Genomic DNA, 142,742 nt, shown 5'->3' with positions numbered 1-142,742 from the left:
TCCTTGCTGTTGTCTCTCAGTTACCCAGCCGGCCCAGACTGCTCCCACTGTCACTCTGTCAGTGTCCTTGCTCTTTACTCTCAGTTATCCAGCCGGCCCAGACTGCTCCTACTGTCACTCTGTCAGTGTCCTTGCTGTTGTCTCTCAGTTACCAGTGGGCCCAGACTGCTCCCACTGTCACTCTGTCAGTGTCCTTGCTGTTGTCTCTCAGTTACCCAGCCGGCCCAGACTGTTCTCACCACTGTCACTCTGTCAGTGTCCTTGCTGTTTTCTCTAATTTATTCAGCCGGTACAGACTGCTCCCACTGTCACTCAGTCACTGTCCTTGCTGTTGTCTCTCAGTTACCCAGCCGGCCCAGACTGCTCCCACTCTCACTCTGTCAATGTCCTTGCTGTTGTCTCTCAGTTACCCAGCCGGCCCAGACTGCTCCCACTGTCACTCTGTCAGTGTCCTTGCTGTTATCTCTCAGTTACCCAGCCGGCCCAGACTGCTCCCACTGTCACTCTGACAGTGTCCTTGCTGTTGTCTCTCAGTTACCCAGCCGGCCCAGACTGCTCCCACTGTCACTCTGTCACTGTCCTTGTTGTTGTCTCTCAGCTGCCCAGACGGCCCAGACTGCTCCCACTGTCACTCTGTCACTGTCCTTGCTGTTGTCTCTCAGTTACCCAGCCGGCCCAGACTGCTCCCACTGTCGCTCTGTCAGTGTCCTTGCTGTTGTCTCTCAGTTACCCAGCCGACCCAGACTGCTCCCACTGTCACTCTGTCACTGTCCTTGCTGTTGTCTCTCAGTTACCCAGCCGGCCGAGACTGCTCCCACTGTCACTCTGTCTGTGTCCGTGCTGTTGTCTCACAGTTACCCAGCCGCTGCTGACTGCTCCCACTGTCACTCTGTCAGTGTCCTTGCTGTTGTCTCTCAGTTACCCAGCCGGTCCAGACTGCTCCCGCTGTCACTCTGTCAGTGTCCTTGCTGTTGTCTCTCAGTTACGCAGCCGACCCAGACTGCTCCCACTGTCACTCTGTCAGTGTCCTTCCTGTTGTCCCCCAGTTACCCAGCCGGCCCAGATTGCTCCCACTGTCACTCTGTCAGTGTCCTTGCTGTTGTCTCTCAGTTACCTAGCCGGCCCAGACTTCTCCCACTGTCACTCTGTCAGTGTCCTTGCTGTTGTCTCTCAGTTACCCAGCCGGCCCAGACTGCTCCCACTGTCACTCTGTCTGTGTCCCTGCTGTTGTCTCTCAGTTACCCAGCCGGCCCAGACTGCTCCCACTGTCACTCTGTCAGTGTCCTTGCTGTTGTCACTCAGTTTGCCAGCCGACCGAGACTGCTGCCACCACTGTCACTCTGTCACTATCCTAGTTGTTGTCTCTCTGTTAACAAGTCTGCCCAGACTGGTCTGTCCACAGTCACTCTGTCAGTGTCCTTGCTGTTGTCTCTAATTTAACCAGCAAGCCAAACTGCTCCCACCACTGTCACTCTGTCAGTGTCCTTGCTGTTGTCTCTCAGTTACCCAGACGGCCCAGACTGCTCCCACTGTCACTCTGTCACTGTCCTTGCTGTTGTCTCTTAGTTACCCAGCCGGCCCAGACTGCTCCCACTGTCACTCTGTCACTGTCCTTGCTGTTGTCTCTCAGTTATCCAGCCGGCCCAGACTGCCCGCCCCCATGCTGATGTGATACAGTGTGAAGTCCACATCTGCCTGAGCTCCTCCAGGGCCATCTGCAATCACCTCCAGTGGTAGACAGCAGCTTTTTACTGATTCAGTCACGGCATTTAGTGGTTACTGATCAGCAAAGCATGTTCTTTCCATCCCTCATTGCCCAGAATCGGATGGCCGGCTCGGCCATTTGAGAGGGTAGTTGTCAGTAACCCACATTGCCGTGGGTCTGAATTCACTTGGAGGTCAGGTCAGGAGGGCAGGTTTTACCCGACTTCAGATGAGGGATGAAAATGTAATATCTCCGAATATGCAGATCATAGAAATGTGTGAGAGGAGGATGCACTGATCCTGCAATGCCTTTTGGAGAAGTTGAGTTTATGGGGAAATGAATGGTAGATGCGTTATCATTTGTATCAATGCGACATTATCCACTTTGGGGGAAAGATGAGAAGGCAGACGATGATCTGAATGGCCATATGTTTGGAGAGGGGAATGTGCACCGAGACCTGGGTGTCCCCGTCCACCATTCGCTGCAAGGTGTAAGCAGGCCGGTGCAGCAGGCAGGGCAGGAGGCAAATTCTCTGCCTTCAGCACGAGATGATTGGAATACAGGAGCAGCCATGCCTTGTGGCTATTATACAGGGCCGTGGTGAGGCCACATCTGGACGATTGTGTGCAGTTTTGGACTCCTCATCAGAGAAAGGATGTTCTTGCTGCAGACAGAGTGCAGCCAATGTTTACCAGATTGAATCCTGGGATGGCAGGACTGACGTAGGAGGAGAGGTTGAATCGATTAGAGTTCTATTCGCTGGAGTTCAGAAGAATGAGGAGGAATTTCAACGAAACCTGGGGAATTCTAACAGGAAGACACGGGGTAGATACAGGAAGGATCTCTCCGATGGTCTGTCTGTAGAATCAGATGTCACAAGCTGAGGATGCGGGGGAGACGATTTACGACAGAGATGAGGAGAGATGTTTTTACCCAGAGAGCGGAAAACCTGTGCAATTAGTTTCCACAGCAGGTAGTTGAGGAAAAAACATTGTATAGAACATAGAACAAAGAACATTACAGCGCAGTACAGGCCCTTCGGCCCCCGATGTTGCGCCGACCTGTGCAACCACTCTAAAGCCCATCTACACTATTTCCGTATCGTCCATATGTCTATCCAATGACCATTTGAATGCCCTTAGTGTTGGCGAGTCCACTACTGTTGCAGGCAGGGCATTCCACACCCTTACTACTCTCTGAGCAAATAACCTACCTCTGAAATCTGTCTTATATCTATCTCCCCTCAAGTTAAAGCTATGTCCCCTCGTGCTAGATATCACCATCCGAGGAAAAAGGCTCCCTATCCAATCCTCTGATCATCTTGTATGCCTCAATTAAGTCACCTCTGAACCTTCTTCTCTCTAAGGAAAACAGCCTCAAGTCCCTCAGCCTTTCCTCATAAGATCTTCCCTCCATACCAGGCAACATTCTGGTAAATCTCCTCTGCACCCTTTCCAATGCTTCCACATCCTTCCTATACTGCGGCGACCAGAATTGCACGCAATACTCCAAATGCGGCCGCAACAGAGTTTTGTACAGCTGCAACATGACCTCATGGCTCTGAAACTCAATCCCTCGACCAATAAAAGCTAACACACTGTACGCCTTCTTAACAACCCTCTCAACCTTGGTGGCACCTTTCAGGGATCTATGTACATGGACACCGAGATCTCTCTGCTCATCCACACCACCTTTATTCGGAGCAGTTAGATGTTTCATTTGGGACAAAGTGGATCTAATGAAAAGGGGGGGGGGGCACTCGGTATTGAGTTGGATCGTCATCCATGATCATCCTGAATGGTATAGCCAGTATGAAGGGACGACTGGGCCCCTCCTGCTCCGGTTTTCTCTGTTTCTCTGTTTCTATGTAGGTACACACGCAGTGCTGTTAGGGAGGGAGTTTCAGGATTGCGTTTGAACATCAGTTGCTCCATGTTGTGTAGGTAGATGCACAGTGTTGCCAAGAAGGGAGTACCTGGACTCTTATTGGTCACCAGTCAGTTCATGTGATGTAGGTACACCCACAGTGCTGTTAGAGAGAAATTGCCAGGATTGCTATTGGACATCCGTCAGTCCATGTGGTGTAGGTACACGCACAGTGCAGTTAGAGAGAGTTCCGGATTGTTATTGGACATCCGTCAGTCCATGTGGTGTAGGTAGACCCACTGTGCTGTTAGAGAGAGATTTCCAGAGTGGTTATTGGGCATCAGTCAGTCCATGTGGAGGTTAGTGTGTGTGTGTGTGGGAAGGGGGTGGGGGAGGGGAGGGGTTAGTGTGTGTATGGCAGTAGATTAGTATGTGAGAAGGGGTTAGTATGGGGTTAGTGTGGTGGGGGGGAGGTTAGTGAGTGTGTGGGGGTTTTCTTTGTGTGTGGGGTTGGTCTAGTGTGTGGGGGAGTAAGTGTGTCTGTGGGGGTGGGGTTAGTGAGTGAGTGTGGGTGCGTTTGTGGGTGTGTGGGGGGGTTAGTGTGTGTGTGAGGGGGGTTATTGTGTGTATGGGAGGGTTAGTGTGTGTCTGGTTGTGGGTTAGTGTGTGGGGGGCTTAGTGTGTATGTGGGGGGCAGTGTGTGTTTGGGGGCTTACTGTGTGTGTGTGTGGGGGGGGGTAGTGTGTGTGTGTGGGGGGTTAGTGAGGGTCTGCGGTCGGTGAGCGTGTGTGTGTGGGTGGGGGGGTTACTGTGTGTGTGGGGGGTGGTTAGTGTGTGTTAAGGGGTTACTGTGTGCGTGAGGGGGTTTAGTGTGAGTGTGGGGTGTGGTTAGTGTTACTTGGGGGGTAGTTGTGTGGGGGGTTAGTGTGTGCGTCTGGGGGTTTGGTGTGTGTGTGGGGTGGTTAGTGTGTGTGTGTGGGTGGTTCAGTGGGTGTGTGGGGGGTAGTGTGTGTGGCGGGTTAGTATATGTGTGCGGGGAGTTAATGTGTGTAGGGGGTTAGTGTGTGGGGGTGTTAGTGCGTGTGTGTGGGGGGGGTTTAGTTGTGTGTGGGGTTAATCTGTGGGGGGTGTTAGTGCGTGTGTGTGTGTGGGGGGGTCGTTGCGTGTGGGTGTGGGGGGGGGTCTAGTGTGTTGGGCAGTTAGTGTGTGTGTGGGGGGGTTAGTGTGTGTGGTGGGCGTTTAGTATGTGTGAGGGGGGTTTAGTGTTTATGTGGGCGGTGTTGTGAGTGTGTGTGGGGGGGTGAGTGTGTGTGGTGGCTTAGTGTGTGTGTGGGGTGGGGTTAGTGTGTCTGGGGTTTGGTTAGTGTGTGTTTGGGGGATTGTCTGTGTGTGTGGGGGTTAGACTGTGTGTGGGGGGGTTAGAGTGTGTGTGGGGGGGTTAGTGTGTGTGAAGGGGGTTAGTACGTGTGGGGTGGTTAGTGTGTGTGGGGAGGGTTAGTGTGTGCGTGTGCGGGAGGTTGTGTGTGTGGGGGTGGTTTGTGTGTGTGTGTGGGGGGGTTGTTTACTGGTTGTGTGGGGAGGTTAGTGTGTGTGGGGGGTTAGCATATGTGTGTTGGGGGTTAATGTGTGTGTGGGAGTTTAGTGCGTGTGTTGGTTGGTTAGTTGTGTGTCGGGCGGTTAGTTGTGTGTGGGGGATTTAGTGTGTGTCGGGGGTCAATGTGTGGGGGTTAGTGTGTGTGTGTGGGGGGGGGGGTAGTGTGTGTGGTGGGTTTGTGTGTGTGTGGGGGGTTAGTTTGTGTCTGGGGGAGTTTGTGTGTGTGTTGTGGGGTTAGTGTGTGTGTGGTTGTGGTTAGGGTGTTTGGGGGTTAGTGTGTGTGTTAGGGATTAGTTGTGTGTAGGGGTCAGTGTGTGGGGGGTTAGTGTGTGTGGGGGTGGTTAGTGTGTGTTGGGGGTGTTAGAGTGTGGGGGTTATTGTGTGTGGGGGGGTCTAGTGTGTGGGGGAGTTAATGTGTCTGTGTGGGGGGGTTAGTGTGTGTATATAGGATGGATTTGTGTGTGTGGGGGGTTAGTGTGTGTGTCGGGGGTTACTATGTTCGGGGGTTAGTGTGTGTGTGGGGGGGAGTTAGTGAGTGTGTCGACGGTGGTTAGCGTGTGTGTGGGGGGTGTTTAGTGTGTATGTGGTGGTGTTTAGCGTGTGTGGGGTGTTAGTGTGTGTGAGGGGGGTTAGTTCGTGTGTGTGGGTGTGTTTGTGGGTGTGTGAGGGGGTTACTATGTGTGTGGGGGGGTTAGTGTGGTGGGGGTGGTTAGTGTGTGTGGGTGGTTTAGTGGGTGTGTGGGGGGTGTTAGTGTGAGTGGGGGGTAAGTATATGTGTGTGGGGGGGGGTTAATGTGTGTGGGGGAGTAGTGTGTGTGGGAGGAGGGGTTAGTGCATGCGTGTGGTGGGGGGATTTAGTGCGTGTGTTGGTTGGTTAGTTGTGTATAGGGGGATAGTTGTGTGGGGGGGGTTTAGTGTGTGTAGGGGGGTCAGTGTGTGGGGGGTTAGTGTGTGTAGGGGGGTCAGTGTGTGGGGGGTTAGTGTGCCTGGGGGTGGTTAGTGTGTTTTGGGGGTTTACTGTGTGCGTGAGGGGGGTTAGCGTGTGTGGGGTGGGTTCGTGTGTGTTAGGGGGGTAGTTGTGTGGGGGGTTAGTGTGTGTGGGGGTTAATGTGTGTGTGGGTGGGGGGTTAGTGTCTGTGTAGGGGGTTTATTGTGTGTAGGAGGTTAGTGTGTGGGGGTGTTAGTGCGTGTGTGTATGTGGGGGGGTAGTTGTGTGTGGGGTTAGTGTGTGTAGGGGTGTTAGAGTGTGTGGGGGGGTTATTGTGTGTGGGGGTGTCTAGTGTGTGGGGGAGTTAGTGTTTTTATGGGGGTGTGGTTAGTGAGTGTGTGTGTGGGTGCGTTTGTGGTTGTGTGTGGGGTTACTGTGTGTGGGGGGATGAGTGTGTGTGTGAGGGGGGTTAGTGTCTGTGGGGGGGGATAGTGTGTGTGTGTGTGTGGGTGTGGGTTTGTGTGTGCGGGGGGGTGTTAGTGTGAATGTGGGTGATCAGTGTGTGTGTCGGGGGTTACGGTGTGTGGGTGGGGATGGTGTTAGTGAGTGTGTGTAGGTGCGTTTGTGGGTGTGTGGGGTGGTTACTGTGTGTGGGGGTGGTTAGTGTGCGTGATGTGGGTTTAGTGTGTGTGGGGGGGGTTAGTGTGTGTGGGGAGAGCGGTTAGAGTGTATACGGGGTAGGGGTTAATGTGTGTGGGGGTGGTTAGTGTGTGTGTGGGGTTAGTGTGCGTGGGGGGATTAGTGTATATGTGTTGGGGGTTTAGTGTTTGTGGGGGGGTTAGTATGTGTGGGTTGTTAGTGTGTGCGTGGGGGGGGGTTAGTGTGTTTGTGGGGGGGGGGTTAGTGTGTGGCGAGGGCTTAGTGTGTGTGTGGGAGGTTAGTGAGTGGATGGGGGGTAGTGTGTGTGGCGGTGTTAGTGTGTGTGGGAGGTTAGTGTGTTTCTGTGGGGGGGGTTAGTGTGTGGGGAGGGCTTAGTGTGTGTGTGGGAGGTTAGTGAGTGGATGAGGGGTAGTGTGTGTGGCGGTGTTAGTGTGTGTGGGAGGTGAATGTGTGTGTGGGGGCGGTTAGTGTGTGTGATGGGGGTTTAATGTGTGGGGGGGGTTAGTGTGTGTGGGGGGGATCGGTTAGAGTTTGTATGGGGTAGGGGTTAATGTGTGTGGGGGTGGTTAGTGTGGGGGTGGGGGTTAGTGTGTGTGGGGGGGGGGATTAGTGTGTGTGGGAGGGTTAGTGTGTGTGTGTGAGGGGCGGTTAGTGTGTGTGCTGGGGTTAGTGAGTGTGGGGTGATTAGTGTGTGTGTGTGTATGTGGGGGGGGATTACTGCGTGTTTGGGGGTTAGTGTGTGTGGGGGGCTATTGTGTGTGTGTGTGAGGGGCGGTTAGTGTGTCTGCTGGGGTTAGTGAGTGTGGGGTGATTAGTGTGTGTGTGTGGGGTTACTGCGTGTTTGGGGGGTGAGTGTGTGTGGGGGGTTAGTGTGTGTGTGGGGGGGAGTTAATATGTGTGTGTGGGGGGGGTGGGTTAGTGTGTTTGTGGGGGGTTAGTGTGTGTGGGGGTTAGTGTGTGGGGGAGGTTAGTGTGTGGGTGGGGGGGTAGTTTATCTGTGGGGGATTAGTGTTATCGGGGGTGTTTAGTGTGTGTGACAGGTTAGTGCGTGTTTGTGGGTGTTGATGTGTGGGGGGTGTTAGTTTGTATACGTTGGGGGGGGGTAGTTGTGTGTGGGGAGTTAGTGTGTGTGGGGGGTTTAGTGTGTGGGGGAGGTTAGTGTGTGGGTGGGGGGGTAGTTTATCTGTGGGGGGTTAGTGTTATTGGGGGTGTTTAGTGTGTGTGAGGGTTTAGTGCGTGTTTGTGGGTGTTGATGTGTGGGGGGTGTTAGTTCGTATCTATGGGGGGCTAGTTGTGTGTGGGGAGATAGTGTGTGGGGTCGGTGGTTCGTGTGTGTGTGGGGGGGGTAAGTGTTTGTGGGGTGTTAATGTGTGTGTGGGGTGGGTCTAGTGTGTGGGGGAGTTAGTGTGTCTGTGGGGGTGGGGCTAGTGTGTATGTGTGCGGACGTTTATGGGTGTGTGTGTGTGTGGGGGGGGTTATGGTGTGTGAGGGGGGTTTAGTATGTGTGTGAGGGAGGTTAGTGTGTGTGGGGGGGTTAGTGTGTGTGTGGTTGTGGGTTAGTATATTTGTGAGGGGTTAGCGTGTATGTGGGGGGGTTAGTGTGTGTGGGGGTTTACTGTGTGTGGGGGTTAGTGTGTGTGGGGGGGGGATTACTGTGTGTGGGGACGTTAGTGTGTGTGTGTGAGGGCGGTGAGTGCGTGTGCGTGGGGGTGGGAGTTAGTGTGTATGTGGGGGGGGTTAGTGTATGTGGGTGGTATGTGTGTGTGTGGGGGTGTTAGTGTGTGTGTGGGGGGTTATTGTGTGTGTGTGAGGGGCGGTTAGTGTGTGTGGGGGGTTAATGAGTGTGGGGTGATTAGTGTGTGCGTGTGGGGTAGGGGTTACTGCGTGTTTGGGTGGTTAGTGTGTGTGGGGGGTTATTGTGTGTGTGTGAGGGGCGGTTAGTGTGTGTGGGGGGTTAATGAGTGTGGGGTGATTAGTGTGTGTGTGTGGGGGGGGTTACTGCGTGTTTGGGGGGTTAGTGTGTGTGGGGGAGAGTTAGTGTGTGTGGGGGATTATTGTGTGTGGGAGTGTTAGTGTGTGTGTGGGGGGGAGTTAGTGTGTGTGGGGGGGCTTAGTGTGTTTTTGGGGGGGTTAGTGTGTGTGGGGGGTTTAGTGTGTGGGGGAGGTTAGTGTGTGGGTGGGGGGGTAGTTTATCTGTGGGGGGTTAGTGTTATTGGGGGTGTTTAGTGTGTGTGAGGGTTTAGTGCGTGTTTGTGGGTGTTGATGTGTGGGGGGTGTTAGTTCGTATCTATGGGGGGCTAGTTGTGTGTGGGGAGTTAGTGTGTGGGGGCGGTGGTTCGTGTGTGTGTGGGGGGGGTAAGTGTTTGTGGGGAGTTAATGTGTCTGTGGGGTGGGTCTAGTGTGTGGGGGAGTTAGTGTGTCTGTGGGGGTGGGGTTAGTGAGTATGTGTGCGTGTGTTTGTGGTTGTGTGTGCGGGGGGGGTTATGGTGTGTGAGAGGGGTTTAGTATATGTGTGAGGGAGGTTAGTGTGTGGGGGGGGTTAGTGTATGTGTGGTTGTGGGTTAGTGTATGTGTGGGAGGTTAGCGTGTATGTGGGGGGGTTAGTGTGTGGGGGGGAGTTAGTGTGTCTGTGGGGGTGGGGTTAGTGAGTATGTGTGCGTGTGTTTGTGGGTGTGGGTGTGTGTGGGGGGGTTATGGTGTGTGAGGGGGGTTAGTGTATGTGTGGTTGTGGGTTAGTGTATGTGTGGGGGTTTACTGTGTGTGTGGGGGCTAGTGTGTGTGGTGGGGGTTAGTGTGTGGGGGGGGAGTTAGTGTGCGTGGGAGGGTTAGTGTGTGTGTGTGGGGCGGTTAGTGTGTGTTGGGTGGGGTTAGTGAGTGTGGGGTGATTAGTGTGTGTGTGTGTGAGGGGGGGTTACTGCGTGTTTGGGGGGTTAGTGTGTGTGTGGGGGTAGTTAGCGTGTGTGGGTGGTTAGTGTGTGTGCGGGGGTGATTAGTGTGTGTGTGGGGGGATAGTTCGTGTGTGTGGGTGCGTTTGTGGGTGTGTGAGGGGGTTACTATGTGTGTGCGGGGGTAGTGTGTGTGGGGGGTGGTTAGTGTGTGTGGGTGGTTTATGGGTGTGTGGGGGGGGTTAGTGTGAGTGGGGGGCAATTATATGTGTGTGGGGGGTAATGTGTGTGGGGGGAGTAGTCTGTGTTGGGGGGTTATTCTGTGTGTGGGAAGAGGGTTTAGTGCGTGCTTGTGGTGGGGGGGGGGGTTAGTGCGTGTGTTGGTTGGTTAGTTGTGTGTGGGGGGTTTAGTGTGTGTAGGGGGGTCAGTGTGTGTGTGGCGCACAAAGACTCCATGAGACAAATAGAGTGAAGTCGATGAGGCTTTATTAAGCGTGTCTGTTCCCCAGCAGCCCGATAGTAAACTGGCCTGCGGGGGAAGGCACCGGCTTCTTATACTTCGCCTTCAGGGCGGAGTATGAGGTCAACGGCCAACCAGGACCTGGGATCTGTCAGCCAATGACATTAGGGCTTCCAGTCCCACATGACCCCCAATACATACTACCACATTCACCCCTTGTCAAAAATGAACCCGGCGGGGTGATGCTTCGTATGGTGGTAAGGGTTTACAGGGCTGGTCCTGGGAGGATAGAACAGTTACATGGTAGTACCGTATTGGACAGTATCGTCCTGTTACAACTATTTACAGAGGATATAGGAAAACAAAATGTTCATTGGACAGTCCATCTTTGTTTTACATCGACGCCACGAGTCGGTCGGGCGGTCTGGTCGTCCGTGTCGATCGCCTCGGCCCCGACGGTGGTGGTAGTGCTTGTACCAGCGTTGTCGCCTCCGGGAGCCGCACGGTTTTAGCTGTCGGTGCAAAGGGGAGGGGAACTGATCCTCCTGGGAAGGGGGCGGTCGCGGGGTGCGGCGGTGGCTGGAAGGGGGGGCGGTTGGGTTGATGGTGCCGGGGGGGGGGGGGGGATGTGCGTGGTGCCGGCGGGTGCCAGATCCCGCAGGGAGACCGTGTCCTGTCGGCCGTTAAGGTACTCCACGTAGGCGTACTGGGGGTTTGCGTGGAGGAGGTGAACCCTTTCGACCAACGGGTCCGCCTTATGTGCCCGCACGTGCTTTCGGAGCAGGATGGGTCCTGGGGCCGCCAGCCAGGTCGGCAGCGACGTTCCAGAGGAGGACCTCCTAGGGAAGACAAGGAGACGCTCGTGAGGCGTTTGATTAGTGCTCGTACATAATAACGACCGGATGGAATGGAGAGCGACCGGGAGGACCTCCTACCACCGTGAAACTGGGAGATCCCTGGACCGTAGGGCCAGTAGGACGGCCTTCCAGACCGTGCCGTTCTCCCTTTCTACTTGCCCGTTTCCCCGGAGGTTGTAGCTGGTCGTCCTGCTTGAAGCTATACCCTTGCTGAGCAGGAACTGGCGCAGCTCGTCACTCATGAAAGAGGACCCCCTGTCGCTGTGGACGTATGCGGGGTAACCGAACAATGTGAATATGCTGTTCAGGGCTTTAATGACTGTGGCCGCGGTCAAGTCGGAGCAGGGAATGGCAAAAGGGAAGCGGGAGTATTCGTCCACTACATTAAGGAAATACGCGTTGCGGTCGGTGGAGGGGAGGGGCCCTTTGAAATCGAGACTGAGGCGTTCAAAGGGACGGGAAGCCTTAATCAGGTGCGCTCCATCTGGCCTGAAAAAATGCGGTTTGCATTCTGCGCAGATGTGGCAGTCTCTTGTGACTGTACGGACCTCCTCTAAGGAGTATGGGAGATTGCGGGACTTGATGAAGTGGTAAAACCGAGTGAACCCCGGGTGGCAGAGGTCCTCGTGGAGGGCTTGGAGGCGGTCAATTTGTGCGTTGGCACATGTCCCGCGGGATAGGGCATCAGACGGCTAGTTCAGCTTTCCGGGCCGGTACAAGATCTCATAGTTGAAGGTGGAGAGTTCGATCCTCCACCGCAAGATCTTGTCGTTCTTGATCTTGCCCCGCTGTGCATTATCGAACATGAAGGCTACCGACCGTTGGTCAGTGAGGAGAGTGAATCTCCTGCCGGCCAGGTAATGCCTCCAATGTCGCACAGCCTCCACTATGGCTTGGGCTTCCTTTTCCACTGAGGAGTGGCGGATTTCTGAGGCGTGGAGGGTTCGGGAGAAGAAGGCCACGGGTCTGCCCGCTTGGTTAAGGGTGGCCGCGAGAGCTACGTCAGAGGCGTCGCTCTCGACCTGGAAGGGGAGGGACTCGTCGATGGCGCGCATCGTGGCCTTTGCGATGTCCGCTTTGATGCGGCTGAAAGCCTGGCAAGCCTCTGTCGACAGCGGGAAAGTCGTGGTCTGTATTAGGGGGCGGGCCTTGTCTGCGTACTGGGGGATCCACTGGGCGTAGTATGAAAAGACCCCCAGGCAGCGTTTCAGGGCTTTTGGGCAGTGCGGGAGGGGAAATTCCATGAGTGCGCGCATACGTTCGGGGTCGGGGCCTATTATCCCATTGCGCACTATGTAGCCCAGAATGGCTAGCCGATCGGTGCTAAAAACGCACTTGTCCTCGTTGTACGTGAGGTTCAAGGCTTTGGCAGTCTGGAGGAATTTTTGGAGGTTGGCGTCGTGGTCCTGCTGATCGTGGCCGCAGATGGTTACATTGTCGAGGTACGGGAACGTGTCCCGTAACCCATGTTGATCAACCATTCGGTCCATTTCCCGTTGGAAGACCGAGACGCCGTTTGTGACGCCAAAAGGGACCCTTAGGAAGTGGTATAATCGCCCGTCTGCCTCGAAGGCTGTGTACTTGCGGTCACTTGGGCGGATGGGAAGCTGATGGTAGGCGGACTTGAGGTCCACGTTGGAGAAGACTTTATACTGGGCAATCCGATTGACCATGTCGGATATGCGGGGGAGAGGGTACGCGTCTAGTTGTGTGTACCTGTTGATGGTCTGGCTATAGTCAATGACCATCCTTTGTTTCTCCCCTGTCTTCACTACTACCACCTGCGCTCTCCAGGGACTATTGCTGGCCTGGATTATGCCCTCCTTTAGTAGCCGCTGGACTTCGGACCGAATGAAGGTCCAGTCCTGGGCGCTGTACCGTCTGCTCCTAGTGGCGACGGGTTTGCAATCCGGGGTGAGGTTCGCAAACAAGGACGGGGGTTGCACCTTGAGGGTGGCGAGGCCGCAGATAGCGAGTGGGGGTATGGGGCCGCCGAATTTAAACGTAAGGCTCTGTAGGTTACATTGAAAATCTAAGCCCAGCAAGGTGGGGGCACAGAGTTGGGGAAGGACGTTAAGTTTGTAGTTTTTGAATTCCCTCCCCTGTACCGTTAGGGTAACTATGCAGAATCCCTGGATCTGTACGGAGTGGGATCCTGCAGCTAGGCAAATCTTTTGTGCGCTGGGGTAGGTAGTTAAGGAACAGCGTCTTACCGTGTCGGGATGTATAAAACTTTCCGTGCTCCCGGAGTCGACTAGTCATGGCGTCTCGTGGCCGTTAATTAGGACCGTTGTCGTCGTCATCTGGAGAGTCCGGGGCCGAGCCTGATCGAGTGTAACCGAAGCGAGCCGTGGTTGTAGTAGTGGGATGGGGTCCGTTGTTGCCGTCCAAGATGGCGTCGGGGATGGATAAAATGGCCACCCCCATACCTCGCCCGTAGATGAGGGGTCACAAGATGGCGTCGAGGGTGGACAAAATGGCCGCCCCCATGCGTCGTACAGGTCGGGGGCGGTCCAAGATGGCGGGGCCCCTCCTCCCCTCGTGGTGGCCGGGACCCAAAATGGCGGCGTCTGCGGGTCGCACATTGAGTGCTGGGGGGTCTGGGGGGCGCTAGGACCGCGCGGAGTTCCCGGGCCGCGGGCGCTAGGACCGCGCGGAGTTCCTTGGCTGCGAGCGCCAGGGCCGCGGGCGCTAGGACCGCGTGGAGCTCCCTCGCTGGGGACCGCGGTGTTCGGGGCCAAGGCCGGCAGGTCAGTACTGCGAGCGCTGGGACCGTGAGGAGGTCCCTCGCCGGGGACGGAGATCGGGGTCCAGGTAAGTTGTATTGCCGGCGGGTCAGGCGTGGGGCGCGGGACGGGGGTGAGGGCCCAGGTCGGCGGCTCCGGCGGGTCAGGCGTGGGGCGCGGGACGGGGGCGAGGGCCCAGGTCGGCGGCTCCGGCGGGTCAGGAGTGGGGCGCGGGACGGGGGCGAGGGCCAAGGTCGGCGGGTCAGGCGTGGGGCGCGGGACGGGGGCGAGGGCCAAGGTCGGCGGGTCAGGCGTGGGGCGCGGGACGGGGGCGAGGGCCCAGGTCGGCGGCGCTGGCGGGTCAGGCGTGGGGCGCGGGACGGGGGTGAGGGCCCAGGTCGGCGGCTCCGGCGGGTCAGTCGTGGGGCCGCGAGCGCTGGCACCGCGAGCAGCTCCCTCGCCGGGGACAGCGGTGGTCGGGGTCAAGGTAGGTGGCGCCGGCGGGTCAGTAGTGGGGCGCGGGACGGGGGTGAGGGTGGCGTTCGGGATACAAAAAAACCCTTCCTCTCCGTGGAGAGTGTTGGCCGGCACCCAAATCGGGAGCGCCGGCGGCGGGTCGTACATGGGCTGCGGGGAAGGGGGGTTGGGGAGCGTAGGCGGCGTGCAGGGCTCCCAGTTCTCCCGTGGCCGCGGTGGTCGGGACCCAAAATGGCGGCGCCTGGGGGTCGCACATGGCGTGCTGGGGGGGTTGGGAGGCATAGACTGCCTGTAGGGCTCCCTGTGGCCCCGGGACGGCAGCGACTCGCGGGACCGGCACACCACCGCATAGTGGCCCTTTTTCCCGCAGCTTTTGCAGATGGCTGCGCGGGCCGGACAGCGTTGTCGGGGGTGCTTCGCCTGGCCGCAGAAATAACAGCGGGCGCCCCCGGTGCGACTCGGCGTTTGGACTGCGCAAGCCTGTGGGGTGTCCGGGGGGGGGGGGTAGGGGGTTTGCCGCGGCGGGTACGTATGGGGCCCAATGGCCTGCCGCGCGGTCGGGGCCGTAGGCGCGGGTATTACGCGCGGCTACGTCCAGCGAGGCTGCCAGGGCCCGTGCCTCTGAGAGTCCTAGTGACTCTTTTTCTAGAAGTCTTTGGCGGATTTGGGAGGATTGTATACCTACAACAAAAGCATCGCACATTAACATGTCCGTGTGTTCGTTTGCGTTCACCGACGGGCAGCTGCAGGCTCATCCCAAAATCAGCAGCGCGGCGTAGAACTCGTCCATCGATTCTCCGGGAGCTTGCCGTCTTGTCGCGAGCTGGTAGCGAGCGTAGATTTGGTTAACTGGGCGAACGTAGAGACTTCTCAGTGCTGTGAACGCCGTCTGGAAATCGCGGGTGTCTTCAATGAGGGTGAAAATCTCCGTGCTCACCCTCGAGTGCAGGACCTGCAGTTTTTGTTCGTCTGAGACTCGGCCTGTGGTCGATGTGATGTAGGCCTCGAAGCAAGCCTGCCAGTGTTTGAAGGCTGCTGCCGCATTCACTGCGTGGGGGCTGATCCTCAGGCATTCTGGAATGATCCTGAGCTCCATAGTCCTTTTTAGACACGCTTAATAAATTGTGGCGCACAAAGACTCCATGAGACAAATAGAGTGAAGTCGATGACGCTTTATTAAGCGTGTCTGTTCCCCAGCAGCCCGATAGTAAACTGGCATGCGGGGGAAGGCACCGGCTTCTTATACTTCGCCTTCAGGGCGGAGTATGAGGTCAACGGCCAACCAGGACCCGGGATCTGTCAGCCAATGACATTAGGGCCTCCAGTCCCACATGACCCCCAATACATACTACCACAGTGTGTTGGGGGTTTACTGTGTGCGTGAGGGGGGTTAGTGTGTGTGGGGTGGGTTCGTGTGTGTTCGGGGGGTAGTTGTGTGGGGGGGTTAGCGTGTGCGTCAGGATGGTTAGTGTGTGTGAGGGGTGGTTAGTGTGTGTGTGTGTGTGGTTTAGTGCGTGTGTCGGGGGTTAGTGTGTGTGGGGGTTAATGTGTGTGGGGGGGGGTTTAGTGCCTGTGTCGGGGGTTTATTCTGTGTAGGGGGTTAGTGTGTGGGGGTGTTAGTGCGTGTGTGTATGTGGGGGGGGTAGTTGTTTGTGGGCTTAGTGTGTGTAGGCGTTGTTAAAGTGTGGGGGGGTTATTTTGTGTGGGGGGTCTAGTGTGTGGGGGAGTTAGTGTTTTTGTGGGGGTGGGGTCAGTGACTGTGTGTGGGTGCGTTTGTGGTTGTGTGTGGGGTTACTGTGTGTGGGGGTGGTTAGTGTGTGTGATGGGGGTTTAGTGTGTGTGGGGGGCTAGTGTGCGTGGGGGGTTATTGTGTGTGGGGGGAGCGGTTTAAGTGTGTACGGGGTAGGGGTAATGAGTGTGGGGGTGGTTAGTGTGTGTGGGGTTAGTGTGCGTGGGGGGGGATTAGTGTATATGTGTTGGTGGTTTAGTGTTTATGGGGGGTTAGTGTGTGTGTGTGGGTGGGTCAGTATGTGTGGGTTGTTAGTATGTGCGTGGGGGGGTTAGTGTGTTTGTGGGGGGGGGGTTAGTGTGTGGGGAGGGCTTAGTGTGTGTTTGGAAGGTTAGTGAGTGGATGGGGGTTAGTGTGTGTGGCGGTGTTAGTGTGTGTGGGAGGTTAGTGTGTGTGTGGGGGTTAGTGTGTGTGTGGGGGGTGTTATTGTGTGTGTGGGGGGATCGGTTAGAGTCTGTATGGGGTTGGGGTTAATGTGTGTGGGGGTGGTTAGTGTTGGGGTGGGGGTTAGTGTATGTGGGGGGGATGAGTGGGTATGTGTTGGGGGATTAGTGTTTGTGGGGGGGTTTGTGTGTGTGGGGGGTGTTAGTGTGTGGGGTGGTTAGTGTGTGCATGGGGGGGGTGTTGTTTTTGTGCGGGGGTTAGTGTGTGTGGGGAGCGGTTAGTGTGTGTGTGGGGGGGTTAGTGTGTGTGGGGGCTTACTGTGTGTGTGTGTTTGTGTGTGTGAGGGCGGTGAGTGTGTTGTGGTGGTTAACGTGTGTAGGACTTAGTGCGTGTGGAGGTGGGGTTAGTTAGTGTGTGTGGGTGCGTTTGTGGGTGTGTGAGGTGGGTACTGTGTGTGTGGGGGTTAGTGTGTGTGTGGGGCGTTTAGTGTGTGTGGGTGGGTCTTAGTGTGTGTGGGGTGGTTAGTGTGTGCATGGGGGGGTTAGTGTGTTTGTGCGGGGGTTAGTGTGTGTGGGGAGGGCTTAGTGTGTGTGTGGGAGTTTAATGTGTGGGTGGTGGGGGTTAGCGTGTGTGCGGTGTGTTTAGTGTGTGTGTGCTGGTGGTTAGCGTGTGTGGGGGGTTAATGTGTGGGTGGGGGTGGGGTTAGAAAGTGTGTGTGCGTGCATTTGTGGGTGTGGGGGGGTTATGGTGTGTGAGGGGGGTTTATCTTTGTGTGAGGGAGGTTAGTGTGTGTGGGGGGGTTAGCGTGTATGTGGGGGGGGGGTTAGTGTGTGAGGGGGCTTACTGTGTGTGTGGGGTTAGTGTGTGTGTGGGGGGTTAGTGTGTGTGTGGGGATTACTGTGAGTGGGGGTGTTAGTGTGTGTGTGTGTGAGGGCGGTGAGTGTGTGTGTGGGGGGGTTTGTGTGTGCGGGTGGTTAGTGACTGTGTGGGGTCGTTAGCATGTGGGAGTGGGTTTAGTGAGTGTGTGGTGGTGGTTTGCGTGTGTAGGTGTTAGTGTGTGTGGGGGTGGGGTTAGTTTGTGTGTGTGGGTGCGTTTGTGGGTGTGTGAGGCGGGTACTGTGTGTGTGAGGGTTAGTGTGTTTGTGGGGCGTTTAGTGTGTGGGGGTGGTTAGTATGTGTGAGAGGGGTTTAGTGTGTATGTGGGGATATTAGTGAGTGTGTGGGGGAGGGGGGAGTGTGTGGGGGGTTTAGTGTGTGTGTGGGGGAGTGTTAGTGTGGTTGTGGGGTTAGTGTGTGTGGGAGGCTTAGTGCGTGGGTGGGGAGGCTAGTTTGTGTGTGGGGGGTTTAGTGTGTGTGCGGGTGGATTAGTGTGTGGGAGGGGGTTTCGTGTGTGTGGGGGGTTAGTGTTATTGGGGGTGTTTAGTGTGTGTGTGACGGGGGTTAGAGTGTGTGGAGCGGTTTGTGCGTGTGTGTGGGGGGGTTAGTTGTGTGTGGGTGTGTTAGTGTGTGTAGGGGGTTAGTGTGTGGGGGGTGCTAGTGCGTATGTTTGGGGGTTAGTCGTGTGTGGGGTTAGTGTTTGTAGGGGGTGTTCAACTTTGGAGGGTTATTGTGTGTGTGTGTGGGATTAGTGTGCTTGTCGGATGTTATTGTGTGTGTGGGTTTGTGTGGGTGGGGGGGTTAGTGAGTGTGTCGAGGATTACTGTGTGTGGGGGGTTAGTGTGTGTGTGTGGGGGGTTAGTGAGTGTGTGTGGGGTTTACTGTGTGAGGGGGGTTAGTGTGTGTGTGGGAGTGGTTAACGTGTGTGGGGGACTTAGTGTTTGTGTGAGGGTGGGGTTAGTGAGTGTGTGTGGGGGGTTAGTGTGCGTGTCGCATGTTATTGTGTGTGTGGGTTTGTGTGGGTGGGGGGTTAGTGAGTGTATCGAGGATTACTGTGTGTGGGGGGTTAGTGTGTGTGTGTGGGGGGGGTTAGTGAGTGCGTGTGGGGTTTACTGTGTGAGGGGGGTTAGTGTGTGTGTGGGAGTGGTTAACGTGTGTGGGGGAGTGTTTAGTGTGTATGTTGTGGTGGTTAGCGTATGTGGGGTGTTAGTGTGTGTGGGGGCTGTGATTGTGTGTGGGGGAGTCAACGTGTGTTCGGGGGTTAGTGTGTCTGGGGGGTTAGTGTGTGTGTGGGCTCTTTGGGTTGGTGAGGGGGGTTAGTATGTGTGAGGGGGTTAGTGTGTGTGGGGGGTTAGTGTGTGTAATTTGGGGAGGTTAGTGTCTGAGGGGTGTCATTGTGTATGTGACGGGGTTAGTGTGCGTGTGTGGGGGGGGTAGTGTGTGTGAGGGTTGTTAGTGTCTCTGGGGGGGTAAGTGTGTGCAGTGGTGGGGTTAGTCTGTGTGAGTGTGTGGGGCGGGGGTTAGTGTGTGTGTGTGTTGGTGGGGAGTTAGTGTGTGTGTGGGTTGTTAGTGTGTGTGTGGGTGGGGGTCAGAGTGTGTGCGGGGAGGGGTCAGTGGGTGTATGGGGGTTTAGTGCGCGTGTGGGGGGTTAGTATGTGTGTGGGGGGGGTTAGTGTGTGTGGGGGGGTTTCGTGTGTGTGCATGGGGATTAATGTGTGATGGGGGTTAGTGTGTGTGAGGGGGTTAGTGTGTGCGGGAGGGGGGTTATTGCGTGTATGGAGCGGAGGTTAATGTGTGTCGGTGGGTGTTAGTGTGTGTGGGGTTAGTGTGTGTGAGGGGGGTCAGTGAGTGTGAGGGGAGTTAGTGTGTGTGTGTGGGCGGTTAATGTGTGTGTCAGGGGAGTTAGTGTGTGTGTGAGAGTGGTTAGTGTGTTTGAGGGGGATGAGTGTGTGCGGGGGGTAGATTAGTGTCTGTGGGCTTCAGTGTGTGTGGGGCTGGTTAGTGTGTCGGGGGTTCGCATATCTAGGGGGGTAAGTGAGTGTGGGGGTGGGGTTAGTGTGTGTGAGTGTGTGCGGGTGGGGTTGTATGTGTGGGGGGCTAGTGTGTGTGTGAGGGGTGTTAGTGTGTGTGGGGGAGTTAGTGTGCGTGAGGGGGGTTAGTGTGTGTGTGCCTGGCGTGGTTAGTGTGTGTGTGTGGGGGGGGGGGGGGTTGTCTGACTGAGGGGGGTTAGTGTGTGTGCGGGGGTTAGTGTGTGTGAGGTGGTTTTGTGTGTGTTGGTGGGGTGTTAATGTGTGTGCGTGGGAGGGTTAGTATGTGTGTGGGGGGGTTCGTGTGCCTATGGGAGGCTTAGTGTGTGTGTGGGTGTTGGTGTCTGTATGGGATTACTGTGTGTGTGGGGGTAGGTTAGCGTATGTGGGGCGTCAGTGTGTGTGTGGTTGGTTCGTGTGTGGGGGGGATTTAGTATGTCTGGGGGGGAAAAGTGTGTGTGGGGTTGGGGTTAGTATGTGTGAGTGTGTGTGGAAGGGTTAGTGTGTGTGGTGGGGTTAACGTGTGTGTGAGGGGTGTTAGTTTTTTGGGGCGCTTAGTGTGTGTGAGGGGTTTAGTGCGTGTGTCTCGGGTTAGTGTGTGTGTTAGGGGGTGTTGTGTGTGTTTTTGGGGTGTTAGTGTGTGTGTGGGAGGGCTAGAGTGTGTGTGGGGGGTTGGGTGTGTATGGGAGGGTTAGTCTGTGTGTGAGTGCTAGATTCTGTATGGGGTTACTGTCTGTGTGGGGGTGTTAGTGTGTGGGTGGGAGTGTTAGTGTGTGCCTGTGGGTGTTAGTGAGCACGGGAATGTTAGTGTGTGTGGGGGTGATTAGTGTGTGTGTGTGGGAGGGTTAGTGTGTGTGTGTGTGGGGGGGGCTAAGTGTGTGTTATGGTGTGTGTGTGGGATGGTTAGTGGGCGTGGGAGGGTTAGTGTGTGGGGGGGGTGATTGGTGTGTGTGTGGGAGGGTTATTGTGTGGGCGGGGTCTTAGTGTGTGTTAGTGGGGTGTTAGTGTGTGTGCGGGATGGTTAGTGGATGTGGGAGGGTTAGTGTGTGTGGGGAAGATTAGTGTGTGGGAGGGGGTAGAGTGTCTGGGGGTTAAGTGTCTGTGGGTATGGGTTAGAGTGTCTGAGTGTGTGTGGGGGGGTTAGTGTGTGTGTGGGTGAGTTAGTGTGTGTGTGTTGGTGGGGAGTTAGCGTGTGGGTGAGTGGTTTGTGTGTGTGTGGGAGGGTTAGTGTGTGGGGGGGCTAAGAGTGTGTTATTGGTGTGTTAGTATGTGTGAGGGGAGTTAATGTGTGTTGGTGGGGTGTTAGTGTGTGTGTGGGTGGTTAGTGAGTGTGTGGGGGGGGTCAGTGTCTGTGTGTGGGGAGGTTAGTGTGTGTGTAAGGGGAGTTAGTGTGTGTGTGAGAGGGGTTAGTGTGTGTGAGGGGGATTAGAGTGTGTGTGGGAGTCCGTTAGTGTCTGTTGGGCGTCAGTGTCTGTGGGGTTGGTTAGTGTGTGGGGGTTTAGTATGTCTGGGGGGGTAAGTGTGTGTGGGGGTGGGGTTAGTGTGTGTGAGTGTGTGTGGGGGTTGGGGGGTTGTTTGGGTGGGCGGGGGTTAGTCTGTGTGAGGGGTGTTAGTGTGTGTGGGGGAGTTAGTGTGTGTGTGAGGGGGGTTAGTGTGTGTTTGTCTGGTGTGGCTATTGTGTGTGTGGGTGGGGGTTTGTGTGTGTGAGGGGGGTTTAGTGTGTGTGCGGGGGTTAGTGTGTGTGTGAGGTGGTTTTGTGTGTGTTGGTGGGGTGTTAGTGTGTGTGTGTGTGGGAGGGTTAGAGTATGTGTGGGGGTTAGTGAGCGTATGGGAGGATTAGTGTGTGTGGTAGTTAGTGTCTGTATGGGGTTAGTGTGTGTGTGGGGGTATTAATGTGTGGTTGGGAGGGTTAGTGTGTGCCTGTGGGGGTTAGTGTGCGTTGGGTGGTTAGCGTGTGTGGGGGTGATTAGTGTTTGTGTTTTGAAGGGTTAGTGTGTGTGGGGCTAAGTGTGTGTTAGTGAGGTGTTAGTGAGTGTGTGTGGGATGGTTAGTGTGTGTGGGAGGATTAGTGTGTGTGGGGGGGTTAGTGTGTGTGAGGGTTAGTGCTTGTGTGGGGGGTTAGTGTGTGTGGGGTGGGTTGGTGTGTGTGGGGGTGGTTAGTTTGTGTGGGGTAGGTTAGTGTGTGGGGGCTAGAGTGTCTGGGGGTAAGTGTCTGTGGGGGTGGGGACAGTGCGTGTGAGTGTGTGCGGGGGTTAGTGTGTGTGTGGGGGGTTAGTGTATGTGTGTTTGTGGGGTGATAGTGTGTGTGTGAGGGGGTTAGTGTGTATTGGTGGGGAGTTAGTGTGTGTGTGGGTGGTTAGTGTGTGTGTGGGAGGGTTAGTGTGTGGGGGGGCTAAGTGTGTGTTAATGGGGTGTTAGTGTGTGTGTGAGGTGGGTTAGTGTGTGCTTGGGGGAGTTAGTGTGTGTGGGTGGTTAATGTGTGTGGGTGGGGGTGTGTGTGTTGGGGGGGGTTAGTGTGTGTGTTTGGGGGGTTAGTGTGTGTGTGGGTGGGTTAGTGTATGTGTGGGGGTATTAATGTGTGTGGAGGGGGGTCACTATGTGTGGGGGCGTTGGTTTGTGTGGGGGGGGTTAGTTTGTGCGTGTTGGTGGGGTGTTACTGTGTGTTTGAGGGGGGTTAGTATGTGTTGGTGGGGGGTTTGTGTGTGTGTTTTGGTGGGATGTTAGAGTGTGTGTGGGGGGGTTAGGGTGTGCTGGTGGGGGGTTAGTGTGTATGTGGGGGGTGTCAGTGTGTGTGTGTGTGTGTGTGGGGTAGTGTGTGTGTGCGGGGCATGTGTGTGTGTGTGTGGGTGTTAGTGTGTGTGCATTCGGGGTCGAAGTGTATGTGGGGCGGTTAGTGTGTGTGTGGGCGGATAAGTGTATGTGTGTGGGTGTTAGTGCGTGTGGGGGGGGGTAAGTGTGTGTTAGTGGGTTGTTAGTGTCTGAGTGAGGGGGGTAGTGTGTGCTGGTCGGGAGTTAGTGTGTGTGTGGGTGGTTAGTGTGTGTGGGGGGGTGTCAGTGTGTGTGTGGGGTGGGGGGGGGTAGTGTGTGTGTGGGGGCGGGGGGTGTTAGTGTGTGTGTGTGGGGGTAGTGTGTGTGTATTCGGGGTCTTCGTGTGTGTGGGGCGGTTAGTGTGTGGGGGGCGGGTGGTTAGTATGTGCGTGTTGGGGATGTCAGTGTGTGCATTGGGGGGTTAGAGTGTGTGGTTGGGGGGTAAGTTTGTGTGTGGGCGTGTTAGAGTATGTGTGGGGGTGTTAGTGCGTGTGGGGGGGGGTCAGTGTGTGGGGGGGGTCAGTGTGTGTGGGGGGTTAGTGTGTGTGGGGTGGCGGTTATGTGTTTGTGAGGGGGGAGGGGATCAGTGTGTGTGGCGGGCTTTAGTGTGTGTGTGGGTCTGTTAGTGTGTGTGTGTGGGGGGGGGGTCAGTGTGTGTGTGGGGGGTCAGTGTGTGTAAGGGGGGTCAGTGTGTGTGTGGGGTTCAGTGTGTGTGTGGGTGGGGGGGTATGTGTGTGTGTGTGGGGAGTTAGTGTGTGTGAGGGGGTTTGTGTGTGTGGGGTATTAGTGTCTCTGAGGAGGGGTAGCGTGTGTGTGAGGTGCGTTAGTGTATGTGTTTTGGGGAGGTTAGTGTCTGTGGGGCGTCAGTCTGTGTGTGGGGGGTTAGTGTGCGTGTGAGGGGGGTTAGTGTGCGTGTGTGTGTGGGGGGTTAGTGTGTGTGTGCGGGGGTGGTTAGTGTGTGTGAGGGGGTTAGTGTGTGTGTGTCTGGCGTGGTTAGTGTGTGTGTGTGGGGGGGGGTCTGAGTGAGGGGGGTTAGTGTGTGTGCGCGGGTTAGTGTGTGTGAGGTGGTTTTGTGTGTGTTGGTGGGGTGTTAATGTGTGTGCGTGGGAGGGTCAGTGTGTGTTTGGGGGTTAGTGAGCGTATGGGAGGATTAGTGTGTGTGTGGGACTTAGTGTCTGTATGGGGTTAGTGTGTGTGTGGGTATTAATGTGTGGTTCGGAGGGTTAGTGTGTGTGTGGGGGTTAGTGTGCGTTGGATGGTTAGCGTGTGTGGGGGTGTTAGTGTTTGTGTGTTGGAGGGTTAGTGTGTGTGGGGCTAAGTGTGTGTTAGTGAGGTGTTAGTGAGTGTGTGTGGGATGGTTAGTGTGTGTGGGAGGATTAGTGTGTGTGTGGGGGTTAGTGTGTGTGCGGGTTAGTGCTTGTGTGGGGGGTTAGTGTGTGTGTGGGGGGTTGGTGTGTGTGGGGGTGGTTAGTTTGTGTGGGTTAGGTTAGTGTGTGGGGGCTAGAGTGTCTGGGGATTAAGTGTCTGTGGGGGTGGGGACAGTGCGTGTGAGTGTGTGCGGGGGTTAGTGTGTGTGTGGGAGTGGTTAACGTGTGTGGGGGAGTGTTTAGTGTGTATGTTGTGGTGGTTAGCGTATGTGGGGTGTTAGTGTGTGTGGGGGCTGTGATTGTGTGTGGGGGAGTCAACGTGTGTTCGGGGGTTAGTGTGTCTGGGGGGTTAGTGTGTGTGTGGGCTCTTTGGGTTGGTGAGGGGGGTTAGTATGTGTGAGGGGGTTAGTGTGTGTGGGGGGTTAGTGTGTGTAATTTGGGGAGGTTAGTGTCTGAGGGGTGTCATTGTGTATGTGACGGGGTTAGTGTGCGTGTGTGGGGGGGGTAGTGTGTGTGAGGGTTGTTAGTGTCTCTGGGGGGGTAAGTGTGTGCAGTGGTGGGGTTAGTGTGTGTGAGTGTGTGGGGCGGGGGTTAGTGTGTGTGTGTGTTGGTGGGGAGTTAGTGTGTGTGTGGGTTGTTAGTGTGTGTGTGGGTGGGGGTCAGAGTGTGTGCGGGGAGGGGTCAGTGGGCGTATGGGGGTTTAGTGCGCGTGTGGGGGGTTAGTATGTGTGTGGGGGGTTAGTGTGTGTGGGGGGGTTTCGTGTGTGTGCATGGGGATTAATGTGTGATGGGGGTTAGTGTGTGTGAGGGGGGTTAGTGTGTACGGGAGGGGGGTTATTGCGTGTATGGGGCGGAGGTTAATGTGTGTCGGTGGGTGTTAGTGTGTGTGGGGTTAGTGTGTGTGAGGGGGGTCAGTGAGTGTGAGGGGAGTTAGTGTGTGTGTGTGGGCGGTTAATGTGTGTGTCAGGGGAGTTAGTGTGTGTGTGAGAGTGGTTAGTGTGTTTGAGGGGGATGAGTGTGTGCGGGGGTAGATTAGTGTCTGTGGGCTTCAGTGTGTGTGGGGCTGGTTAGTGTGTCGGGGGTTAGTATATCTAGGGGGGTAAGTGAGTGTGGGGGTGGGGTTAGTGTGTGTGAGTGTGTGCGGGTGGGGTTGTATGTGTGGGGGGCTAGTGTGTGTGTGAGGGGTGTTAGTGTGTGTGGGGGAGTTAGTGTGTGTGAGGGGGGTTAGTGTGTGTGTGCCTGGCGTGGTTAGTGTGTGTGTGTGTGTGGGGGGGGGTTGTCTGAGTGAGGGGGGTTAGTGTGTGTGCGGGGGTTAGTGTGTGTGAGGTGGTTTTGTGTGTGTTGGTGGGGTGTTAATGTGTGTGCGTGGGAGGGTTAGTATGTGTGTGGGGGGGTTCGTGTGCCTATGGGAGGGTTAGTGTGTGTGTGGGTGTTAGTGTCTGTATGGGATTACTGTGTGTGTGGGGGTAGGTTAGCGTATGTGGGGCGTCAGTGTGTGTGTGGTTGGTTCGTGTGTGGGGGGGGGATTTAGTATGTCTGGGGGGGGAAAAGTGTGTGTGGGGTTGGGGTTAGTATGTGTGAGTGTGTGTGGAAGGGTTAGTGTGTGTGGTGGGGTTAACGTGTGTGTGAGGGGTGTTAGTTTTTGTGGGGCGCTTAGTGTGTGTGAGGGGTTTAGTGCGTGTGTCTCAGGTTAGTGTGTGTGTTAGGGGGTGTTGTGTGTGTATTTGGGGTGTTAGTGTGTGTGTGGGAGGGCTAGAGTGTGTGTGGGGGGTTGGGTGTGTATGGGAGGGTTAGTCTGTGTTTGAGTGCTAGATTCTGTATGGGGTTACTGTCTGTGTGGGGGTGTTAGTGTGTGGGTGGGAGTGTTAGTGTGTGCCTGTGGGTGTTAGTGAGCATGGGAGTGTTAGTGTGTGTGGGGGTGATTAGTGTGTGTGTGGGAGGGTTAGTGTGTGTGGGGGGGGGGGGCTAAGTGTGTGTTAGTGGGGTGTTATGGTGTGTGTGTGGGATGGTTAGTGGGCGTGGGAGGGTTAGTGTGTGGGGGGTGATTGGTGTGTGTGTGGGAGGGTTGTAGTGTGGGCGGGGTCTTAGTGTGTGTCAGTAGGGTGTTAGTGTGTGTGTGGGATGGTTAGTGGATGTGGGAGGGCTATTGTGTGTGGGGAAGGTTAGTGTGTGGGAGGGGTTGAGTGTCTGGGGGTAAGTGTCTGTGGGTGTGTGGATAGAGTGTGTGAGTGTGTGTGGGGGGGTTAGTGTGTGTGTGGGTGAGTAGTGTGTGTGTGTTGGTGGGGCGTTAGTGTGTGGGTGAGTGGTTCGTGTGTGTGTGGGAGGGTTAGTGTGTGGGGGGCTAAGAGTGTGTTATTGGGGTGTTACTATGTGTGAGGGGGGTTAGTGTGTGTTGGTGGGGTGTTAGTGTGTGTGGGGGTGGTTAGTGAGTGTGTGGGGGGGGGGTCAGTGTCTGTGTGTGGGGAGGTTAGTGTGTGTGTAAGGGGAGTTAGTGTGTGTGTGAGAGGGGTTAATGTGTGTGAGGGGGATTAGAGTGTGTGTGGGAGTCCGTTAGTGTCTGTTGGGCGTCAGTGTCTGTGGGGTTGGTTAGTGTGTGGGGGGTTAGTATGTCGGGGGGGGGTAAGTGTGTGTGGGGGTGGGTTTAGTGTGTGTGAGTGTGTTTTGGGGTTGGGGGGTTGTGTGGGTGGGCGGGGGTTAGTCTGTGTGAGGGGTGTTAGTGTGTGTGGGGGAGTTAGTGTGTGTGTGAGGGGGGTTAGTGTGTGTGTGTCTGGTGTGGCGATTGTGTGTGTGGGTGGGGGTTGGTGTGTGTTGGGGTGGTTAGTTTGTGTGGAGTAGGTTAGTGCGTGGGGGCTAGAGTGTATGGGGGTAAGTGTCTGTGGGGGTGGGGATAGTGTGTGTGAGTGTGTGCGGGGGTTAGTGTGTGTGGGGGGGTTAGTGTATGTGTGTTTGTGGGGTGATAGTGTGTGTGTGAGGGGGGTTAGTGTGTGTTGGTGGGGAGTTAGTGTGTGTGGGTGGTTAGTGTGTTTGTGGGAGGGTTAGTGTGTGTGAGGGCTAAGTGTGTGTTAATGGGGTGTCAGTGTGTGTGTGAGGTGGGTTAGTGTGTGCTGGGGGGAGTTAGTGTGTGTGTGGGTGGTTAATGTGTGTGGGGGGGTCAGTGTGTGTGTTGGGGGTTAATTTGTGTGTGTTGGGGGGGTTAGTGTGTGTGTGGGTGGGTCAGTGTATGTGTGGGCGTATTAATGTGTGTGGAGGGGGGTCACTTTGTGTGGGGGTGTTGGTTTGTGTGGGGGGGTTAGTTTGTGCGTGTTGGTGGGGTGTTAGTGTGTGTGTGAGGGGGGTTAGTGTGTGTTGGCGGGAGGTTAGTGTGTGTGTGTTGGTGGGATGTTAGTGTGTGTGTGAGGTGGGTTAGTGTGTGCTGGTGGGGGGTTAGTGTGTATGTGGGGGGTGTCAGTGTGTGTGTGGGGTGGTGTGTGTGTGTGTGTGTGCGGGGGTGGTGTGAGTGTGTGCGTGTGGGTGGTAGTGTGTGTGTATTCGGGGTCTTAGTGTATGTGGGGCGGTTAGTGTGTGTGTGGGCGGATAAGTGTATGTGTGGGGGTGTTAGTGCGCGTGGGGGGGGGGTAAGTGTGTGTTAGTGGGTTGTTAGTGTCTGTGTGAGGGGGTAGTGTATGCTGGTGGGGAGTTAGTGTGTGTGTGGGTGGTTAGTGTGTGTGGGGGGGTTGTCAGTGTGTGTGTGTGGGGGGGTAGTGTATGTGTGGGGGCGGGGGGTGTTAGTGTGTGTGTGTGGGGGTAGTGTGTGTGTATTCGGGGTCTTAGTTTGTGTGGGGCGGTTAGTGTGTGTGTGGGGGGGGGCGGGTGGTTAGTATGTGTGTGTTGGGGTGTCAGTGTGTGCATTGGGGGGTTAGAGTGTGTGGTTGGGGGGGTTAGTGTGTGTGTGGGGTTTTAGTGTGTGTGTGAGGGGGGTTAGTGTTTGTGCCTGGGGTGGTTAGTGAGTGTGTGTGGGGCTTAGTGTGTGTTTGAGCGGGTATTGTGAGTGTTGTTCAGGTGTTAGTGTGTGTGTGTGGGAGGGTTAGTGTATTTGTGGGGGGTTAGTGTCTGTATGGGGTTCGTGTGTGTGTGGGGATGTTAGTATGTGGGTGGGAGGGGTAATGGGTGTGGGTGGGGGGTTAGAGTGTGTATGTGTGAGGGTTAGTGCGTGTGTGGGGCGTTAGTGTGTGTGTTGGTTGGTGGTTGGGGGGGTTTAGTGTGTGTCAGGGGTGCGAGTGCGTGTGGGGGAGTTAACGTGTGTTCGGGGTATAGTGTGTGTGGGGGGTTAGTCTGTCTTGGGGGTTAGTGTGTGTATGGGGTCTTTGTGTGTGTGGGGGGGATTAATATGTGTGAGGAGGTTAGTGTATGTGGGTGGGTTAGTGTGTGTGTGTGAGGGGGGGTTAGTGTGTGTGTGAGGGGAGTTAGTGTGTGTGATTTGGGGAGGTTAGTATCTGTGGGGCGTCATTTTGTATGTGGGGGGGTTAGTGTGCGCGTGTGTGTGTGAGGGAGTTAGTGTGTGTGTAAGTGGGGTTAGTGTGCGTGTGTGGGGTGGGGGTAGTGTGTGTGAGGGGGGTTAGTGTGTCTGGGGGTGGTACGTGTGCTTGGGCTGGGGTTAGTGTGTGTGAATGTGTGGGGGGGTTAGTGTGTATGTGGGGTGGTTAGTGGGTGTGTGTTGGTAGGGTGTTAGTGTGTGTCAGGGGGGTTAGTGTGTGTTGGTGGGGAGTTAGTGTGTGTGGGTGGTTAGTGTGTGTGGGTGGGGGTCAGAGTGTGTGTGTGCGGGGGTAGTGTGTGTGTGGGGGGTCAGTGTGTGTGTGTGGGGAGTTAGTGTGTGTGATTTGGGGAGGTTAGTATCTGTGGGGCGTCATTTTGTATGTGGGGGGGTTAGTGTGCGCGTGTGTGTGTGAGGGAGTTAGTGTGTGTGTAAGTGGGGTTAGTGTGCGTGTGTGGGGTGGGGGTAGTGTGTGTGAGGGGGGTTAGTGTGTCTGGGGGTGGTACGTGTGCTTGGGCTGGGGTTAGTGTGTGTGAATGTGTGGGGGGGTTAGTGTGTATGTGGGGTGGTTAGTGGGTGTGTGTTGGTAGGGTGTTAGTGTGTGTCAGGGGGGTTAGTGTGTGTTGGTGGGGAGTTAGTGTGTGTGGGTGGTTAGTGTGTGTGGGTGGGGGTCAGAGTGTGTGTGTGCGGGGGTAGTGTGTGTGTGGGGGGTCAGTGTGTGTGTGTGGGGGGGTTAGTGTGTGGAGTGGTGGTTTAGTGTGTGTGGGAGGAGGGGTCAGTGGGTGTGTGGGGTTTTAGTGCGTGTGTGGGTGTGTTAGTGTGTGTGTGGGGGCGTCAGTGTGCGTGTGGGGGTGTTAGTGTGCGTGAGTGGGGGGGGTTAGTGTGTGTGTGCGGGGGGGGTCGTGTGTGGTGGGGTTTAATGTGTGGGGGGGGGGGTTAGTGTGTGTGGGGTTTGCGAATGTGTGGGGGCTTTAGTGTGCATGTGAGGGGGGTTAGTGTGTGTGTGAGGGTGGTTAGTGTATGTGTTTTGGGGAGGTTAGTGTCTGTGAGGCGTCAGTGTGTGTGGGGGGGGTTAGTGTGTGTGGGAGGGTTAGTGTGTGTGGGGGTGATTGGTGTGTTTGTGCGATGGTTAGTGTGTGTGGGAGGGTTAGTGTGTGGATGTTTAGTGTGTGTGGGAGGATTCGTGTGTGTGGATGGGGGGTTAGTGTGTGTGTGAGGGTTAGTGCGTGTGTGGTGGGTTAGTGTATGTGGGGGGGGGTTGGAGTGTGTGCAGGGGTTAGTGGGTGTGTGTGGGGGATAGTGTTTGTAGTGGGGTCAGTGTGTGTGAGGGATTAGTGTGTGTGCGGGGTGATTAATGTGTGATGGGGGTTTGTGTGGGTGAGGGGGTTAGTGTGTGTGGTGGGGGGGGGGTTAGTGCGTGTGTGGGGCGGAGGTTAATGTGTGGGTCGGTGGGTGTCAGTGTGTGTGTGGGGGGGGGTTGGGGTTAGTGTGTCTGTTTGTGTGGGGAGGTTGGGGTTAAAGTGCGTGTGAGGGCTGTTAGTGTGTGTGCGGGGGGAGGGTTAGTGTGTGTGTGAAGGCGTTTAGTGTGTGTGTGGGGAGGCTGTTAGTGTGTGTGGTGTGGTTGTTAGTTTATGTGTGGGTGGGGGTACAGTGTGTGAGTTAATGTGTGTGTGGTTTAGTGTATGTGAGGGGTGGTTAGTGTGTGTCGGGGTGTTAGTGTGTGTGTGTGGGGCGGTTAATGTGTCTGGGGGGGTTAGTGTGTTGGGCGGGGGTTAGTGCATGTGTGGGGCGGAGGTTAATGTGTGTGTCGGTGGGTGTTAGTGTGTGTGTGGGGGGTTAGTGTGCGTGTGTGTGTTTGTGTGTGTGGAGGGGTCAGTATATGTGTGGGGGATAGTGTGTGTGCGGGGTTATTTTGTGTTAGTGGGGTTAGTGTGTGTGTGAGGGGGGTTAGTGTGTGTGTTTTGGGGAGTTTTGTGTCTGTGGGGCGTCAGTGTGTGTGTGGGGTGGTTAGTGTGGGTGTGTGAGGGGTTGTTAGTGTGCGTGTGAGGTGGGTTAGTGTGTGTGTGAGGGGGTTAGTGATTGTATTTTGTGGAGGTTTGTGTCTGTGGGGCGTCAGTGTGTGTGTGGGTTGGTTAGTGTGGGTGTGTGAGGGGTTGTTACTGTGCGTGTGAGCGGGGTTAGTGTGCGTGTGTGTGGGTTAGTGTGTGTGTGAGGGGGGTTATTGAGTGTGAGGAGGGTTAGTGTGCGTGTGGGGAGGTTAGTGTGTGTGTAAGGGTGGTTACTGTGTGTGTGGGGGAGTTAGTGTGTGTGTGTGTGGGTTCGTGTTTGTGTGGAGGTGTACGTGCGTGTGTGGGGGGTTAGTATGTGTCTGGGGTTTTAGTGTGTGGGGGGGGGTTGGTGTGTGTGCGGAGGGGTTAGTGTCTGGGGGGTTAGTGTGTGTCGGGGTGTTGGTGTGTGTGTGTGGGGCGTTAGTGTGTTTTTTGGGGGGTTAGTGTGCGTGTGTGGGGGGGTTAGTGTGTGTGGGGGGGGGTTAGTGTGTGTGGGGGCGTTTAGTGTGTGTGTAGGGGCAGTTAGTGTGTGAGTGGGGGTAAGTGTGTGTGTGTAGTGGTTAGTGTGTGTGAGGGGGGGTTAGTGTGTGTGGGGGGGTTAGTGTGTGTGCGGGGGGTTAGTGTGTGGGGGGTTTAGTGTGTGGGGGGGGTTCGTGTGTGGGGTGGTTAGTGTGTGTGTGGGGGCGCTTAGTGTGTGTGGTGGGCTTAGTGTGTGTGGGTGTGAGGGTTTGTGTGGGGGTGGGGGTTTGTTTTTGTGGGGGGTTAGTGTGGGGGGTTAGTGTGTGTGGGGTGTTAGTGTGTGTGCGTGGGGTTCAGTGTGTGTGGGGGGTTAGTGTGTGTGTGGGGGTTGTTCGTGTGTGTGTGGAGGGCTTAGTAAATGATCATTGGTGGGAGGGATCAGTGCGTGTGGGGAATTAATGTGTCTGTGTGTGTGGGGGTGTTAGTGTGTGTGTGGGAGGGGTTAGTCTGTGTCTGTGAGGGGATGCTATTGTGTGGGGGGAATTAGTGTGTGTGGCGGGGTTAGTCTGTGGGGGGTATTAGCGTGTGTGGGGGTTAGTATGTCTGTGGTTGAGGGTGTTAGTTGCGTGTTGGGAGGGGTCCGTGTGTCTTGGTGTGGGGGTAGTGTGTGTGTAGGGCTAGTGTGTCTGGGGGAGTGAGTGTGTGTGTGGAGGGACCTTTGCGTGTGTGTATTAATGTCTGTGTGTCTGTATTTATGTGTATCTGTGAGTGTCTGTGTGTGTGTGAGAATGTGTGCATAAGTCTGCGTGTGCGAGTGTATTAGCGTCTCTGTGTGTGACTGTCCCTATATGTGTGTGTGTCTGTGTGTTTGTGTATTAATGTCTCTGTCGATCTGTAAGCTGTTCACTAGTGTCTGTGTGTGTGTGGGTGTGTGTATTAGTGTCTGTGTGTGTCTGTGAGTGTGTGTGTATTAGTGTCTGTGTGTCTCTGTGAGTGTGTGTATTAGTATCTGTATTTGTCTGTGAGTGTGTATTATTGGCTCTGTGTATCAGTGTGTGTGTATTAGTATCTGTGTGTTTGCGTCAGTGTGTTTATTAGTGCATGTGTGTGTGTGTGACTGTTTGTATTAGATTCGCTGTGTGTGTGTAGGCGTTAGAGTCTCCCTGTGTCTGTGAGTGTGTATATTATAGTCTCTGTGTATCAGGTAGTGTGTGTATTAGTATCTGTGTGTGTCTGTGTTAGTGCCTATGTGTGTGTATTAGTGCCATTGTTTGTCTGTGAGTGTGTGTATTAGTGTCTATGTGTGTGTGTGTGTTTATTGGTGCCAGTGTCTGTCTGTGCGTGCGTGTATTAGTATCCGTATGTGTGTCTGTGAGTGCGTATTAGTGTATCTATGTGTCAGTGAGTGTGTGTATTAATGTCTGTGTGTGTGAGTGTGTTTTAGTGGCTGTGTGTGTCTGAATGTGTTTGAGAATGTGTGCATTTGTATCTGTGTGGGTGAGTGTATTAGTGGCTATGTGTGTGAGTGTCTCTATTAATGTGTGTGCGTTTGTGTAATAGTGTCTATGCTGGTCTGTAAGCTGTGTACTAGTGCCTCTGCGTGTGTGAGTTTGTGTATTGGTGTATCTGTTTCTGTGAATGTGTGTAAGTGTCTCTGTGTGTTAGTGTGTGTATTAGTGTCTGCGTGTGTCTGTGAGTATGTGTATTAGTGTCTGTGTGTGTTTGTGAGTGTGTATTAGTGTCTGTGTGTGTCTGTGAGTGTGTGTATTAGTGTATCTGTGTGTCTGTGAGTGTGTGAATTACAATCTCCCTGTGCCTGTGAGTGTGTATATTGCTGTCTCTGTGTATCAGTGAGTGTGTGTATTAGTTTCTGTGTGTGTTTGTTAGTGTGTGTATTAGTGCATGTGTGTGTGACTGTGTGTATTAGTGTCGCTCTGCGTGTGTAAGTGTATGCATTCGAGTCTCCCTGTGTGTGGGAATGTGTATATTATTGTCTCTGTGCATCAGTTAGTGTGTGTATTAGTATCTGTGTGTGTGTTAGTGTATGTGTGTATTGGTGCCAGTGTGTGTCTGTGAGTGCGTGTATTACTGTCTCTGTGTGTCTGCGTCTGTGTGTGTTAGTGTCTCTGTGTGTCTGTAAGTGTGTCTATTAGTGTCTCTGTGTGTCTGTGAGTGTGTGTATTAGTGTTTCTGTGTGTCTGCGAGTGCGTATTTGTGTCTCTGTGTGTCTGTGATTGTGTGTATTCGTGTCTCTGTGTGTTGTGAGTGTGTGTATCAGAGTCTCTGTGTATCTGTGAGTGTGTGTATTCGTGTCTCTGTGTGTGTGTGATTGTGTGTATCAGTGTCTCTGTGTGTCTGGCGTGTATATATTATATCATATATAGTTATAGCGATGAGGACTGTCAGAGGATACAGCAGGATTTAGATCGTTTGGAGACTTGGGCGGAGAGATGGCAGATGGAGTTTAATCTGGACAAATGTGAGGTAATGCATTTTGGAAGGTCTAATGCAGGTAGGGAATATACAGTGAATCGTAGAACCCTCAAGAGTATTGAAAGTTAGAAAGATCTAGGTCAACAGGTCCACAGGTCACAAAAAGGGGCAACACAGGTAGAGAATGTAGTCAAGAAGGCATACGGCATGCTTGCCATCATTAGCCGGGGCATTGAGTATAAGAATTGATAAGTCATGTTGCAGCTGTATAGAACCTTAGTTAGGCCACACTTGGAGTATAGTGTTTAGTTCTGGTCGCCACACTACCAGAAGGATGTGGAGGCATTAGACAGGGTGCAGAAGAGATTTACCAGGATGTTGCCTGGTATGGAGGGCATTAGCTATGAGGAGCGGTTGAATAAACTCGGTTTGTTCTCACGGGAACGACGGAGGTTGAGGGGCGACCTGATAGAGGTCCACAAAATTATAGGGGCATAGACAGAATGGATAGTCAGAGGATTTTCCCCGGGGTAGCTGGGTGAATTACTAGGGGGCATACGTTTACGGTGCGGGGGACAAGGTTTAGAGGAGATGTACGAGGTCCGTTTTTTACACAGAGAGTAGTGGGTGCCTGGAAATCGCTGCCAGAGGAGGTGGTGGACGCAGGGGCGATAGTGACATTTAAGGGGCACCTTGACAAATAGAAGAATAGGATGGCAATAGAGGGGTACGGACGCAGGAAGTGGAGAAGATTGTAGTTTGTCGGGCAGCATGGTCGGCTTGGGCTTGGAGGGCCGAAGGGCCTGTTCCTGTGCTGTACTTTTCTTTGTTCTTTGTGGGTATTAGTCTCGCTGTGTATCTGCGAGTGTGTGTACTAGTGTCTCTCTGAGTGTGTGAGTGTGTGTATTAGTGTCTGTGTGTGTCTGCGAGCGTATTTATTAGTGTCTCTGTGAGTCTGCGAGAGTGTGTGTTAGTGTCTCTGTGTGTTTGCGAGTGTGTGTATTAGTGTCTCTGTGTGTCTGAGAGTGTGTGTATTAATGGCTCTGTGAGTCTGTGAGTGTGTATATTATTGTCCCTGTGTATCAGTGAGTGTGTGTATTAGTATCTGTGTGTGTGTTAGTGTCTGTGTGTATGTGTATTAGTGGCAGTGTGTGTCGTTGAGTGTGTGTGTTAGTGACTCTTTGTGTCTGCGAGTGTGTGAATTACAATCTCCCTGTGTCAGTGAGTGTGCGTATTAGTGTCTCTGTGTATCAGTGAGTGTGTGTATTAGTATCTGTGTGTATGTGTTAGTGTGTGTATGTGTGTGACTGTGTGTATTAGTTTCGCTGTTTGTATCTGAGTGTATTCATTAGAGTCTCCCTGTGTCTGTGAGTGTGTATATTATTGTCTCTGTGTATCAGTGAGTGTGTGTATTAGTATTTGTTTGTGTGTGATAGTGTATGTGTGTGTATTAGTGCCAGTGTGTATGTGTGTGAGTGCGTGTATTAGTGTCTGTGTTTCTGTCTGTATGTGTATTAGTGTCTCTGTGTGTTGAGTGAGTGTGCGTATTAGTGCATCTGCGTGTCAGAGAGTGTGTGTATTAGTGCCTCTGTGTGTAGTTGAGTTTGTGCATTAGTGTATGTGTGTTCTGTGTATGCCTGTATGTATGTACAAGAGTCTGTGTGTGTGTGAGTGTGCATTTGTGGCTATGTTTGTGTGAGTGTGTGTATTAGTGTCTGTGAGTGTGTCTTTGAGTTTGTGCATTAGTGTATGTGTGTGTCTGTGTGTGTTTGTGAGTTTGTGCATTAGTGTCTTTGTCTGTGTCTTTCAGTGTGTGTATTCATATCTGTGTGTATGTGAGTGTGTGTATTAGTGTCTCTCTGTGTTGTGTGAGTGTGCGTGTTAGTGCATCTGCGTGTCAGCGAGTGTGTGTATTAGTGTCTCTCTGTGTGTAGTCGAGTTTGTGTATTAGTGTACCTGCGTGTCAGTGAGTGTGTGTATTAGTGTATCTGTGTTTATGTGTTAGTGTCTGTATTAGTGCATGTATGTGTGTGACTGTGTGTATTAGTGTCGCTGTTTTTATCTGAGTGTTTGCATTAGTCCCCCTGTGTCTGTGAGTGTGTATATTATTGTATCTGTGTATCAGTGAGTGTGTATTAGTATCTGTGTGTGTGTATTAGTGTTTATGTGTGTGTGTATTAGTGCCAGTGTCTGTGTCTGTGTGTGTATTGGTGCCAGTGTGTGTCTGTGAGTGCGTGTATTAGTGCCTGTGTGTGTATTGGTGTCTGTCTGTGTGTCTGTGAGTGTGTATTAGTGTATCTATATGTCAGTGAGTGTGTGTATTAGTGTCTCTGTGTGAGTGTGAGTATGTGCATTAGTGTATGAGTGTGTCTTTGAGTTTGTGCATTAGTGTATGTGTGTGTCAGCGTTTGGCTGTGTGTGTTTGTGAGTTTGTGTATTAGTGTCTCTGCCTGTGTCTTTCGGTGTGTGTATTAAAATCTGTGTGTATGTGAGTATGTGTATTAGTGTCTCCGTGTGTTGTGCGAGTGTGCGTATTAGTGCATCTACGTGTCAGTGAGTGTGTGTATTAGTGTGTCTGTGTGTGTCGTTGAGTTTTTGCATTAGTTATGTGTGTTCTGTGTATGCCTGTGTGTATGTATAAGTGTCTGTGTGTGTGAGTGTGTGCATTTGTGTCTGCGTGTGAGTGGGTGTATCAGAGTCTCTGTGTGTCTGTTTGTGTGTGTATTAGTGTCCATGTGTGTCTTTGAGTTTGTGCATTAGTGTATGTATGTGTCTGTCTGTGTGCATTAGTGTCTCTCTGTGTGTGTGAGTGTGTGCACTAGTGTCTGTGTTGTGTGAGTGCGTTTATGAGTGTCTATGTGTGTATTTGTGAGTGGATGTACTAGTGTGTCTGTGTGTCGGTGAGTGTCTGTATTAGTGTCTGGGAGAGTGTGTGGATATTCGTGTCTCTGCGTGTCTGCGAGTGTGTGTGTTAGTGTCTCTGTGATGTGAGTGTGTGTATTAGTGTTATGGGCCAGGGTTTAGAGAACCCCAAAGTGTATCATGGAGTTCCCCTGACCCACAATTTTTAATAGATTGTCGTATGGGGACCACACGGCCCACTCTACAGGTGTGGTACAGCAGAAATGGAAAAGCACTTTTTAAAGAAAAACAATGTTTATTCTATAAACTCGTTAACCTTTTCAAAACATACAGTGAACAACTTAGCAACCATTAATTCAAATTCAACCCCCAATGAATATAACACTGTGTTATCCGTAAGCTGTCATTTTGACATCCAGAAGACTTAAGAAACACCTTTTACCAGAGGGACATTAGGTTTACATTCACTACTGAGAACATTTATAATTCTGAATTATCCAAATCAAGAGATAGTTTTTTCATGGCAGTGAGATCAACAGTACACCTGCTCTGTCTGGCTTCAGCTCCAACTTTGAAAACAAATCTAAAACAGACCCTGGAGCAAACAGCCTAAAACGAAAGTTTAAAAAAAGCTGACAGACAACCCAGCTCCACCCACTCTCTGACATCACAGCAGTAAGAAGCACCCGTTTCTTAAAGGTACTTCACGATAGATATTTATATACAGAACCATTATAAACACCCATTTCTTGCAGGTACTCTCACATGACAGTGTTTCTGTGTGTGAGTGTGTGCATTAGAGTCTCCATGTGTCTGTGGGTTTTTGTATGTGTCTCTGAGAGTGTGAATAAGTGCCTGTCTGTATGTGTGAGTGTGTGTATTAGTGTCTCTGTGTGAGTCTGTGTTTCTGTGTTTATTAGTGTATCTGTGAGTGTCTCTGTGTGTGTGAGAATGTGTGCGTTAGTGTCTGTATGAGTGTGTGTGAGTGTGTTCGTGTCTTTGAGTGTGAGTGTCTCCATTAGTGTGTGTGTGAGTGTGTGTATTAGTGTATCTGCCTTTCTGTGAGCTGTGTACTAGTGTCTCTCTGTGTGAGTGCGTGTGTACGTGTATACGTGCATCTGTGTGTCTGTGAGTATCAGTGTCTCTGTGTATGTGTTTTAGTGTCTATGTTTGTCTGTGAGTGTGTGTATTAGCGTCGCTGTGTGTGAGTGTGTGTATTAGTGCCTGTGAGTGTGCGTATTAGTGACTCCGTGTGCGTGTGAATGTGTGTACTAGTGTCTCTGTGTGTGAGTGTGTGTATGTGTGTCTGTGAGTGTGTGTAGTACTGTCTTTTTATGTGTCTGTGTGTGTCTGTGAGTGTGGTTAGCATTGCCTGTGTTTCTGTGACTGTGTGTATTAGTCTCCCTGTGAATTTGTGTCTGTGTTTGACTGTCTGTGTGTGTATTAGTGTCTGTATGTATGAGTGTGTGTATTACGGTCTGCTTGTGTGTGAATGTGTGTATTCGTGTCTCTGTGTGTGTCTGTGAGTGTTTGTATTAGTGTCGCTGTGTGTGAGTGTGTGTGCCAGTGTCTGTGTGAGTCTGCGATTGTGTTTATTAGTATTTATATGTGTGTTGCATTGTATCTGCGTGTGTGTTTTAGTGTCTCTGTGTATGTAAGTGTGTATATTAGTGTCTCTATGTGTCAGTGAGTGTGTGTATTAGTGTCTCTGTGAGTATGTGTATTAGTGTCTCTGTGTGATTGTGTGCATTAGTGTCCCTGTGTGTTTGAATTTATCTATCAATGTATCTGTGACTGACTGTGTGTGTAAGCCTTAGTGTCTCTCTGTCTGGAAGTGTGGACATTAGTGTCTCTGTGTGTCAGTGACTGTGTGAATTAGTGTCTCTGGGTGTCTGTGAGTGTGTATTAGAGTCTCATTGTGTCGGTGAGTGTGTATATTAGTGTCTCTGTGCGTCATTGAGTGTGTGTATTAGTGTATGTGTATGTCTGTGTGTGCGTGCATTAGTGTATCTGTGTGTGGCTGTGTGTGTTTATGAGTCTGAGTATTCGTGCCTCTGTCTGTGTCCTTGAGTATGTGTATTAGTGTCTGTGTGTGTGAGTGTGTGCATTATTGTCTCTGTGTGAGTGTGTGTGTATTCGTGCCTGTGCCTGTGAGTGTGAATTAGTGTCCCTGTGTGTGTCTGTTTTGTGTGGGTGTGTATTAGTCTTTGTGTGTAAGTGTGCGTATTGCAGTCTGTGTGTTTGTCTGTGAGTGTGTGTATTAGAGTCTCTGTGTGCCTGTGAGTGTGTATTAGTGTCTGTGTGTGTGAGTGTGTGTCTTAGAGTCTCTGTTTAGGTCTGTGAGTGTATGTGTGTTAGTGTATCTGTGTGTGTGTGAGATTGTGTGCATTGGTGTCTTTGTGTGTGAGTGAGTGTTTGTATTAGGGTCTATCTGTGTGTCTGTGAGTGTGTGTATTTGTGTTTGTGTGTGTCTGTGAGTGTGTGTAATACTGGCTCTGTGTCAGCGTCTATTTGTGTCACTGTGTGTGTCTGTGAGTGTGTCTATTAGTTTCTGTGAGTGTGTATTCGTGTCTCTGCGTGTGTATGTATTAGTGTATGTGTGAGTCAGTCATTGTGTGTATTAGAGTATCTGTGTGTGAGTGTGTGTATTCGTGTCGCACTGTGTCTGTGAGTGTGTATTAGTGTCTGTGTGTGAATGTGTGAATTATTGTCTCTGTCTGTGAGTGTGTATTCGTTTCTCTTTGTGTGTGAGTGTGTGTATTAGTGTGTCTGTGTATCTGTGAGAGAGTATTAGTGCATGTGTGTGAGTGTGTGTATTATTGTCTCTGTGCCTGTGAGTGTGTTTATCAGTGTCTGTGAGTGTGTATATTTCTTTCTCTATGTTTCAGTGAGTGTGTGTATTAGTGTCTGTGTGTGTGTATTAGTGTGTGTGTGTGAGTTTGTATTAGTGTATCTGCGTGTCAGTGAGTGTGTGTATTAGTGCCTCTGTATGTCTTTGAGTGTGTGTATTGGTGCCTCTGTTTCTGTGCGTGTTTGTGTTAGTGTATCTGTGTCAGTGAGTGTGTATTTGTGTCTGTTCGAGTGAGTGTGTGCATTAGTGTATTTGTGAGTGTGTATCGGTGCCTTGTGTGTGAGTGTATTACTGTCTCTGTGTGAGTGCGAGTGTGTGTATTTGTATATATTTATTTGACTTCAACACCACGCCGACCATACTTGTGATGTCTTTCCCAGGCTGATGTATAATTTCATTGTTTATGTCCCTTCCTCACAGTGAACCTCATCACAATTGTGATCCTGAAGAGAAGAAACTGTGGGCTGTCCAAATGTGTGACTTGTTACCTGTTGGCCATGGCAGTGGGGGATCTACTGGTCGTTATTCTCGACCTGATATTGAGACACATTCCCATTGTTTTTGATGAACAGTTTTATTTCCTGTGGGACATCCCCGTGTGTAATGTCCACGCCGCCCTGCTTTATGCAGCCACTGACTGTTCTGTCTGGTTCACCGTCACTTTCACCTTTGATAGATTTGTGGCCATTTGTTGCACGAAGCTGAAAAGTAAATATTGCAGCGAGAAAACGGCGGCTGTGGTTCTGGGAACAGTGGCTGTGCTGAGCTGTTTGAAGGACATTTCCTGGGGGTTTATGATGGCCGGTGGGTATTCGCTGGGGAACGAACCCTGGTTTTGTGATGTCACAGAGGGTGTTCAGACCTCTCCCGTCTGGGGACCAATCGAGTTCCTCCACCACATTCTAACCCCGTGTGTTCCATTCGCCCTGATTCTGCTGCTCAATGTTCTCACCGTCAGACACATTGTCCTGAGCAGCAGGGCCCGCAGGAGACTCCGGGCTCACAGCAGTGGGCACAGTCCCAGAGACCCAGAGATGGAGAGTCGGAGGAAAACCATCTTTTTACTTTTTATTATCTCGGCCAATTTCATCTTGTTATGGTCAACGTTAATGGTTTATTCTATATGGAGCCGGATGTGGTATCTGGGGTATAAGTCAGTCTGGTTAGATTATTATGTTATGGAATTGGGCTTCATGATGCAGCTCCTGAGTTGCTGCACAAACACTGCGATTTACGCCGTGACACAAACTCAGTTCAGACAGCAGTTGAAGAATGTTCTGAAAGTTCCCTTTAGTTTAATTCTTCAATTCATTAAGTCCTGAGAGGAAAGCCCACCCACACGGCATATCTCTCCTCGCACTGCCGGTAAAACTGACCATCCCCAGCCAACCTAACCCTGATTTACCATTCTGCATTACCAGGAGGGACTGTCAGTGGGTGGGTGTGACTCCCCCCATAGCCGATCACTTGTGTCTGTGTGACTCAACCCCTTGGCCATCAGATGGGTCAGTGTGACTCCCCCATGGCCGATCAGCTGGGTCTGCGTGACTCCCCTTCGCCGATCAGTTGTGTCTGTGTGACTCCCCCACGGCAGTTCAGTTGGGTCTGTGTGCCTCCGCCATGGCCGATCAGCTGGAGGTGTGCTTCCCCCCCATGGCTGACCAGCTGGGTGTGCGGATTCCCACCATTACGGATCAGTTGGGTGTGTGCTTCCCCCCATTGCCGAACAGCTGGATGTGTGCTTCGCCCGAAGCCGATCAGCTGGGTGTGCCTCCCCCATTGCCGATCAGCTAGATGTGTGCCTTACGTTTAAACACAGTCTGTGCAGCATAATGTGCACAAGATAGAGACACAGACAGACAGAGACACAGACAGACACAGATACACAGTCAGAGATACAGACAGACACAGACAGAGACACAAACAGAGCCAGGGACACAGACAGAGACACAGACAGAGACGCCGACAGAGGCTGAGACGCACACAGAAAGATTCACTGACAGAGATACAGAGACAGAGACAGACACAGACACAGACAGAGGCAGAGGCAGAGACAGAGACAGAGACAGAGATACAGAGAGAGACAAAAACACAGACAGAGAAAGAGACACAGACAGAGACAATGACAGAGATACAGAGACAGACACAAACACAGGCACAGACAGAGAAAGAGACACAGAGGGAGACAGAGACACAGTGAGAAACACATACAGAGACACAGTTAGAGACACAGACGCAGACAGAGACACCGAGACAGACGGAGACACAGACAGGAACAGAGAAAGATATACAGATAGAATCACAGACAGAGACACAGTCACAGACAGAGATACAGACAAAGACAGATACACAGACACAAACAGAGACTCAGACAGAGACAGAGACACAGACACAGGCAGAGACACAGGCAGAGACACAGGCAGATATACAGAAGAGGACACAGACACAGACAGAGACACAGACACAGACAGAGACACAGACACAGACACAGGCACAGACAGATTCAGAGACACAGACAGGGACACCTACAGAGACACAGGCGAGGTCACAGACACAGGCAACGACACATATAGAGACAGAGACACAGACACAGACACAGACAGACACAGACACAGACACAGAGACATACACATACACATACACAGTCACAAGCACAGACACAGACAGAGTCACAGACACAGATAGAGACACAGACAGATACACAGGCACAGGCAGAGACACAGGCACAGACAAAAGACAGAAACACAGACAGAGTCACAGACACAGACAGGGACAGGCACACAGACCGAGTCACAGACACAGACAGAGACACAGACAGGCACAGGCATAGACAGAGACATAAACAAACAGACAGAGACACAGACATATACACAGACAGATACAGACAGAGAGAGAGAGAGTGACACAGACAGAGACACAGACACAGATGGAAACACAGACAGTCACATAACCAGACAGGGACAGAGACACAGATCGAGTCACAGACACAGACATAAAACAGACAGAGAGAGAGAATGACACAGGCAGAGACACAGACAGAGACACAGACAGGAACACAGGCAGAGACACTGACACAGACAGAATCACAGAGAGAGAGACACACACAGGCACAGGCAGAGACACAGACAGACACAGTGACACAGGCAGAGACACAGACAGAGACACAGATACAGACACTTACACAGGCGCAAACAGAGCCAGAGACACAGACAGAGTAACAGACACTGACAGACACACAGACAGATACACAGGCACAGACAGAGACACAGGCACAGACAGAGGCACAAATAGAGACACAGACAGAGACAGAGACACAGACAGAAACACAGACAGACACAGACAGAGAGAGAGAGTAAACGACACAGGCAGAGACACAGTCAGAAACGCAGACTGATTCAGAGACACAGACAGAGACACATATAGAGACACAGACGAGGACACAGACCCAGACACAGGCACAGGCACATACATAGACACAGGCACAGACAGAGAGAAACACAGACAGAATCACAGACACAGACAGGAACAGACACACAGACCGAGTCACAAACACAGACAGAGACACAGGCAGGCACAGGCAGAGACACAGACATAAACACACAGACAGAGACACAGACAGAGACACAGACATATACGCAGACAGATACAGAGAAAGAGAGAGAGAGAATGACACAGACAGAGACACAGACAGAGACACAGACTCACATCGAGACCAAACTGAGACACATACACAGACAGAGACACATAAAGAGAAACCGACAGAGACACCGACACAGACACAGACACAGACACAGACGCAGACACAGACACAGGCACAGACTCATACACAGACACAGACACAGTCACAGACATAGACATAGACAGAGGCACAGACACTGACACAGACAGGAACACAGACAGAGACACAGGCAGAGACAGAGAGACAGTCAGCAAAACAGACATAGGCATAGACAGAGACACTGGCACAGCCAGAGCCACAGACAGACACAGAGGATCTGACAGAAACACAGGCAGAATCAAAGACAGAGACATACAGAGAGAGACACACAGGTACAGACAGCGACACAGACAGAGACACAGACAGAGACACAGACAGAGGCAGAGACAGAGACACAGACAGAGAAAAAGACACAGACAGAGACAGAGACACAGGCAGAGACATAGACAGAGGCACAGGCACAGTCAGAGCCACAGACAGACACAGAGAATCTGACAGAAACACAGGCAGAATCACAGACAGAGAGAGACACACAGGTACAGTCAGCGACACAGAGAGAGATACAGACCGAGGCACAGACAGAGACACAGAAAGAGACAAATGCACAGACACAGACAGGGACCGGGTCACAAACAGAGACACGGACAGAGACAAAGACACAGACAGAGACACGGACAGAGACAAAGACACAAACACAGACAGAGACAGGGACACAGACAGAGACACGGACAGGGACAAAGACACAAACACAGAGAGAGATTCAGACAGAGACTGAAACACAGACATAAACAGGGACTCTGACAGAGACACAGACACAGACACAGGGACAGACAAAGGCAGAGATCCAGGCAGAGACACAGACGAGGACACAGACACAGGCAGAGACAGGGACACAGCCACAGTCACAGACACAGGCAGAGTCACAGACCCAGTCAGAGACAGAGACACAGACAGAGTCACAGACACAGATAAAGACACAGACAGATACACAGGCACAGACAGAGACACAGACACAGGCACAGACAGAGACACAGACACAGACACAGGCACAGCCACAGATAGAGACAGAGACAGATACAGAGACACAGACACAGGCACAGACACAGTCACAAACACAGACAGAGTCACAGACATAGATAGAGACACAGACAGATACACAGGCACAGACAGAGACACAGACACAGGCACAGACAGAGACACAGACACAGACACAGGCCCAGACACAGATAGAGACAGATACAGAGACACATACACATGCACAGACACAGGCACAGGCACAAACACAGACAGAGACACAGACAGTGTCACATACATAGATAGTGACACAGACAGATACAAAGGCACAGACAGAGACACAGGCTCAGACACAGACAGCAACACAGACAGAGTCACAGACCCAGACAGGGACAGAGACACAGACCGAGTCACAGACACAGACAGAGACAGACACAGGCATAGACAGAGACACAGACATAAACACACGGACAGAGACACAGACAGAGACACAGACAGAGACAGACAGAGAGAGACACACAGGTACAGTCAGCGACACAGAGAGAGACACAGACAGAGGCACAGACAGAGACACATGCAGAGACAAAGACACAAACTCAGACAGAGACAGGGACACAGCGAGAGACACGGTCAGAGACAAAGACACAGACACAGACACGGACTGAGACAAAGACACAAACACAGACAGAGACAGGGACACAGGCAGAGCAAGGACAGGGACAAAGACACAATCACAGACAGAGATACAGACAAAGACACAAACACAGACAAAAACAGGAAATCTGACAGAGACACAGACACAAACACAGGCACAGACAAAGGCAGAGATACGGGCAGAGACACAGACGAGGACACAGACACAGACAGAGGCAGGGACACAGACACAGACACTTACACAGGCACAGACAGAGTCACAGACACAGACAGAAACACAGACAGAGACACAGATACAGACACTTACACAGATGCAAACAGAGACACAGACAGAGTAAGAGACACCGGCAGACACACAGACAGATACATAGGCACAGACAGAGACCAGACAAAGACAGACAGAGACAGAGGCACAAAGAGAGACACAGACAGAGCCACAGACAGAGACAGAGACACAGACAGAGACACAGGCACAGTCAGAGACATAGACAGAGGCACAGGGACAGTCAGAGCCACAGACAGACACAGAGAATATGACAGAAACACAGACAGAATCACAGACAGAGAGATACACACAGGTACAGTCAGCGACACAGAGAGAGACACATTCAGAGACAAAGGCACAAACACAGACAGAGACAGGGACACAGATAGAGACACGGACAGAGACAAAGACACAGACACGGACAGAGACAGGGACACAGACAGAGACACGGACAGAGAAAAAGACACAGACACGGACAGAGACAAAGACACAAACACAGACAGAGACAGGGACACAGACAGAGACACGGACAGGGACAAAGACAAACACAGACAGAGATACAGACAAAGACAGAGGCACAGACACAAACAGGAACTCTGACAGAGACACAGACACAAACACAGGCACAGCCAAAGGCAGAGATACGGGCAGAGACACATGCGAGGACACAGACACAGATAGAGTCAGGGACACAGGCACAGACACAGACACTTTCACAGACAAAGACAGAGTCACAGACACAGACAGAGACACAGACAGAGTCACAGACACAGATAGAGACGTAGACAAACACACAGGCACAGACAGAGACACAGACACAGACAGAAACACAGTCAGAGTCACAGAACCAGACAGTGACAGAGACACAGACCGAGTCACAGGCACAGACAGAGACACAGACAGAGGCACACATAGAGACACAGACAGAGGCACAGACAGAAACGCAGACAGATTCAGAGACACAGACAGAGACACATACAGAGACACAGGCGAGGACAAAGACACAGGCACAGATAGAGACAGAGACAAAAACGCACAGACAGATCACAGACAGAGACACAGACACAGGCACAGACAGAGACACAGACACAGACACAGACACAGACACAGGCACAGACACAGACACAGATAGAGACAGAGACAGAGACAGATACAGAGACACAGACACAGACAGAGACACAGACAGAGTCAATGAGCCAGTCAGAGACAGAGACACAGACAGAGTCACAGACACAGGTAAAGACACAGACAGATACTCAGGCACAGACAGAGACAGAGACAGATACACAGACACAGGCACAGACAGAGTCACAGACACAGATACAGGCACAGGCACAGATAGAGACAGAGGCGGAGACAAATACAGAGACACAGACACAAACTCAGACAGAGACACAGACAGAGTCACAGACATAGATAGAGACACAGACAGATACACAGGCACAGACGGAGACACAGGCTCAGACACAGACAGAAACACAGACAGAGTCACAGACCCAGACAGGGACAGAGACACAGGCCGTGTCACAGACACAGACAGAGACACAGACAGACACAGGCATAGACAGAGACACAGACATAAACACACAGACAGAGACACAGTCAGAGACACAGACAGAGAGAGACGCACAGGTACAGTCAGCGACTCAGAGAGAGACACAGACAGAGGCACAGACAGAGACACATGCAGAGACAAAGACAAAAACACAGAAAGAGACAGGGTCACAGACAGTGACACGGACAGAGACAAAGAGACAGAGACAGACACAAACAGGAACTCTGACACAGACACAAACACAGGCACAGACAAAGGCAGAGATACGGGCAGAGACACAGGCGAGGACACAGACAGAGACAGGGACACAGACACAGACAGAGACTCAGACAGAGTCACAGACACAGATAGAGACATAGACAAATACACAGGCACAGACAGAGACACAGACACAGACAGAAACACAGTCAGAGTCACAGAACCAGACAGTGACGGACACAGACCGAGTCACAGCCACAGACAGAGACACAGATAGACACAGACAGAGGCACAAATGGAGACACAGACAGAGACAGAGACACAGACAAAAACACAGACAGACACAGACAGAGAGCGAGAAAAAGACACAGGCAGAGACACATTCAGAAACGCAGACAGATTCAGAGACACAGACAGAGAGCGAGAAAAAGACACAGGCAGAGACACAGTCAGAAACGCAGACAGATTCAGAGACACAGACAAAGACACAGACAGAGACACATACAGAGACACAAGCGAGGACACAGACACAGGCACAGACACAGATAGAGACACAGACAGACAGAGGCATAGACAGAGACACAGACATAAACACACAGACAGAGACACAGACAGAGAAACAGACAGAGAAACAGACATATACACAGACAGATATTGACAGAGAGAGAGAGAGAATGACACAGACAGAGACACAGACACAGACAGAAACACAGACAGAGTCATAGAACCAGACAGGGACAGAGACACAGTCCGAGTCACAGACACAGACAGAGACACAGACAGAGACACAGACAGAGACACAGACAGAGACACAGACATATACACAGACAGATACAGACAGAGAGAGAGAGAATGACACAGGCAGAGACACAGACAGAGACACTACTCACATCGAGACCAAACTGAGACACATACACAGACAGAGACACAGACACAGACATATACACAGAAAGATACAGACAGAGAGAGAGAGAGAATGACACAGGCAGAGACACAGACAGAGACACATACTCACATCGAGACCAAACTGAGACACATACACAGACAGAGACACATAAAGAGAAACCGACACAGACACCGACACAGACACAGACGCAGACAGAGTCACAGAACCAGACAGGGAGAGAGACACAGACCGAGACACAGACACAGATAGAGACACAGACAGAGACACAGACATAAAAACAGACAGACACAGACAGAGAGAGTGAGAATGACACAGGCAGAGACACAGGCTCACATCGAGACCAAACTAAGACACATACACAGACAGAGACACATAAAGAGACTCCGACACAGACACCGACACAGACACAGATATAGACAGAGACACAGACACTGACACAGTCAGGAACACAGGAAGAGACACAGGCAGAGACAGAGAGACAGTCAGCAAAACAGACATAGGCATTGACAGAGACACAGACACAGCCAGGCACACAGCCAGAGCCACAGACAGAGACACAGACACAGACAGAGACATAGGCACAGGCAGAGACAGAGGCACAGGCACAGTCTGAGCCACATACAGACACAGATAATCTGACAGAAACACAGTCAGAATCACAGAGAGAGACACACACAGGCACAGGCAGAGACACGGACAGAAACAGTGACACAGGCAGAGACACAGACAGAGACACAGATACAGACACTTACACAGGCGCAGACAGAGACACAGACAGAGTAACAGACACTGACAAACACACAGACAGATACACAGGCACAGACAGAGACACAGAAACAGACAGACACAGACAGAGGCACAAATAGAGACACAGACAGAGACAGAGACACAGACAGAAACACAGACAGACACAGACAGAGAGAGGCAGAAAACGACACAGGCAGAGACACAGTCAGAAACGCAGACTGATTCAGAGACACAGACAGAGACACATACAGAGACACAGACGAGGACACAGGCACAGACACAGGCACAGGCATAGACAGAGACACAGGCACAGACAGAGAGAAACACAGACAGAGTCACAGACACAGACAGGAACAGAGACGCAGACCGAGTCACAAACACAGACAGAGACACAGACAGGCATAGACAGAGACTCAGACATAAACACACAGACAGAGACACAGACAGAGACACAGACATATACACAGACAGATACAGAGAAAGAGAGAGAGAATGACACAGGCAGAGACACAGACAGAGACACAGACTCACATCGAGACCAAACTGAGACACATACACAGACAGAGACACATAAAGAGAAACCGACACAGACACCGACACAGACACAGACACAGACACAGGCACAGACTCAGACACAGACACAGGCACAGACATAGACATAGACAGAGGCACAGACACTGACACAGACAGGAACACAGACAGAGACAAAGGCAGAGACAGAGAGACAGTCAGCAAAACAGACATAGGCATAGACAGAGACACTGGCACAGCCAGAGCCACAGACAGACACAGAGAATCTGACAGAAACACAGGCAGAATCAAAGACAGAGACAGACAGAGAGAGACACACAGGTACAGACAGCGACACAGACAGAGACACAGAGAGAGGCACAGACAGAGACACAGACAGAGACAAAGACACAGACAGAGACACAGACAGAGACACAGACATATACACAGACAGATACAGACAGAGAGAGAGAGAATGACACAGGCAGAGACACAGACAGAGACACTACTCACATCGAGACCAAACTGAGACACATACACAGACAGAGACACAGACACAGACATATACACAGAAAGATACAGACAGAGAGAGAGAGAGAATGACACAGGCAGAGACACAGACAGAGACACATACTCACATCGAGACCAAACTGAGACACATACACAGACAGAGACACATAAAGAGAAACCGACACAGGCACCGACACAGACACAGACGCAGACAGAGTCACAGAACCAGACAGGGAGAGAGACACAGACCGAGACACAGACACAGATAGAGACACAGACAGAGACACAGACATAAAAACAGACAGACACAGACAGAGAGAGTGAGAATGACACAGGCAGAGACACAGGCTCACATCGAGACCAAACTAAGACACATACACAGACAGAGACACATAAAGAGACTCCGACACAGACACCGACACAGACACAGATATAGACAGAGACACAGACACTGACACAGTCAGGAACACAGGAAGAGACACAGGCAGAGACAGAGAGACAGTCAGCAAAACAGACATAGGCATTGACAGAGACACAGACACAGCCAGGCACACAGCCAGAGCCACAGACAGAGACACAGACACAGACAGAGACATAGGCACAGGCAGAGACAGAGGCACAGGCACAGTCTGAGCCACATACAGACACAGATAATCTGACAGAAACACAGTCAGAATCACAGAGAGAGACACACACAGGCACAGGCAGAGACACGGACAGAAACAGTGACACAGGCAGAGACACAGACAGAGACACAGATACAGACACTTACACAGGCGCAGACAGAGACACAGACAGAGTAACAGACACTGACAAACACACAGACAGATACACAGGCACAGACAGAGACACAGAAACAGACAGACACAGACAGAGGCACAAATAGAGACACAGACAGAGACAGAGACACAGACAGAAACACAGACAGACACAGACAGAGAGAGGCAGAAAACGACACAGGCAGAGACACAGTCAGAAACGCAGACTGATTCAGAGACACAGACAGAGACACATACAGAGACACAGACGAGGACACAGGCACAGACACAGGCACAGGCATAGACAGAGACACAGGCACAGACAGAGAGAAACACAGACAGAGTCACAGACACAGACAGGAACAGAGACGCAGACCGAGTCACAAACACAGACAGAGACACAGACAGGCATAGACAGAGACTCAGACATAAACACACAGACAGAGACACAGACAGAGACACAGACATATACACAGACAGATACAGAGAAAGAGAGAGAGAATGACACAGGCAGAGACACAGACAGAGACACAGACTCACATCGAGACCAAACTGAGACACATACACAGACAGAGACACATAAAGAGAAACCGACACAGACACCGACACAGACACAGACACAGGCACAGACTCAGACACAGACACAGGCACAGACATAGACATAGACAGAGGCACAGACACTGACACAGACAGGAACACAGACAGAGACACAGGCAGAGACAGAGAGACAGTCAGCAAAACAGACATAGGCATAGAAAGAGACACTGGCACAGCCAGAGCCACAGACAGACACAGAGAATCTGACAGAAACACAGGCAGAATCAAAGACAGAGACAGACAGAGAGAGACACACAGGTACAGACAGCGACACAGACAGAGACACAGAGAGAGGCACAGACAGAGACACAGACAGAGACAAAGACACAGACAGAGACAGAGATAGAGACACAGGCACAGGCAGAGACATAGACAGAGGCACAGGCACAGTCAGAGCCACAGACAGACACAGAGAATCTTGCAGAAACACAGGCAGAATCACAGACAGAGAGAGACACACAGGTACAGTCAGCGACACAGACAGAGACACAGACCGAGGCACAGACAGAGACACGGACAGAGACAAAGACACAGACACAGACAGAGACACGGACAGAGACAAATACACAAACACAGACAGAGACAGGGACACAGACAGAGACACGGACAGGGACAAAGACACAAACACAGAGAGATATTCAGACAAAGACTGAAACACAAACACAAACAGGGAATCTGACAGAGACACAGACACAGGGACAGACAAAGGCAGAGATACAGGCAGAGACACAGACGAGGACACAGACACAGGCAGAGACAGGGACACAGACACAGTCACAGACACAGTCACAGCCACGGTCACAGACACAGGCAGAGTCACAGAGCCAGTCAGAGACAAAGACACAGACAGAGTCACAGGCACAGATAAAGACACAGACAGATACACAGGCACAGACAGAGATAGAGACACAGACACAAGCACAGTCAGAGACACAGACACAGATAGAGAGAGAGACATATACAGAGACGCAGACACAGACAAAGGACACAGGTAGAGACCGATAGCGATACACAGAGAGAGACATTACACAGACAGAAACACAGACAGAGGCACAGACACAGACAGAGACACAGGCAGAGACACAGACCGAGACACAGACAGAGTAACAGACACTGACAGAGACACAGACAGGTACACAGGCACACACAGAGACACAGAAACACAGACAGAATCACAGACAGAGACAGACAGAGAGAGACACACAAGTACAGGCAGAGACACAGACAGAGACAGAGACACAGACAGAGACAAATACACACATTGAGAGACAGTCGGCGACACAGACATAGACACAGGCACAGACAGAGACACAGACAGAGACAGAGAATCTGACAGAAACACAGACAGAATCACAGCCAGGGAGACAGACAGAGAGAGACACACAGATACAGGCAGAGACACAGACAGATACAGTGACACAGGCAGAGACAGAAACATAGACAAGGGCACAGACACAGACACAGATAGAGTTGGGACAGAGACACAGACACAGACAGAAACACAGACAGAGACACAGACAGAGTAACAGACACAGACAGAGACACAAAAAATACAAAGGCACAGACAGAGGCACAGGCACAGACAGACACAAACACGGGCACAGACAGAGACACAGACAGAGACTGAGAACCTGACAGAAACACAGACAGAATCACAGGCAGGGAGACAGACAGAGAGAGACAGACAGATACAGGCAGAGACACAGACAGATACAGTGACACAGGCAGAGACAGAAAAAGAGACACAGGCACAGACACAGATAGAGTTGGGACAGAGACACAGACTCAGACAGAAACACAGATAGAGACACAGACAGAGTAACAGGCACAGACAGAGACACAGACAGATACAAAGGTACAGACAGAGACACAGGCACAGGCAGACACAGGCAGAGGCACAGACACCGATACAGACAAACTCAGCCCAACTCGCACTCACTGCTCGCCAGCTGCTGTCCCTCCTCCCTGCCGCCCGAGGCCGCTGTCCCCTGCCGCCAGAGGCCGCTGTCCCCCTGCCTCCAGAGGCCGCTGTCCCCCTGACTCCAGAGGCCGCTGTCCCCATGCCGCCAGAGGCCGCTGTCCCCCTGCCTCCAGAGGCCGCTGTCCCCGTGACTCCAGAGGCCGCTGTCCCCCTGCCGCCAGAGGCCGCTGTCCCCCTGACTCCAGAGGCCGCTGTCCCCCTGCCGCCAGAGGCCGCTGTCCCCCTGCCTCCAGAGGCCGCTGTCCCCCTGCCGCCAGAGGCCGCTGTCCCCCTGCCTCCAGAGGCCGCTGTTCCCCCGCCGCCAGAGGCCGCTGTCCCCCTGCCGCCAGAGGCCGCTGTCCCCCTGCCGCCAGAGGCCGCTGTCTCCTCCAAGGAAAGGGGAATAGGTGTTTCAGAACCGAGTGTGAAGCGTCCGGAAGCAGAGCCGGGCTTGTCATATGAGGAACGGTTGAGGACCCTGGGACTTATGGCAGTAATAATGCTTCAGACAATGGAGGCTTCACACAGAGCTGTCCGTGCGCATGTGCGGGAGGGTCACTATCCCAGCAGGCAGTGCGCGGGCCACCCACTGACTGGCATCGTCTCCCCTGGCAACACAAGGTGGCCACCTGGAGTCTCCCCTGGCAACACAAGATGGCCACCTGGAGTCTCCCCTGGCAACACAAGGTGGCCACCTGGAGTCTCCCCTGGCAACACAAGATGGCCACCTGGAGTATCCCCTGGCAACACAAGGTGGCCACCTGGAGTCTCCCCTGGCAACACAAGGTGGCCACTTGGAGTCTCCCCTGAAACACAAGATGTTCACCGGGAGTCTCCCCTGGAAACACAATTTGGCTGCCGGCGGTCCTACTGGTAACAGATGACCGCCGCCAGCACGCAGGGGATGCTGGGATGGCTGTGGCACAGGCGCAGCGGCGGCTTCTGCTGTCCCTCCGAGGAAAGGGGAATGGGTGTTTCAGCACCGAGAGTGAAGCCGGAGTCCAGCCCATTGGCCCCATTTGGGGTCGTCGAGATTGTTGTGTCTCAATAGACACCGCAGCACTGCCCCTCCCCCACCTCGGATATCCCCTCCCCAATATCACCCCCTCCCGATATCACCCCCTCCCGATATCACCCCCTCCTCGATATCACCCCCCCCGATATAACTTCCTCCCCTATATCACCCCCCCCCCGTATCACCCCCTCCCCGATATCACCCCAACCCCGATATAACTTCCTCCCCTATATCACCCCCTCCCCGTATCACCCCCTCCCCGATATCACCCCCTCCCCGATATCACCCCCTCCCCGATATCACCCCCCCCGATATAACTTCCTCCCCTATATCACCCCCCCGTATCACCCCCTCCCCGATATCACCCCCTTCCGATATCACCCCAACCCCGATATAACTTCCTCCCCTATATCACCCCCTCCCCGTGTCACCCCCTCCCCGTATCACCCCTTCCCGATATCACCCCGAACCCGATATCACCCCCTCCCCGCTATCACCCCCTCCGCAATATCACCCCCTCCCCGATATCGCCACCTCTCGGATATCACCCCCTCCCCGTATCACCCCCTTCCCGATATCACCCCCAACCCGATATCACCCCCTCCCCGCTATCACCCCCTCCGCAATATCACCCCCTCCCCGATATCGCCAACTCTCGGATATCACCCTCATCCTGATATCACCCCCTCCCCGATTTCACCTCCTCCCCAATATCACATCCTCCCCGATATCACCCCTTCCCGATATCACCCCCTCACGACATCACCCCCTCCAGATATCCCCCTCCCTGATATCACACCCACCCGATACCACCCCCTTCATATCATCCCCCCACAAACATCACCCCCCGTCGGATATTCGCCTCTCTGATATTGTTACCTCGGAGTTAGGGGGTCACTGGGTTACTGGGATGGGGCAGAGGTGTGGGCTTAGGTGAGACGCACTTTGCAAGGGCTGGTGCAGACGTGATGGACCGAATGGCCTCGTTCTGCACTGCTGATGCTATGATTCTACTCTATGATAGCACCAAATCCAGCCCCCCCCCCCCCCAAAACCAGTCTCCTCCATGTATCGCCCCCGCCCAGGTCAGCCCCTCGCTATCATCAAATCCCCCCCCCCCCCCCCTCAGCAGATGTCACTTCTCTGAGATATCAACTCCGCCCCTCCCTCGGATATCACCCCCGCCGGCCAAATGTCACCCGTCCCAACCGGATATAACCCCACCCAACCGAATGCCACAACCCCTAAATATCACCCCCCACCCCCGCGTATATCAGTCCCAGATATAGCGACCCTCGATATTAGCCCCCGGATATTACCCAAAACCCCGGGATGTCCCCAGGCTGGTATCTTCCCGCCCGATGACAACCCCAACCCCCCGAACTAGCCATACAGGGGCTGGATTAGCACAGTGGGCTAAATAGCCGCCTTGCAAAGCAGAACAATGCCAGCAGCGCGGGTTCACTTCCAGTGCCGGTCTCCACAAACAAGCGCCGTAATATGGCAACTCACAGTGACTTCCACAGTGACTTCAGTGAAGTATACTTGTGACAGTAAGCGAGTATTAATTTTAATATATCATCCCCCCCCCCCGATATGAACCCAGCCTGTAATTCATGCTCCCCCTCAAACATCACCGCAGAACTGATATCTACCCACCACCCCAATATCACCCAAACCGCAGATATCACCCAACGCCAGGTAATACCGAACCCCAGATATCACCCAACCCCAGATACCACCCAACCCCAGAGATCACCCAACACATGATATCACCCAACCCCGGATATCACCCAACCCCAGATATCACCCAACCCCAGAGATCACCCAACACATGATATCACCCAACCCCGGATATCACCCAACCCCAGATATCACCCAACCTCAGAGATCACCCAACCACGGACATCACGCAAACCCTGATATCACCCAACCCCAGATAACACCCAACCCCACATATCACCCAAAGCCTGATATCACCCAAACCCTGATATCACACAACCCCAGATATCAACAACCCCAAATATCACCCAACCCCAGAGATCACCCAACCCAGAGATCACCCAATCCCAGAGATCACCCAACCCCAGATATCACCCAACCACAGATATCACCCAACCCCAGGGAGACCCAACCCCAGATACCACCCAACCCCAGATATCACCCAACCCCAGAGATCACCCAACCCCAGAGAGCACGCAACCCCAGATATCACCCAACCCCAGAGAGCACGCAACCCCAGATATCACCCAACCCCAGATATCACCCAACCCCAGATATCACCCAACCCCAGAGATCACCCAACACCAGATATCACCCAACCCCAGATATCACCCAACCCCAGATATCACCCAACACCAGATATCACCCAACCCCAGAGAGCACGCAACCCCAGATATCACCCAACCCCAGATATCACCCAACCCCAGAGATCACCCAACCCTAGAGATCACCCAACACCAGATATCACCCAACCCCAGAGAGCACGCAACCCCAGATATCACCCAACCCCAGATATCACCCAACCCCAGATATCACCCAACCCCAGAGATCACCCAAGCCCAGATATCACCCAACTCCAGAGATCACCAACCCCAGAGATCACCCAAACCCTCATATCACCCAACCCCAGATATCACCCAACGCCAGATATCACCCAATGCCAGTGAGGGGTGAGTGGGCTGCGGGATTTGGAGACAACATCAGTCACTGCAACAGGTCCCTTTTCAAATGTCCTTTTGTTGAGATTGTCCTGAGGGCCAACACTTTTTCTGCTGCTTGGATTCTGTATAAAAGTGAAGAGCAAATTCTTCATCAGTCCAAGAGTTAGAGTAACTAACTTTTAATCATTACACCCAATGAGCAAAGCGAATATGGAAGAACTAGATGTTAAAATGGATCAGAATGTATTAACCAATGATTGCCAGAGTCCCAACATTAAATGTCTTCTACTGGTGAAATTCTGACGGATCTGGTGCTTTGTACTTGAATTATTTAATTATTTTCTGTGGAAGATTAATCACCTGTTAACATAGTTCATCCCAATAATCAGAGTGAACTTAGAATCATAGAAGTTTACAGCATGGAAACAGGCCCTTCGGCCCAACCAGTCCATGCCGCCCAGTTTTTACCATTAAGCTAGTCCCAGTTGTCCGCACTTGGCCCATAACCCTCTATACCCATCTTACCCATGTAACTATCTGAATGCTTTTTAAAAGACACAATTGTACCCGCCTCTACTACTACCTCTGGCAGCACATTCCAGACACTCACTACCCTCTGAGTGGAGAAATTGCCCCTCTGGGCCCTTCTGAATCTCTCCCCTCTCACCTTAAACCTATGCCCTCTAGTTTTAGACTCCCCTACCTTTGGGAAAAGATGTTGACTATCTACCTTCTCTATGCCCCTCATTTTTTTATAGACCTCTATAAGATCACCCCTAAGCCTCCTACGCTCCAGGGAAAAAAGTCCCAGTCTATCCAGCCTCTCCTAACTCAAACCAATAAGTCCCGGTAACATCCTAGTAAATCTTTTCTGCACTCTTTCTAGTTTAATAATATCCTTTCTATAATAGGGTGACCAGAACTGCACACAGTATTCCAAGTGTGGCCGTACCAATGTCTTGTACAGCTTCAACAAGACGTCCCAACTCCTGTATTCAATGTTCTGACCAATGAAACCAAGCATGCCGAATGCCTTCTTACTTCTTAATGCCTCCACCTGCGACTCCACCTTCAAGTCCAAAGATGTGCGGGTTAGGTGGATTGGCCATGATAAATTGCCCTTAGTGTCCAAAATTGCCCTTCGTGTTGGGTGGGGCTACTGGGTTACTGGGTTATGGGGATAGGGTGGCGGTGTTGACCTTCGGTAGGGTGCTCTTTCCAAGAGCCGGTGCAGACTCGATGGGCCGAATGGCCTCCTTCTGCACTGTAAATTCTATGATAATCTATGAAGGAGCTATGAACCTGTACTCCTAGATCTCTTTGTTCTATAACTCTCCCCAACGCCATACCATTGACTGAGTAGGTCCTGGAATTGATTGATTGTTTGGTCCAATAAACAATTATCTCATTCATTCATTGTGAGGTTGAATTAAATCAGTGAGCAGCTCGTTATGTTAAAGTCCAACAAGCATTACACAACTAATTATTATTTGTGCAACATTGAGAGAAAATAACAAATTTGTTTTCAGTCCATTAAACACAGCAAATAACTAAACACATTTCATTGCATCTTTCACTGTGATTGTCAAAGGATTGTTCATTCCAATAATCACAGGCGGTTTCTAATTACTGTTCAGACCATAATCAAATTGAGATTGTTATTCAGTGGAATAGAATCTGTAATTCCTGACCACACAACAATAACATCAATTAAAAATGCATTTGTTCAGCTCACAATCCCAATCAATGGGATTCTCCCTCGGCAGCATCCTCCAATTCCGCCGGCAGCGCACCCATGTCGGCGGGTTTCTCGATGGCGTGGGGTGGACACAATGGGAAACCTCATTGCCCGGCTGCGGGAACGGAGAATCCCGTTGTGGCGGGGGGTGCGCAGCGCCGGATAACGGGGCTGGCGGGACGGAGAACCGGGTACAGGACATTAAACCGATGATCATTTTCCAAGAGAATTATCATGGCAAGATACTGATTAATCCATTGATCACTAACGGAATGAATAAATCTTTTAACTTCCCACAATAATATGTATTGGGAAATATTTCCCATGTCTATGATACCAGCAATTATATCTCAGGGTTTAATTTCATTAATCATAGTTGTGCCAGGACTGAATAGTGTGAGAATTCTCTCTGCCTGTTTCTACCAAAGAAAACTGAGCAAGTCGGGCAGCACGGTAGCATAGTGGTGTCACTATGACGTCACAGCGCCAGGGTCCCAGGTTCGATTCCCGCTTGGGTCACTATCTGTGCAGAGTCTGCACGTTCTCCCTGTGTCTGCGTGGGTTTCCTCCGGGTGCTCTGATTGTCTCCCACAGTCCAAAGATGTGCAGGTTAGGTGGACTGGCCACGCTAAATTGCCCTCAGGTTGGATGGGCTTACTGGGTTACAGGGTTAGGGTGGAGGAGTGGGCTTGAGTAGGGTGCTCTTTCCAAGAGCCGGTGCAGACTCGATGGGCCGAATGGCCGCCTTCTGCACTATAAATTCTATGGTCTATGAAATCCAATGTTGAAGGCAGGATGACATCATGTTTGCACAACATTGATAGAAAGCATCACGTTCGTTTTCAGTCCATTGAACACAGTAAATAACGAAAAACATTTAATTACAACATTGAATGTGATTATTGAAGGATTGATTCTTCCAGTAATCACAGGCGTAAAAAAATATTGTCAGACAATATTCATACTAAGATTGTTCTTTCAAATAGAGTCAGTAATTCCTGACCTTCCTATAATAACACAATAAACTGAACATGCACATTTCTGCTCAGAATTTACTAAACTGTGATTATCTTTCTATAGAATCATCATGCCAGGAACATGATTATTTTCAGTCCAATGATTGGTGAATATGTCTAGAAATCTTTATACTTTTCACAATAATATGCCTTTGGAAATGTCTATGAGTGTCAGAAATTATCTTTCAGTTTTTAATTCCATTAATTACAAGAAATATCGCAGCTATGTGGTGGAATACAATGTGATCTTTCTGCCTGTTTCTACTGAAGACGTCTCAGCAATTTAAATAATGGAATCCGTGAAGTAATGGGCTGAGAAACTATTATATATTGTGTTACATATTTATTTAAATTATTGAGGCTATCTGACTGCCACAACTGGATAACTACAAACTCCCGCTGGTGTTGTTAGGGAGACCGGTCCTTTTGGTTCCCTTCCGTATCCTCTAGTGTTTCTCCTCGGGAAAATACTGACTGTTTCACCACAAGAGAGTGATCAACCATTGTTTCCATTCATTATTCATCAATTAGAGTCTGTTCCCCAGGTTTAATGGACTAATCAATGCCGGGGTCTAATGGGATGGTTAAGATTGGAGCTGGCGGATTGTAGGAGAATCAAACCCTGCCATGGCCTTGGTGATTTAATTCTCAGTATTACACAGCAGATCCATAGCTCTCCGTGATACCGACACTCTCCCAATTCTTCAGAATTCCTGATTTGAAGGCCGGCATGGTGGCACAGAGGCGTGAAGCCTGTTGCTTCACAGCACCAGGGTCCCAGGTTCGATTCCCGGCTTGGGTCACTGTCTGTGCGGAGTCTGCACGTTCTCCCCGTGTCTGCGTGGGTTTCCTCCGGGTGCTCTGAGGATTACACTCAGGAATACTCCCTGTGCCACGTGACAGTGAGGCCAGAAATAAGAGGATAGTGCAGCTAAACACGTGGCTAAACTGCTGGTGTAGGAGGGAGGATTTCAGATTTCTGGGCCATTGGGCTATATTCCGGGAAAGGTGGGACCTGGACAAGAAGGGCGGGTAGCTTCTGAACTGGAGGGGCATCACTATCCTCGCTGGGCGGTTTGTTAGTGTCACCCGGGAGAATTGAAACTAATATGAAAGGGAATGGGAACCAGAGCGGTAGCTCAGCAGGTGTAATAACTGAAGGGGAAATGCAGAACACAAATACCTGAACAACATCACCCTCAGGCAGAGCAAAAAAGGTGACGAGTATGAGAAGGGAGGTGCTCAGTGCAGGATTGAGGGTGATGTCCCTAAATGTGGGCAGTATACGGAACAAGGTAAATTTGCATGTTGCGCACATTGACATTGGCTTGGAGGATGTGGTGGGAATCACAGAGACGTGGCTGCAAGGTGATCAGGGCTGGGATCAAAATATGCAAGTGTTCTATCGAAAGGACAGGCAGATGGGCAAAGGGGGCGTGGTTGCATTGTCAGTAAGGAATGGTGTTAAATCGATAGCAAGGAGCGATATAGGATCAGAAGGCATAGATTATCTGTGGACAGTGTTGAGGAATGGAGTAGATAAAACGACCCTGATGGGAGTTATTTGCAGGACCCCGAGCAGTAAATAAATCAGGAGATAGAAAAGGCATGTAAAAAAGGCAACATTACAATAATCATGGGGGCTTCAATTTGCTGGTGGACTGGGATAATCAGGTTGGTCGTGGATCCCAAGAAAAGGAATTTGTGGAAAGTCTAAGAGATGTTTTTGGGAGCAGCTTGTGACAGAGCCGACTGGGGAACAGGCAATTCTGGATGTGGTGACGTGTAGTGAGGCAGACTTGATTAGTGAACATAAGGTGAAGGAACCCTGAGGGGGCAGTGACCACAATATGCTAGAATTTACCCTGCAGTTTGAGAGGGAGAAGCTGCAATCAGATGTAACGGTATTACAATTAAATAGGGGTAACTACAAAGACATGAGGGAGGAGCTGCCCAGAGTAGATTGGAAAACGAGCCGAGCAGGGAAGACAGTGGAACAGCAATGGCAGGAGTTTTGGGGGGTTATTCGGGAGGAACAACAGAATGTCATCCCATGAAGGAGGAAACATGCTAAGGGGAGGCCAAGGAATCCATGCATCACGAGGGAAGTCAAGGACAGCAGTAAAGCAAAATAAAAAAAATACAATGTGGCGCGAAATAGTGGGATGCCAGAAAATTGGGGAGCCTTTAATAGCGAGCAGAGGACAATGAAAAAACTAAAATAAAGGAGGAGGAGATGAAATATGAGTGCAAGCTCGTTAGTAATGTAAAAGACGATAAGAAGATGTTCTTTTCAATATATAAAAGGTAAGAGAGAGACAAGAAAAAGACATTGGGCCAGTGGAAAATGTGAGTGGAGAAGTACTAATAGGCAACAAAGAAATGGCAGGGGAACTGTCTAGTTACTTTGCATCAGTCTTCACGGTGGAAGTCACCAGTGGGATGCCAGAGCTCCAGGAGAGCCAGGGGGCAGAGGGGAGTGCCGTGGCCATCACTAAGGAGAAGGTTCTGTGGAAACTGAAAGGTCTGAAGGTGGATGAATGACCTGGACGGATGGACTACATCCCAGGGTTCTAAAAGAGATAGCTGAGGAGAATGTGGAGGCAGTGGCGGGAATCTTTCAGGAATCACTGAAGGCAGAAAGGGTCCCAGAGGACTGGAAAGTGGCTAATGTAGCACCGCTGTTTCAGTAGGGAGGGAGGCAGAAGACGGGAAATTATCGGCCGGATAGCCTGACTTCGGTCATAGGGTTAAGGAAAATCCCAAGGCTTTTTACACGTACATAAAAAGCAAGAGGGTAGCCAGGGAAAGGGTTGGCCCACTGAAGGATAGACAAGGGAATCTATGTGTGGAGCCAGAGGAAATGGGCGAGGTACTAAATGAATACTTTGCATCAGTATTCACCAAAGAGAAGGAATTGGTAGATGTTGAGTCTGGAGAAGGGGGTGTAGATAGCCTGGGTCACATTGTGATCCAAAAAGACGAGGTGTTGGGTGTCTTAAAAAATATTAAGGTAGATAAGTCCCCAGGGCCTGATGAGATCTACCCCAGAATACTGAAGGAGGCTGGAGAGGAAATTGCTGAGGCCTTGACTGAAATCTTTGGATCCTCGCTGTCTTCAGGGGATGTCCCGGAGGACTGGAGAATAGCCAATGTTGTTCCTCTGTTTAAGAAGGGTAGCAAGGATAATCCCGGGAACTACAGGCCGGTGAGCCTTACTTCAGTGGTAGGGAAATTACTAGATAGAATTCTTCGAGACAGAATCTACTCCCATTTGGAAGCGAATGGACGTATTAGTGAGAGGCAGCACAGTTTTGTGAAGGGGAGGTCGTGTCTCACTAACTTGATAGAGTTTTTCGAGGAGGTCACTAAGATGATTGATGCAGGTAGGGCAGTAGATGTTGTCTATATGGACTTCAGTAAGGCCTTTGACAAGGTCCCTCATGGTAGACTAGTACAAAAGGTGAAGTCACACGGGATCAGGGGTGAGCTGGCAAGGTGGATACAGAACTGGCTAGGCCATAGAAGGCAGAGAGTAGCAATGGAGGGATGCTTTTCTAATTGGAGGGCTGTGACCAGTGGTGTTCGACAGGGATCAGTGCTGGGACCTTTGCTGTTTGTAGTACATATAAATGATTGAGGAAAATGTAACTGGTCTGATTAGTAAGTTTGCAGACGACACAAAGGTTGGTGGAATTGCGGATAGCGATGAGGACTGTCGGAGGATACAGCAGGATTTAGATTGTCTGGAGACTTGGGCGGAGAGATGGCAGATGGAGTTTAATCCGGACAAATGTGAGGTAATGCATTTTGGAAGGTCTAATGCAGGTAGGGAATGTACAGTGAATGGTAGAACCCTCAATAGTATTGAAAGTCAAAGAGATCTAGGAGTACAGGTCCACAGGTCATTGAAAGAGGCAACACAGGTGGAGAAGGTAGTCAAGAAGGCATACGGCATGCTTGCCTTCATTGGCCGGGGCATTGAGTATAAGAATTGGCAAGTCATGTTGCAGCTGTATAGAACCTTAGTTAGGCAACACTTGGAGTATAGTGTTCAATTCTGGTCGCCACACTACCAGAAGGATGTGGAGGCTTTAGAGAGGGTGCAGACGAGATTTACCAGAATGTTGCCTGGTATGGAGGGCATTAGCTATGAGGAGCGATTGAATAAACTCGGTTTGTTCTCACTGGAACGAAGGTTGTGGGGAGACCTGATAGAGGAATACAAAATCATGAGGGGCATAGACAGAGTGGATAGTCAGAGGCTTTTCCCCAGGGTAGAGGGGTCAATTACTAGGGGGCATAGGTTTAAGGTGAGAGGGGTAAAGTTTAGAGTAGATGTACGAGGCAAGTTTTTTACGCAGAGGGTAGTGGGTGCCTGGAACTCGCTACTGGAGGAGGTAGTGGAAGCAGGGACGATAGGGACATTTAAGGGGCATCTTGACAAATATATGAATAGGATGGGAATAGAAGGATACGGACCCAGGAAGTGTAGAAGATTGTAGTTTAGTCGGGCAGCATGGTCGGCACGGGCTTGGAGGGCCGAAGGGTCTGTTCCTGTGCTGTACATTTCTTTGTTCTTTGTTCTTTGTTCTTTGGTATGGTTTTGGATCCATTATTAAGGATGAGATTGCGGAGTACTTGGAAGAGCATGGTAAAATAGGACTGAGTCAGCACGGCTTCGTCAAGGGGAGGTCATGTCTGACAAATCTGTTAGAGTTCTTTGAGGAAGTAACAAGGAAGTTAGACAAGGGAGAATCAGTGGACGTGATTCATTTAGATTTCCAGAGGGCCTTTGACATAGTGCCGCATTACAGTCTGTAAAGTTGGTTCAGAGGCCATGGTGTTCAGGGTAAGATCCTGGGATGGAAAAAGAATTGGTTGACTGGCAGAGGCAGAGAGTGGCAAGAAGGGGCCTTTTTCAGGATGGCAGCCGGTGTCTAATCGCGTGCCTCTGGAGTCTCTGCTGGGACCGCAACTTTCCACAATATACATTAATGATCTGGAAGACGGAACCGAAGGCACTGTTGCAGAGTTTGCAGGTGATACAAAGATCTGTAGAGGGAAAGGTAGTATTGAGGAAGTGTGTGTGTGTGTGTGTGGGGGCGGGGGGGCGCTGCAGAAGGACTTCGAGGCTGGGAGATTGTGCAAAGAACTGGCAGATGGAATACAATGTGGAAAAGTGTGAGGTTATGCACTTTGGAAGGAGGAATAGAGGCGATGGCTGTTTTCCAAATGTGGAAATGCTTCGGAAATCAGAAGCACAAAGGGGCTCAAGGAACAGGTACTACGTGTCCTTGATATGTATGTCCCTGTCAGGCAGGGAAGAGATGGTCGAGTGAGGGAACCATGGTTGACAAGAGAGGTTGACTGTCTTGTTAAGAGGAAAAAGGAGACTTATGTAAGGCTGAGGAAACAAGGTTCAGATAGTGCATTGGAGGGATACAAGATAGCCAGGAGGGAACTGAAGAAAGGGATTAGGAGAGCTAAGAGAGGGCATGAACAATCTTTGGCGGGTAGGACAAAGGAAAACCCCAAGGCATTTAACACATATGTGAGAAATATGAGAATGACTAGAGCGTGGGTAGGTCCGATCAAGGACAATACCGGGAGATTGTGTATTGAGTCTGAAGAGATAGGAGAGGTCTTGAACGAGTACTTTTCTTCTGTATTTACAAATGAGAGGGGCGATATTGTTGGAGAGGACAGTGTGAAACAGACTGGTAAGCTCGAGGAAATACTTGTTAGGAAGGAAGATGTGTTGGGCATATTGAAAAACTTGAGGATAGACAAGTCCCCCGGGCCTGACGGGTTATATCCAAGGATTCTATGGGAAGCAAGAGATGAAATTGCAGAGCCGTTGGCAATGATCTTTTCGTCCTCACTGTCAACAGGGGTGGTACCAGGGGATTGGAGAGTGGCGAATGTCGTGCCCCTTTTCAAAAAAGGAACTAGGGATAACCCTGGGAATTACAGGCCAGTTAGTCTTACTTCGGTGGTCGGCAACGTAATGGAAAGGGTACTGAAGGATAGGATTTCTGAGCATCTGGAAAGACACTGCTTGATTAGGGATAGTCAGCACGGATTTGTGAGGGGTAGGTCTTGCCTTACAAGTCTGATTGAATTATTTGAGGAGGTGACCAAGCATGTGGATGAAGGTAAAGCAGTGGATGTAGTATACATGGATTTTAGTAAGGCATTTGATAAGGTTCCCCATGATAGGCTTCTGCAGAAAGTAAGGAGGCATGGGATAGTAGAAAATTTGGCCAGTTGGATAACGAACTGGCTAACCGATAGAAGTCAGAGAGTGGTGGTGGATGGCAAATATTCAGCCTGGATCCCAGTTACCAGTGGCGTACCGCAGGGATCAGTTCTGGGTCCTCTGCTGTTTGTGATTTTCATTAATGACTTGGATGAGGGAGTTGAAGGGTGGGTCGGTAAATTTGCAGACGATACGAAGATTGGTGGAGTTGTGGATAGTGAGGAGTGCTGTTTTCGGCTGCAAAGAGACATAGATAGGATGCAGAGCTGGGCTGAGAAGTGGCAGATGGAGTTTAACCCTGAAAAGTGTGAGGTTGTCCATTTTGGAAGGACAAATATGAATGCGGAATACAGGGTTAACGGTAGAGTTCTTGGCAATGTGGAAGAGCAGAGAGATCTTGCGGTCTATGTTCATACATCTTTGAAAGCTGCCACTCAAGTGGATAGAGCTGTGAAGAAGGCCTATGGTGTGCTCGCGTTCAATAACAGAGGGATTGAATTTAAGAGTCGTGTGGTGATGATGCAGCTGTACAAAACTTTGGTATGGCCACATTTGGAGTACTGTGTACAGTTCTGGTCACCTCATTTTAGGAAGGATGTGGAAGCTTTGGAAAAGGTGCAAAGAAGATTTACCAGGATGTTACCTGGAATGGAGAGTAGGTCTTACGAGGAAAGGTTGAGAGTGCTAGGCATTTATTCATCAGAACGGAGAAGGATGAGGGGCGACTTGATAGATGTTTATAAGATGATCAGGGGAATAGATAGAGTAGACAGTCAGAGACTTTTTCCCCGGGTGGGACAAACCATTACAAGGGGACATACATTTAAGGTGAAAGGTGGAAGATATAGGAGGGATATCAGAGGTAGGTTCTTCACCCAGAGCGTAGTGGGGGCATGGAATGCACTGTCTGTGGAAGTAGTTGAGTGGGAAACATTAGGGACCTTCAAGCAGCTATTGGATAGGTACATGGATTACGGTAAAATAATATAGTGTAGATTTATTTGTTCTTAAGGGCAGCACAGTAGCATTGTGGATAGCACAATTGATTCACAGCTCCAGGGTCCCAGGTTCTATTCCGGCTTAGATCGCTGTCTGTGCGGAGTCTGTGCGTCCTCCACGTTTCTGCGTGGGTTTCCTCCGGGTGCTCCGGTTTCCTACCACAGTCCAAAGATGTGCAGGGTAGGTGGATTGGCCAATGATAAATTGCCCTTAGTGTCCAAAATTGCCCTTGGTGTTGGGTGGAGGTGTTGAGTTTGGGTAGGGTGCTCTTTCCAAGAGCCGGTGCAGACTCATGGGGCCGAATGGCCTCCTTCTGCACTGTAAATTCAATGATAACCTATGATTAATCTAGGACAAAGGTTCGGCACAACATCGTGGGCCGAAGGGCCTGTTCTGTGCCGTATTTTCTATGTTTTCTATGACTGGGGAGGCCTTGTTCACGATTCTCTTAAGGTTAACGTGCAGGTTCAGTCGGCAGTTAGGAAGGCAATTGCAATGTTAGCATTCATGTCGAGAGGGCTAGAATACAAGACCAAGGGTGCACTTCTGAGGATGTATAAGGCTCTGGTCAGACCCCATTTGGAGTATTGTGAGCAGTTTTGGACCCCGTATCTGAAGAAGGATATGCTTCCCTTGGAAAGGGTCCAGAGGAGGTTCACAAGAACAATCCCTGGAATGAAGAGCTTGTCGTATGAGGAACTGTTGAGGGCAATGGGTCTGTACTCGTTAGAATTTAGAAGGATGAGGGGGAATCTTATTGAAACTTACAGGAGTCCTGGATCGAGGGGATGTGGAGACGATGTTTCAACTTGTATGAAAAACTAGAACCAGAGGACACCATCTCAGACTAACGGGACGATGCTTTTAAACAGAGATGTGGAGGAATTTCTTCAGCCAGAGGATGGTGAATCTGTGTAACTCTTTGCTCCCGAAGGCTGTGGAGTCCAAATCACTGAGTGTATTTCAGACAGAGATAGATAGTTTCTTGGTTAATAAGGAGATCAGGAGTTTTGGGGAGAAGGTGAGAAGGTCGAAGAATGAGGATGAGAAACATATCAGCCATGATTGAATGGCGGAGCAGGCTCGCTCGGCCTAGTGACCAAGTTCAGCTCCTGTGTCTTATGGTCTTATGGCCGTAAATGTCCAACTCGGTTTGAAATGTGGCTTTGGGTGTCTGCCTCCATTATTCTTACAGAAAATGAGGTAATGAAAGGATGTGAGGAACAAGCGGGAAATGAGATTGAGGGAGCAGCTGAGCAGTGATTAAATTGAATGGTGGAGGAGGTGTGAGTGACCGTGTAGTCTCCCCACGTTGCCATTTGTTATCAGTTCCGGCTCTGCAACACTCGCTGATGAATGTAGCTGCATGATCATATATTTCAGTTACATCTTTCCAACAGATATTTATATTGTTCATGGAAACAGTTCATTTATATCCAGATTATCCAAATCCTATGTCATCTCAAATGTGTGGAACGAATCTCACATGATCGTCTTTTATTCCCAATAACCCAGCCCCAGCCTATCCAATCATCCCGAAGGGAAAAATGCTCCTAAACGATTCACACAGCGAGTGGTTCTGATCTGGCCTGCACGGCCTGGGACACTGGTGCCGGCAGATACAACAGTGGATTCACAGGGAATGGTAGGAGTGACAGAAATCAAATGTATGTCTCCAAGGAAAGGGCGCTCCAGTCGGATTGAATCATCTGCTCATCTACAGAGCCGCAGAGGTCAAACGGAATGAAATGAAATTGAATGAAAATCGCTTATTGTTACAACTAGGCTTCAAATGAAGTTATTGTGAAAAGCCCCTAGTAGCCACATTCCGGCGCCTGTTAAGGGAGGCTAGTACGGGAATTGAACTGTGCTGCGGGCCTGCCTTGGTCGGCTTTAAAAGCCAGCGATTTATCCCAGTGTGCTAAACCAGCCCCAGGAATGAATGTCCTCCTTCGGGACTTCACGCACTTTATCGGCGTTGGATGTGGTCTGGCTGTGAGATGATGGGACCAACACCTGCAGGTTCCCTCCAAGTTCACCACCACCGCGAGTATTCTCAATGTAATCCTTTTTATTCACTGTGTCCATGTGTGAACTCAGCGCCCGCTTTAGCTCACTGCTTACTTCACAGCATCAACGTCATTGTAAGTTCCAATCTGTCTGACCCTGGGCGCTTCCTGTGCTGTTAATATTGAAAACATCTGTGTTGCTCCCAATAAAAGCAGACGCACATTTAATAATTAGAGGGAGGTCTATCTTTTTTCAGGTTGCTTTACCATTATTTTTAAAAGCGGCTGTGCCACGTGTTTGCTTTCTGGCCTCTCACTGGGGAAAGACAAGTTCTATTCCAGCTCTGCACAAGAACTGACCTGTCACACTCTGTCAGTTATTCTCAACTGAAATGGTGCAATACTGCATGAAGGACATTTTCTTTATCCAGGATCTGATTTTATAATTTAGGAACAAGTTTGTTTATTCAGCAAATATATTAATCCGGATTGTGTTTTCCACGTCACACCCAGATCCCCAGATCTCCAAGAACACTCCGTCACACTCTATCTCTCCCTTGCACTCTTTCCCTCTCTCACACACTCCCCCTCTCTTCTCTCTCCCTCCATGCCTCCCTCCCTCTCACACAACTCACTAACTGACACTTTCTCTCCCACTCTTTTCCTGTCTCACACTTTCTCTCACTCTTTCCATCTCTCACACTTTCTCTTCCACTTTTTTCCTCTCTCATACTTTCTCTCACATTCTTTCCCTCTCTCACACTTTCTCTCACATTCTTTCCCTCCCTCACACTTTCTCTCACTCTCTCTCACATTCTTTCCCTCCCTCACACTTTCTCTCCCTCTCTTTCCCTCTCTCACACTTTCTCTCACGCTCTTTCCCTCTCTCACACTTTCTCTCACAATCTTTCCCTCTCCCACTCCCTCAGTCACTCAGTCGCTCTCTCCAGTACTTATGTCTGAGATTATGTTCGTATTTTATACACCATCCTTCTCACCCAATTTGTCTCCCTCATCCACAAACGCTCGCCCTCCACTCTCTGCTTCCCTTTCTCTCAGACAATCTACCTCCTTCTCTCGTTTTATTCTTTATTTCTACACCCTCTTTAGCTCCCATTCAATCTCCACCCACCCACTTTCTCTCTCAGCCTGTCTTCTATCAGCACATCTCACAGACCAGTTCTCTCTTCCTCCACATCTCAACCCCCCTCTCTCCCAGGTGAAGTGTGTGTATCAGACGGATGGCCGGTATCAGTTCGAGAATGGGTATTTGTTTTTCACAGCTGAATATTTTTTAATGCTGCTCTCTGAGGTGATGGTTTTGTTGCTGCTGCAGTCTCTAAGTTTTCTGAGGTTACAATGATTCTGAATATTAATTCTTAGTTTGAGGGGCTGAATCAGATTTAGATATGGGATCACATTCTTTGCGCTTTAAATTGTTCCAGATTTTGGAGACATTGAAATTTGCTACTTATGCTCAAACATAAACTACTGAAATTACGAAAAGGAATGGTCACAGTTACAGAGGCAGCTACACCCCTGAGTGCAGTGGAACCACCCAGAGAAACACATTGACAATTGGAACTGAATCACTGAATGGTCACAGTTACAGAGGCAACTACACCCCAGAGTGCAGTGCACCCACCCAGAGAAACACACTGACAATTGGAAATGAATCACTGAATGGTCACAGTTACAGAGGCAGCTACACCCCAGAGTGCAGTGGACCAACCCAGAGAAACACACTGACAATTGGAACTGAATCACTGGATGGTCACAGTTACAGAGGCAGCTACACCCCAGAGTGCAGTAGACCCACCCAGAGAAACACACTGACAATTGGAACTGAATCACTGAATGGTCACAGTTACAGAGGCAGCTACACCCCAGAGTGCAGTGGACCCACCCAGAGAAACACACTGACAATTGGAACTGAATCACTGAATGGTCACAGTTACAGAGGCAGCTACATCCCAGAGTGCAGTGGACCCACCCAGAGCAACACACTGACAACTGGAACTGAATAACTGAATGGTCACAGATTCAGAGACAGCTACACCCCAGAGTGCAGTTGAACCACACAGAGAAACACACTGACATTTGGAACTGAATCACTGATTGGCACAGTTACAGAGGCAGCTACATCCCAGAGTGCAGTGGACCCACCCAGAGCAACACACTGACAACTGGAACTGAATCACTGAATGGTCACAGTTTCAGAGGCAGCTACACCCCAGAATGCAGTGGGCCCACCCAGAGAAACACACTGACAATTGGAACTGAATCACTGAATGGTCACAGTTACAGAGGCAGCTACACCCCAGAGTGCAGTGGACCCACCCAGAGAAACACACTGACAATTGGAACTGAATCACTGAATGGTCACAGTTACAGAGGCAGCTACATCCCAGAGTGCAGTGGACCCACCCAGAGCAACACACTGACAACTGGAACTGAATAACTGAATGGTCACAGTTTCAGAGACAGCTACACCCCAGAGTGTAGTTGAACCACACAGAGAAACACACTGACATTTGGAACTGAATCACTGAATGGTCACATTTACAGTGCCAGCCACACCCAGATTGCAATGGGACCACCCAGAGAAACACACTGACAATTGGAACTGAATCACTGAATGGTCACAGTGGAGTGAGGGATATCACTGAAACAATGTGAGCTGTAGAGATGGGACTGATGGTGTCTGAGTGGACAGCATCCTTTCTGTTAATGTTAGCTGAACAATGTGATCAACACAGTCCAGTGTTTGCAAAGAGGTCACTCACTCACAAAAATAATATTTGCTTTCTCTGAACCAAATATCGGAATCTGTTTGTTCACATCTTTGAAAAATATGTCACAACCTCAATATCTCAGAGGTGGTTCGTCAGGGCATTAATTAAAAGCTTGTGGAATATATAACCTCAGAGTTTTAGACAGTGAGATTGCCAATCGCAGGAAGGGACACATCACTTCACAGTGAAAATGCTTGGCCCGATATATATTGCTGAGAAAATATTCCACCCAATCCTTGCTATTGTTGGTGTTCCTGGTAAGTGAATGTCACCATTGAAGTTGTGTAAATCTGTGTGTGAGCGGCTCTCTGATTTTAAACTGGGACTGAAAATATGTATCGCTGATCTCGGGCTCACTGTTACACAGACACCTGGTCAACGATATCATTTACTTAATTCAATTCTCGTTAATAATGTCTATGGTTTGAATCCATTTCATCAACTAACAATAAACCTGTTTGTAACTCATGGGATCTCTGTTCAATAAAGTTGTTATATTGAATGGAATCTTGTATAATGTTAGATTGGATCTCAGTGAAGGCAATCTCTCTGAAGGAAGGTTTAGTGGGAATCAGACTGAAATCCCTCTGAGGGTGGATCACTGATCAGATTGAAATATCTGACAGCAGTGAACAAGGATTACTGGATGTATCTGTAAGTGTAGAATTGTACTGAGTGTGGGTCTCTCACCAGACTGGAAGATCTGATCCAATTATATATCTATTACTGGGACTATCTGTCCGTGTGGAATTGTATTGTGTGTGGGTCAGTAACTGGACTGAAATTAGTTGATTCTATTTTGAAATGATGTATTTTATTGGGGAGTGGTCGCTCCATTCTGTGGAGTTCTCTCTGTGTTTTAACTTTGGAATAGGTTGACAAACAGGAAGAGTTTGGCTGTGTTTTGAAGATGTTTGATATTTATTGTATGAAGTGACATGTCCCTCTCTCTGTTTTCTATTGATCTACTCTAACAGGAACAGATATCACCCACACTCTAATATTTCATAAAACCCACAGCAGTGCAGTATTCCAATAGGTTTTGTGATATTTTCTCATTCCTATTCATCCTGAAATGAACTCACATGTTTGATCAATTTTTATGGGTGTTTTTAAACTGTCTTTCTGCTTCAGACGATTTGTGAATCTATTCACCTGAACCCAGAAACCCCTCCAGTCCATTCACACACTTGTTTTCCAAGGAGTGATTAGGGGACTTATTGTTCTGATCAAAATGCAGCAGCGGACACTGATCTATCGGGACATTAATGTCCCATTGAAATACTCACTTTACAAATTCATAATGAATGATGAATGTGTGCCTGTAATTAGTTGTATTCTTCCTCTGTATTCACTATCACTCCCAATTTGATTCTGTCTGTAAATTGAGTAATTATCATTCTGCTTCCCGATCCCATACTGTTGATGGGAATGGTGAAGGAGAGTTATCCCAGTGCTGATCATTGTGGAACACCACGTGCCACCTTCCACCAACCAGCCTAAATCCCTTTAACTCCTCTCCCTGTTTTCTGTGTGTGTCGCCAGCATGTGTCCATTCTGCTGCTGTGTCCCCTAACTCCACTGGCTCTGAGATTACTCATCAGTCTGTTATGTCAGATCTTACTGACGGCCTTTAGAAAATGAAACTGTTTAACATCTATCATACTACTCAGATCTATTATTTCTGGTAGTTATTGAAATAATTGGATGAAATGTGTCAGGAATAATGTTGACTTTGGAATATGTGCCGACTATTTAGTATATTCTGTGTGACTGGATTTCTTTTAACTCAGACTTCTAATTCCATTTTTCCAACTGTTGACATTGTGACTGGAAGATTTTATTATATTCTGTTCTAAATTCAAGAATAACAGAGACCGACTTCTGCTTTTCAATTCTTTGGTAATTATTCTGATGATGATCAGTGAATAGATAATATTGTCTCTGCTGTTTCTCACTGTCTAGTTTATGAACATTTGTGGTTGAAATCCATCCTCCTCCAGTAATCTACCTCTCCCTGGACCCCACCCTCTGGCCTCCTATCAGCTCTTGATCTTTTCATTGAGATCTGTCAGTGGGACATCGACCGTCTCAATTTCTCTGTGCCTCTCACCAACTCTATCCTGACTCACTCTAAACTTACTCCAATCCTCTCTCTAATATCCAACCCTGGCCTGATGATCTAAGCTGCTCACAAGGGTGGTGCCATTATTGTCTTGTGTACTGACCTCTTCCTCTCAGAGGCTGACCGTCAACTCTCAGACCCGTCATGGCACCTCCCCCTGGACCAGCAGCACACCACCAAACATCATGATATTGTTTCCAGGACTTTCACTGACCTCGTTGACTCTGGATATCTTCTGTCCTCAGACTCGGATATCATAGTCCCACATCCCCACACATCCTGCATCAACCTCCCGCTTCTAACTCCTTCTCAAAATCCACAAACAGGAAAGTCCCAGTACACCCATTATTTCGGTCTGTTCCAACCCCAACAAGATCATTTCTTCCGATCTTGATTCCATCCGCTTTACCCTGTTCTGCCCCTTCCCAAAGACATTGGTGGCACAGAAACATAGTGGTTTGCACTGCTGCCTCACAGCACCAGGGTCCCCGGCTCAATTCCCACCTTGGGTGACTGTCTGTGTGGAGACTGCACTTTTTCTCCGTGTCTCCGTGGGTTTCCTGCGGGTGCTCCGGTTACCTCTCACAGTCCAGGTTAGGTGGATTGACCATGCTAAATTACTCCGTAGTGTCCAAAAAATGTGTAGGTTTGATTAAGGGGTTAATGAGATAGGCGGGGCAGTGAGCATGGTTGAGGTACTCTTTCAGAGGTTCGGTACAGACTTAATGGGCCGAATGACCTCCTTCTGCACTGTGGGGATTCTATGATTCCTGATTACTCTGGTGCCGTAAACAAGGTCCATTTCCCTGGCCCTAACCGCCTAATCTTCACAATGGCTGGCCAATCCCTCTGCACCTCCGTCTCCCAACACGAGGATTGTGTACAGATCCTCATTCCGTGCTTCCTGTAAAGACTGCATCTCATTCTCCCACTTTCTCCGCCTCCATCGCCTCTGTTCTATTGATGAAGTATTTGAAAATAACCCGTCTGGCATGTCTGTCTTTTCCTTAACCGGGCTGGCCCCACCACCTTCCTTTCTTAACTGGCTTCTCAATCGTGTTCAATTCATTTCTCACACCTCTATCCTCACACATCCCCCTCCCTCCCGGTAACATGAAAGGGTTCCCCTCCTCAATTTCCACACCTTCAGCCTTCCCATTGATAGGAAAATCCTCCTCCATTTCTGCCAACTCCAGCATGATGTCACCGCCAGACACATCTTCACCTCTCTCCAAACACCCCCCTCAATTTCTGCATTCCACAGGTACCGCTCCCTCCCCCTTTTCCACTTCCCCCTCACACCCCACACCCCTTTCCCTTCCCCCAGCACCTTCCCCTGCAATCACAGACGGTGCAACAACTGTCCCTTTACCTCCTCCAGAAACTGTCCTTTCTGGAGAAGCAGCGTTTCACTTCTGTGCCTTCAATTTGTTCTACTGTATTCGCTGCTGCCAATACCGTCTGCTCTACATTGGGGAGACTAAACGCAGACTGGGAGACTGCTTTGTGGAACACCTTCACTTAGCCCACAGCATGACCCCAGCCTTCCTGTTGTGGCCATGTTAACTCAGCACCTTGCTCTCAGGCCCACATGTCTGTCCTTGGCCTGCTGTAAGAATGCAGTGAAGCCCAACGCAAGCTGGAGGAGAAACATCTCATCGTCCAATTAGGATGTTGCATCCCGCAGGACGAAACTTTAATTTAAACAACTTTATTCTGGGAACTTTCTCCTCCATCTTTCCGCTCTTGTTTTGGAATTTTCCTACTTTTTTGTCGAATGCAATGAGTCCGAATCTGGAGAGAGTCTATTCCGGCCAAGTGAACCTTGGGGAATGTCCAATGCCGGAGCGGGAATATTCCTGAGAACAGCTTGGCAGGGATTGTTTTCAAAGAGGGAGAGGATGGATTCCTGGGAACAGTGATGGTGGGATGTTCGAGACATGGCAATGGGGGATTCCTGGGAGCGGGTACGTTACGAATGACTAAACCTGGGAGGGATGATCCCTCGGGATGTTCTGGAGACTGGACAGACTCTATTCTGGACAGGCTGGGCTGCACGGTAGCACATTGGTTGGCACAGTTGATTCGCAGCTCCAGGGTCCCAGGTTCGATTCCGGCTTGGGGCACTGTCTGTGCGGAGTCTGCACATTCTCCCCGTGTCTGCGTGGGTTTCCTCCGGGTGCTCCGGTTTCCTCCCACAGTCATAAGATGAGCAGGTTAGGTGGATTGGCCATGATAAATTATGTTTAGTTTCCAAACAATTTAGATGGGGTCACTGGGTTATGGGGATGTGGTGGGCTGAACTGGTTTTCTCTTTCCTAGGGCCGGTGCAGAATCGATGGGCCGAATGGCCTCCTTTTGCACTGTACATTCTATATTTCTATTCCTCCCATGGTTATGAAGTGGGAAGGTCCTTGTGTTTGTTTTATTTTTCCCATTGATCGTGGAGTATTCAAATAAACCAGGAGTGGGGTCCAACCCCATCAGAAATCCAGTCCAGAGAACGGTCCATTCCGGGGTGTGGTCCAGTAATTGAGCTGGGATGACAATCTCTGGTATGTTTGTATCCGATTTGGGAAACCTGGCCGACCTGAGTGAACCCTGTAAATCAGACTAAATGGGAAATGTAACCTCTCCCAAAGGTCTCTGAATTATAAACATTCTCCTACCACTGCCATCAAACTGACAGGGCTGCAATTCACACTTTCCCCCCATTCCCCACCTTTAACACTGGAGTTACATTTCCTACTCCCCTCTCTGCAATGTTAATCTCTGTGCCCATTCCTCTCCCAACAACCCCACCCACCCACTGTCCATTATATTGATGCTGAAATTATGTCCTGGTTCAGATAGGGATAATCATTACCCAGTAATTTCCCGCGTCTCTCCTTTCTCTCTCTGACAGTTAATCTACTGGGAATTGTGATTCTGTGTCGGGGGAAGTGTGGCCTCTCTACCTGCACCACTCGCTACCTGGTGGCCATGGCAACGGCGGATCTGCTGTTTATTATCACTAAACCCATACTGAACAGGATCAATAGTTATTATTTCCCCTGGAATTTCCTGTCCCTCACCCCTGTGTGTAGTGTTAAGGGTGCCCTGATCTCTGCAGCCAGGGACTGTTCTGGCTGGTTCACCCTCACTTTCTCCTTTGATCGATTTGTGGCCATTTGCTGCCAGAAACTGAAAACTAAATATTGCACCGGGAAAACTGCGGCTGTGGTTCTGTCCACAAGCGGCCTCCTGCTCTGTGTGAAAAACATCCCCCAGTACTTTACATATGAACCTTGGGAGATAATCGACAATGTCCAGTGGAGCTGCCGGACAAAGAGCAGCTATTACACTGACCCGGGATGGGGTGGATATAACTGGTTTTCTCAGGTTTTAACCCCATTGATGCCGTTCTTCTCAATCCTGTTGACCAACGCTCTGACAGTCAGACACATTTTACTCAGCAGTCGGGTCCGGAAGGCACTGAGGGCTCAGAGTCAGGGAGACAATCGCACCGACCCAGAGATGGAGAGCAGAAGGAAGTCAATGATTTTACTCTTCAGCATCTCCGGAAAATTCATCCACCTCTTAACCGTGTCTGTTATTAAATTTTTCTATTTGGATTTGAGTGGATTACATGACATCACTATTCCTCAATATAATTTACAACAAGTCGGATTTATGCTGCAGGATTTAAATTGCTGCACAAACACATTTATTTATTCGGTGACTCAGTCCAGGTTCAGGGAGCAGATCAAGATGGCGGTGAAATATCCGGTTACATCAATTATTAAATTAATGAGAAAATAAAACAGACTGACAGCCTCTCAGCAAATCAGGAGCTCCAGCCGCTGACTCACAGCCTTTCAGCCAATCAGCAGCTCCTGTCCCCGACTGGCAGCCTCTCAGAAAATCTGAGCTCCAGTCTCTGACTGACAGCCTCTCAGCCAATCATCAGCTCAAGCCGCTGCTGACAGTGCTGGCTGTGTGGTGGGAGCACTGACAGTGCTGGCCGTGTGGTGGGAGCACTGACAGTGATGGCTGTGTGATAGGAGCACTGACAGTGCTGGTTGAGTGGGGGAGCACTGACAATGCTGGCTGTGTGGCGGGAGCACTGACAGTTCTGGCTGTGTGGTGGGAGCACTGACAGTGCTGGCTGTGTGTGGGAACCACTGACAGTGCTTGCTGTGTGGGGGAGCACTGACAGTGCTGGCTGTGTAATGGGAACATTGACAGTGCTGGCTGTGTAGTGGGAGCACTGACAGTGCTGGCTGAGTGGGAGGAGCACTGACAGTGCTGGCTGTGTGGCGGGAGCACTGGCAGGTGACTCAGTCTAGGTTGACAGCCTCTCAGCCAATCAGGATCTCTTGCCGCTGACTCACAGCCTCTCAGCCAATCAGCAGCTCCAGTCCCCGACTGGCAAGCTCTCAGCCAATCAGGAGCTCAAGCCGCTGACTAACAGCCTCTCAGTCAATCAGCAGCTCCAGTCTCCGACTGGCAGCCTCTCAGCCAATCAGGAGCCCCAGACGCTGATTGACAGCCTCTCAGCAAATCAGCAGCTCCAGTTTCTGACTGGCAGACTCTCAGCCAATCCGGAGCTCCAGTCTCTGACTGACACCCTCTCAGGCAATCATCAGCTCCAGCCGCTGCTGACAGTGCTGGCTTTGTGGGGGAAGCACTGACAGTGCTGGCTGTGTGGTGGGAGCACTGACAGTGCTGGCTGTGTGGTGGGAGCACTGACAGTGCTGGCTGTGTGAGGGAGCACTGACAGTGCTGGCTGTGTGTTGAGAGCACTGACAGTGCTGGCTGTGTGGTGGGAGCACTGACAGTGCTGGATGTGTGTTCGGAGCACTGACAGTGCTGGCTGTGTGGGGGATCACTGACAGTGCTGGCTGTGTGGGGAGCACTGACAGTGCTGGCAGTGTGGGGGGAGAACTGACAGAGCTGGCTATGTTGTGGGAGCACTGACAGTGCTGGCTGTGTGGTGGGAGCACTGGCAGTGCTGGCTGTGTGGAAGCGAGCACTGAGAGTGCTGGCTGTGTGGTGGGAGCACTGAGAGTGCTGGCTGTGTGGTGGGAGCACTGACAGTGCTGGCTGTGTGTTCGGAGCACTGACAGTGCTGGCTGTGTGCAGGGGCACTGACAGTGCTGGCTGTGTGGGGGAGCACTGACAGTGCTGGCTGTTTGGTGGGAGCACTGACAGTGCTGGCTGTGTGAGGGAGCACTGACAGTGCTGGCTGTGCGTTGAGAGCACTGACAGTGCTGGCTGTGTGGTGGGAGCACTGACAGTGCTGGCTGTGTGGGGGAGCACTGACAGTGCTGGCTGTGTGGGGGAGCACTGACAGTGCTGGCAGTGTGGGGGAGCACGGACAAAGCTGGCTGTGTTGTGGGAGCACTGACAGTGCTGGCTGTGTGGTGGGAGCACTGGCAGTGCTGGCTGTGTGAAAGGGAGCACTGAGAGTGCTGGCTGTGTGGTGGGAGCACTGACAGTGCTGGCCTTGTGGTGGGAGCACTGACAGTGCTGGCTGTGTAGTAGGAGCACTGACAGTGCTGGCTGAGTGGGGGGAGCACTGACAGTGCTGGCTGTGTGGCGGGAGCAGTGACATTGCTGTCTGTGTGTAGGGACCACTGACAGTGCTGGCTGTGTGGGGGGAGCACTGACAGTGCTGGATGTGTGGTGGGAGCACTGACAGTGCTGGCTGTGTGGGGGGAGCACTGACAGTGCTGGTTGTGTGGTGGGAGCACTAACAGGTCTGGTTGTGTGGTGGGAACACTGACAGTGCTGGCTGTGTGGGGCAGCACTGACAGTGCTGGCTCTGTGGGGGAGCAGTGACAGTGCTGGCTGTGTGGGGGGAGCACTGTCAGTGCTGGCGTGTGGTAGAAGCACTGACTGTGCTGGCTGTGTGGGGAAGCACTGACAGTGCTGGCTGTGTGGGGGAGCACTGACAGTGCTGGCTGTGGGATGAGAGCACTGACAGGGCCGGCTGTGTGGGGGAGCACTGACAGTGCTGGCTGTGTGGTGGGAGCACTGACAGTGCTGGCTGTGTGAGGGAGCAGTGACAGTGCTGGCTGTGTGTTGAGAGCACTGACAGTGCTGGCTGTGTGGTGGGAGCACTGACAGTGCTGGCAGTGTGTTGGGAGCACTGACAGTGCTGGCTGTGTGGGGGAGCACTGACAGTGCTGGCTGTGTGGTGGGAGCACTGACAGTGCTGGCTGTGTGGGGGAGCACTGACAGTGCTGGCTGTGTTGTGGGAGCACTGACAGTGCTGGCTGTGTGGGGGAGCACTGACAGTGCTGGCTGTGTGGTGGGTGCACTGACAGTGCTGGCTGTGTTGTGGGAGCACTGACAGTGCTGGCTGTGTGGGGGGTGCACGTGCACTGCTGGCTGTGTGGTGGGAGCACTGACAGTGCTGGCTGGGTGGGGGAGCACTGACAGTGCAGGCTGTGTGGTGGGAGCATTGGCATTGCTGGCTGTGGGGGAGGGAGCGCTGGCTGTGCTGGCTGTGTGAGGGAGCACTGGCAGTGCTGGCTGTCGGGGAGGGAGCGCTGGCAGTGCTGGCTATGTGAGGGAGCACTGGCAGTGCTGGCTGCGTGAGGCAGCACTGGCAGTGTTGGCTGTGTAGGGAGCACTGGCAGTGCAGGCTGTGAGGGAAGCACTGGCAGTGTTGGCTGTGAGGGGAGCACGGGCAGTTCTGGCTGTGAGAGGAGCACTGACAGTGCTGGCTGTGCGGGGGAGCACTGACAGTGCTGGCTGTGTGGGGAAGTACTGGCAGTGCTGGTTGTGTGGGGGAGCACTGACAGTGCTTGCTGTGTGGTGGGAGCACTGGCAGTGCTGGCTGTGGGGGAGGGAGCGCTGGCTGTGTTGGCTGTGTGAGGGAGCACTGGCAGTGCCGGCTGTCGGGGAGGGAGCGCTGGCAGTGCTGGCTGTGTGAGGGAGCACTGGCAGTGTTGGCTGTGTGGGGAGCACTGGCAGTGCAGGTTGTGATGGAAGCACTGGCAGTGCTGGCTGTGAGGGGAGCACTGGCAGTGCTCTCTGTGAGGGGAGCACTGGCAGTGCTGGCTGCGTGGGTGGAGCACTGGAAGTGCTGGCTGTCTGAAGGGATCACTGGCAGTGCTGGCGGTGTGGGGGTCACTGGCAGTGTTGGCTGTGCGAGAGAGCACTATCAGTGCTGGCCGTGTGAGGGAGCACTGGCAGTGCTGGCTGTGTGGGGCAGCCCTAGCAGTGCTGGCTGTGTGGAGGGAGAACTGGCAGTGCTGGCTTTGTGAGGTAGCACTGGCAGTGCTGGCTGTGAGGGGAGCACTGGCAGTGCTGGCTGTGAGGGGAACACTGCCAGTGCTAGCCTTGGGTGGTAGCACTGGAAGTGTTTGCTATGGGGGGCGCACTGGCAGTGCTGTTTATGGGGGGTGCACTGGCAGTGTTGGCTTTTTGTGGGAGTGATGGCAGTGCACGCTTTTGGGGAGGGGCGCACTGGCAATGCTGGCTATGTGGAGGGATCACTGGCAGTGCTGGTTGGGGACTGGAGCACTGGCATTGCTTGCTCTTGGGGAGCGTTGAAATGGGGGGAGAACTGGAAGTGCTGGCTGTGTGTTGAGAGCACTGACAGTGCTGGCTGTGTGGTGGGAGCACTGACAGTGCTGGCAGTGTGTTGGGAGCACTGACAGTGCTGGCTGTGTGGGGAGCACTGACAGTGCTGGCATGGTGGTGGGAGCACTGACAGTGCTGGCTGTGTGGGGGAGCACTGACAGTGATGGCTGTGTTGTGGGAGCACTGACAGTGCTGGCTGTGTGGGGGAGCACCGACAGTGCTAGCAGTGTGGGGGGAGCACTGACAGTGCTGGCTGTGTGGTGGGAGCACTGACAGTGCTGGCTGTGTTGTGGGAGCACTGACAGTGCTGGCTGTGTGGGGGGAGCACTTGCACTGCTGGCTGTGTGGGGGGAGCACTGACAGTGCTGGCTGTGTGGGGGAGCACTGACAGTGCAGGCTGTGTGGTGGGAGCATTGGCAGTGCTGGCTGTGGGGGAGGGAGCGATGGCTGTGCTGGCTGTGTGAGGGAGCACTGGCAGTGCTGGCTGTCGGGGAGGGAGCGCTGGCAGTGCTGGCTATGTGAAGGAGCACTGGCAGTGCTGGCTGTGTGAGGGAGCACTGGCAGTGTTGGCTGTGTAGGGAGCACTGGCAGTGCGGGATGTGAGGGAAGCACTGGCAGTGCTGGCTGTGAGGGGCGCACTGGCAGTGCTGGCTGTGAGGGGAGCACAGGCAGTTCCGGTTTTGAGAGGAGCACTGTCAGTGCTGGCTCCGTGATTGGAGCACTGACAGTGCTGGCTCTGTGAGGGAGCACTGACAGTGCTGGCTGTGCGGGGGAGCACTGACAGTGCTGGCTGTGTGTGGAGCACTGACAGTGCTGGCTGTGTGGGGGAGTACTGGCAGTGCTGGCTGTATGGGGGAGCACTTGCAGTGCTGGCTGTGTGGGGGAGCACTGACAGTGCTTGCTGTGTGGTGGGAGCACTGGCAGTGCTGGCTGTGGGGGAGGGAGCGCTGGCTGTGTTGGCTGTGTGAGGGAGCACTGGCAGTGCCGGCTGTCGAGGAGGGAGCGCTGGCAGTGCTGGCTGTGTGAGGGAGCACTGGCAGTGTTGGCTGTGTGGGGAGCACCGGAAGTGCAGGCTGTGATGGAAGCACTGGCAGTGCTGGCTGTGAGGGGAGCACTGGCAGTGCTCTCTGTGAGGGGAGCACTGGCAGTGCTGGCTGCGTGGGTGGAGCACTGGAAGTGCTGGCTGCCTGAGGGGATCACTGGCAGTGCTGGCGGTGTGGGGGGTCACTGGCAGTGTTCGCTGTGTAAGAGAGCACTATCAGTGCTGGCCGTGTGAGGGAGCACTGGCAGTGCTGGCTGTGTGGGGCAGCCCTAGCAGTGCTGGCTGTGTGGAGGGAGCACTGGCAGTGCTGGCTTTGTGAGGTAGCACTGGCAGTGCTGGCTTTGTGATGTAGCACTGGCAGTGCTGGCTGTGAGGGGAGCACTGGCAGTGCTGGCTGTATGGGGGAGCACTTGCAGTGCTGGCTGTGTGGGGGAGCACTGACAGTGCTTGCTGTGTGGTGGGAGCACTGGCAGTGCTGGCTGTGGGGGAGGGAGCGCTGGCTGTGTTGGCTGTGTGAGGGAGCACTGGCAGTGCCGGCTGTCGAGGAGGGAGCGCTGGCAGTGCTGGCTGTGTGAGGGAGCACTGGCAGTGTTGGCTGTGTGGGGAGCACCGGAAGTGCAGGCTGTGATGGAAGCACTGGCAGTGCTGGCTGTGAGGGGAGCACTGGCAGTGCTCTCTGTGAGGGGAGCACTGGCAGTGCTGGCTGCGTGGGTGGAGCACTGGAAGTGCTGGCTGTCTGAGGGGATCACTGGCAGTGCTGGCGGTGTGGGGGGTCACTGGCAGTGTTCGCTGTGTGAGAGAGCACTATCAGTGCTGGCCGTGTGAGGGAGCACTGGCAGTGCTGGCTGTGTGGGGCAGCCCTAGCAGTGCTGGCTGTGTGGAGGGAGCACTGGCAGTGCTGGCTTTGTGAGGTAGCACTGGCAGTGCTGGCTTTGTGATGTAGCACTGGCAGTGCTGGCTGTGAGGGGAGCACTGGCAGTGCTGGCTGTGAGGTGAGCATTGTCAGTGCTGGCTGCGTGGGGAGCACTGGCAGTGCTGGTTGTGTCTAAAGGAGCACTGGCGGTGCTGGCTGTGGTGGGGAGCAGTGGCCGTACTGGCTGTGGGGGGAGCACTGGCTGTGAATGGCAGCATTTCCAGTCTGTCTGTATGAGGAGTACTGGCAGTGCTGGCTTTGGGGATCACTGGCAGAGCAGGCTGTGGGGAGCAATGCCAGTGCTGTCATTGAGTGGTGAGCACAGCCAGTGCTGGATGTGGGAGAGCACTGGTAGTGCTGGCTGCGTGGACTTGAGCACTTGCAGTGCTGGCTGTGGGGATCACTGGCAGGGCTGGCTGTGTGGGGAGCACTGGCAGTGCTGGCTGTGTCGATGAGCACTGGAACTACTGGCTGTGGTGGGGGTAGCACTGACAATGTTGGCTGTGGGAGCATTGGCAGTGCTGGCTGTGGGGAACACTGGCAGTGTTGGCTGTGGAGTGAGCACTGGCAGTGCTGGCTATGTGAATGGGAGAACTGGCAATGCTGGGTGTGGGAGGACGGCAGAACTGGCAGTGCTGCCTGTATGGGTAGAACCAGCAGTGTTGGCTGTGGAGGGAGCACTGGCAGTGCTGGCTGTGTGAATGGGAGCACTGGCAATGCTGTCCGTGGGAGCATTGTTAGTGCTGGGTGTGGGGAGGAGCTCTGACAGTGTTGGTTGTGTGGTGGGAGCACTGACAGTGCTGGCTGTGTGGGGGAGCACTGACAGTGCAGGCTGTGTGGCGAGCACTGGCAGTGCTTGCTGTGTGGTGGGAGCACTGACAGTGCTGGCTGTGGGGAGGGAGCGCTGGCTGTTCTGGCTGTGTGAGGGAGCACTGGCATTGCTGGCTGTCGGGGAGGGAGCGCTGGCAGTGCTGGTTGTCGGGGAGGGAGCGCTGGCAGTGCTGGCTGTGTGAGGGAGCACTGGTAGTGCTGGCTGTGTGAGGGAGCACTGGCAGTTTTGGCTTAGTGGGAGCACTGGCAATGCAGGCTGTGAGGGAATCACTGGCCGTGCTGGCTGTGAGGGGAGCACTGGCAATGTTGGCTGTGAGGGGAACTCAGGCAGTGCTGTCTGTGAGGGTAGCATTGTCAGAGATGGTTGCGTAGGGGAGCACTGACAGGGCTGGCTGTGTGGTGGGAGCACTGACAGTGCTGGCTGTGTGGAGGGAGCACTGATAGTGCTGGCTGTGTGGTAGGAGCACTGACAGCTGGCTGTGTGGGGGGAGTACTGACAGTGCTGGCTGTGTGGGGGAGCACTAGCAGTGCTGGTTATGGGGGGTGCACTGGCAGTGTTGGCTTTGGGGAGGAGTGACGGCAGTGCAGGCTTTTGGGGAGGGGAGCACTGGCAGTGCTGGCTGTGTGGAGGGAGCACTGGCAGTGCTGGTTGTGGGTGGGAGCACTGGCAGTGCTTGCTCTGGGGGAGCGTTGAAATGGGGGGAGAACTGGAAGTGCTGGCTGTGGGAGCACTGCCAGAGCTGGCTGCATGGGGAAGCACATGCAATGCTGGCTGTGGGGAGCACTGGCAGTGCTTGCAGTGGTGGGAGCACTGGCAGTGCTGGGTATGTGGGGGAGCACTGGCTGTGGTGGGAGCAGTGGCAATACTGGCTGTGGGGGGAGAACTGGCAGTTCTGGCTGTGAGGGGCGCACTGGCAGTGCTAGCCGTGGAGGGGAGCACTGCCAGTGCTTGCCTTGTGGGGGAACCCAAGCAGTGCTGGCTGTGTGGGGAGCACTGGCTGTGGATGGCAGCATTTCCAGTTCTGTCTGTATGGGGAGCACTGGCAGTGCTGGCTTTGGGGATCACTGGCAGAGCAGGATGTGGGGGTGCATGCCAGTGCTGGCATTGAGTGATCAGCACAGCCAGTGTCGGATGTGGGAGAGCACTGGCAGTGCTGGCTGTGTGGATGTGAGCGCTGGCTGTGCTGGCTGTGGGGATCACTGGCATGGCTGGCTGTTTGGGGAGCACTGGCAGTGCTGGCTGTGTCGATGAGCACTGACACTACTGGCTGTGGTGGGGAGCACTGACAGTGCTGGATGTGGGGAGCACTGGCATTGCTGGCTGTGCGGGGGTATCACTGGCAATGCTGGCTGTGGGAGCACAGGCAGTGTTGGCTATGGGGAACACTGGCAGTGTTGGCTGTGGAGTGAGCACTTGCAGTTCTGGCTGTGTGGTGGGCGCACTGACAGTGCTATCTGTGTGGCGGGAGCACTGGCAGTGCTGGCTATTTGGGAGGATCACTGACAGTGCTGGCTGTGTGTGGGGAGCACTGACAGTGCTGGCTGTGTGGTGGGAGCACTGACAGTGCTGGCTGTGTGGTGGGAGCCCTGAGAGTGCTGGCAGTGGGGGGAGAACTGACCGTGCTGGCTGTCTGATGAGAGCACTGGCAGTGCTGGCTGTGTGGTGGGAGCACTGACGGGTCTGGCTGTGTGGTGGGAGCACTGACAGTGCTGGCTGTGGATGGAGCACTGGCAGTGCTGGCTGTGTGGGAAGCACTGACGGGGCTGGCTGTGTGGTTGGAGCACTGACAGTGCTGGCTGTGGAGGGAGCACTGACAGTGTTGGCTGTGTGTTCGGAGTACTGACAGTGCTGGCTGTGTGGGGCGTGCACTGGCAGTGCTGGCTGTGGGAGGAGCACTGTCAGTGCTGGCTGTGTGGGGAGTACTGACAGTGCTGTCTGTGACGGGGAGCACTGTCAATGCTGGATGTGTGGTGGGAGCACTGACAGTGCTGGCTGTGGTTTGTCGGGAGCACTGGCAGTGCTGGCTGTGTGGTGGGAGCACTGACAGAGCTGGCTGTGTGGGAGGACCACTGACAGTGCTGGCTGTGTGGGGGAGAAAAGCAGTGCTGGCTGTGTGGGGGAGCACTGACTGCTGGCTGTGTGGTGGGAGCACTGACAGTGCTGGCTGTGTGGGGGAGCACTGACTGTGCTGGCTGTGTGGTGAGAGCACTGACAGTGCTGGCTGTGTGGGGGGAGCACTGACAGTGCATGCTGTGTGGAGAGCACTGACAGTGCTGGCTGTGTGGTGGGAGCACTGGCAGGGCTGGCTGTTTGGGGCGAGCACTGACAGTGCTGGCTGTGTGTTCGGAGTAATGACAGTGCTGGCTGTGTGGGGGGAGCACTGACAGTGCTGGCTGTGTGGGGAGCACTAACAGTGCTGGCTGTGTGGGGGGTGCACTGGCAGTGCTGGCTGTGTGGTGGAGCAATGACAGTGCTGGCTGTGTTGTGGGAGCACTGACAGTGCTGGCGGTGTGTTAGGAGCACTGACAGGGCTGGCTGTGTGGGGGAGCACTGACAGTAATGGCTGTGTGGGGGGCTGCACTGGCAATGCTGACTGTGGGAGCATTGGCAGTGCTGGATGTGGGGAGACCACTGGCAGTGCTGGCCGTGGGGGAACATTGGCAGTGCTGGCTTTGGGGATCGAGCGCTTACTCTGAGGAGCACTGGCAGTATTAGCTGTGGAGGGGGCACTGCCAGTGCAGGCATTAGGGGGAACACAGACAGATTAGGCTGTAGGGGTGCACTGGCAGTGTTGACTGTGGGAGGAGTGGAGCACTGGCAGTGCTGGCTGTTGTGCGGAGGCACTAGCAGTGCTGGCCGCGTGTGAGGTACACTGGCAATGCTGGCTGTGGGGAGCACTGCCAGTGCTGGCGTCCTGGGGAGCACTGTCAGATCAGGCTGTGGGGGTGCACTGGCAGTGTTGGCATTGTGTGGGAGCACTTGCAGTGCTGGCTGTGGGGAGCACTGGCTGTGTTGGCTGTGGTGGGTGTGGGGAGAACTGGCAGTGCTGGCTGGGGAGCATTGGCTGTGCTGGCTGTGGGGGAACACTGGCTTTGCTGGCTGCCTAAGTGGGGCACTGGCAGTGGAGGCTGTGTGGGTGGGGTGGGTGGAGCACCTGCCGTGCTGGCTTTGGGGTTTGGGGAGAACTGGAAGTGCTGACTGTGGGGAGTACTGGCAGTTCTGATGTGGTTGATTCACTGGCATTGCTGGCTGTTGGAAGCACTGGAAGTGCGGGATGTGGGGAGCACTTGCATCGCTGGCTGTGGTGGGAGCACTGGGAGTGCTGTCTCGGGAGCACTGGCAGTGCTGGCCGTGGGGACGGAGCACTGGCAGGTCTGGCTTTGGGGTGGAGCACTGGAAGTGCTGGCTGTGGTGGGGGGGCGCTTGTGGGAGCACTGGCAGTGTTGGCATTGTGTGGGAGCACTTGAAGTGCTGGCTGTGGGGAGCACTGGCTGTGTTGGCTGTAGGGCGAGCACTGGCAGATCTGGTGTTGGTGGACTACTGGCAGCGCTGGCTGTAGGGGTGGTCACTGGCAGTACTCGATGTGGGGGGATGAACACTGTCTTGGCTGGCTGAGAGCGTGGGGAGCACTGGCAGGGCTTGATGTATGGGAAGACTGGCAGTGCTAGCCGGGGGGTGAGTGGGAGCACTGTCAGGGCTGCATGTGGGGGTAGGAAAGTGGGGAAGTACTGGCAGTGCATGAAAGTGGGGGGAACACTGGCAGTGCTTGCTGTGTGGGGAGCACTGGCAGTGCTGGCTGTGTGGTGGGAGCACTGACATTGCTGGCTGTGTGGGGGAGCACTGACAGTGCAGGCTGTGTGTGTGAGCACTGACAGTGCTGGCTGTGTGGTGGGAGCACTGACAGTTCTGCCTGTGTGGGGTCAGCACTGACAGTGCTGGCTGTGTGGTGGGAGCACTGACAGTGCTGGCTTTGTGGGGGAGCACTGAGAGTGCTGGCTGTGTGGGGGAGCACTGGCAGTGCTGGCTGTGTGGAGGAGCACTGACTGTGCACGCTGTGTGGTGGGAGCACTGACAGTGCTGGATGTGGGTGGGCACACTGGGAGTGCTGGATGTTGGGGGGGCACTGGAAGTGCTGGCCGTGGGTATGGAGCACTGGCAGGACTGGCAGAGGGGTGGCGCACTGGCAGTGCTGGCTGTTAGATTGGGAACACTGGCAGTGCTGGCTGAGGAGCACTGGCAGCGCTAGCTGTGGTGTGAGCGTTGCGAGTGCTGTCTGGGAGCACTGGCACTGCTTGCTGTGCGGTAGCACTGGTATTGATGGGTGTGAGGGTGGTGTAGCACTGGCAAAGCTGGCTGTGGCGGGTGGGGAGCACTGTCAGTGCTGGCTGTGTGGGGTGAGCACTGGCAGGGATGGCTGTGGGGCGTTGGAATTGTTCTTGCAGTGCTGTTTGTGGGGAGCACTGACAGTGTTGGCATAATTGTGGAGCACATGTATTTCTGGCTGTGGGGGAGCATTTGCATTGTTGGCTGCAGGGGAGCACTGGCAGATGTGGCTGTAGGGGGGAGTACTGGCAGTGCTGGCTGTGGAGGGATCACTGACAATGCTGGATGTAGGGGGATGAGCACTGGCAGGACTGGCTGGAGGGGAACACTGGCAGTGCTGGCTGTGGAGTGTGTGGGAGCACTGGCACGGCTGGCTCTGTGGGTAGAAAAGTGGGGAAGCACTGGCAGTGCATGAAAGTGGGGGAACACTGGCAGTGTTTGCTATGTGGGGAGAACTGGTAGTGCTGGCTTTCGTGGCTGAGGGAGCACTGGCAGTGCTGGCTGTGGGGAGCACTGGCAGATCTGGCTGTGGTGGGTGCACAGGCAGTGCTGGATGGGGAAGCTCTGGAAGTGCTAGAAGTGCTGGCTGTGGGGTCGGAGCACTGGCGGGGCTGGCTGTGGGGTGGAGCATTGGCTGTGCTGGCTGTGGGGAGCACTGGCTTTGTTGGCTGCCCGAGGGAAGCACTGGCAGAGGAGGCTGTGGGGGTGAGGGTAGATGGAGCACTGGCAGTGCTGGATTAGGGGGTTGGGAGCACTGGCAGTTCTGGCTGTGGGGAGCACTGGCAGTGCTGGCTGTGGGAGGGTGGGGAGTACGTGAAGTGTTGGCTGTGGGTGGGAGCACTGGCAGTGCTGGCTGTGGGTGGGAGCACTGGCAGTGCTGGCTGTGTGGAGCACTGCCAGTGCTAGCTGTAGTCTGGGGGCAGCGCTGGCAGTTCTGGCTGTGGGGGAGCACTGGCAGTGCTGGCTATGGGAGGGTGGGGAGAGCTGGAAGTGCAGGCTGTGTTCGGTGCACTGGCTGTGCTGGCTGTGAGGAGCACTGACAGTGATGGCTGTGTGGGAGCACTGGCAGTGCTGGCTGTGTGGGGAGCACTGGCAATGTTAGCTGTGGGTGGGAGCACTGGCAGTTCTGGCTGTGGGTGGGAGCACTGGCAGTGCTGGCTGTGTGGGAGCACTGGCAGTGCTAGTTGTGGGTGGGAGCACTGGCAGTGCTGGCTGTGGGTGGGAGCACTGGCAGTGCTGGCTGTGGGGGAGCACTGTCAGTACTGGCTGTGTGGGGAGCACTGGCAGTGCTAGCTGTGGGTGGGAGCACTGGCAGTGCTGGCTGTGGGAGAGCAATGCCAGTGCTAGCTGTGGGGGTGGGGGAAGCACTGGCAGTGCTGGCTGTGGGAGCACTGGCAGTGCCTGCTGTGGGGAGTTGGGGAAGCACTGGCAGTGCTGGCTGTGGGGCAGCACTGGCAGTGCTGGATGTGTGGGGCCCATAGATGTGCCCAAGATACATCGCTCCCACGACCAGAGCTGCAGATGTGGGAGCACAGAAGTTTATTTTAAAACTCTGGCAGCAGATCGCCACCAAGCGGTCAAAGGTGAAGGACACAGTCAGCCAGACTGAGCAGTTGGTCACAGCGATACCCATGAGGGAGTCCAGACCGGATCCGAAGCTGTTAAGGAAAAGTGCCTGTGGCAAACGAGGCGCCAGTATATAGTTGATGAGAGCAAGAAACATAAGTAGCAGCAGGTCGGGCGAGACCATGGCTACCAGGTAGACAGTTGTCCTCTTACACAGACCGCAGTTCCTGAGTCGGAGGATCAGCAGAGTGACTACGTTCGCTGGAATACAGACAGGATAAGAGGGATTCCACATAACAGCCAGAGGAATTATGTGTGAATTCAGAACGAAGGTCAATCTCCTTAGCGTTCTTTGTCATTTCCCTGTTTACATGTTGGTAGTCGCCCCTGCCCTATAGTCCAAGGATATGTCAGTGAGGCGGTAGGCCATGCTATATTGGTGTCCAGCGTTTGCGGGGATGGCAGGATTACGGAGATAAAGCTGCAAAATGTGTTCTGTCAGAAGGTCGGTGCAAATTCGGTGGCCGAATCGCTTCCTTCAGCACTGTATTCTATACACGATAACTAGGTCCACACAACAGCCTTTCCCTTCCATTACTTTTATTCAGTCTCCATGTTTCAACTAGAAATTATTGAATTCCCTTCTTAAACACCACGGTCCTCTTCTCCTTCGAAATGCCCTTGAAAATGCCTTGCCGTTTTGTTTTCATAGAATTTACAGTGCAGAAGAAGGCCATTCGGCCCATCGAGTCTGCACCGGCTCCTGGAAAGAGCAGCCTACCCAAGGTCAACACCTCCACCCTATCCCCATAACCCAGTAACCCCACCCAACACTAAGGGCAATTTTGGACACTAAGGGCAATTTAGCATGGCCAATCCACCTAACCTGCACATCTTTGGACTGTGGGAGGAAACCGGAGCATCCGCAGGAAACCCACACACACTCGGGGAGGATGTGCAGACTCCGCACAACAGTGACCCAAGCCAGAATCGAACCTGGGACCGTTGAGCTGTGAAGCAATTGTGCTATCCACAATGCTACCTTTATTCTCACGCAATTCTCATGCTATCGAATATGCATAAAGTTATCCTTCCGATATATATTAAGCTTGAAAGTTTCAATACAATTGCAACTAGTTGCAGTCATCCACAGAGAAAAGACATACACTTAGAAAAGTGGGCAAAAATATTCTGCAGCAAAATTATGCAGCTATAAACGAAACAAAGCTGCATAAGGAAAGAATCAGGAACTATTCTGGCATTCAACGTAAATCTGCTGAATTAAACTCTTTGAGCATATCTCAAATACATAAAGAGAGAGTAAGGGACGGATATGTCTATGGAGCGATGTACCGAGTGGGAGGTCTTGTTCGATGAAGAAACTGGACGGAGAATGGACTGAGTAAATCTGGGACTCTCAATGGATGAATGAAGATATCACTGATCGTGGTGCCGTTGTATATAATTAATGAGGACACAGGGGTCAAGACATGGAATAGTTTGCAGCAACAATATGGATTTTGATGTGTTTCTCTAACGGGACTTCATATTGGTCAGAGAGCACCGGGGTTGTCAACGTGCGCGGTCGGACATGAACAACTGAATTGCGAAACACATCACGTTTTTGGAAGGCGGAAAATTGTAAGTTAGCCAGGAAAGCAGTAGCTAACACAAGACTTGAAGAGGGACTAACGTTACGAGTGCTCCAGAACAAGATGACATACGGATGTCAAGAGATAAAGAATTGTTGTAGGACTAACGGAAATCAGCAAGCTTAGGCACGGCATTCATTGCACTTCCCAAAATTATCAGTACAGTTCATTACAAGTGAAGACTCCAGCACCTATCCTGCTAAACCACCAATCTCAGCCTTCCGTCTGTTAAAATGGCCCACACTGCGTACTTTCTGTTCCATATCTTTGAGTACATTATCTCTGCATGCTAAAATATCACTGAACTCTCGATCCTTTACATCAACCTTGCATATTGCACCTTTTAATCCAGGTGCAGTAAAGATCGTGCTTCCGTATTACCAACCAGATCGGGTACATCGGTTTCAGTGTTGGCAAATCACATAGCAAATAAAGAATTATAGCTTATGTCAGGCGTTATCATAGAATCATAGAATAAACAGTCCAAAAGGCCATGAGGCCCAACGAGTCTGCACCGACCCACTGAAAGAGCAATCTACACAGACCCACTCGCCGGCCGTATCCCCGCATCCCACCTAGGGGCAACTTAGCACAGTCAAATCACCTAACCTCCACATCTTTGTACTCTGGGAGGAAACCGCAGCACCCGGAGGAACCCCACCCGCACGGGAAGAATGTGTTAACTACACACAGACAGTCACCCGTGGTCGGAATTGAACCTGGGTCCCTGGCGCTTTAAGGCGGCAGTGATAACCACTGTGCCACACTGCCGCCCTAATTGTGCTTTTCAAATTGATGGATTCCCAAAATATTTTTCCAAAGCACAGTGTGACGGCGATACAATGATTCAAAGAAAAATAGGAAACTCGACAGTGAGTTCGAATTAAATGCCAGATCAAACATAATATGCGAAACAATTGTGAAAACAAGATAAGATATTATTTGATGGTTACACTGAAGAAAGAAGCAGCAGAGAGGCAGCCCGGAAGATGGATTAAAATAGGTGGTATTTCAGTCAAGCGCAGGGTTATCCAAATTGCAGCAGGATCTTGATTAGCAGGGAAATTGCGCCGTGAAATGGCCAATAGAGTTCAATGCAGGTAAGTGTGAGGTGTTACATTTTGCAAAGTAAAATCAAGATAGTTCTGTCAAAGTAAATGGTCGGACCTTAGGGAGTACCGTCAAAGAGAAGGACCGAGGAGTTCAGGTGCACGGTTCTCTAAAGATTGAGTCACAGGTGGTTAGGGAAGTGAAGAAGGCTTTTGCCATGCTGGCCTTCATCGGTCAGGGCATTGAGTTTAGAAGTTGGGATTGGAAAGATATTCTCAAACTGGGGCAAGTGCGGACGAGAGTTACAACGATGTTGCCGGGACTCAAGAGACTGAGTTCGAGGGACAGATTGGACTTTTTTTTTTCTTTGGAGTATATAAGGCTCGCTTAAGACCTGATAGAGGTGTGAACGATCACGAGAGGCATGGACAGGTTGAATGCACTCATTCTTTTTCCCAGGGTTGGCGAATCAAGTACGAGAAGGCATTGGTTTAAGTTAAGATGGGATATAATTAATGAGAAGCTGAAGAGCAACGTTTTTGCACAGAGGATGGTGTGTATGTGGAATGAGCTGCCGGAGGAAGTGCTTGAGGAGGGACAGTGACAACATGTAAAAGTCAGTTGGACTGATACTTGGATAGTAAAGGTTTGGAGGAATATGGGACAAATTCAGGCAAATGGAGTTAGCTTAGATGGGTTTTTTGGTTGAGGTGGAGCACTTTGGGCCGAAGTGCCTGTCTCAGTGCTGTAGTTTCTATGATAAAATGTGAGCGTGCATTTTTAGGGAGCATATGGGAAGGTGAGTGGAATGTTCGCATTGGAACATAAGATGAACTTACTGTACATTAATGCCAAATCAATTTCAGATGCATTTCATTACAGAAGGAGACACCTTCAGAAAAATGTCTTTATACTTATAGAAGGAGGGAGATGTAACTCCCCCTCCTATCTCATTAACCCCTTAATCTAACCTACATATCTTTCTGGTCACTAGAGAGTAATTTAGCATGGCCAATCCACCTAACCTGCACATCTTTGAACTGTGGGAGGAAACCGGAGCACCCGGAGGAAACCCACGCAGACACGGAGAAAAAGTCACCCGAGGTGGGAATTGATCCGAGGACCCGGATGCTGTGAGGCAGCAGTGAAAACCACTGTGTCACTTTGACATCAATGTCTTTGGGAAGGGGCAGAACAGGGTAAAGCGGATGGAATCAAGATATGAACAGATGATCTTGGTGGGGCTGGAAAAGGCCAAAATAATGGTGTACTGGGACTTTCCTATTTGTGGATTTTGGGAAGGAGGTAGAAGCGGGAGGTTGATGCAGGATGTGTGGGATTGTGGGACTATGATGTCCGAGGCTGTGGACAGAAGATATCAAGAGTTAATGAGGTCAGTGAAAGTCCGGGGAACAATATCATGATGTTTGGTGGTGTGCTGCTGGTCCTGGGGGAGGTAGCAGGATGGGCCTGAGAGCTGACGGTCAGCCTCTGTGAGGAACAATTCAGTACACAAGACAATAATGGCACCACCCTTGTGAGCAGCTTAGATCATCAGGCCAGGGTTGGATATTAGAGGGAGGACAGGAGGACGTTGAGAGTGAGTCAGGATAGAGCTGGTAAGAGGCATAGAGAAACTGAGACGGTCGATGTTGCACTGACAGATCTCAATGAAAAGAACACGAGCTGATAGGAGGCCAGAGGGTGGGGTCCAGGTAGAGGGAGATTACTGGAGTCGGATGGATTTCAACAACAAATATTCATAAAATAGATAGTGAGAAACAGCAGAGACAATATTATCTATTCACTGATCATCAGTAGAATAATTACATAGAGCCATATCATAGAATTTACAGTTTAGAAGGAGGCCATTCGGCCCATCGAGTCTGCATCGGCTCTTGGAAAGAGCACCCTACCCAAGGTCAAAACCTCCACCCTATCCCTATACCCAGTAACCCCACCCAACACTAAGGGCAATTGTGGACACTAAGGGCAATTTATCATGGTCAATCCACCTAACCTGCACATCTTTGGAATGTGGGAGGAAACCGGAGCACCAGGAGGAAACCCACGCACACACGGGGAGGATGTACAGACTCCGCACAGACAGTGACGCAAGCCGGAATCGAATCTGGGACCCTGGAGGTGTGACGCAATTGTGCTATCCACAATGCTACCGTGCTGCCCCCGAGAATTACCAAAGAATTGAAAAGCAGAAATCGGTCTCTGTTATTCTTGAAATTAGAACAGAATATAATCAAATCTTCCAGTCACAATGTCAACAGTTGGAAAAATGGAATTAGAAGCATGAGTTAAAAGAAATCCAGTAACACAGAGTATACTAAATAGTCGGCACATATTCCAAAGTCAACATTATTCCTGACACATTTCATCCAATTATTTCAATAGCTAGCAGAAATAATAGATCTGAGTAGTATGATAGATGTTAAACAGTTTCATTTTCTAAAGGTCGTCAGTAAGATCCGACATAACAGACTGATGAGTAATCTCAGAGCCAGTGGAGTTAGGGGACACAGCAGCAGAATGGACACATGCTGGCGACACACACAGAAAACAGGGAGAGGAGTTAAAGGGATTTAGGCTGGTTGGTGGAATGTGGGAAGTGGTGTTCCACAAGGATCAGCACTGGGGTCACTCTCCTTCACCATGCCCATCAACGGTATGGGATCGGGAAGCAGAATGATAATTACACAATTTACAGACAAAATCAAATTGAGAGTGATAGTGAGTACAGAGGAAGAATACAAGTAATTACAGGCACACATCATCATTAATTATGAATTTGCAAAGTGGGTATTTCAATGGGAAATTAATGTTCCGACAGATCAGTGTCCGCTGCTGTATTTTGATCAGAACAATAAGTCCCCCAATCACTCCTTGGAAAACAAGTGTGTGAATGGACTGGAGGGGTTTCTGGGTTCAGGTGAATAGATTCACAAATCGTGTGAAGCAGAAACACAGTTTTAACACACCCATAAAATATAACAAACATTGGAGTTAATTTGGTGATGAAGAGAAGTGAGACAAATATCACGAAACAAATACTGGACTGTTGAGTTTTGTTAAATTTCTGCGTCTGGGTGATACTGTTGGAGCAGTTAAATAGAAAACAGATATCGAAACATTTTACTTCACAGAATAAATAGCAAACCATCATCAAAACACAGCCAAACTCTTCCTGTTTTCAATCTATTCTAAAAATAAAACAGAGAGAGAGAGAGAGACAGGCACACAGACAGACAGACAGAGAGAGAGGGAGAGAGAGAGCTCCATAGAATAGAGCGACGGCGCGCCAAATAAAACACATCATTTCAAAATAGAACCAACTTATTTCAGTTCCATTCCTTACGCACACACAATACAATTCAACAATATTCCCAATAATAGATGGATAATTTGATCAGATATTCCCTCTGGTGAGGGACCCACATTCAGTACGATCCGACACTGACAGATACTTCCAGTAATCCTTGTTCACTGCTGTCATATATACCACTCTAGTTGGTGACCCACAGTCAGTACAATTCCACACTGACAGACACTTCCAGTAACACTTGTTCACTGCCGTCAGATATTCCACACTGGTGAGAGACCCACAATCAGTAGAATTCTCCACTAACAGATACTTCCAGAAATACTTGTTCACTGCTGTCAGATATTCCACTCTGGATAGTGACACACACTCAGTGTGATTTTATTCTTTCTCCTCCTAAACATTCCTTCAGAGAGATTGCCTTCACTGAGATCCAATCTTACATTATACACGAATCCACTCAAGATAATAACTTCACCGGGCAGAGATCCAGTGAGTTACAAACAGAGGTTTATTGTAAGTTGATAAAAGGGATTCAAACTATTGACATGCTTAAAGACATTTGACAATTATATCGTTGGTCAGGTGTCAATATAACAGTGAGCACGAAATCAGGATCAGATATTTCCAGTCCCAGTTTAAAATCAGAGAGCCGCTCACACACAGATTTACACAACTTCAATGGTGACATTCACTTACCAGGAACACCAACAATAGCAACAATTGGGTAGAATATTTTCTCAACTAGTTTAATTGTAAGATGCATTTTCAGTGAGAAGTGATGTGTCCTTCGTGCTGGTGTCGTCTATGAGTCTGAAACTCTGAGGTTATATATTCCCAACGCCTTAAAGTTATACCCTGTGGAATCACAACAGGGGTATTGAGGTTTTGACATCGTTCAAGTTATGTTTAGAAATATATGAACAAACAGATTACAGCATTCTTTGCAAACACTGGACTGTTGATCACATTGTTCAACTAAAATTAAGAGAAAGGATGCTGTCCACTCAGACACCATCAGTCCCATCTCTACATCTCAGATTGTTTCAGTGATATCCCTCACTCCACTGTGACCATTCAGTGATTCAGTTCGAATTGTCAGTGTGTTTCTCTGGGTGGGTCCACTGCATTCTGGGGTGTAGCTGTCTCGGTAACTGCGACCATTCAGTGATTCAGTTCCAATTGTCAGTGTGTTTCTCTGGGTGGTTCCACTGCACACAGGCGTGTAGCTGTCTCTGTAACTGTGACCATTCAGTGATTCAGTTCCAATTGACAGTGTGTTTCTCTGTGTGGTTCCACTGCACTCTGGGGTGTAGCTGCCTCTGTAACTCTGACCATTCTGTGATTCAGTTCCAATTGTCAGTGTGTTCCTCTGGGTGGTTCCACTGCACTCTGGGGTTTAGCTGCCTCTGTAACTGTGACCATTCAGTGATCCAGTTCCAATTGTCAGTGTGTTTCTCTGGGAGGTTCCACTGCACTCTGGGGTGTAGCTGTCTCTGTAACTGTGACCATTCAGTGATTCAGTTCCAATTGTGTGGAGAGGCCGGCGTTGGACTGGGGTGAGCACAGTACGAAGTCTTACAACACCAGGTTAAAGTCCAACAGGTTTGTTTCGATTTCACGAGCTCAACACCAGGTTAAAGTCCATCGACACCGCAAACTGCCGGCTCAAAGTGGAGAGGATCTCCAGAAAGATCGCGCATATAGACACTGACATTAAGTTTCTACAAAGATGCAAGAAAGCAGACAAGATCCCGAAAGGGCTACAGATCACAAACCCACTCAAGTCGACCTACAACACAGCCTTCGCTGAGAGACTCTGCCGTCGCACCTCATCAGGCGATTGAGGCTCCGGTAATTCTTCCACAGATCCCAAGAGGCCAACAGCGAACCCAAGCAGACTACCAATGAACCGGAACAGCAGACCAAGAGATCTGCGGTGCGGCAACCGAAGAGGAAAGAGTCGAATTGGACCCCTCCGGAAGGCCGCTGCTTTAGACTCGACATGTATGCTCAAGCCGTCAGGAGTCGCGTCAATGCCAGATTCATCAGTCGCATTCACAAGACAACCCCGAAAGTCACCCAAGCACAACGCAATGCCATCCGCGCTCTCAAGACCAACCACAGCATCGTCATCAAACCAGCAGACAAAGGAGGGGGGGGCACTGTCGTACTGAACAGAACAAACTACTGCAAAGAAGTATACCGACAACTGAACAACCAAGAACACTACAGACAGTTACCCGCAGATCCGACCAAGGAACGCAGCCGCCAACTTAACAGACTGATCAAGACCTTGGATCCAGATCTTCAGAGCACCCTACGTGCTCTCATCCCACGTACTCCCCGCATTGGAGATCTCTACTGCCTCCCGAAAATACATAAGACACACCAGGCCGCCCTATCGTTTCAGGCAATGGGACCCTGTGTGAGAACCTCTCTGGCTACATCGAGGGCATCTTGAAACCCATCGTACAAGGTACACCCAGCTTCTGTCGCGACACGACGGACTTCCTACAGAAACTCAGCACCCATGGACCAGTTGAACCAGGAACATTCCTCGTCACAATGGACGTCTCGGCACTCTACACCAGCACCCCCCATGACGACGGCATTGCTGCAACAGCCTCAGTATTCAACACCGACAACTGCCAATCTCCAGACGCAATTCTGCAACTCATCCGCTTCATTCTGGATCACAACGTCTTCACCTTCGACAACAAGTTCTTCATTCAGACGCACGGAACAGCCATGGGGACCAAATTCGCACCCCAATACGCCAACATCTTCATGCACAAGTTTGAACAGGACCTACTCACTGCACAGGACCTTCAACCGACGTTATACACCAGATACATCGATGACATTTTTTTCCTTTGGACCCACGGCGAAGAATCACTGAAACGACTACACAACGACATTAATAAGTTCCATCCAACCATCAGACTCACTATGGACTACTCTGCAAAATCAGTGTAGTCCATCAAGGACGGTCACCTCAGCACTTCGCTTTACCGAAAACCCACGGATAACCTCATGATGCTCCACTTCTCCAGCTTCCACCCTAAACACATTTAAGAAGCCACCCCCTATGGACAAGCGCTCCGTATACACAGGATCTGCTCAGACGAGGAGGAGCGTAACAGACATCTACAGACTTTGAAAGATGCCCTCGTACGAATGGGATATGGCACTCGACTCATCGATCGACAGTTCCAACGCGCCACAGCGAAAAACCGCACCGACCTCCTCAGAAGACAAACATGGGACACAACCGACAGAATACCCTTCGTCGTCCAGTACTTCCCCGGAGCGGAGAGACTACGTCATCTTCTTCACAGCCTTCAACACGTCATTGATGACGGTGAACATCTTGCCAAGGTAAGCCCCACACCCCCACTACTTGCCTTCAAACAACCGCGCAACCTCAAACGAACCATTGCTTGCAGCAAACTACCCAGTCTTCAGAACAGTGACCACGACACCACACAACCCTGTCATGGCAATCTCTGCAAGACGTGCCAGATCATCGACATGGATACCACTATTACACGTGAGAACACCACCCACCAGGTACGCGGTACATACTCGTGCGACTCGGCCAACGTTGTCTACCTCATACGCTGCAGGAAAGGATGTCCCGAAGCGTGGTACATTGGCGAGACCATGCAGACGCTGCGACAACGAATGAACGGACATCGCGCCACAATCATCAGGCAGGAATGTTCCCTTCCAGTCGGGGAACACTTCAGCAGTCAAGGGCACTCAGCCTCTGATCTCCGGGTAAGCGTTCTCCAAGGCGGCCTTCAGGACGCGCGACAACGCAGAATCGCCGAGCAGAAACTTATAGCCAAGTTCCGCACACATGAGTGCGGCCTCAACCGGGACCTGGGATTCATGTCACATTACATTCATCCCCCACCATCTGGCCTGCGAAATCCTACCAACTGTCCTGGCTTGAGACAATTCACACCTCTTTAAGCTGGGGTTACCCCATCTCTGGATCTGTAAAGATTTAATCACCTGCTAATGCTCGCATTCCTAGCATTGTTTGGCATCTTTGAATTTGTCTATATATGTGTTTCTGGAACAGACCTCTTCATTCACCTGAGGAAGGAGCAGCGCTCCGAAAGCTAGTGACATCGAAACAAACCTGTTGGACTTTAACCTGGTGTTGTAAGACTTCGTACTCAGTTCCAATTGTCAGTGTGTTTCTCTTGGTGGTTCCACTGCACTCTGGGGTGTAGCTGTCTCTCTAACTGTGACCATTCAGTGAATCAGTTCCAATTGTCAGTGTGTTTCTCTGGGTGGTTCCACTGCACTCTGGGGTGTACTTGTCTCTGTAACTGTGACCATTCAGTGATTCAGTTCCAATTGTCAGTGTGTTTCTCTGGGTGGTTCCACTGCACTCTGTGGTGTAGCTGCCTCTGTAACTGTGACCATTCAGTGATTCAGTTCCAATTGTCAGTGTGTTTCTCTGGGTGGATCCACTCCACTCTGGGGTGTGGTTTTCTCTGTAACTGTGACCAGTCAGTGATTCAGTTCCAATTGTCAGTGTGTTTCTCTGGGTGGTTCCACTGCACTCTGGGGTGCAGCTGTCTCCGTAACTGTGACCATTCAGTGATTCAGGTCCAATTGTCAGTGTGTTTCTCTGGGTGGTTCCACTGCACGCTGGGATGTAGTAGCCTCCGGAACTGTGACCATTCAGTAATTCAGTTCCAGTTGTCAGCGTGTTACTCTGGGTGGTTCCACTGCACTCTGGAATGTAGCTGCCTCTAACTGTGACCACTCCTTTATTTCATTTCAGTAGATTCCGTTTGAGCATAAGTAGAACATTTCAATGTCTCCAAAATCTGGAACAATTTACAGCGCAAAGTATGTGATCCCATATCTAAATATGATTGAACCCTTCAAACTAAGAAAACATTTAGAATCATTGGAACCTCAGAAAACTCAGAGGCTGCAGCAACAAACTCATCACCTGAGAGAGCAGCATTAAAACAGATTCAGCTGTGAAAACTAATACCCCGTCTCTAACTTATACCGGCCGTCCATCTGATACACACACTTCAACTGTGAGAGAGGCGGGGTGAGATGTGGAGGAAGAGAGAACTGATCTGTGAGATCTGCTGATAGAAGACAGGGTGAGAGAGAAAGAGGGTGGGCGGAGATAGAATGGGAGAGAAAGAGGGTGGGAGAAATAAAGGATAAAACGAGAGAACGAGTTAGATTGTCTGAGAGAAAGGGAAGCAGAGAGTGGAGAGCGAGCGGGTGTGGGTGAGGGAGGCAGATTGTCTGAGAGAAAGGGTAGCAGAGAGTGGAGAGCGAGCGGGTGAGTGGGTGACGGAGGCAGATTGAGTGAGAAGGATTGTGTATAAATACGAACATAATCTTAGACGAAAGTAAAGTAGAAAGCGACTGAATGACTGAGGGAGTGGGGGAGGGAAAGATTGTGAGGGAAAGTGTGAGTGGGGGAAGAGTGTGATAGAAAGTGTGAGAGAGAGAAAGAGGATGAGAGAGGGTTAAGAGAGTGAGAGAAAGTGTGAGAGAGGGGAAGAGAGTCAGAGAAAGTGTGAGAGAGGGAAAGAGTGTGAGAGAAAGTGTAAGAGAGGGAAGGCGAGTGAGAGAAAGTGTGAGAGAGGGAAAGAGTGTGAGAGAAAGTGTAAGAGAGGGAAGGCGAGTGAGAGAAAGTGTGAGAGAGGGAACGTGTGAGAGAGGGAAAGAGTGTGAGAGAAAGTGTGAGAGAGGGAAGGAGAGTGAGTAAAAGTGTGATATAGGGAAAGTGTGAGAGAGGGAAAGAGTGTGAGAGGAAGTGTGAGAGAGGGAAAGAGTTTGAGAGAAAGTGTGAGAGAGGGAAAGAGAGTGAGAGAAAGTGTGAGAGGGAAAGAGTGTGAGAGAAAGTGTGAGAGAGAGAAAGAGTGTGAGAGAAAGTGTGAGAGAGGGAAAGAGTTTGAGAGAAAGTGTGAGAGAGGGAAAGAGAGTGAGAGAAAGTGTGAGAGGGAAAGAGTGTGAGAGAAAGTGTGAGAGAGAGAAAGAGTGTGAGAGAAAATGTGAGAGAGGGAAGGAGAGTGAGAAAAAGTGTGAGAGAGGGAAAGAGTGTGAGAGGAATTGTGAGAGAGGGAAAGAGGTTGAGAGAAAGTGTGAGAGAGGGAAAGAGAGTGAGAGAAAGTGTGAGAGGGAAAGGGTGTGAGAGAAAGTGTGAGAGAGAGAAAGAGTTTGAGAGAAAGTGTCAGTGAGGGAGTTGTGTGAGAGGGAGGGAAGCATGGAGGGAGAGAGATATAGGGATGGAGCGAGTGAGAGGGACAGAGTGAGAAAGTGTCTAACGAGATGTGAGAGAGGGAGGGAGGGAGACTTGGAGCAGAGAGAGAGAGGGAGGGGGAGAGTGTGAGAGAGGGACAGAATGTGAGAGAGGGGTAAGTGTGAGACAAGGGAAATGTGTTAGAGAGAGTGCGAGAATGGGGGGTGAGTATCAATGAAGAAGAAAGTATGAGAGAGGCAGGAATTTGATGGAGGGAGTTTGAGAGATGGAGGGAGTGTGAGAGATGGAGGGAGTGTGAGAGAAAGAGGGTGAGAGAGGGAGTGTGATAGATGGTGGGAGTGTGAGAGAGGGAGAGTGCGAGAGAGGGAGGGAGTGTGAGAGATGGAGGGAGTGTGAAAGAGGGAGAGAGTGTGAGAAAGGGAGGGAGTGTGAGACATGGAGGGAGTGTGAGAGAGGGAGAGAGTGTGAGAAAGGGAGAGGAGTGAGACAGGGAGAGTGCGGTAGACAGGGAGAGTATGTTAGACAGGGAGAGTGTGTTAGACAGGGAGAGATTGTGAGAGAGCGAGAAAGTCTGAGAGGGAGACAGAGTGGGAGAGAGGGAAACAGTGGGAGAGAGGGAGGGTGAGTGAGGTAGAGAATGTGTCAGAGGGAGAGAGTGTGAGAGAGGCGAGTGTGAGAGAGGGTTAGAGTGTGAGAGAGGGATGGAGTGTGAGAGAGGACAGAGCGTGAGAGAAGGAGAGCGTGTGAGAGAGGTAGGGAGTGTGTGAGAGGGTTAGAGTGTGAGAGAGGGAGGGGATGTGAGATGGGGACAGAGTGTGAGAGAGGGAGGGAGTGTGTGAGAGGGTTAGAGTGTGAGAGAGGGAGGGAGTGTGAGAGGGGGACAGAGTGGGAGAGAGTATGAGAGAGGGAGGGAGACTGTGAGAGGGTTAGAGTGTGAGAGAAGGGTGGTGTGTGAGAGGGGGACATGAGTGTGCGAGAGTGAGAGAGTGTGAGAGAGGGAGAGAGTGTGAGAGAGGGTTAGAGTGTGCGAGAGGGCCAGAGTGTGATAGAGGAATAGAGTGTGAGAGGGAGGGAGTGTGTGAGAGGTTTAGAGTGTGAGAGAGGGAGGAAGTGTGAGAGGGGGACAGAGTGTGAGAGAGGGAGAGAGTGTGAGAGAGGGAGAAAGTGTGAGAGAGGGTTAGGGTTTGCGAGAGGGACAGAGTGTGAGAGGGGGAGAGAGTGTGAGAGAAGGAGAAAGTGTGAGAGAGGGAGGGTGAGAGAGGGAGGGTGAGAGAGTGAGAGAGTGTGAGAGAGTGAGACACTGTGAGAGAGGGAGGGATGTGAGAGTGGGAGAGAATGTGAGAGAGGGAGACAGTGTGGGGTTGGGAGAGAATGTGAGAGGTTTAGAGCGTGAGAGAGGGAGGAAGTGTGAGAGGGGGACAGAGTGTGAGAGAGGGAGGGTGAGAGAGGGAGGGTGAGAGAGTGAGAGAGTGTGAGAGAGTGAGACACTGTGAGAGAGGGAGGGATGTGAGAATGGAAGAGCATGTGAGAGAGGGAGACAGTGTGGGGTTGGGAGAGAGTGTGAGAGGGGGATAGTGTGAGAGTGTGAGAGAGTGAGGGTGAGTGAGGGAGGGAGAGCAAGGGAGAGATAGAGTGTGAGGGAGTGTTCTTGGAGATACGAGGAACTGGGTATCATGTGGGAAACACAATCCCGATTAATACATTTGCTGAATAAACAAACTTGTTCCTAAATTATAAAATCAGATCCTGGATAAAGTAAATGTCCTTCATGCAGTATTGCACCATTTACGTTGTGAATAACTGACAGAGTGTGATAGGTCAGTTATTGTGCAGAGCTGGAATAGAACTTGTCTTTCCCCAGTGAGAGGCCAGAAAGCAAACACGTGGCACAGCCGCTTTTAAAAATAATTGTAAAGCAACCTGAAAAAAGATAGACCTCCCTCTAATTATTAAATGTGCGTATACTTTTATTGGGAGCAACACAGATGTTTTCAATATTAACAGCACAGGCAGCGCCCAGGGTCAGACAGATTGGAACTTTCAATGACGTTGATGCTGTGAAGTAAGCAGTGAGATACAGCGGACGCTGAGTTCACGCATGGACACAGTGAATAGGAAGGATTACAGTGAGAATACTCGCGGTGATGGGAACTTGGAGGGAACCTGCAGGTGTTGGTCCCATCATCTTACAGTCAGACCACATCCAACACCGATAAAGTGCGTGAAGTCCGAAGGAGGACATTCATTCCTGGGGCTCGTTTAGCACACTGGGATAAATCGCTGGCTTTTAAAGCAGACCAAGGCAGGCCAGCAGCACAGTTCAATTCCCGTACCAGTCTCCCAGAGCAGGAGCCGGAATGTGGCGACTAGGGGCGTTTCCAGTAACTTAATTTGAGGCCTACGTGTGACAATAAACGATGTTATTTTCATTTCATTCCGTTTAACCTCAGCGGCTCTGTAGATGAGCAGATCATTCAAACCGAGTGCACCGTCCTTTCCCTGGAGACATACATTTGATTTCTGTCACTCCTACCATTCCCTGTGAAACCACTGTTGTATTTGCCGGCACCAGTGTCCCAGGCCGTGCAGACCAGATCAGAACCACTCGCTGTGTGAATCGTTCAGAAGCAGTTTTCCCTTCGGGATGATTGGATTGGCTGGAGCTGGGTTATTGGGAATAAAAGGCGATGGTGCGAGATTCGTTCCACACATTTAAGATGAGATAAGTTTTGGATAATCTGGATATAAATGAACTGTCTCCATGAACAATATAAATATCTGTTGGAAAGATGTAACTGAAATATATGATCATGCAGCTACATTCATCAGCGAGTATTGCAGAGCCGGAACTGATAACAAATGGCAACATGGGGAGACGACACGGTCACTCAAACCTCCTCCACCATTCAATTTAATCACTGCTCAGCTTCTGCCTCAATGTCATTTCCCGCTTGTTCCTCACATCCTTTCATTACCTCATTTTCTGTAAGAATAATCGAGGCAGACACCCAAAGCCATATTTCAAACCGAGTTGGACGTTTACGGCCATAAGACCATAAGACACAGGAGCTGAACTTGGTCACTAGGCCCAGCGAGGCTGCTCCGCCATTCAATCATGGCTGATATGTTTCTCACCCTCATTCTCCGACCTTCTCACCTTCTCCCCAGAACCCCTGATCACATCATTAACCAAGATCCTATCTGTCTCTGTCTTAAAGACACTCAGTGATTTGGCCTCCACAACCTTCTGCAGCAAAGAGTTCCACAGATTCACTACCTTCTGGCTGAATAAATTCCTCCACATCTCTGTTTTAAAGCATCGTCCCGTTAGTCTGAGATTGTGTCCTCTGGTTCTAGTTTTTCCTACAAGTGGAAACATCCTCTCCACATCCACTCTATCCAGGCCTCGCAGTATCCTGGAAGTTGCAATAAGATCCCCGACATCCATCTAAACTCCACGATTACAGACCGAGAGTCCTCAACTGTTCCTCATACGACAAGCTCTTCATTCCAGGATCGTTCCAGTGAACCTCCTCTGGACCCTTTCCAAGGCCAGCACATCCTTCTTCAGATATGGGGCCAAAACTTCTCACAATACTCCAAATGAGGTCTGACCAGAGCCTGATACAGCCTCAGAAGTACATCCCTGGTCTTGTACTCTCGGCATCTCGACATGAATGCTAACATTGCAATTGCCTTCCTAACTGCCGACTGAAACTACACGCTAACCGCAAGAGAATCGTGAACAAGGCATCCCAAGTCCCTTTGTGCATCTGATTTCCGAAACATTTCCCCATTTGGAGAATAGTCAATTCCTCCATTCCTCCTTCCAAAGTGCATAACCTCACACTTTTCAACACTGTATTCCATCTGCCACTTCTTTGCACAATCTCCCAGCCTCAAAGTCCTTGTGCAGCACCCCCCCCCCTCCCCGCGCTTCTTCAATACTACCTGTCCCTCTACAGATCTTTGTATCATCTGCAAACTCTGCAACAGTGCCTTCGGTTCCGTCTTCCAGATCATTAATGTAGATTGTGGAAAGTTGTGGCCCCAGCACAGACCCCTGAGGCACACGGCTAGATATCGGCTGCCATCCTGACAAAGGCCTCTTTTTGCCACTCCCTGCCTCTGCCAGTCAGCCAATTTTTTTTCCATCCCAGGATATTACCCTGAACACCATGGGCTCTGAACCAATTTAACAGTCTGTAATGCGGCACTATGTCAAAGGCCCTCTGGAAGTCTAAATAAATCACGTCCACTGATTCTCCCTTGTCTAACTTCCTTGTTACTACCTCAAAGAACTCTAACAGATTTGTCAGACATTACCTCCCCTTGCCGAAACCGTGCTGACTCAGTCCGATTTTACCATGCACTTCCAAGTACTGCGCAATGTCATCCTTAATTATGGATCTAAAATCTTACCAATGACCGACGTCAGGCTAACCAGCCGATAATTTCCCGTCTTCTGCCTCCCTCCTTCTTAACCAGCGGTGCGAAATTCGCCACTTTCCAGTCCTCTGGGACCCTTTCTGCCTTCAGTGATTCCTGAAAGATTCCCGCCACTGCCTCCACAATCTCCTCAGCTATCTCTTTTAGAACCCTGGGGTGTAGTCCATCCGTCCAGGTCATTCATCCACCTTCAGACCTTTCAGTTTCCCCAGAACCTTCTCCTTAGTGATGGCCACGGCACTCCCCTCTGCCCCCTGGCTCTCCTGGAGCTCTGGCATCCCACTGGTGTCTTCCACCGTGAAGACTGATGCAAAGTAACTATACAGTTGGCCTGCCATTTCTTTGTTACCTATTATTACTAACCCAATCACATGTTACACTAGTCAAATGTATTTTTTTGTCTCTCTCTTACCTTTTATATATTGAAAAAAACATCTTTCTATCTTCTTTTACATTACTAACTAGCTAGCCCTCAAATTTCATCTCCTCCTTCCTTATCGCTTGTTCAGTTGTCCTGTGTTCGCTATTAAAGGCTTCCCAATTTTCTGGCATCTCACTATACGCGCCATATTGTATGGTTTTTATTTTGCATTACTGCTGTCCTTGACTTCCCTCGTGAGCCATTGATTCCTTGTCCTCCCCTTAGCATGTTTCATAAACATATGAACTATGAGCAGGAGTAGGTCATCTGGTACCTCGAGCCTGCTTCGCCATTTAATGAGATCATGGCAGATCTTTTGTGGACTCAGCTCCACTTTCCGGCCCGAACACCATAACCCTTAATCTCTTTATTCTTCAAAAAACTATCTATCTTTATCTTAAAAACATTTAATGAAGGAGCCTCTACTGCTTCACTGGGCAAGAAATTCCATAGATTCACAACCCCTTGGGTGAAGAAGTTCCTCCTAATCACAGTCCTAAATCTACTTCCCCTTATTTTGAGTCTATGCCCCCTAGTTCTGCTTTCACCTGCCAGTGGAAACAACCTGCCCACATCTATCCTATACATTCCCTTCATAATCTTATATGTTTCTATGAGATCCCCCCTCATCCTTCTAAATTCCAACGAGTACAGTCCCAGTCTACTCAACCTCTCCTCGTAATCCAACCCCTTCAGCTCTAGGATTAACCTAGTGAATCTCCTCTGCACACCCTCCAGTGCCAGTACGTCCTTTCTCAAGTAAGGAGACGAAAACTGAACACAATACTCCAGGCGTGGCCTCACTAACACCTTGTACAATTGCAGCAGAACCTCCCTAGTCTTAAACTCCATCCCTCTAGCAATGAAGGACAAAATTCCATTTGCCTTCTTAATCACCTGTTGCACCTGTAAACCAGCTTTTTGCGACTCATGCACGAGCACACCCAGGTCTCTCTGCACAGCAGCATGATTTAATATATTATAATTTAAATAATCATCCCTTTTGCTGTTATTCCTACCAAAATGGATAATCGCACATTTGACAACATTGTATTCCATCTGCCAGACGCTACCCATTCACGTAGCCTATCCAAATCCCTCTGCAGACTTCCAGTATCCTCTGCACCTTTTGCTTTACCACTTATCTTAGTGTCGTCTACAAACTTGGACACATTGCACTTGGTCCCCAACTTCAAATCAGCTATGTAAATTGTAAACAGTTGTGGGCCCAACACTGATCCCTGAGGGACACCACTAGCTTCTGATTGCCAAACAGAGAAACACCCATTAATCCCCACTCTTTGCTGTCTATTAATTAACCAATCCTCTATCCGTGCTACTACTTTCTCGTTAATGCCATGCATCTTTATCTTATGCAACAATCTTTTGTGTGGCACCTTGTCAAAGGCTTTATGGAAATCCAGATATACCACATCCATTGGCTCCCCGTTATCTACCGCACTGTTAATGTCCTCAAAAAATTCCACTAAATTAGTTAGGCACGACCTGCCCTTTATGAACCCATGCTGCATCTGCCCAATGGGACAATTTCCATCCAGATGCCTCGCTATTTCTTCCTTGATGATAGATTCCAGCATCTTCCCTACTACCGAAGTTAAGCTCACTGGCCTATAATTACCCGCTTTCTGCCTACCTCCTTTTTTAAACAGTGGTGTCACGTTTGCTAATTTCGAATCCGCCGGGACCACCCCAGAGTCTAGTGAATTTTGGTAAATTATCACTAGTGTATTTGCAATTTCCCTAGCCATCTCTTTTAGCAGTCTGGGATGCATTCCATCAGGTCCAGGAGACTTGTCTACCTTTAGCCCCATTAGCTTGCCCATCACTACCTTTTTGGTGATAACAATCCTCTCAAGGTCCTCACCTGTCATAGCCTCATTTCCATCAGTCACTGGCATGTTATTTGTGTCTTCCACTGTAAAGACCGACCCAAAAAACCTGTTCAGTTCCTCAACCATTTCCTCATCTCCCATTATTAAATCTCCCTTCTCATCCTCTAAAGGACCAATATTTACCTTAGCCACTCTTTTTTGTTTTAGACATTTGTAGAAACTTTTACAATCTGTTTTTATATTCTGAGCAAGCTTACTCTCATAATCTATCTTACTCTTCTTTATAGCTTTTTTAGTAGCTTTCTTTGCCCCCTAAAGATTTCCCAGTCCTCTAGTCTCCCACTAATCTTTGCTACTTTGTATATTTTTTCCTTCTATTTGATAAACTCCCTTATTTCCTTCGACATCCACCGTCGATTTTCCCTCTTTTTACCGTCCTTCCTTTTTTTTGGTATAGACCTTTGCTGAGCACTGTGAAAAATCACTTGGAAGGTTCTCCACTGTTCCTCAACTGTTTCACTATAAAGTCTTTGCTCCCAGTCTACCTTACCTAGTTCTTCTCTCATCCCATTGTAATCTCCTTTGTTTAAGCACAAAACACTAGTGCTTGATTTTACCTTCTCGCCCTCCATCTGTATTTTAAATTCCACCATATTGTGATCGCTCCTTCCGAGAGGATCCCTAACTATGAGATCCTGAATCAATCCTGTCTCATTACACAGTACCAGATCTAGGACCGCTTGTTCCCTCGTAGGTTCCATTACATACTGTTCTACGAAACTATCGCGGATCCATTCTATAAACTCCTCCTCAAGGCTGCCTTGACCGACCTAGTTAAACCAATCAACATGTTGATTAAAATCCCCCATGATAACTGCTGTACCATTTCTACATGCATCTGTTTTTTCTTTGTTTATTGCCTGCCCCACCATAATGTTACTTATTGGTGGCCTATAGATTACCCCTATCAGTGACATTTTCGCCTTACTATTCCTGATTTCCACCCAAATGGATTCAACCTTATCCTCCATAGCACCGATGTCATCCCTTACTGTTGCCCGGATGTCATCCTCAAATAACAGAGCTACGCCACCTCCCTGACCATCCATTCTGTCCTTCCTAAAAATTTGATGCCCTCGGATATTTAACTCCCAGTCGTAACCATCCTTTAACCATGTTTCAGTAATGGCCACTAAATCATAGTAATTCACGATGATTTGCGCCATCAACTCATTTACCTTATTCCGAATACGACGAGCATTCAGGTAAAGCACACTTATGTTGGCTTTTTTACATCTGTTCTGAATCTTAACACCTCGATCAGTAACCTCTCCTAAGTTATATTTCCTCTTAACCTTTCTCCTAATTTTCTTGTCGTTGAACACATATCTTCATGTAACAACCTGCCGCGTCGCTTACCATTAATGTTTTCACTTCCCGTTTTATTCCTTTTAGTATTCCTGGTCCTATTCACTGAGCTCCCCTCAGTCACTGTCCTGTCGCCCTTTTTGATTTTTGACTGTGGCTTCTCTGCCTTACACTTTCCCCCTTACTGCCTTTTATTTCTGTCCCTGTTTTACTACCTTCCAACTTCCTGCATCGGTTCCCATCCCCCTGCCACATTAGTTTAAACTCTCCCCAGCAGCTCTAGCAAACACCCCCCTAGGACACCGGTTCCAATCCTGCCCATCCTTCTCCTTGGGATTAAATTCTATTGTTCCTCCCGAATAACCCCCCACAACTCCTGCCATTGCTATTCCACTGTCTTCCATGCTAGGCCCCTTTTCCAATCAACTCTGGGCAGCTCCTCCCTCATGTCTTTGTAGTTACCCCTATTTAATTGTAATACTGTTACATCTGACTCCAGCTTCTCCCTCTCAAACTGCAGGGTAAATTCTCGCATATTGTGGTCACTGCCCCCTCAGGGTTCCTTCACCTTATGTTCTCTAATCAAGTCTGCCTCATTACACATCACCAAATCCAGAATTGCCTGTTCCCAGTCGGCTCTGTCACAAGCTGCTCAAAAAAAAATCTCTTCGACTTTCCACAAATTCCTTTTCTTGGGATCCACGCCCAACATGATATTCTCAGGCCAGCTGCATATTGAACTCCACCATGATTATTGTAATGTTGCCTTTTTTACATGCCTTTTTTATCTCCTGATTTAATTTCTGGTCCACATTGTAAGGTTTTCGGGGAATTCGGCCCTTTTTGGACTGCCCAAGAATAAAACCCAGAGACTGTAAACTGGACACTTTTCAGCCAAGGGAACGTAACCAAATTTCCCAGCAGCCTTGGTCCGCTGAGCTGAGTAGGGGCATAGGTATTTACAACACCCCCTCCCCCCCCTTACCCCGCAGGAGCTACAAGGAAGAAGGAGCCAGACAACTAGATCAGATTAAACACAGAGACAAAGGGGCATGGTAATACAAAGGGGCCTGCCTGCAAGCAGGACAATGGGATGGTCATAGCCCCATGCAGATGTAAATGACTTGGCCTCCACCAGAGCAGAATCCAATCAACACCCCGTCAACATAGCAAGGTGAGAATAGCAGCGATCTCCGGAGCAGATGAAAGACTTTGAAAATCTTCACAAGAGAGCTTAACCTTGTTATCTAAAAGAGCAGACTGTCTGGGCTCAGTATATTGCGCTGGAAAAGCCCTTGAAGATAAACGGTAGGAAAAAACCAAGTTGGAGGCGGACCTAGGGGAGGTACTCCAATCTTGACAGGAGCCGCCGGCAGGAACTCACTGGGTGGAGGGGGCGGAGTCGGCGCCAAATTCAAATCGGGACAGGTCTGCCTGGCTGGAAGGAGCGGACCTGCGAGGAGAACCCTGACGTTGACAGGTCTGACCGGCTCAAAGTGGGCGGGACCAGCGGGAACTTTAAACTTGGACCGATACAACGCAAATGCAAGGAAACCCCGGAAGTCGACAGGTCTGACCGGCTCAAAGGGGGCGGGACCAGCGGGAACTTTAAACCTTACCAATTCAATGCAAAAGGGGCTGGCCGAACACAGGAAAAAGCCAGGTAATTCAATATAAAAAGGGCTGTGTTTCGATTAAGGGTCGGTTGGCTTGACCTCTCCACCTTTGACTTGACCTCCGGCAGCCTTGGACTGTAAGTACCCTGCAGCAGCTTGCGAAACTCCCTTGACTTTGATAGTGGTTGAGGCTTTGGGGCAGGGGGCTTGCTCTGTGTTTTGTGCCATTGCTAAGCTTGTGTAACAATAAGATTTTACGTTGTGTCCGTTATAGTACTTCCTGAATAGACATAGTTGTGTTAGAGCTTAAGATTTTATTATAATTTATTCTGTTTGATGATTTTGACCTGGGTTTCGCAATAAACCTCGATTTGCTGAAAATTGGAGTCGTTTAAATTCTTCAATATCTCACCAGTGATCTCTGACCAAGTCATTGTTAAGATATTCCTCATCTTAATTCCGGGGTGGATAATCTAGGGTCATCTTGAACGATTCAAACCCGTTCACTCAGGACAGGTTGCTGGTTAGGTAATAAACAGCAGTGTCCTATTCTCTCTCTTGGGAAAGCTACTCCAGCGAAGTAGGAACCGGGTGGGTGTTGTACCACCGGCAAGAGAGAGAATCACCTTGGCATTGGTGGGAGTCTGGATATCTGTGTGATATAAGCCTCAGGCTTCCGGTTAGGGATAAACGGCAGGCTTGATTCAGTGCTCTCTTCCGTGGAGGTGTCCCAGTGCGGCATCCCCTGGCCTCTGAAGTTTCAGTGCCAGCTGGAGAGAGACACAAACAGATACTCAAACCCCAGATATCGTCCCAGTAGTGGAGTAGCAGAGATGGAACCCTCTACAGGACGAGAGAGAGCCGGGACAGTGAAAGCAGCGCGGGAGGAGGGAGAGCCGGGACAGTGAAAACAGCGCGGGAGGAGAGAGAGCAAGGACAGTGAAAACAGCGCGAGAGGAGAGATAGCAGGGACAGTGAAAACAGCGCGAGAGGTGAGTGAGCCGGGACAGTGAAAACAGTGTGGGAGGAGAGAGAGCCGGGACATTGAAAGCAGCGCGGGAGGAGAGAGAGCCGGGACAGTGAAAACAGCGCGGGAGGAGAGAGAGCCGGGACAACGAAAACAGCGCGGGAGGTGAGTCAGCCGGGACAGTGAAAGCAGCGCGGGAGGAGGGAGAGCCGGGACAGTGAAAACAGCGCGGGAGGAGAGAGAGCAAGGACAGTGAAAACAGCGCGAGAGGAGAGATAGCAGGGACAGTGAAAACAGCGCGAGAGGTGAGTGAGCCGGGACATTGAAAGCAGCGCGGGAGGAGAGAGAGACGGGACATTGAAAACAGCGTGGGAGGAGAGAGAGCAGGGACAGCGAAAACAGCGCTGGAGGATAGAGAGCCGGGGCAGTGAATACAGCGCGGGAGGAGAGAGAGCCGGGACAGTGAAAACAGTCCGGGAGGAGAGTTAGCCGGGACAGTGAAAACAGCGCGGGAGGAGAGAGAGCAGGGACAGCGAAAACAGCGCTGGAGGATAGAGAGCCGGGGCAGTGAATACAGCGCGGGAGGAGAGAGAGCCGGGACAGTGAAAACAGTCCGGGAGGAGAGTCAGCCGGGACAGTGAAAACAGCGCGGGAGGAGAGAGAGCCGGGACAGTGAAAACAGTCCGGGAGGAGAGTTAGCCGGGACAGTGAAAACAGCGCGAGAGGAGAAAGAGCCGGGAGAGTTAAACAGCGGGGGAGGAGAGAGAGCCGGGACAGTGAAAACAGCGGGGGAGGAGAGAGAGCCGGGATAGTGAAAACAGCGCGAGAGGAGAGAGAGCCGGGAGAGTGAAAACAGCGGGGGAGGAGAGCCGGGACAGTGAAAACAGCGCGAGAGGAGAGAGAGCCGGGAGAGTGAAAACAGCGCGGGAGGAGAGAGGCCGGGACAGTGAAAACAGCGCGGGAGGAGAGTGAGCCGGGACGGTGAGAGCAGTGCGGGAGGAGTGAGAGCCGGGACAGTGAAAACAGCGCGAGAGGAGAGAGAGCCGTGAGAGTTAAACAGCGGGGGAGGAGAGAGAGCCGGGACAGTGAAAACAGCGGGGGAGGAGAGAGAGCCGGGACAGTGAAAACAGTCCGGGAGGAGAGAGAGCCGGGACAGTGAAAACAGCGCGGGAGGAGAGAGAGCCTTGACAGTGAAAACAGTCCGGGAGGAGAGAGAGCCGGGACAGTGAAAACAGCGCGGGAGGAGAGAGAGCCGTGACAGTGAAAACAGCGAGGGAGGAGAGAGAGCCGGGACAGTGAAAACAGCGCGGGAGGAGAGCTAGCCGGGATAGTGAAACCAGCGCGGGAGCAGAAAGAGCCGGACCATTGAACACAGCGCGGGTGGAGAGAGAGCCGGGATAGTGAAATCAGCGCGGGACGAGAGAGAGCCGGGTCAGTGGAAACAGCGCCGGAGGAGAGAGAGCCGGGACAGTGAAAACAGTGCGATTGGAGAGAGAGCCGGGAAATTGAAAACAGCGCGGGAGGAGAGAGAGGCGGGAAAGTGAAAACAGCGCGGGAGGATAGAGAGCCGGGAAATTGAAAACAGAGCGGGATGAGAGAGAGCCGGGATAGTGAAAACAGGGCCGGAGGAGAGAGAGCCGGGATAGTGAAAACAGCGCGGGAGGAGAGAGAGCCGGGACAGTGAAAACAGCGCGGGAGGTGAGAGAACCGGGACATTGAAAACTGAGGCGAGGAGAGAGAGGCGGGACAGAGAAAACAGCGCGGCAGAAGAGAGAGCCGGGACATGGAAAACAGCGCTGGACGAGAGAGAGCCGGGTCAGCGAAAACAGCGCGGGAGGAGAGTGAGCCGGGACAGTGAAAACAGCGCGAGAGGGGAGTGAGCCGGGGCAGTGAAAACAGCGCGGGAGGTGAGTGAGCCGGGGCAGTGAAAACAGCGCGGGAGGAGAGTGAGCCGGGGCAGTGAAAACAGCGCGGGAGGAGAGAGAGAGCTTGGACAGTGAAAACAGCGCGGGAGGAGAGAGAGCCGGGACAGCGAAAACAGCGTGGGAGGAGAGAGAGCCGGGACAGCGAAAACAGCGCGGGAGTATAGATAGCCGGGACAGTGAAAACAGCGCCGGAGGAGAGACAGACGGGACATTGCAAACTGCGCGCGAGGAGTGATCCGGGCAGCGAAAACAGCGTGGGAGGAAAGAGAACCGAGAGTGATAACAGCACGCGAGGAGAGAGAGCCGTCACATTGAAAACAGCGCGGGAGGAGAGAGAGCCGGAACAATGAAAACAGCGCGGGAGCTGAGTGAGCCGGGACAGTGAAATCAGCACGGGAGGAGAGAGAGCCGGGGCAGTGAAAACAGCGCGGGAGGATTGAGAGCCGGGGCAGTGAAAACAGCGAGGGAGGAGAGAGAGACGGGATAGTGAAAACAGCGCGCGAGGATGAGAGAGCCGGGACAGTGAAAACAGTCCGGGAGGAGAGAGAGCCGGGACAGTGAAAACAGTCCGGGAGGAGAGAGAGCCGGGACAGTGAAAACAGCGCGTGAGGAGAGAGAGCCGGGACAGTGAAAACAGCGCGGGAGGAGAGCGAGCCGGGATAGTGAAACCAGCGCGGGAGCAGAAAGAGCCGGACCATTGAACACAGCGCACGAGTAGAGAGAGCCGGGAGACTGAAAATAGCGCGGGGGGAGAGAGGCAGGGACAGTGAAAACAGCGCGGGAGGAGAGAGAGCCGGGTCAGTGAAAAGAGCGCGGGAGGTTAGAGAGCCGGGACAGTGAAAACAGCGCGGGAGGAGAGAGAGCCTGGACATAGAAAACAGCGCGGGAGGTGAGAGAGCCGGGACAGTGAAAACAGCGCGGGAGGAGAGAGAGCCGGGACAGTGAAAACAGCGCGGGAGGAGAGAGAGCCGGGACAGTGAAAACAGCGCAAGAGGAGAGAGAGCCGGGACAGTGAAAACAGCGCGGGAGGTGAGGGAGCCAGGACATTGAAAACAGTCCGGGAGGAGAGCGAGCCGGGACAGTGAAAACAGCGCGGGAGGAGAGTGAGCCAGGACATCGAAAACAGCGCGAGAGTAGAGAGAGCCGGGACAGTGAAAAGAGCGCGGGGGGAGAGAGAGCCGAGAGAGTGAAAACAGCGCGGGAGGTGAGTGAGCCGGGACAGTGAAAACAGCGCGGGAGGAGAGAGAGCCGGGACAGTGAAAACAGCGAGGGAGGAGAGAGAGCCGGGACAGTGAAAACAGCGCGGGAGGAGTGAGAGCCGTGACAGTGAAAACAGCGAGGGAGGAGAGCGAGCCGGGACAGTGAAAACAGCGAGGGAGGAGAGAGCCGGGAGAGTGAAAACAGTGCGGGAGGAGTGAGTGCCGGGAGAGTGAAAACAGCGCGGGAGGAGAGAGGCAGGGACAGTGAAAACAGCGCGGGAGGAGAGAGAGCTGGGACAGTGAAAACAGCGGGTGAGGAGAGAGAGCCGGGACAGTGAAAACAGCGCGAGAGTAGAGAGAGCTGGGACAGTGAAAACAGCGCGGGAGGAGAGAGAGCCGTGACAGTGAAAACAGCGCGGGAGGAGTGAGAGCAGAGACAGTGAAAACAGCGCGGGAGGAGAGAGAGCAGGGACAGTGAAAACAGCGCGGGAGGAGAGAGTGCCGGGAGAGTGAAAACAGCGCGGGAGGAGAGAGGCAGGGACAGTGAAAACAGCGCGGGAGGAGAGAGAGCTGGGACAGTGAAAACAGCGCGGGAGGAGAGAGAGCTGGGACAGTGAAAACAGCGCGGGAGGAGTGAGAGCCGAGACAGTGAAAACAGCGCGGGAGGAGAGAGAGCCGGGAGAGTGAAAACAGCGCGGGAGGAGAGAGAGCTGGGACAGTGAAAACAGCGCGAGAGGAGTGAGAGCCGAGACAGTGAAAACAGCGCGGGAGGAGAGAGAGCCGGGAGATTGAAAACAGCGCGGGAGGAGAGAGAGCTGGGACAGTGAAAACAGCGCGAGAGGAGTGAGAGCCGAGACAGTGAAAACAGCGCGGGAAGAGAGAGAGCCGGGACATAGAAAACAGCGCGAGAGTAGAGAGAGCCGGGACAGTGAAAACAGCGCGGGAGGAGAGAGAGCCGGGACAGTGAAAACAGCGCGGGAGGAGAGAGAGCCGGGACAGTGAAAACAGCGCTAGATGAGAAAGCGGCGGGACAATGAAAACAGCGCAGGAGGAGAGAGAGAGAGAGCCGGGACAGTGAAAACAACGCGGGAGGAGAGAGAGCCGGGACAGTGAAAACAGCGCGGGAGGAGAAAGAGACGGGACAGCGAAAACAGCGCGGGAGGAGAGAGAGCCGGGACAGTGAAAACAGCGCGAGAGGAGACACAGCCGCGACAGTGAAAACAGCGCGGGAGGAGAGAGAGCCGGGGCAGAGAAAACAGCGCGGGAGGAGAGAGAGCCGGGACAGTGAAAACAGCGCGAGATGAGACAGCGGCGGGACAATGAAAGCAGCGCAGGAGGAGAGAGAGAGAGAGCCGTGACAGTGAAAACAGCGCGGGAGGAGAGAGAGCCGGGACAGTGAAAACAACGCGGGAGGAGAGTGAGACGGGAGATTGAAAACAGCGCGGGAGGAGATAGTGCCGGGAGAGTGAAAACAGCGCGGGAGGTGAGAGAGCTGGGACAGTGAAAAGAGCGCGAGTGGAGAGGGAACCGGGACATTGAAAACAGCGCGGGAGCTGAGTGAGTCGGGACATTGAAAAGAGCCCGGGTGGAGAGAGAGCGCGGGCATTGAGAACTGCGCGGGAGGAGAGTGAGCCGGGGCAGTGAAAACAGCGCGGGAGGAGAGAGAGCCGGGACAGCGAAATCAGCGTGGGAGGAGATGGAGCCGGGACAGCGAAAACAGCGCGGGAGTATAGATAGCCGGGACAGTGAAAACAGCGCCGGAGGAGAGACAGACGGGACATTGCAAACTGCGCGCGAGGAGTGATCCGGGCAGCGAAAACAGCGTGGGAGGAAAGAGAACCGAGAGTGATAACAGCACGCGAGGAGAGAGAGCCGTCACATTGAAAACAGCGCGGGAGGAGAGAGAGCCGGAACAATGAAAACAGCGCGGGAGCTGAGTGAGCCGGGACAGTGAAATCAGCACGGGAGGAGAGAGAGCCGGGGCAGTGAAAACAGCGCGGGAGGATTGAGAGCCGGGGCAGTGAAAACAGCGCGGGAGGAGAGAGAGCCGTGACAGTGAAAACAGCGAGGGAGGAGAGAGAGACGGGATAGTGAAAACAGCGCGCGAGGATGAGAGAGCCGGGACAGTGAAAACAGTCCGGGAGGAGAGAGAGCCGGGACAGTGAAAACAGTCCGGGAGGAGAGAGAGCCGGGACAGTGAAAACAGCGCGGGAGGAGAGAGAGCCGGGACAGTGAAAACAGCGCGGGAGGAGAGCGAGCCGGGATAGTGAAACCAGCGCGGGAGCAGAAAGAGCCGGACCATTGAACACAGCGCACGAGTAGAGAGAGCCGGGAGACTGAAAATAGCGCGGGGGGAGAGAGGCAGGGACAGTGAAAACAGCGCGGGAGGAGAGAGAGCCGGGTCAGTGAAAACAGCGCGGGAGGTTAGAGATCCGGGACAGTGAAAACAGCGCGGGAGGAGAGAGAGCCTGGACATAGAAAACAGCGCGGGAGGTGAGAGAGCCGGGACAGTGAAAACAGCGCGGGAGGAGAGAGAGCCGGGACAGTGAAAACAGCGCGGGAGGAGAGAGAGCCGGGACAGTGAAAACAGCGCGGGAGGAGAGAGAGCCGGGACAGTGAAAACAGCGCGGGAGGTGAGGGAGCCAGGACATTGAAAACAGTCCGGGAGGAGAGCGAGCCGGGACAGTGAAAACAGCGCGGGAGGAGAGAGAGCCGGGACATCGAAAACAGCGCGAGAGTAGAGAGAGCCGGGACAGTGAAAACAGCGCGGGGGGAGAGAGAGCCGAGAGAGTGAAAACAGCGCGGGAGGTGAGTGAGCCGGAACAGTGAAAACAGCGCGGGAGGAGAGAGAGCCGGGACAGTGAAAACAGCGAGGGAGGAGAGAGAGCCGGGACAGTGAAAACAGCGCGGGAGGAGTGAGAGCCGTGACAGTGAAAACAGCGAGGGAGGAGAGCGAGCCTGGACAGTGAAAACAGCGAGGGAGGAGAGAGCCGGGAGAGTGAAAACAGTGCGGGAGGAGTGAGTGCCGGGAGAGTGAAAACAGCGCGGGAGGAGAGAGGCAGGGACAGTGAAAACAGCGCGGGAGGAGAGAGAGCTGGGACAGTGAAAACAGCGGGTGAGGAGAGAGAGCCGGGACAGTGAAAACAGCGCGAGAGTAGAGAGAGCTGGGACAGTGAAAACAGCGCGGGAGGAGAGAGAGCCGTGACAGTGAAAACAGCGCGGGAGGAGTGAGAGCAGTGACAGTGAAAACAGCGCGGGAGGAGAGAGGCAGGGACAGTGAAAACAGCGCGGGAGGAGTGAGAGCCGAGACAGTGAAAACAGCGCGGGAGGAGAGAGAGCCGGGAGAGTGAAAACAGCGCGGGAGGAGAGAGAGCTGGGACAGTGAAAACAGCGCGAGAGGAGTGAGAGCCGAGACAGTGAAAACAGCGCGGGAGGAGAGAGAGCCGGGAGAGTGAAAACAGCGCGGGAGGAGAGAGAGCTGGGACAGTGAAAACAGCGCGAGAGGAGTGAGAGCCGAGACAGTGAAAACAGCGCGGGAAGAGAGAGAGCCGGGAGAGTGAAAACAGCGCGGGAGGAGAGAGAGCCGAGACAGTGAAAACAGCGCGGGAGGAGAGAGAGCCGGGACATAGAAAACAGCGCGAGAGTAGAGAGAGCCGGGACAGTGAAAACAGCGCGGGAGGAGAGAGAGCCGGGACAGTGAAAACAGTGCGGGAGGAGAGAGAGCCGGGACAGTAAAAACAGCGCTAGATGAGACAGCGGCGGGACAATGAAAACAGCGCAGGAGGAGAGAGAGAGAGAGCCGGGACAGTGAATACAACGCGGGAGGAGAGAGAGCCGGGACAGTGAAAACAGCGCGGGAGGAGAAAGAGACGGGACAGCGAAAACAGCGCGGGAGGAGAGATGCCGGGACAGTGAAAACAGCGCGAGAGGAGAGACAGCCGCGACAGTGAAAACAGCGCGGGAGGAGAGAGAGCCGGGGCAGAGAAAACAGCGCGGGAGGAGAGAGAGCCGGGACAGTGAAAACAGCGCGAGATGAGACAGCGGCGGGACAATGAAAGCAGCGCAGGAGGAGAGAGAGAGAGAGCCGTGACAGTGAAAACAACGCGGGAGGAGAGTGAGACGGGAGATTGAAAACAGCGCGGGAGGAGAGTGAGACGGGAGATTGAAAACAGCGCGGGAGGAGATAGTGCCGGGAGAGTGAAAACAGCGCGGGAGGTGAGAGAGCTGGGACAGTGAAAAGAGCGCGAGTGGAGAGGGAACCGGGACATTGAAAACAGCGCGGGAGCTGAGTGAGTCGGGACATTGAAAAGAGCCCGGGTGGAGAGAGAGCGGGGACATTGAGAACAGCGCGGGAGGAGAGAGAGCCGGGACAGTGAAAACAGTGCGGGTGGAGAGAGAGCCGGGACATTGAAAACACCGCGAGAGGAGAGAGAGCCGGGACAGCGAAAACAGCGTGGGAGGAGAGAGCCGGGACAGTGAAAACAGCGCGGGAGGAGAGAGAGCCGGGATAGTGAAAACAGCGCGGGAGGAGAGAGAGCCGGGACAGTGAAAACAGCGCGGGAGGAGAGAGAGCTGGGACAGTGAAAACAGCGCGGGAGGAGAGAGAGCCGGGACATTGAAAACAGCGCGGGAGGAGAGAGAGCCGGGACAGTGAAAACAGCGCGGGAGGAGATAGTGCAGGGACAGTGAAAACAGCGCGAGAGGAGAGAGAGCCGGTACAGTGAAAACAGCGCGAGAGGAGAGAGAGCCGGGACAGTGAAAACAGCGCGAGAGGAGAGAGAGCCGGGACAGTGAAAACAGCGCGGGAGGAGAGAGAGCCGGGACAGTGAAAACAGCGCGGGAGGAGAGAGAGCCGGGACAGAGAAAACAGCGCGGGAGGAGAGAGAGCCGGGACAGTGAAAACAGCGCGGGAGGAGAGAGAGCCGGGACAGTGAAAACAGCGCGGGAGGAGAGAGAGCCGGGACAGAGAAAACAGCGCGGGAGGAGAGTGAGCCTGGGCAGTGAAAACAGCGCGGGAGGAGAGAGAGAGCTTGGACAGTGAAAACAGCGCGGTAGGAGAGAGAGCCGGGACAGCGAAAACAGCGTTGGAGGAGAGAGAGCCGGGACAGCGAAAACAGCGCGGGAGTATAGATAGCCGGGACAGTGAAAACAGCGCCGGAGGAGAGACAGACGGGACATTGCAAACTGCGCGCGAGGAGTGATCCGGGCAGCGAAAACAGCGTGGGGGGAAAGAGAACCGAGAGTGATAACAGCACGAGAGGAGAGAAAGCCGTCACATTGAAAACAGCGTGGGAGGATAGAGAACCGAGAGTGATAACAGCACGCGAGGAGAGGGAGCCGTCACATTGAAAACAGCGCGGGAGGAGAGAGAGCCGGAACAATGAAAACAGCGCGGGAGGAGAGAGAGCCGGAACAATGAAAACAGCGTGGGAGCTGAGTGAGCCGGGACAGTGAAATCAGCACGGGAGGAGAGAGAGCCGGGGCAGTGAAAACAGTGCGGGAGGTGAGTGAGCCGGGACAGTGAAATCAGCACGGGAGGAGAGAGAGCAAGGACAGTGAAAAGAGCGCGGGAGCTGAGTGAGCCGGGACAGTGAAAACAGCGCGGGAGGACTGAGAGCCGGGGCAGTGAAAACAGCGCGGGAGGAGAGAGAGCCGTGACAGTGAAAACAGCGAGGGAGGAGAGAGAGCCGGGATAGTGAAAACAGCGCGCGAGGATGAGAGAGCCGGGACAGTGAAAACAGTCCGGGAGGAGAGAGAGCCGTGACAGTGAAAACAGCGCGGGAGGAGAGAGAGCCGTGACAGTGAAAACAGTCCGGGAGGAGAGAGAGCCGGGACAGTGAAAACAGTCCGGGAGGAGAGAGAGCCGGGACAGTGAAAACAGTCCGGGAGGAGAGAGAGCCGGGACAGTGAAAACAGTCCGGGAGGAGAGAGAGCCGGGAGACTGAAAACAGCGCGGGGGGGAGAGAGAGCCGGGAGAGTGAAAACAGCGCGAGAGGAGTGAGAGACGGGACAGCGAAAACAGCGCGGGAGGAGAGAGAGCCGGGACAGTGAAAACAGCGCGAGAGGAGTGAGAGACGGGACAGCGAAAACAGCGCGGGAGGTGAGTGAGCCGGGACAGTGAAAACAGCGCGAGAGGAGAGAGAGCCGGGTCAGTGAAAACAGCGCGGGAGGAGAGAGAGCCGTGACAGTGAAAACAGCGCGAGAGGAGAGAGAGCCGGGACAGTGAAAACAGCGCGGGAGGAGAGAGAGCCGTGACAGTGAAAACAGGGCGGGAGGAGAGCGAGCCGGGATAGTGAAACCAGCGCGTGAGCAGAAAGATCCGGACCATTGAACACAGCGCACGAGTAGAGAGAGCCGGGAGACTGAAAACAGCGCGGGGGGAGAGGGAGCCGAGAGTGTGAAAACAGCGCGGGAGGTGAGTGAGCTGGGACAGTCAAAACAGCGCGGGAGGAGAGAGAGCCGGGAGAGTGAAAACAGCGCGGGAGGAGAGAGAGCCGGGACAGTGAAAACAGCGCGGGAGGAGAGCGAGCCGGGATAGTGAAACCAGCGCGGGAGCAGAAAGAGCCGGGACAGTGAAAACAGCGCGTGAGGAGAGAGAGCCGTTACAGTGAAAACAGTCCGGGAGGAGAGAGAGCCGGGACAGTGAAAACAGCGCGGGAGGAGAGAGAGCCGCGACAGTGAAAACAGCGCGGGAGGAGAGAGAGCCGGGACAGTGAAAACAGCGAGGGAGGAGAGAGAGCCAGGACAGTGAAAACAGCGCGAGAGTAGAGAGAGCCGGGACAGTGAAAACAGCGCGAGATGAGAGAGCGGCGGGATAATGAAAACAGCGCAGGAGGAGAGAGAGAGAGAGCCGGGACAGTGAAAACAGCGCGGGAGGAGAGAGAGCCGGGACATTGAAAACAGTCCGGGAGGAGAGAGAGCCGGGATAGTGAAAACAGCGCGGGAGGAGAGAGAGCCGGGACAGTGAAAACAGCGCGGGAGGAGAGAGAGCCGGGACAGTGAAAACAGCGCGGGAGGAGAGAGAGCCGGGACATTGAAAACAGCGCGGGAGGAGAGAGAGCCGGGACAGTGAAAACAGCGCGGGAGGAGATAGTGCAGGGACAGTGAAAACAGCGCGAGAGGAGAGAGAGCCGGGAGAGTGAAAACAGCGCGTGAGGAGAGAGAGCCGGGACAGTGAAAACAGCGCGGGAGGAGAGAGAGCCGGGACAGTGAAAACAGCGCGGGAGGAGAGAGAGCCGGGACAGTGAAAACAGCGCGGGAGGTGAGTCAGCCGGGACAGTGAAAACAGCGCGAGAGGTGAGTCAGCCGGGACAGTGAAAACAGCGCGACAGGTGAGTAAGCCGGGACATTGAAAACAGCCCGGGAGGAGAGAGATCCGGGAAATTGAAAACAGAGCGGGATGAGAGAGAGCCGGGATAGTGAAAACAGGGCCGGTGGAGAGAGAGCCGGGATAGTGAAAACAGCGCGGGAGGTGAGAGAACCGGGACATTGAAAACTGAGGCGAGGAGAGAGAGCCGGGACATTGAATACAGCGTGGGAGAGGAGAGAGGCGGGACAGAGAAAACAGCGCGGGAGGAGAGAGAGCCGGGACATGGAAAACAGCGCTGGACGAGAGAGAGCCGGGACAGCGAAAAAAGCGTGGGAGGAGAGAGAGCCGGGACAGCGAAAACAGCGCGTGAGTATAGATAGCCGGGACAGTGAAAACAGCGCGGGAGGAGAGTGAGCCGGGACAGTGAAAACAGCGCGGGAGGAGAGAGAGCCGGGACAGTGAAAACAGCGCGGGGGGAGAGAGAGCCGGAACAATGAAAACAGCGCGGGATGAGAGAGAGCCGGAACAATGAAAACAGCGCGGGTGGAGAGAGAGCCGGGACAGTGAAAACAGCGCGGGACGAGAGAGAGCCGGGACAGTGGAAACAGCGCCGGAGGAGAGAGAGCCGGGACAGTGGAAACAGCGCGATTGGAGAGAGAGCCGGGAAATTGAAAACAGCGCGGGAGGAGAGAGAGGCGGGAAAGTGAAAACAGCGCGGGAGGAGGGAGAGCCGGGATAGTGAAAACAGGGTCGGAGGAGAGAGAGCCGGGACAGTGAAAACAGCGCGGGAGGTGAGAGAACCGGGTCATTGAAAACTGAGGCGAGGAGAGAGAGCCGGGACAGTGAAAACAGCGCGGGAGGTGAGAGAACCGGGACATTGAAAACTGAGGCGAGGAGAGAGAGCCGGGACATTGAATACAGCGTGGGAGATGAGAGAGACGGGACAGAGAAAACAGCGCGGCAGAAGAGAGAGCCGGGACATGGAAAACAGCGCTGGACGAGAGAGAGCCGGGAAAGCGAAAACAGCGTGGGAGGAGAGAGAGCCGGGACAGCGAAAACAGCGCTGGACGAGAGAGAGCCGGGACAGCGAAAACAGCGTGGGAGGAGAGAGAGCCGGGACAGCGAAAACAGCGCGTGAGTATAGATAGCCGGGACAGTGAAAACAGCGCGGGAGGAGAGTGAGCCGGGACAGTGAAAACAGAGCGGGAGGAGAGAGAGCCGGGAAAGCGAAAACAGCGCGTGAGTATAGATAGCCGGGACAGAGAAAACAGCGCGGGAGGAGAGTGAGCCGGGAAAGTGAAAACAGCGCGGGAGGAGAGTGAGCCGGGACAGTGAAATCAGCGCGGGAGGAGAGTGAGCCGGGGCAGTGAAAACAGCGCGGGAGGAGAGAGAGAGCTTGGACAGTGAAAACAGCGCGGGAGGAGAGAGAGCCGGGACAGCGAAAACAGCGTGGGAGGAGAGAGAGCCGGGACAGCGAAAACAGCGCCGGAGGAGAGACAGACGGGACATTGCAAACTGCGCGCGAGGAATGATCCGGGCAGCGAAAACAGCGTGGGGGGAAAGAGAACCGAGAGTGATAACAGCACGAGAGGAGAGAAAGCCGTCACATTGAAAACAGCGTGGGAGGAAAGAGAACCGAGAGTGATAACAGCACGCGAGGAGAGAGAGCCGTCACATTGAAAACAGCGCGGGAGGAGAGAGAGCCGGAACAATGAAAACAGCGCGGGAGGAGAGAGAGCCGGAACAATGAAAACAGCGCGGGAGCTGAGTGAGCCGGGACAGTGAAATCAGCACGGGAGGAGAGAGAGCCGGGGCAGTGAAAACAGTGCGGGAGGTGAGTGAGCCGGGACAGTGAAATCAGCACGGGAGGAGAGAGAGCAAGGACAGTGAAAAGAGCGCGGGAGCTGAGTGAGCCGGGACAGTGAAAACAGCGCGGGAGGATTGAGAGCCGGGGCAGTGAAAATGAGCGCGGAAGGAGAGAGAGCCGGGATAGTGAAAACAGCGAGGGAGGAGAGCGAGCCGGGATAGTGAAAACAGCGCGCGAGGATGAGAGAGCCGGGACAGTGAAAACAGTCCGGGAGGAGAGAGAGCCGTGACAGTGAAAACAGCGCGGGAGGAGAGAGAGCCGGGACAGTGAAAACAGTCCGGGAGGAGAGAGAGCCGGGACAGTGAAAACAGTCCGGGAGCAGAGAGAGCCGGGACAGTGAAAACAGCGCGGGAGGAGAGAGAGCCGGGACAGTGAAAACAGCGCGGGAGGAGAGCGAGCCGGGATAGTGAAACCAGCGCGGGAGCAGAAAGAGACGGACCATTGAACACAGCGCACGAGTAGAGAGAGCCGGGAGACTGAAAACAGCGCGGGGGGAGAGAGAGCCGGGACAGTGAAAACAGCGCGAGAGGAGTGAGAGACGGGACAGCGAAAACAGCGCGGGAGGTGAGTGAGCCGGGACAGTGAAAACAGCGCGATTGGAGAGAGAGCCGGGACATTGAAAACAGCGTGAGAGGAGAGAGAGGCGGGACAGTGAAAACAGCGCGGGAGGAGAGAGAGCCGGGATAGTGAAAACAGTCCGGGAGGAGAGCGAGCCGGGATAGTGAAACCAGCGCGGGAGCAGAAAGAGCCGGACCATTGAACACAGCGCACGAGTAGAGAGAGCCGGGAGACTGAAAACAGCGCGGGGGGAGAGAGAGCCGAGAGTGTGAAAACAGCGCGGGTGGTGAGTCAGCTGGGACAGTGAAAACAGCGCGGGAGGAGAGAGAGCCGGGAGAGTGAAAACAGCGCGGGAGGAGAGAGAGCCGGGACAGTGAAAACAGCGCGGGAGGAGAGCGAGCCGGGATAGCGAAACCAGCGCGGGAGCAGAAAGAGCCGGACCATTGAACACAGCGCACGAGTAGAGAGAGCCGGGAGACTGAAAACAGCGCGGGGGGAGAGAGAGCCGGGAGAGTGAAAACAGCGCGGGAGGAGACAGAGCCGGGACAGTGAAAACAGCGCGGGAGGAGAGAGAGCCGGGAGAGTGAAAACAGCGCGGGAGGAGAGAGAGCCGGGACAGTGAAAACAGCGCGGGAGGAGAGAGAGCCGGGACAGTGAATACAGCGAGGGAGGAGAGAGAGCCAGGACAGTGAAAACAGCGCGAGAGTAGAGAGAGCCGGGACAGTGAAAACAGCGCGAGATGAGACAGCGGCGGGATAATGAAAACAGCGCAGGAGGAGAGAGAGAGAGAGCCGGGACAGTGAAAACAGCGCGGGAGGAGAGAGAGCCGGGACATTGAAAACAGTCCGGGAGGAGAGAGAGCCGGGATAGTGAAAACAGCGCGGGAGGAGAGAGAGCCGGGACAGTGAAAACAGCGCGGGAGGAGAGAGAGCCGGGACAGTGAAAACAGCGCGGGAGGAGAGAGAGCCGGGACATTGAAAACAGCGCGGGAGGAGAGAGAGCCGGGACAGTGAAAACAGCGCGAGAGGAGAGAGAGCCGGTACAGTGAAAACAGCGCGAGAGGAGAGAGAGCCGGGACAGTGAAAACAGCGCGAGAGGAGAGAGAGCCGGGACAGTGAAAACAGCGCGGGAGGAGAGAGAGCCGGGACAGTGAAAACAGCGCGGGAGGAGAGAGAGCCGGGACAGTGAAAACAGCGCGGGAGGTGAGTCAGCCGGGACAGTGAAAACAGCGCGGGAGGAGAGAGAGCCGGGACATTGAAAACTGAGGCGAGGAGAGAGAGCCGGGACATTGATTACAGCGTGGGAGATGAGAGAGGCGGGACAGAGAAAACAGCGCGGGAGGAGAGAGAGCCGGGACATGGAAAACAGCGCTGGACGAGAGAGAGCCGGGACAGCGAAAACAGCGTGGGAGGAGAGAGAGCCGGGACAGCGAAAACAGCGCGTGAGTATAGATAGCTGGGACAGTGAAAACAGCGCGGGAGGAGAGTGAGCCGGGACAGTGAAAACAGCGCGGGGGGAGAGAGGCAGGGACAGTGAAAACAGCGCGGGAGGAGAGAGAGCCGGGACAGCGAAAACAGCGCGTGAGTATAGATAGCCGGGACAGTGAAAACAGCGCGGGAGGAGAGTGAGCCGGGACAGTGAAAACAGCGCGGGAGGTGAGTGAGCCGGGACAGTGAAAACAGCGCGGGAGGAGAGAGAGCCGGGACAGTGAAAACAGCGCGGGGGGAGAGAGAGCCAGAACAATGAAAACAGCGCGGGAGGAGAGAGAGGCGGAACAATGAAAACAGCGCGGGTGGAGAGAGAGCCGGGATAGTGAAATCAGCGCGGGACGAGAGAGAGCCGGGACAGTGGAAACAGCGCCGGAGGAGAGAGAGCCGGGACAGTGGAAACAGCGCGATTGGAGAGAGAGCCGGGAAATTGAAAACAGCGCGGGAGGAGAGAGAGGCGGGAAAGTGAAAACAGCGCGGGAGGAGGGAGAGCCGGGATAGTGAAAACAGGGTCGGAGGAGAGAGAGCCGGGACAGTGAAAACAGCGCGGGAGGTGAGAGAACCGGGTCATTGAAAACTGAGGCGAGGAGAGAGAGCCGGGACAGTGAAAACAGCGCGGGAGGTGAGAGAACCGGGACATTGAAAACTGAGGCGAGGAGAGAGAGCCGGGACATTGAATACAGCATGGGAGATGAGAGAGACGGGACAGAGAAAACAGCGCTGCAGAAGAGAGAGCCGGGACATGGAAAACAGCGCTGGACGAGAGAGAGCCGGGACAGCGAAAACAGCGTGGGAGGAGAGAGAGCCAAGACAGCGAAAACAGCGCGTGAGTATAGATAGCCGGGACAGTGAAAACAGCGCGGGAGGAGAGTGAGCCGGGACAGTGAAAACAGAGTGGGAGGAGAGAGAGCCGGGACAGCGAAAACAGCGCGTGAGTATAGATAGCCGGGACAGAGAAAACAGCGCGGGAAGAGAGTGAGCCGGGACAGTGAAAACAGCGCGGGAGGAGAGTGAGCCTGGGCAGTGAAAACAGCGCGGGAGGAGAGAGAGAGCTTGGACAGGGAAAACAGCGCGGGAGGAGAGAGAGCCGGGACAGCGAAAACAGCATGGGTGGAGAGAGAGCCGGGACAGCGAAAACAGCGCGGGAGTATAGATAGCCGGGACAGTGAAAACAGCGCCGGAGGAGAGACAGACGGGACATTGCAAACTGCGCGCGAGGAGTGATCCGGGCAGCGAAAACAGCGTGGGGGGAAAGAGAACCGAGAGTGATAACAGCACGAGAGGAGAGAAAGCCGTCACATTGAAAACAGCGTGGGAGGAAAGAGAACCGAGAGTGATAACAGCACGCGAGGAGAGAGAGCCGTCACATTGAAAACAGCGCGGGAGGAGAGAGAGCCGTAACAATGAAAACAGCGCGGGAGGAGAGAGAGCCGGAACAATGAAAACAGCGCGGGAGCTGAGTGAGCCGGGACAGTGAAATCAGCACGGGAGGAGAGAGAGCCGGGGCAGTGAAAACAGTGCGGGAGGTGAGTGAGCCGGGACAGTGAAATCAGCACGGGAGGAGAGAGAGCCGGGACAGTGAAAAGAGCGCGGGAGGATTGAGAGCCGGGGCAGTGAAAACAGCGCGGGAGGAGAGAGAGCCGTGACAGTGAAAACAGCGAGGAAGGAGAGAGAGCCGGGATAGTGAAAACAGCGCGCGAGGATGAGAGAGCCGGGACAGTGAAAACAGTCCGGGAGGAGAGAGAGCCGGGACAGTGAAAACAGCGCGGGAGGAGAGAGAGCCGGGACAGTGAAAACAGTCCGGGAGGAGAGAGAGCCGGGACAGTGAAAACAGCGCGGGAGGAGAGAGAGCCGTGACAGTGAAAACAGGGCGGGAGGAGTGAGAGACGGGACAGTGAAAACAGTCCGGGAGGAGAGAGAGCCGGGACAGCGAAAACAGCGCGGGAGGAGAGAGAGCCGGGACAGTGAAAACAGCGCGAGAGGAGTGAGAGACGGGACAGTGAAAACAGCGCGGGAGGAGAGAGAGCCGGGACAGTGAAAACAGTCCGGGAGGAGAGAGAGCCGGGACAGCGAAAACAGCGCGGGAGGAGAGAGAGCCGGGACAGCGAAAACAGCGCGGGAGGTGAGTGAGCCGGGACAGTGAAAACAGCGCGAGAGGAGAGACAGCCGGGATAGTGAAAACAGCGCGGGAGGAGAGCGAGCCGGGACAGTGAAAACAGCGCGGGAGGAGAGAGAGCCGGGATAGTGAAAACAGTCCGGGAGGAGAGCGAGCCGGGATAGTGAAACCAGCGCGGGAGCAGAAAGAGCCGGACCATTGAACGCAGCGCACGAGTAGAGAGAGCCGGGAGACTAAAAACAGCGCGGGGGGAGAGAGAGCCGAGAGTGTGAAAACAGCGCGGGAGGTGAGTGAGCTGGGACAGTGAAAACAGCGCGGGAGGAGAGAGAGCCGGGAGAGTGAAAACAGCGCGAGAGGAGAGAGAGACGGGACAGCGAAAACAGCGCGGGAGGAGAGAGAGACGGGACAGTGAAAACAGCGCGGGAGGAGAGAGAGCCGGGAGAGTGAAAACAGCGCGGGAGGAGAGAGAGCCGGGACAGTGAAAACAGCACGGGAGGAGAGAGAGCCGGGACAGTGAAAACAGCGAGGGAGGAGAGAGAGCCAGGACAGTGAAAACAGCGCGAGAGTAGAGAGAGCCGGGATAGTGAAAACAGCGCGAGATGAGACAGCGGCGGGATAATGAAAACAGCGCAGGAGGAGAGAGAGAGAGAGCCGGGACAGTGAAAACAGCGCGGGAGGAGAGTGAGCCGGGAGATTGAAAACAGCGCGGGAGGAGATAGTGCCGGGAGAGTGAAAACAGCGCGGGAGGAGAGAGAGACGGGACAGCGAAAACAGCGCGGGAGGAGAGAGAGCCGGGACAGTGAAAACAGCGAGGGAGGAGAGAGAGCCGGGACAGTGAAAACAGCGCGGGTTGAGAGAGAGTCGGGGCAGTGAAAACAGCGCGAGAGGAGAGACAGCCGCGACAGTGAAAACAACGCTGGAGGAGAGAGAGCCGGGACAGTGAAAACAGCGCGGGAGGAGAGACAGCCGGGACAGTGAAAGCAGCGCGGGAGCTGAGTGAGCCGGGACATTGAAAACAGCGCGGGAGGAGAGAGAGCCGGGACAGTGAAAACAGCGCGAGAGGAGAGACAGCCGCGACAGTGAAAACAACGCTGGAGGAGAGAGAGCCGGGACAGTGAAAACAGTGCGGGAGGAGAGAGAGCCGGGACATTGAAAACAGCGCGGGAGGAGAGAGAGCCGGGACAGTGAAAACAGCGCGAGATGAGACAGCGGGGGGACAATGAAAGCAGCGCAGGAGGAGAGAGAGAGAGAGCCGTGACAGTGAAAACAACGCGGGAGGAGAGTGAGACGGGAGATTGAAAACAGCGCGGGAGGAGAGTGAGACGGGAGATTGAAAACAGCGCGGGAGGAGATAGTGCCGGGAGAGTGAAAACTGCGCGGGAGATGAGAGAGCTGGGACAGTGAAAACAGTGCGGGAGGAGAGAGAGCTGGGACAGTGAAAAGAGCGCGAGTGGAGAGGGAACCGGGACATTGAAAACAGCGCGGGAGCTGAGTGAGTCGGGACATTGAAAAGAGCCCGGGTGGTGAGAGAGCGGGGACATTGAGAACAGCGGGGGAGGAGAGAGAGCCGGGACAGTGAAAACAGTGCGGGAGGAGAGAGAGCCGGGACATTGAAAACAGCGCGGGAGGAGAGTGAGACGGGAGATTGAAAACAGCGCGGGAGGAGATAGTGCCGGGAGAGTGAAAACTGCGCGGGAGGTGAGAGAGCCGGGACAGTGAAAAGAGCGCGAGTGGAGAGGGAACCGGGACATTGAAAACAGCGCGGGAGCTGAGTGAGTCGGGACATTGAAAAGAGCCCGGGTGGTGAGAGAGCGGGGACATTGAGAACAGCGGGGGAGGAGAGAGAGCCGGGACAGTGAAAACAGTGCGGGAGGAGAGAGAGCCGGGACATTGAAAACACCGCGAGAGGAGAGAGAGCCGGGACAGCGAAAACAGCACGGGAGGAGAGAGAGCCGGGACAGTGAAAACAGCGCGGGAGGAGAAAGAGCCGGGACAGTGAAAACAGCGCGGAAGAATATAGTGCAGGGACAGTGAAAACAGCGCGAGAGGAGAGAGAGCCGGTACAGTGAAAACAGCGAGAGAGGAGAGAGACCCGGGACAGTGAAAACAGCGCGGGAGGAGAGAGAGCCGGGACAGTGAAAACAGTCCTGGAGGAGAGAGAGCCGGGACAGTGAAAACAGCGCGGGAGGAGAGCGAGCCGTGACAGTGAAAACAGCGAGGGAGGAGAGCGAGCCGTGACAGTGAAAACAGCGAGGGAGGAGAGCGAGCCGGGACAGTGAAAACAGCGCGAGAGGAGTGAGAGACGGGACATTGAAAACAGCGCGGGAGGAGAGAGAGCCGGGACAGTGAAAACAGTGCGGGAGGAGAGAGAGACGGGACAGCGAAAACAGCGCGAGAGGAGAGAGAGCCGGGACATAGAAAACAGCGCGAGAGTAGAGAGAGCCCGGACAGTGAAAACAGCGTGAGAGGAGAGAGAGCCGGGACAGTGAAAACAGCGCGGGAGGAGAGAGAGCTGTGACAGTGAAAACAGCGAGGGAGGAGAGCGAGCCGGGACAGTGAAAACAGCGAGGGAGGAGAGAGAGCCGGGATAGTGAAACCAGCGCGGGAGCAGAAAGAGCCGGACCATTGAACACAGCGCACGAGTAGAGAGAGCCGGGAGACTGAAAACAGCGCGGGGGGAGAGAGAGCCGAGAGAGTGAAAACAGCGCGGGAGGTGAGTGAGCTGGAACAGTGAAAACAGCGCGGGAGGAGAGAGAGCCGGGACAGTGAAAACAGCGCAGGAGGAGAGATAGCCAGGACATAGAAAACAGCGCGAGAGTAGAGAGAGCAGGGACAGTGAAAACAGCGTGAGAGGAGAGAGAGACGGGACAGTGAAAACAGCGCGGGATGAGAGAGAGCCGTGACAGTGAAAACAGCGCGGGAGGGGAGAGAGACGGGACAGCGAAAACAGCGCGGGAGGAGAGAGAGCCGGGACAGTGAAAACAGCGCGAGAGGAGAGACAGCCGCGACAGTGAAATCAACGCGGGAGGAGAGAGAGCCGGGACAGTGAAAACAGCGCGGGAGGAGAGAGAGCCGGGGCAGAGAAAACAGCGCGGGAGGAGAGAGAGCAGGGACAGTGAAAACAGCGCGAGATGAGACAGCGGGGGGACAATGAAAGCAGCGCAGGAGGAGAGAGAGAGAGAGCCGGGACAGTGAAAACAATGCGGGAGGAGAGAGAGAGAGCCGGGACAGTGAAAACAACGCGGGAGGAGAGTGAGACGGGAGATTGAAAACAGCGCGGGAGGAGAGAGAGCCGGGACGGTGAGAGCAGCGCGGGAGGAGAGTGAGACGGGAGATTGAAAACAGCGCGGGAGGAGAGAGAGCCGGGAGAGTGAAAACTGCGCGGGAGGAGAGAGAGCTGGGACAGTGAAAAGAGCGCGAGTGGAGAGGGAACCGGGAGATTGAAAACAGCGCGGGAGCTGAGTGAGTCGGGACATTGAAAAGAGCCCGGGTGGAGAGAGAGCGGGGACATTGAGAACAGCGCGGGAGGAGAGAGAGCCGGGACAGTGAAAACAGTGCGGGAGGAGAGAGAGCCGGGACATTGAAAACACCGCGAGAGGAGAGAGAGCCGGGACAGCGAAAACAGCACGGGAGGAGAGAGAGCCGGGACAGTGAAAACAGCGCGGGAGGAGAGAGAGCCGGGACAGTGAAAACAGCGAGGGAGGAGATAGTGCAGGGACAGTGAAAACAGTCCGGGAGGAGAGAGAGCCGGGACAGTGAAAACAGTGCGGGAGGAGAGAGAGCCGGGACATTGAAAACACCGCGAGAGGAGAGAGAGCCGGGACAGCGAAAACAGCACGGGAGGAGAGAGAGCCGGGACAGTGAAAACAGCGCGGGAGGAGATAGTGCAGGGACAGTGAAAACAGTCCGGGAGGAGAGAGAGCCGGGACAGTGAAAACAGCGCGAGAGGAGAGAGAGCCGGGACAGTGAAAACAGCGCGGGAGGAGAGAGAGCCGGGACAGTGAAAACAGCGCGGGAGGAGATAGTGCAGGGACAGTGAAAACAGCGCGGGAGGTGAGTGAGCCGGGACAGTGAAAACAGAGTGGGAGGAGAGAGAGCCGGGACAGTGAAAACAGCGCGGGAGGAGAGAGAGCCGGGACAGTGAAAACAGCGCGATAGGAGAGAGAGCCGGGACAGTGAAAACAGCGCCGGAGGAGAGAGAGCCGGGATAGTGAAAACAGGGCCGGAGGAGAGAGAGCCGGGATAGTGAAAACAGCGCGGGAGGAGAGAGAGCCGGGACAGTGAAAACAGCGCGGGAGGTGAGAGAACCGGGACATTGAAAACTGAGGCGAGGAGAGAGAGCCGGGACATTGAATACAGCGTGGGAGATGAGAGAGCCGGGACATGGAAAACAGCGCTGGACGAGAGAGAGCCGGGACAGCGAAAACAGCGTGGGAGGAGAGAGAGCCGGGACAGTGAAAACAGCGCGGGAGGAGAGTGAGCCGGGACAGTGAAAACAGCGCGGGAGGTGAGTGAGCCGGGACAGTGAAAACAGCGCGAGAGGAGAGTGAGCCGGGATAGTGAAAACAGCGCGGGAGGAGAGAGAGAGCTTGGACAGTGAAAACAGCGCGGGGGGAGAGAAAGCCGGAACAATGAAAACAGCGCGGGAGGAGAGAGAGCCGGAACAATGAAAACAGCGCGGTTGGAGAGAGAGCCTGGATAGTGAAATCAGCGCGGGAGGTGAGAGAACCGGGACATTGAAAACTGAGGCGAGGAGAGAGAGCCGGGACATTGAATACAGCGTGGGAGATGAGAGAGGCGGGACAGAGAAAACAGCGCGGCAGAAGAGAGAGCCGGGACATGGAAAACAGCGCTGGACGAGAGAGAGCCGGGACGGTGAGAGCAGCGCGGGAGGAGAGTGAGACGGGAGATTGAAAACAGCGCGGGAGGTGAGTGAGCCGGGACAGTGAAAACAGCGCGGGAGGAGAGAGAGAGCTTGGACAGTGAAAACAGCGCGGGAGGAGAGAGAGCCGGAACAATGAAAACAGCGCGGGAGGAGAGAGAGCCGGAACAATGAAAACAGCGCGGGTGGAGAGAGAGCCGGGATAGTGAAATCAGCGCGGGACGAGAGAGAGCCGGGACAGTGGAAACATCGCCGGAGGAGAGAGAGCCGCGACAGTGAAAACAGCGCGATTGGAGAGAGAGCCGGGAAATTGAAAACAGCGCGGGAGGATAGAGAGCCGGGAAATTGAAAACAGAGCGGGATGAGAGAGAGCCGGAATAGTGAAAACAGGGCCGGAGGAGAGAGAGCCGGGATAGTGAAAACAGCGCGGGAGGAGAGAGAGCCGGGACAGTGAAAACAGCGTGGGAGGAGAGTGAGCCGGGACAGTGAAAACAGCGCGGGAGGTGAGTGAGCCGGGACAGTGAAAACAGCGCGGGAGGAGAGTGAGCCGGGGCAGTGAAAACAGCGCGGGAGGAGAGAGAGAGCTTGGACAGTGAAAACAGCGCGGGAGGAGAGAGAGCCGGGACAGCGAAAACAGCATGGGAGGAGAGAGAGCCGGGACAGCGAAAACAGCGCGGGAGTATAGATAGACGGGACAGTGAAAACAGCGCCGGAGGAGAGACAGACGGGACATTGCAAACTGCGCGCGAGGAGTGATCCGGGCAGCGAAAACAGCGTGGGAGGAAAGAGAACCGAGAGTGATAACAGCACGCGAGGAGAGAGAGCCGTCACATTGAAAACAGCGCGGGAGGAGAGAGAGCCGGAAAAATGAAAACAGCGCGGGAGGAGAGAGAGCCGGAACAATGAAAACAGCGCGGGAGCTGAGTGAGCCGGGACAGTGAAATCAGCACGGGGGGAGAGAGAGCCGGGGCAGTGAAAACAGCGCGGGAGCTGAGTGAGCCGGGACAGTGAAAACAGCGCGGGAGGAGAGAGAGCAAGGACAGTGAAAAGAGCGCGGGAGCTGAGTGAGCCGGGACAGTGAAAACAGCGCGGGAGGATTGAGAGCCGGGGCAGTGAAAACAGCGCGGGAGGAGAGAGAGCCGTGACAGTGAAAACAGCGAGGGAGGAGAGAGAGCCGGGATAGTGAAAACAGTGCGCGAGGATGAGAGAGCCGGGACAGTGAAAACAGTCCGGGAGGAGAGAGAGCCGGGACAGTGAAAACAGCGCGGGAGGAGAGAGAGCCGTGACAGTGAAAACAGTCCGGGAGGAGAGAGAGCAGGGACAGTGAAAACAGCGCGGGAGGAGAGAGAGCCGTGACAGTGAAAACAGCGAGGGAGGAGAGAGAGCCGTGACAGTGAAAACAGCGAGGGAGGAGAGAGAGCCGGGATAGTGAAAACAGCGCGCGAGGATGAGAGAGCCGGGACAGTGAAAACAGTCCGGGAGGAGAGAGAGCCGGGACAGTGAAAACAGCACGGGAGGAGAGAGAGCCGTGACAGTGAAAACAGTCCGGGAGGAGAGAGAGCCGGGACAGTGAAAACAGTCCGGGAGGAGAGAGAGCCGGGACATAGAAAACAGCGCGAGAGTAGAGAGAGCCGGGACAGTGAAAACAGCGCGAGAGTAGAGAGAGCCGGGACAGTGACAACAGTCCAGGAGGAGAGAGAGCCGTGACAGTGAAAACAGCGAGGGAGGAGAGAGAGCCGTGACAGTGAAAACAGTCCGGGAGGAGAGAGAGCCGGGATAGTGAAAACAGCGCGCGAGGATGAGAGAGCCGGGACAGTGAAAACAGTCCGGGAGGAGAGAGAGCCGGGACAGTGAAAACAGCACTGGAGGAGAGAGAGCCGTGACAGTGAAAACAGTCCGGGAGGAGAGAGAGCCGGGACAGTGAAAACAGTCCGGGAGGAGAGAGAGCCGGGACAGTGAAAACAGCGAGGGAGGAGAGCGAGCCGGGATAGTGAAACCAGCGCGTGAGCAGAAAGAGCCGGACCATTGAACACAGCGCACGAGTAGAGAGAGCTGGGAGACTGAAAACAGCGCGGGAGGAGAGAGAGCCGGGAGACTGAAAACAGCGCGGGGGGAGAGAGAGCCGGGACGGTGAAAATAGCGCGAGAGGAGTGAGAGCCGGGACAGTGAAAACAGCGCGAGAGTAGAGAGAGCTGGGACAGTGAAAACAGCGCGAGAGTAGAGAGAGCTGGGACAGTGAAAACAGTCCGGGAGGAGAGAGAGCCGTGACAGTGAAAACAGTCCGGGAGGTGAGTGAGCCGGGATAGTGAAACCAGCGCGGGAGCAGAAAGGGACCATTGAACACAGCGCACGAGTAGAGAGAGCCGGGAGACTGAAAACAGCGCGGGGGGAGAGAGAGCCGGGACAGTGAAAACAGCGCGGGAGGAGTGAGAGACGGGACAGTGAAAACAGCGCGGGAGGAGAGAGAGCCGGGACAGTGAAAACAGCGCGGGAGGAGAGAGAGCCGGAACAATGAAAACAGCGCGGGTGGAGAGAGAGCCGGGATAGTGAAATCAGCGCGGGACGAGAGAGAGCCGGGACAGTGGAAACATCGCCGGAGGAGAGAGAGCCGCGACAGTGAAAACAGCGCGATTGGAGAGAGAGCCGGGAAATTGAAAACAGCGCGGGAGGATAGAGAGCCGGGAAATTGAAAACAGAGCGGGATGAGAGAGAGCCGGAATAGTGAAAACAGGGCCGGAGGAGAGAGAGCCGGGATAGTGAAAACAGCGCGGGAGGAGAGAGAGCCGGGACAGTGAAAACAGCGTGGGAGGAGAGAGAGCCGGGACAGCGAAAACAGCGCGTGAGTATAGATAGCCGGGACAGTGAAAACAGCGCGGGAGGAGAGTGAGCCGGGACAGTGAAAACAGCGCGGGAGGTGAGTGAGCCGGGACAGTGAAAACAGCGCGGGAGGAGAGTGAGCCGGGGCAGTGAAAACAGCGCGGGAGGAGAGAGAGAGCTTGGACAGTGAAAACAGCGCGGGAGGAGAGAGAGCCGGGACAGCGAAAACAGCGTGGGAGGAGAGAGAGCCGGGACAGCGAAAACAGCGCGGGAGTATAGATAGACGGGACAGTGAAAACAGCGCCGGAGGAGAGACAGACGGGACATTGCAAACTGCGCGCGAGGAGTGATCCGGGCAGCGAAAACAGCGTGGGAGGAAAGAGAACCGAGAGTGATAACAGCACGCGAGGAGAGAGAGCCGTCACATTGAAAACAGCGCGGGAGGAGAGAGAGCCGGAACAATGAAAACAGCGCGGGAGGAGAGAGAGCCGGAACAATGAAAACAGCGCGGGAGCTGAGTGAGCCGGGACAGTGAAATCAGCACGGGAGGAGAGAGAGCCGGGGCAGTGAAAACAGCGCGGGAGCTGAGTGAGCCGGGACAGTGAAAACAGCGCGGGAGGAGAGAGAGCAAGGACAGTGAAAAGAGCGCGGGAGCTGAGTGAGCCGGGACAGTGAAAACAGCGCGGGAGGATTGAGAGCCGGGGCAGTGAAAACAGCGCGGGAGGAGAGAGAGCCGTGACAGTGAAAACAGCGCGGGGGGAGAGAGAGCCGGGACAGTGAAAACAGCGAGGGAGGAGAGAGAGCCGGGATAGTGAAAACAGTGCGGGAGGAGAGAGAGCCGGGACATAGAAAACAGCGCGAGAGTAGAGAGAGCCGGGACAGTGAAAACAGCGTGAGAGGAGAGAGAGCCGGGACAGTGAAAACAGCGCGGGAGGAGAGAGAGCTGTGACAGTGAAAACAGCGAGGGAGGAGAGCGAGCCGGGACAGTGAAAACAGCGAGGGAGGAGAGAGAGCCGGGATAGTGAAACCAGCGCGGGAGCAGAAAGAGCCGGACCATTGAACACAGCGCACGAGTAGAGAGAGCCGGGAGACTGAAAACAGCGCGGGGGGAGAGAGAGCCGAGAGAGTGAAAACAGCGCGGGAGGTGAGTGAGCTGGAACAGTGAAAACAGCGCGGGAGGAGAGAGAGCCGGGACAGTGAAAACAGCGCAGGAGGAGAGATAGCCAGGACATAGAAAACAGCGCGAGAGTAGAGAGAGCAGGGACAGTGAAAACAGCGTGAGAGGAGAGAGAGACGGGACAGTGAAAACAGCGCGGGATGAGAGAGAGCCGTGACAGTGAAAACAGCGCGGGAGGGGAGAGAGACGGGACAGCGAAAACAGCGCGGGAGGAGAGAGAGCCGGGACAGTGAAAACAGCGCGAGAGGAGAGACAGCCGCGACAGTGAAATCAACGCGGGAGGAGAGAGAGCCGGGACAGTGAAAACAGCGCGGGAGGAGAGAGAGCCGGGGCAGAGAAAACAGCGCGGGAGGAGAGAGAGCAGGGACAGTGAAAACAGCGCGAGATGAGACAGCGGGGGGACAATGAAAGCAGCGCAGGAGGAGAGAGAGAGAGAGCCGGGACAGTGAAAACAATGCGGGAGGAGAGAGAGAGAGCCGGGACAGTGAAAACAACGCGGGAGGAGAGTGAGACGGGAGATTGAAAACAGCGCGGGAGGAGAGAGAGCCGGGACGGTGAGAGCAGCGCGGGAGGAGAGTGAGACGGGAGATTGAAAACAGCGCGGGAGGAGAGAGAGCCGGGAGAGTGAAAACTGCGCGGGAGGAGAGAGAGCTGGGACAGTGAAAAGAGCGCGAGTGGAGAGGGAACCGGGAGATTGAAAACAGCGCGGGAGCTGAGTGAGTCGGGACATTGAAAAGAGCCCGGGTGGAGAGAGAGCGGGGACATTGAGAACAGCGCGGGAGGAGAGAGAGCCGGGACAGTGAAAACAGTGCGGGAGGAGAGAGAGCCGGGACATTGAAAACACCGCGAGAGGAGAGAGAGCCGGGACAGCGAAAACAGCACGGGAGGAGAGAGAGCCGGGACAGTGAAAACAGCGCGGGAGGAGAGAGAGCCGGGACAGTGAAAACAGCGAGGGAGGAGATAGTGCAGGGACAGTGAAAACAGTCCGGGAGGAGAGAGAGCCGGGACAGTGAAAACAGTGCGGGAGGAGAGAGAGCCGGGACATTAAAAACACCGCGAGAGGAGAGAGAGCCGGGACAGCGAAAACAGCACAGGAGGAGAGAGAGCCGGGACAGTGAAAACAGCGCGGGAGGAGATAGTGCAGGGACAGTGAAAACAGTCCGGGAGGAGAGAGACCCGGGACAGTGAAAACAGCGCGAGAGGAGAGAGAGCCGGGACAGTGAAAACAGCGCGGGAGGAGAGAGAGCCGGGACAGTGAAAACAGCGCGGGAGGAGATAGTGCAGGGACAGTGAAAACAGCGCGGGAGGTGAGTGAGCCGGGACAGTGAACACAGAGTGGGAGGAGAGAGAGCCGGGACAGTGAAAACAGCGCGGGAGGAGAGAGAGCCGGGACAGTGAAAACAGCGCGATAGGAGAGAGAGCCGGGACAGTGAAAACAGCGCCGGAGGAGAGAGAGCCGGGATAGTGAAAACAGGGCCGGAGGAGAGAGAGCCGGGATAGTGAAAACAGCGCGGGAGGAGAGAGAGCCGGGACAGTGAAAACAGCGCGGGAGGTGAGAGAACCGGGACATTGAAAACTGAGGCGAGGAGAGAGAGCCGGGACATTGAATACAGCGTGGGAGATGAGAGAGCCGGGACATGGAAAACAGCGCTGGACGAGAGAGAGCCGGGACAGCGAAAACAGCGTGGGAGGAGAGAGAGCCGGGACAGTGAAAACAGCGCGGGAGGAGAGTGAGCCGGGACAGTGAAAACAGCGCGGGAGGTGAGTGAGCCGGGACAGTGAAAACAGCGCGGGAGGAGAGTGAGCCGGGATAGTGAAAACAGCGCGGGAGGAGAGAGAGAGCTTGGACAGTGAAAACAGCGCGGGGGGAGAGAAAGCCGGAACAATGAAAACAGCGCGGGAGGAGAGAGAGCCGGAACAATGAAAACAGCGCGGTTGGAGAGAGAGCCTGGATAGTGAAATCAGCGCGGGAGGTGAGAGAACCGGGACATTGAAAACTGAGGCGAGGAGAGAGAGCCGGGACATTGAATACAGCGTGGGAGATGAGAGAGGCGGGACAGAGAAAACAGCGCGGCAGAAGAGAGAGCCGGGACATGGAAAACAGCGCTGGACGAGAGAGAGCCGGGACGGTGAGAGCAGCGCGGGAGGAGAGTGAGACGGGAGATTGAAAACAGCGCGGGAGGTGAGTGAGCCGGGACAGTGAAAACAGCGCGGGAGGAGAGAGAGAGCTTGGACAGTGAAAACAGCGCGGGAGGAGAGAGAGCCGGAACAATGAAAACAGCGCGGGAGGAGAGAGAGCCGGAACAATGAAAACAGCGCGGGTGGAGAGAGAGCCGGGATAGTGAAATCAGCGCGGGACGAGAGAGAGCCGGGACAGTGGAAACATCGCCGGAGGAGAGAGAGCCGCGACAGTGAAAACAGCGCGATTGGAGAGAGAGCCGGGAAATTGAAAACAGCGCGGGAGGATAGAGAGCCGGGAAATTGAAAACAGAGCGGGATGAGAGAGAGCCGGAATAGTGAAAACAGGGCCGGAGGAGAGAGAGCCGGGATAGTGAAAACAGCGCGGGAGGAGAGAGAGCCGGGACAGTGAAAACAGCGTGGGAGGAGAGTGAGCCGGGACAGTGAAAACAGCGCGGGAGGTGAGTGAGCCGGGACAGTGAAAACAGCGCGGGAGGAGAGTGAGCCGGGGCAGTGAAAACAGCGCGGGAGGAGAGAGAGAGCTTGGACAGTGAAAACAGCGCGGGAGGAGAGAGAGCCGGGACAGCGAAAACAGCGTGGGAGGAGAGAGAGCCGGGACAGCGAAAACAGCGCGGGAGTATAGATAGACGGGACAGTGAAAACAGCGCCGGAGGAGAGACAGACGGGACATTGCAAACTGCGCGCGAGGAGTGATCCGGGCAGCGAAAACAGCGTGGGAGGAAAGAGAACCGAGAGTGATAACAGCACGCGAGGAGAGAGAGCCGTCACATTGAAAACAGCGCGGGAGGAGAGAGAGCCGGAAAAATGAAAACAGCGCGGGAGGAGAGAGAGCCGGAACAATGAAAACAGCGCGGGAGCTGAGTGAGCCGGGACAGTGAAATCAGCACGGGGGGAGAGAGAGCCGGGGCAGTGAAAACAGCGCGCGAGCTGAGTGAGCCGGGACAGTGAAAACAGCGCGGGAGGAGAGAGAGCAAGGACAGTGAAAAGAGCGCGGGAGCTGAGTGAGCCGGGACAGTGAAAACAGCGCGGGAGGATTGAGAGCCGGGGCAGTGAAAACAGCGCGGGAGGAGAGAGAGCCGTGACAGTGAAAACAGCGAGGGAGGAGAGAGAGCCGGGATAGTGAAAACAGCGCGCGAGGATGAGAGAGCCGGGACAGTGAAAACAGTCCGGGAGGAGAGAGAGCCGGGACAGTGAAAACAGCGCGGGAGGAGAGAGAGCCGTGACAGTGAAAACAGTCCGGGAGGAGAGAGAGCCGGGACAGTGAAAACAGCGCGGGAGGAGAGAGAGCCGTGACAGTGAAAACAGCGAGGGAGGAGAGAGAGCCGTGACAGTGAAAACAGCGAGGGAGGAGAGAGAGCCGGGATAGTGAAAACAGCGCGCGAGGATGAGAGAGCCGGGACAGTGAAAACAGTCCGGGAGGAGAGAGAGCCGGGACAGTGAAAACAGCACGGGAGGAGAGAGAGCCGTGACAGTGAAAACAGTCCGGGAGGAGAGAGAGCCGGGACAGTGAAAACAGTCCGGGAGGAGAGAGAGCCGGGACATAGAAAACAGCGCGAGAGTAGAGAGAGCCGGGACAGTGAAAACAGCGCGAGAGTAGAGAGAGCCGGGACAGTGACAACAGTCCAGGAGGAGAGAGAGCCGTGACAATGAAAACAGCGAGGGAGGAGAGAGAGCCGTGACAGTGAAAACAGTCCGGGAGGAGAGAGAGCCGGGACAGTGAAAACAGCACTGGAGGAGAGAGAGCCGTGACAGTGAAAACAGTCCGGGAGGAGAGAGAGCCGGGACAGTGAAAACAGTCCGGGAGGAGAGAGAGCCGGGACAGTGAAAACAGCGAGGGAGGAGAGCGAGCCGGGATAGTGAAACCAGCGCGTGAGCAGAAAGAGCCGGACCATTGAACACAGCGCACGAGTAGAGAGAGCTGGGAGACTGAAAACAGCGCGGGAGGAGAGAGAGCCGGGAGACTGAAAACAGCGCGGGGGGAGAGAGAGCCGGGAGACTGAAAACAGCGCGGGGGGAGAGAGAGCCGGGACGGTGAAAATAGCGCGAGAGGAGTGAGACACGGGACAGTGAAAACAGTCCGGGAGGAGAGAGAGCCGTGACAGTGAAAACAGTCCGGGAGGTGAGTGAGCCGGGATAGTGAAACCAGCGCGGGAGCAGAAAGGGACCATTGAACACAGCGCACGAGTAGAGAGAGCCGGGACAGTGAAAACAGCGCGGGGGGAGAGAGAGCCGGGACAGTGAAAACAGCGCGAGAGTAGAGAGAGCTGGGACAGTGAAAACAGTCCGGGAGGAGAGAGAGCCGGGACAGTGAAAACAGCGCGGGAGGAGAGAGAGCCGGGACAGTGAAAACAGCGCGGGAGGAGAGAGAGCCGGAACAATGAAAACAGCGCGGGTGGAGAGAGAGCCGGGATAGTGAAAGCAGCGCGGGACGAGAGAGAGCCGGGACAGTGGAAACATCGCCGGAGGAGAGAGAGCCGCGACAGTGAAAACAGCGCGGGAGGAGAGAGAGCCGGGACAGTGAAATCAGCGCGGGACGAGAGAGAGCCGGGACAGTGGAAACATCGCCGGAGGAGAGAGAGCCGCGACAGTGAAAACAGCGCGATTGGAGAGAGAGCCGGGAAATTGAAAACAGCGCGGGATGAGAGAGAGCCGGAATAGTGAAAACAGGGCCGGAGGAGAGAGAGCCGGGATAGTGAAAACAGCGCGGGAGGGGAGAGAGCCGGGACAGTGAAAACAGCGTGGGAGGAGAGAGAGCCGGGACAGCGAAAACAGCGCGGGAGGTGAGTGAGCCGGGAGAGCGAAAACAGCGCGGGAGGTGAGTGAGCCGGGACAGTGAAAACAGCGCGGGAGGAGAGTGAGCCGGGGCAGTGAAAACAGCGCGGGAGGTGAGTGAGCCGGGACAGTGAAAACAGCGCGGGAGGAGAGTGAGCCGGGGCAGTGAAAACAGCGCGGGAGGAGAGAGAGAGCTTGGACAGTGAAAACAGCGCGGGAGGAGAGAGAGCCGGGACAGCGAAAACAGCGTGGGAGGAGAGAGAGCCGGGACAGCGAAAACAGCGCGGGAGTATAGATAGACGGGACAGTGAAAACAGCGCCGGAGGAGAGACAGACGGGACATTGCAAACTGCGCGCGAGGAGTGATCCGGGCAGCGAAAACAGCGTGGGAGGAAAGAGAACCGAGAGTGATAACAGCACGCGAGGAGAGAGAGCCGTCACATTGAAAACAGCGCGGGAGGAGAGAGAGCCGGAACAATGAAAACAGCGCGGGAGGAGAGAGAGCCGGAACAATGAAAACAGCGCGGGAGCTGAGTGAGCCGGGACAGTGAAATCAGCACGGGAGGAGAGAGAGCCGGGGCAGTGAAAACAGTGCGGGAGCTGAGTGAGCCGGGACAGTGAAAACAG

This window comes from Scyliorhinus torazame, chromosome 20 (assembly GCF_047496885.1).
Source record: "Scyliorhinus torazame isolate Kashiwa2021f chromosome 20, sScyTor2.1, whole genome shotgun sequence".
Taxonomy (NCBI): Eukaryota; Metazoa; Chordata; class Chondrichthyes; order Carcharhiniformes; family Scyliorhinidae; genus Scyliorhinus; species Scyliorhinus torazame.
Note: the sequence above shows the minus strand (reverse complement) of the source record.